The sequence below is a fragment of the Capsella rubella genome, unplaced genomic scaffold (genome assembly GCF_000375325.1).
Source record: "Capsella rubella cultivar Monte Gargano unplaced genomic scaffold, Caprub1_0 scaffold_8, whole genome shotgun sequence".
NCBI lineage: Eukaryota > Viridiplantae > Streptophyta > Magnoliopsida > Brassicales > Brassicaceae > Capsella > Capsella rubella.
Genome location: NW_006238916.1, coordinates 5,621,709 through 5,755,454, shown reverse-complemented (window position 1 = coordinate 5,755,454; position 133,746 = coordinate 5,621,709). Strand labels below are relative to the sequence as shown.

At 34.8% G+C, this 133,746-nt stretch overlaps 28 protein-coding genes, 2 long non-coding RNA genes, 4 other non-coding genes and 2 pseudogenes across 46 annotated transcripts in view; 14 read left to right on the top strand and 22 right to left on the bottom strand.

Moving 5' to 3' along the window:
* Positions 1-666, bottom strand: part of LOC17876746 (DNA replication complex GINS protein SLD5) — a 1,891-nt gene extending 1,225 nt beyond the window's left edge. Inside the window, exons 1-2 of the mRNA XM_006280952.2 lie at positions 445-666; positions 25-147 (exon numbers count right to left, since the gene is read on the bottom strand). Coding sequence (XP_006281014.2) covers positions 25-147; positions 445-615 — 294 coding nt within the window. The 5' untranslated portion in view covers positions 616-666. The remainder of the gene's footprint in view (positions 1-24; positions 148-444) is intronic.
* Positions 667-1,075: 409 nt separating this feature from the next.
* Positions 1,076-2,074, top strand: LOC17875871 (agamous-like MADS-box protein AGL97). The gene has a single exon (XM_006281839.2). The coding sequence runs from the start codon at positions 1,085-1,087 to the stop codon at positions 2,072-2,074; it is 990 nt and encodes a 329-aa protein (XP_006281901.1). The 5' UTR covers positions 1,076-1,084.
* A 340-nt stretch (positions 2,075-2,414) lies between these two features.
* LOC17875006 (protein GAMETE EXPRESSED 2) lies at positions 2,415-7,035 on the bottom strand. Of its 2 annotated transcripts, none has more exons than XM_006279923.2 (14): positions 6,615-7,035; positions 6,204-6,542; positions 5,774-6,100; positions 5,470-5,676; positions 5,329-5,384; positions 5,116-5,260; positions 4,729-5,037; positions 4,523-4,647; positions 4,205-4,422; positions 3,893-4,120; positions 3,556-3,785; positions 3,229-3,467; positions 2,998-3,154; positions 2,415-2,702 (listed from the first exon to the last, which is right to left on the bottom strand). In XM_006279923.2, exons 1-14 carry the CDS (start codon positions 7,033-7,035, stop codon positions 2,548-2,550), a joined length of 3,156 nt encoding a protein of 1,051 aa, XP_006279985.2. In that variant the 3' UTR covers positions 2,415-2,547. The 2 variants fall into 2 exon arrangements, with proteins under 2 accessions (XP_006279985.2, XP_023641217.1); XM_023785449.1 differs by having other exon boundaries at positions 3,229-3,446.
* A 988-nt stretch (positions 7,036-8,023) lies between these two features.
* On the bottom strand, positions 8,024-8,167 carry LOC111829118. Its single transcript, XR_002832675.1, has one exon. It is a non-coding gene; the product is annotated as a U4 spliceosomal RNA (small nuclear RNA).
* A 207-nt stretch (positions 8,168-8,374) lies between these two features.
* On the bottom strand, positions 8,375-8,538 carry LOC111829153. Its single transcript, XR_002832708.1, has one exon. It is a non-coding gene; the product is annotated as a U1 spliceosomal RNA (small nuclear RNA).
* Positions 8,539-11,014: 2,476 nt separating this feature from the next.
* LOC17876957 (protein DETOXIFICATION 55) lies at positions 11,015-12,807 on the bottom strand. Its single transcript, XM_006280284.2, has 2 exons — positions 12,719-12,807; positions 11,015-12,594 (listed from the first exon to the last, which is right to left on the bottom strand). Exons 1-2 carry the CDS (start codon positions 12,782-12,784, stop codon positions 11,158-11,160), a joined length of 1,503 nt encoding a protein of 500 aa, XP_006280346.1. The 5' UTR covers positions 12,785-12,807; the 3' UTR covers positions 11,015-11,157.
* Positions 12,808-20,790: 7,983 nt separating this feature from the next.
* On the top strand, positions 20,791-21,646 carry LOC17875460. Its single transcript, XM_006281214.2, has 2 exons — positions 20,791-21,116; positions 21,203-21,646. Exons 1-2 carry the CDS (start codon positions 20,887-20,889, stop codon positions 21,411-21,413), a joined length of 441 nt encoding a protein of 146 aa, XP_006281276.1. The 5' UTR covers positions 20,791-20,886; the 3' UTR covers positions 21,414-21,646.
* An 8,111-nt stretch (positions 21,647-29,757) lies between these two features.
* Positions 29,758-31,443, top strand: LOC17875259 (uncharacterized protein DDB_G0271670). The gene has a single exon (XM_006282243.2). The coding sequence runs from the start codon at positions 30,053-30,055 to the stop codon at positions 31,259-31,261; it is 1,209 nt and encodes a 402-aa protein (XP_006282305.1). The 5' UTR covers positions 29,758-30,052; the 3' UTR covers positions 31,262-31,443.
* A 2,387-nt stretch (positions 31,444-33,830) lies between these two features.
* Positions 33,831-35,985, top strand: LOC17877277 (probable 3-ketoacyl-CoA synthase 21). Its single transcript, XM_006281499.2, has one exon. It carries the CDS (start codon positions 34,094-34,096, stop codon positions 35,489-35,491), a length of 1,398 nt encoding a protein of 465 aa, XP_006281561.1. The 5' UTR covers positions 33,831-34,093; the 3' UTR covers positions 35,492-35,985.
* Positions 35,981-38,025, bottom strand: LOC17876117 (chaperone protein dnaJ 49). Its single transcript, XM_006280615.2, has 3 exons — positions 37,887-38,025; positions 36,540-37,679; positions 35,981-36,228 (listed from the first exon to the last, which is right to left on the bottom strand). The coding sequence occupies exons 2-3, from the start codon at positions 37,616-37,618 to the stop codon at positions 36,213-36,215; spliced, it is 1,095 nt and encodes a 364-aa protein (XP_006280677.1). The 5' UTR covers positions 37,619-37,679; positions 37,887-38,025; the 3' UTR covers positions 35,981-36,212.
* A 368-nt stretch (positions 38,026-38,393) lies between these two features.
* On the top strand, positions 38,394-38,557 carry LOC111829130. Its single transcript, XR_002832688.1, has one exon. It is a non-coding gene; the product is annotated as a U1 spliceosomal RNA (small nuclear RNA).
* A 268-nt stretch (positions 38,558-38,825) lies between these two features.
* On the top strand, positions 38,826-38,968 carry LOC111829119. The gene has a single exon (XR_002832676.1). It is a non-coding gene; the product is annotated as a U4 spliceosomal RNA (small nuclear RNA).
* A 488-nt stretch (positions 38,969-39,456) lies between these two features.
* On the bottom strand, positions 39,457-41,376 carry LOC17876658 (universal stress protein Slr1101). Its single transcript, XM_006281827.2, has 2 exons — positions 41,360-41,376; positions 39,457-40,037 (listed from the first exon to the last, which is right to left on the bottom strand). The coding sequence occupies exons 1-2, from the start codon at positions 41,374-41,376 to the stop codon at positions 39,506-39,508; spliced, it is 549 nt and encodes a 182-aa protein (XP_006281889.2). The 3' UTR covers positions 39,457-39,505.
* A 1,261-nt stretch (positions 41,377-42,637) lies between these two features.
* On the top strand, positions 42,638-43,485 carry LOC111831420 (dirigent protein 3). The gene has a single exon (XM_023785510.1). It carries the CDS (start codon positions 42,740-42,742, stop codon positions 43,319-43,321), a length of 582 nt encoding a protein of 193 aa, XP_023641278.1. The 5' UTR covers positions 42,638-42,739; the 3' UTR covers positions 43,322-43,485.
* Positions 43,486-44,188: 703 nt separating this feature from the next.
* Positions 44,189-51,793, top strand: LOC17877184 (isoleucine--tRNA ligase, chloroplastic/mitochondrial). Its single transcript, XM_006279860.2, has 22 exons — positions 44,189-44,447; positions 44,995-45,193; positions 45,279-45,433; positions 45,510-45,611; positions 45,685-45,754; positions 45,866-45,978; positions 46,135-46,203; positions 46,316-46,423; positions 46,718-46,862; positions 47,076-47,307; positions 47,402-47,688; positions 47,778-47,914; positions 48,120-48,267; positions 48,358-48,489; positions 48,583-48,711; positions 48,832-48,959; positions 49,055-49,219; positions 49,335-49,460; positions 49,876-49,949; positions 50,060-50,309; positions 50,645-50,824; positions 51,392-51,793. The coding sequence occupies exons 1-22, from the start codon at positions 44,367-44,369 to the stop codon at positions 51,632-51,634; spliced, it is 3,273 nt and encodes a 1,090-aa protein (XP_006279922.1). The 5' UTR covers positions 44,189-44,366; the 3' UTR covers positions 51,635-51,793.
* Positions 51,794-53,509: 1,716 nt separating this feature from the next.
* LOC17877001 (probable histone-arginine methyltransferase 1.4) lies at positions 53,510-58,740 on the bottom strand. 5 transcript variants are annotated; one of them, XM_023785459.1, is made up of 16 exons: positions 57,934-58,032; positions 56,969-57,060; positions 56,702-56,770; positions 56,505-56,607; positions 56,107-56,250; positions 55,841-55,944; positions 55,633-55,731; positions 55,478-55,547; positions 55,206-55,302; positions 55,076-55,130; positions 54,870-54,953; positions 54,708-54,785; positions 54,442-54,545; positions 54,155-54,327; positions 53,936-54,072; positions 53,510-53,737 (listed from the first exon to the last, which is right to left on the bottom strand). In XM_023785459.1, exons 5-16 carry the CDS (start codon positions 56,171-56,173, stop codon positions 53,666-53,668), a joined length of 1,140 nt encoding a protein of 379 aa, XP_023641227.1. In that variant the 5' UTR covers positions 56,174-56,250; positions 56,505-56,607; positions 56,702-56,770; positions 56,969-57,060; positions 57,934-58,032; the 3' UTR covers positions 53,510-53,665. The 5 variants fall into 5 exon arrangements, with proteins under 5 accessions (XP_023641227.1, XP_006280207.1, XP_023641231.1 ...); XM_006280145.2 differs by having other exon boundaries at positions 56,969-58,740; XM_023785463.1 differs by lacking the exon at positions 56,969-57,060 and having other exon boundaries at positions 57,934-58,043.
* A 694-nt stretch (positions 58,741-59,434) lies between these two features.
* On the bottom strand, positions 59,435-60,808 carry LOC17876095. 4 transcript variants are annotated; one of them, XM_023785536.1, is made up of 3 exons: positions 60,758-60,808; positions 59,926-60,257; positions 59,435-59,661 (listed from the first exon to the last, which is right to left on the bottom strand). In XM_023785536.1, the coding sequence occupies exons 2-3, from the start codon at positions 60,152-60,154 to the stop codon at positions 59,636-59,638; spliced, it is 255 nt and encodes an 84-aa protein (XP_023641304.1). In that variant the 5' UTR covers positions 60,155-60,257; positions 60,758-60,808; the 3' UTR covers positions 59,435-59,635. The 4 variants fall into 4 exon arrangements, with proteins under 4 accessions (XP_023641304.1, XP_023641301.1, XP_023641294.1 ...); XM_023785533.1 differs by lacking the exon at positions 60,758-60,808 and adding an exon at positions 60,516-60,725; XM_023785526.1 differs by lacking the exon at positions 60,758-60,808 and adding an exon at positions 60,554-60,725.
* A 244-nt stretch (positions 60,809-61,052) lies between these two features.
* LOC17876219 (DNA replication complex GINS protein SLD5) lies at positions 61,053-62,982 on the bottom strand. The gene is made up of 6 exons (XM_006279631.2): positions 62,686-62,982; positions 62,309-62,431; positions 61,995-62,077; positions 61,572-61,681; positions 61,386-61,458; positions 61,053-61,297 (listed from the first exon to the last, which is right to left on the bottom strand). The coding sequence occupies exons 1-6, from the start codon at positions 62,854-62,856 to the stop codon at positions 61,192-61,194; spliced, it is 666 nt and encodes a 221-aa protein (XP_006279693.1). The 5' UTR covers positions 62,857-62,982; the 3' UTR covers positions 61,053-61,191.
* A 688-nt stretch (positions 62,983-63,670) lies between these two features.
* Positions 63,671-64,800, bottom strand: LOC17875035 (annotated as a pseudogene).
* A 5,515-nt stretch (positions 64,801-70,315) lies between these two features.
* Positions 70,316-71,443, bottom strand: LOC17876069 (F-box/kelch-repeat protein At5g49000). Of its 2 annotated transcripts, XM_023777541.1 has the most exons (2): positions 71,136-71,443; positions 70,316-70,994 (listed from the first exon to the last, which is right to left on the bottom strand). In XM_023777541.1, the coding sequence occupies exons 1-2, from the start codon at positions 71,441-71,443 to the stop codon at positions 70,316-70,318; spliced, it is 987 nt and encodes a 328-aa protein (XP_023633309.1). The 2 variants fall into 2 exon arrangements, with proteins under 2 accessions (XP_023633309.1, XP_006281848.1); XM_006281786.1 differs by having other exon boundaries at positions 70,316-71,443.
* Positions 71,444-71,876: 433 nt separating this feature from the next.
* Positions 71,877-73,239, bottom strand: LOC17875556 (F-box/kelch-repeat protein At5g49000). Its single transcript, XM_006280591.2, has one exon. It carries the CDS (start codon positions 73,205-73,207, stop codon positions 72,089-72,091), a length of 1,119 nt encoding a protein of 372 aa, XP_006280653.1. The 5' UTR covers positions 73,208-73,239; the 3' UTR covers positions 71,877-72,088.
* Positions 73,240-73,859: 620 nt separating this feature from the next.
* LOC17875180 (F-box/kelch-repeat protein At5g49000) lies at positions 73,860-80,699 on the bottom strand. The gene is made up of 4 exons (XM_023777596.1): positions 80,381-80,699; positions 79,826-80,236; positions 77,104-77,109; positions 73,860-74,131 (listed from the first exon to the last, which is right to left on the bottom strand). Exons 1-4 carry the CDS (start codon positions 80,697-80,699, stop codon positions 73,860-73,862), a joined length of 1,008 nt encoding a protein of 335 aa, XP_023633364.1.
* Positions 75,636-77,767, top strand: LOC17875682 (F-box/kelch-repeat protein At5g48990). 3 transcript variants are annotated; one of them, XM_006281803.2, is made up of 2 exons: positions 75,636-76,870; positions 77,626-77,767. In XM_006281803.2, exon 1 carries the CDS (start codon positions 75,704-75,706, stop codon positions 76,865-76,867), a length of 1,164 nt encoding a protein of 387 aa, XP_006281865.1. In that variant the 5' UTR covers positions 75,636-75,703; the 3' UTR covers positions 76,868-76,870; positions 77,626-77,767. The 3 variants fall into 3 exon arrangements, with proteins under 3 accessions (XP_006281865.1, XP_023633468.1, XP_023633470.1); XM_023777700.1 differs by lacking the exon at positions 77,626-77,767 and adding an exon at positions 77,580-77,608; XM_023777702.1 differs by lacking the exon at positions 77,626-77,767 and adding an exon at positions 77,542-77,556.
* A 2,392-nt stretch (positions 80,700-83,091) lies between the features above and the next one.
* Positions 83,092-84,249, top strand: LOC17876774 (F-box/kelch-repeat protein At5g48990). The gene has a single exon (XM_006282229.1). The coding sequence runs from the start codon at positions 83,092-83,094 to the stop codon at positions 84,247-84,249; it is 1,158 nt and encodes a 385-aa protein (XP_006282291.1).
* Positions 84,250-86,654: 2,405 nt separating this feature from the next.
* Positions 86,655-87,247, bottom strand: LOC17875491. Its single transcript, XR_002832624.1, has 2 exons — positions 86,935-87,247; positions 86,655-86,790 (listed from the first exon to the last, which is right to left on the bottom strand). It is a non-coding gene; the product is annotated as an uncharacterized LOC17875491 (long non-coding RNA).
* Positions 87,248-88,351: 1,104 nt separating this feature from the next.
* On the bottom strand, positions 88,352-89,551 carry LOC17875407 (cytochrome b561 and DOMON domain-containing protein At5g48750). Its single transcript, XM_006281950.1, has one exon. The coding sequence runs from the start codon at positions 89,549-89,551 to the stop codon at positions 88,352-88,354; it is 1,200 nt and encodes a 399-aa protein (XP_006282012.1).
* Positions 89,552-92,336: 2,785 nt separating this feature from the next.
* Positions 92,337-95,272, top strand: LOC17876058 (mitochondrial thiamine diphosphate carrier 2). Its single transcript, XM_006280708.2, has 8 exons — positions 92,337-92,571; positions 92,697-92,861; positions 93,108-93,224; positions 93,357-93,468; positions 93,717-93,844; positions 93,967-94,119; positions 94,221-94,370; positions 94,912-95,272. The coding sequence occupies exons 2-8, from the start codon at positions 92,724-92,726 to the stop codon at positions 95,128-95,130; spliced, it is 1,017 nt and encodes a 338-aa protein (XP_006280770.1). The 5' UTR covers positions 92,337-92,571; positions 92,697-92,723; the 3' UTR covers positions 95,131-95,272.
* Positions 95,273-95,354: 82 nt separating this feature from the next.
* Positions 95,355-100,461, bottom strand: LOC17876256. Of its 2 annotated transcripts, XM_006279992.2 has the most exons (4): positions 100,214-100,461; positions 98,128-98,216; positions 97,600-97,955; positions 95,355-97,477 (listed from the first exon to the last, which is right to left on the bottom strand). In XM_006279992.2, exons 3-4 carry the CDS (start codon positions 97,944-97,946, stop codon positions 95,548-95,550), a joined length of 2,277 nt encoding a protein of 758 aa, XP_006280054.1. In that variant the 5' UTR covers positions 97,947-97,955; positions 98,128-98,216; positions 100,214-100,461; the 3' UTR covers positions 95,355-95,547. The 2 variants fall into 2 exon arrangements, with proteins under 2 accessions (XP_006280054.1, XP_023636620.1); XM_023780852.1 differs by lacking the exon at positions 98,128-98,216.
* A 1,226-nt stretch (positions 100,462-101,687) lies between these two features.
* LOC17875709 (5'-nucleotidase domain-containing protein 4) lies at positions 101,688-105,761 on the bottom strand. The gene is made up of 17 exons (XM_006280103.2): positions 105,262-105,761; positions 104,956-105,050; positions 104,675-104,794; positions 104,497-104,586; positions 104,279-104,394; positions 104,067-104,166; positions 103,803-103,874; positions 103,678-103,725; positions 103,520-103,597; positions 103,325-103,444; positions 103,115-103,220; positions 102,856-103,019; positions 102,632-102,766; positions 102,363-102,493; positions 102,206-102,268; positions 102,028-102,106; positions 101,688-101,927 (listed from the first exon to the last, which is right to left on the bottom strand). The coding sequence occupies exons 1-17, from the start codon at positions 105,632-105,634 to the stop codon at positions 101,880-101,882; spliced, it is 1,938 nt and encodes a 645-aa protein (XP_006280165.1). The 5' UTR covers positions 105,635-105,761; the 3' UTR covers positions 101,688-101,879.
* A 2,857-nt stretch (positions 105,762-108,618) lies between these two features.
* On the top strand, positions 108,619-109,158 carry LOC17876141 (defensin-like protein 76). Its single transcript, XM_006279462.2, has 2 exons — positions 108,619-108,712; positions 108,883-109,158. The coding sequence occupies exons 1-2, from the start codon at positions 108,646-108,648 to the stop codon at positions 109,074-109,076; spliced, it is 261 nt and encodes an 86-aa protein (XP_006279524.1). The 5' UTR covers positions 108,619-108,645; the 3' UTR covers positions 109,077-109,158.
* Positions 109,159-110,695: 1,537 nt separating this feature from the next.
* On the top strand, positions 110,696-111,336 carry LOC111828598. The gene is made up of 2 exons (XR_002832414.1): positions 110,696-110,816; positions 111,009-111,336. It is a non-coding gene; the product is annotated as an uncharacterized LOC111828598 (long non-coding RNA).
* A 1,289-nt stretch (positions 111,337-112,625) lies between these two features.
* On the bottom strand, positions 112,626-114,163 carry LOC17876136 (1,4-dihydroxy-2-naphthoyl-CoA thioesterase 2). Its single transcript, XM_006281829.2, has 2 exons — positions 113,746-114,163; positions 112,626-112,933 (listed from the first exon to the last, which is right to left on the bottom strand). The coding sequence occupies exons 1-2, from the start codon at positions 114,058-114,060 to the stop codon at positions 112,772-112,774; spliced, it is 477 nt and encodes a 158-aa protein (XP_006281891.1). The 5' UTR covers positions 114,061-114,163; the 3' UTR covers positions 112,626-112,771.
* Positions 114,164-114,551: 388 nt separating this feature from the next.
* Positions 114,552-115,798, bottom strand: LOC111832669 (putative defensin-like protein 83). The gene is made up of 2 exons (XM_023790307.1): positions 115,617-115,798; positions 114,552-114,804 (listed from the first exon to the last, which is right to left on the bottom strand). Exons 1-2 carry the CDS (start codon positions 115,693-115,695, stop codon positions 114,614-114,616), a joined length of 270 nt encoding a protein of 89 aa, XP_023646075.1. The 5' UTR covers positions 115,696-115,798; the 3' UTR covers positions 114,552-114,613.
* A 659-nt stretch (positions 115,799-116,457) lies between these two features.
* LOC17877215 lies at positions 116,458-118,913 on the bottom strand (annotated as a pseudogene).
* A 4,466-nt stretch (positions 118,914-123,379) lies between these two features.
* On the bottom strand, positions 123,380-127,623 carry LOC17874909 (LRR receptor-like serine/threonine-protein kinase RCH1). The gene is made up of 2 exons (XM_006281467.2): positions 124,703-127,623; positions 123,380-124,007 (listed from the first exon to the last, which is right to left on the bottom strand). Exons 1-2 carry the CDS (start codon positions 127,608-127,610, stop codon positions 123,487-123,489), a joined length of 3,429 nt encoding a protein of 1,142 aa, XP_006281529.2. The 5' UTR covers positions 127,611-127,623; the 3' UTR covers positions 123,380-123,486.
* Positions 127,624-131,811: 4,188 nt separating this feature from the next.
* Positions 131,812-133,746, top strand: part of LOC17874915 (pentatricopeptide repeat-containing protein At5g48910) — a 2,098-nt gene continuing 163 nt past the window's right edge. Inside the window, exon 1 of the mRNA XM_006281915.2 lies at positions 131,812-133,746. This exon is cut by the window's right edge and continues 163 nt beyond it. Within this exon, the coding sequence (XP_006281977.1) occupies positions 131,845-133,746 (1,902 nt within the window). The 5' untranslated portion in view covers positions 131,812-131,844.

Sequence of the window (133,746 nt, the reverse complement as noted above, 5' to 3'; positions counted from 1 at the left end):
ATAGGGTGGAAAAACAGGACAGACCTTGAGGAGCCTAACCCTGAGATATGATCTGAGTAGAAACTGGGTTCTGTCTAAATCCATCTGATAAAGAGAAACCACCAAAGGGTCTATACCATTTTCCACATAATCGTCAATTGTTTCTTCCTGCAATCACCAAACTTCCAAAACTGAGAATTCCCAGGATTTTTGATATATAGTAGAAAATGCAAGTGACAAGACAATCACTCCTGACATAAACAATCACTAACACTTAAGTCACTAACCAAGTTCGATTTTTTATACAAAAGCTAACATTTTTAAATCAGTAATATTCTAAACACTTATGTTCCGGTAATGTAGTGATGGAAGGCTTAATTAAGATCATGTAACAATAGAATTAGTGGTTAATTTACTGAGAAACTCAACACAAAAAATTAGGGTTAGAGACAAATTTAGTTTTACCACCAATTCGATTTGCTCTTTTGCTCTTTGGACAAGAGCTCCTTCGTACTGGAGAATCTCCGGCGCCGCCTTCTCGTTACGCCACGCCCTCTTCAATAGCTCAACGTCCGATGTCGACATCATTGTTTCGTAATCCGCCGAAGATTCCCCCGCTTCCGAATTCGACGCCATTAGATCCGCTTCCCTCTCTATCTCTCTCTCTCCCTCTCCACTTGAAAGATTCAGAACAGATCAATTTGGTCGAGCGGGAACACGACTGCGGATTTGGCGCCAAAATAGGTCAACAGAGAAGGGGTTTAGGGCTGAAACCAAGCCCATTCAATGTAATTTGGATCCACCGACACAGCAATGGTTTAATTCGGTTTAGTAATTACATATACTGAAGCAATTGAAGTTAAATTGGTTTGGTTTAATTAAAAACCGTTGTCGGTTTTAATGTCAAGATTTAGGTTTTATTTCCTTATTTGTAAGTGAATCCTACATATGAGCCTCAAAGTGGTCCGTGACTTCTTTCGCCACACGCAAATCACAAAACCTATCTCTACTCTTACTACTCTCTAATCTCTCTCTCTCTCTCTCTCTCTCTCTCTCTCTCTCTCTCTCTCTCTCTCTCTGTAGTGAAAATCTCGAAAAAGAAACAATGGTGAAAAGAGGAACAAAGACGAAGATAGCGATCAAGACGATCACGAAGAAGAGTTCCATCGGACCTGCTTTCTCCAAACGCCGTGAAGGTCTATACAGCAAAGCCGCTCAGCTTTGTCTTCTCTCCGGCGCACAAGTCGCTGTCTTAGCGACTCCTCTTTCTTCTGAATCCAACGTCTCCTTCTACTCCTTCGGCCACTCCTCCGTCGACGGTGTTGTCTCTGCTTTTCTCTCCGGACAACGTCCTGTTTCCGTTCCTAGTCTTGATGATGACAAAGAGATGAGGGAGGACGTTGGTATCTGCTTGACTCGTAAGAATCTAGGGTTAGGGTTTTGGTGGCAGAACGAGAGCGTTGTTAGATCGGAGAATCCTCAAGAGATTAGTAAAGCTATCGATTCCATGTGGACGTTGTTGAGTAACCTTAAGGAGTTGCGTGCGGAGGAAGCTTTCTTCAGTAATCACGAGGACCTGAAGAACAACAACGAGAAGAGTGGTGTTGTTTTAGACCGTGTAACCCAAGAGCCGGATCAAACCCTAACACATCTCCAGTCTCCAATTTGTTGCATCGTCCCTGATCAGTCCACTTCTCCAGATGATTCTCTCATAGCAGATACGGCCTTCACTGATGATTCACCTGCAGATATAAACGAGATCACTGAAGAACAAGATCAAATCCTCGCACTTTGTGAAAGTTTCTGCGTTACGGATAACAACAACAACAACAAAGGTTCAACTGAAGTAAGCTTGGATTACAATCAAGAGTTGGGGATTGATCAGCTGATTGATTTCGATACTGAGTTTGAAAGCTCGCTAGATGATTGGTTTTCTAACAACACTCATCAGGAGAAGGAGACTACTGCAAGTGTTTTGACGAATTCTGAATCTGGTTATGATGATAATGTCTTGATGAAGACAATGAATCCAAATCTGTTCTCTGAGTTTGAAGCCCTTCAAGATGGAAATTTGATGCTTGAGATGTTTGGATGAAGATCATCTCTGCTTCTGTGATATTTACAACGACTTTTAACACTTCCACCGTTGAAAATAGTCTCTGCTCTTCTCTGCATTTTTCATTTAACTCCTAATTACTTCTTTATATGTATGTATTGGTTCGGTAAGAGTATGTAATGAATGAAGGGTCTTGTTTGACTTCGATCAATTATCCATATGAGTTAAATTGATCGAACTCAAACTGGTTCAGCTTCAGTTTGGTTAGTATTTGTGTTCTGTTTCTATGTTTTTGTCTTTGTAGCTTAATTCCAAAATCATTTGTTTCCATATACCTACTCACTCGGATCAATAAAGGAAGTATCTATCACCAACTTGTCTTATCTGGTATTGAAATCGGTAGCTAAACTATAGAACCAGTGAGAAATTACAAGACTGTGTCTAGCAATATTTGGCTTCAGTTTCATCAACTTCTAGCCTTCTCTACCTCGAAACACAAGAGGGATGAGTTTCTAATTTACCGTTGATTGCTGCAAATTCTTGTCGGGATAATGTTCACCTCTTCTCTCGTGTACAAGAAGAAATGCGCATTTGCAGGTGAAGAACAGAAGCAGAGTAGCAAGAGTGAATACCACGAGTGACTCCATTACAATCATAGATCCTAGAACTGCCACCAAGTAACATAGGTATTAAAATTTGAACCGAAGGAATCAGAGAGCCTTAGTGGTGAGAGGTGGGCAACAAAAAAACCAAACTATGACAAAAACCATTTTACTACTCATCATACTCCTTACTACATTCAATGTTTAGTATAAATCATGATATGATCCTCATATTCACATTCAATAGAACTAAACCAATTTAGACTTAAACCAAACAAGACAGAGCCAGATTATAACAAAATCGGATCATTTGAGATCAAGTAACTAAAAACTAAACCGAAGTACAAATCATTCACGTACCGTGAGCTGAAAGGGAACTCAATGGTCTCTTTCTGATGAGGTTTACTCGAGCCTCTGCGTGTAAAGGCAGTGAAATTCTCTCGGTGCAGTCAAGATAGCACCCGTAGTTGCCCATGTCACTCAGTTTCAGGGTCAAGACCGCACCATTCTCTCCTCCCTAGACAAGATTTGAGTGTACATATGAGAAACCAAACACATCTAACTGAAACACTGAGGATTTAATGATTTTACATGATGAAGCAGCTGTTGCATAAGGTCGTTGCATTGCTTTATAGTTCCACGAAACCTGATCCCACTGGCTTGGACATTCACATGTTTTGATATGGCAGCATATGTCTGAATTGGCTGCCACTGGAACATGTTCTTGATCTTCAGCTCAGTTGAGTTTATAAGCTCCGACGGTAAGTTTGTCAGCAGAAACCCATCAGTGACTTCCACAGAAAACGTTACTAGAAAATGAGAATCACCACCTGAAATTTTATTTTCTTTCATCAGTCAAAATACAAAAAGGTAATATTACAAAAGTGATCAAGAGTGAATTTGTGTTGTTAACATTACCGGGAAAATTAACAAAATCTGGATCTCCAACTGAAAAGTTGAACTTGTCTCTTCCCGGGTGAAAGATGAGTGATTCACTCCCATTACTCTCCAGCATTATATATGGAGGAACGTTGATGAACGGTGGATCATTGACAGGTTCAACAAAAACCGGAACATCCAGCTGATTGATCCCATTCTTGTTCTTTGTAGACAGACGAAGGGAATCAACACCAGCAAAATTCTCATTTCTGATGCAGACATACAACACCAAAGAATGAAAACAATGAGAGAGTAATGACTCTTGAAACTCTTGTAATACAAATCAATGAGTATCTATGATTCCATATATAAATACCCGAGATATTGAATCGACTGAAGTGCGGGATTGATAACTCCTATTTGTCCTTCTAAGATTAAAAGCCTTCCATTTTCACCTCCATTACTAACTGAGAGTCTTCCACTTGAAGGTAGTCTAAACTGCATCAGCATTGGAAATAAAATGACTGATCCTGAAAGTGCTTGTACCGTTACTGAAATGTTCTCCAACAGATCAGAGTAGCTTATCTCCAGCCCAGAGTAGCCACTGTAATAACATTAAAGATCAGGATTACCATATCTGAAGTGGAATAGAATACATATGTAAGAAATATAAATGAAGAATGCTTGCCCATATCTAGGACTGATTAGATCTTCAGTTGCTTGTAATCCGCCGGAAAATGAAACAAACTGAGGAGGAGCAGTGAGAACAAAGATGTAGACTGTAGCTGCGGCTAAGTTTCCGTTTATATCAGCTATTGTATAGGGAAAGGAGTCGTTTCCTGAAAAATCCTTGATTGGTGTGTATCTAAGCACTTTTCCATCTCTCAGAAGAGAACCATGACCTGGCTAACATCCAAAAACCAATAATACAAAACAACAGTTTAAAGACAAAGATTTTGCTACTGTCAACTTATTTAACTACTGTAATGCAACATTCATATCTCACTTGTGAGAAACCGAGCATGCTCGCATTGTCGCCAGCAAAATAGTCGTTTTCCAATGGATTGAAAGATATTGACTCATCTTCCCATACATTGACTGGATCATCGTAGGCTCTTGGAAAGTATCCATCTAAATATCATTGCAGAATCTCAAAAACATGCAAAAATTAAGAATCATGGTGTGTGAAAGAAGAAAAAGTAATGGACTTACTGCTATACACATTCACTTCAAAGGGGCAAGGTTGGATATGTTTATTGTCAACGGTAACGCATATTTGGTAAGTACCCACCTCCATGGCCAGATAGCTACCAGTATAAGTCCCATCATTATTATCTACAAATCCCCATGTAGTGAAACTTGATGTATTAGCTGAGGTGATCTCCAACTTTAACCGAGATGGTTGTGATGGTACAGGATTGTAGAATCCGTCCAAGAGCAACACCACAATTTCATTCTTGATTTGCTTTGGCACTTTTGCATTGAATTGGGTAACACTACATGCCGCCACGTTCACTTCACCTGAGGTAAGCAAGAGTTTGGTGACCATAACCAATGGGAAGTATCTAGTTGTCTAGATTCAGGTAAGGAGCATGATACCTGCAGATACTTCCTTGATGAAAGGCTGGCCTCCATTGAGGACTATGTTTCCAGATGATATAAGAATTTTATAGATTCCACTTCTTTTCGGAGTGTAAGTTACGTCAAAAATACTCGCTTGAGTCGTTGCTAGGACACCTGAAGCCTGCAAGAAAGAAACTAACTTAAGTCTCCAGGCCTAATTTTCATATGATATGCAGAGAGCCTTCTTACTCTTCCGCCATGTTTCTCATACAAGGGTGTAGCAGATTGGTATCTTGATCCAGTCCCTGTTAAATCATTCTCCAATATAAGCGACAAGTGAAACATCATCCAATCAACAAAAGTAAGAAGATCAAGAATATATGTTTGTACCATTGAGGGTCTCTCTTGGCTGTATGGTTGGCAGAATAAATGAGGAATCAGCCTCTAGTACGATTCTGACCTGAAGTCTATCCACTTGGACTAACGAGGGATAACCATAAGCATCTTTCAAATAAACAGAGAAGCCAAGAGACTCTCCAGCAATAGAAGCATTGATCCCTGAGCCATTTACTATACTTCTTGATCCATCACAATAACCTGTCAAGAAAAAAGAATGAGAAGAAAGTGTTACTTTAGAACATTCACTAAGCAGCATCATCATACCATAGAGTAACTTTTGGCAAACAACACTGACCTATATATACTGTATATGCATATGGCATACCAGAGATGCTCTTATTGTGCTTCATATCAGAAAGAGTAAGCAAGAAATTTCCTGGTTCAGAAAGGCTAAAAGACATCAATTGAATCCCTGGCTCTACATATTCAAACTCGAAATCTGCTACCGGTATGGACAAACCCGTCTCTTTTTCCACCACATCCGCATCGAATTCGTAAAACCCGGAAACAAGGTTTCCGAATCGATCTTTCTGGTGTAAAAACATCTCCATTTTGGAAAACACCTGCCATGTGTTTAGCTCTGACTTCCATATACTCACACAATTGGAAACATCCAAAGGTCCTACTCAAAACATACACCAAAGTTCTCAGCTTTTAAAATCAGAAACGTTCAGAAACAGAGAAAAAAAAAAGAGTTAACAGAAAAAAAAAAAAAACTCAATCACCTGAATTCACCATAAGTGGTAATGGACTACCATTCAATGTTTGGCTTTCTTTCTCCACAAGCAACAAAAATCTCCCAGAGGTCACAAGCACAAACTCAATCGAAATATAACCAGATTCAACCCATCTAATGTGTGTAATATCAAGATCACTAGCAAATGAACCATTCTCATAAAGAAGAGACAATAAAAACCCCTGAAACTCAATCTCCTTCCCGGAATACGAAATGTTATTCCCAAACGCGTCTTTCGGAAGAATCAAAACCGAAGCATTCGTCCCGGCTTCAAACTTATTCGTAAGTCCCATCCAAGAAACAACACATACTGATGGATACATTAACCCTTCACACAACAAAATTCAAAACTTTAGTACATTTCTCATACCAAAAACAACTCAAGAAAAATAAACCAAACCTGTTTCGACTTCGTAATGAAGCGACGAATCGAGAACTTTGAAATTCTCTTCGTCTATAACAATGTTGAAGATCCCAACCATGATTGGAGTAAAATAAATCTTCCAATTCTCAATATCTTCACCGAGATCTGACGAAACACCAGAAACATACGAACTGTTGCCAGTTTTGCCGTTTACGGTAACCGTAGGCTTAAACGATCTCTGCCCTAACGAAACGTTGCCATGGTTTTCGAAATTTCCGAGAACTTTGATCGTAATTGAAGCGATTTCTCCGGATTTGAACTTGCTTTTATCATCCGACCAACTGAATGTAAATTTCGGAAGCCCAGATTCATCTGTGGATTGTGAAATTGAGATTGTTACATTGAAGAAGAAGAAGAAGAAGAAGAGAGTTAACAGTGATGCGAATTTGATCGCCATTGATAATTATGAGAAACTGTTGTGTCGATTTGAAGTGTTTTTTTCTGGGGAAGAAAGCGCCAACTGTTCTGTTTTGGGTTTTGGTTTTTTTCAAAAACAATAACAATTTCATCGATGCGTGGATAACGAACACGTGTCACTTCTGCAAATTTAACCGTTTGATTTTTTTTTTTTTCTAAAACATAGTTACGGTATAACCTCTATAAATTAATACTCTATGTAAATTAATAAATTTATATGGGCTCAATATTATAATGTCATTTTAGTCACATTTTGATAAAATAATAAGATAATATTTTTTTTTAAAAAAATTCTTTGTAAATATATAGTCTCATCAATATTATAAATAAATAATTAGGTAAAATTTTCAAAATATATGTATATATAGACACATTAGTTTTTGTTAGAGTTTATTTTAAAAAAAAAATTTCAAATTTTTTTCCAAATTAGGAAAATCTCTCTATAAATTAATAATATCGATAAATTAAAACCTCGATAAATTAATAGATTTTCATGGTCCCAACATTATTAATTCATAGAGGTTTTACTATAGTTTTCAATTTTGGTCTGAGGTCACTGGCTTATTACTATTTCTTGTCCTGTAAAAATGTTAAAGATTCAATCAAAGGTTTCGAGTAACAATGAAGGAGATATGTGTAGAAGAGAATGATCCTAGAGAGCTCATCATCTCTGAAAGTGTATAATAAGTTACGATGGAAGACTACAATAAGCTTATCAAGTTACAATGTCTAGCTCCTGATGAGTGATCAATTGTGTGAGTAGTGGACTGGAAAAAAGTGTTTCAAGTAATATAATGACTTTAGCCGCCTCGACTACTTGTGTGAGTCCGTTTGGGTTTGATGATGACTTGAAGGAGCTAGCTATGACCATTGATACAACCATAAGACTCTAACCCTATGGCTAGATCAGACAAAGACACGATGCTATGACTTTGAGAAGACAAAAGTTAAAACTGAAAAAATTGTAGGGCTTTACCCCGAAGGGAGCCCTTCCAGAAATTCTCAAAGGCCGTAAAAGACCAAAGAGGGGGTTTGGAAATAGTTTTCAACCAGCAATAGACGCGCCTCGGTTAGTACATCATTAGCTGCGTCATTGCCCCAAGCGCAAAGATAAGTTTCTTTCTCCTAATGCCTCTTTCTTTTATACCTTAACCACACCCACCCACTTCATATACACTTCCGATGTGGGATTATTGAGTACCTTTATACAATATGTAACATATTTCTTAAATACTTACATTCCTAAAAAGTAATATTCTAAGTACGAACCAAAATGATTGATAATGGTAAATAAGGAAAGAGAATTAAGACTCATAATGGTAGAGGCCGCGCGAACGCAGGCCTCCGCTGCAACAAATAATGACGCAGGCTCTCCCACTTGGGGAGACCTTAAGCTAAGCACCCCTCCTTTATGTGCAATGGAGGTCACTAGCTTAGGCCACTCGTCTTCTTGATCACAAGTCGACCCCGTCCAGGTAAGTACTTCACTCAGTCGCTCCCCATCTTCTCTTTATACTCTGCTTCCTCAATCTTTCTTTCAGGTCTAAGCGATGTGGGACTAGTACCTTCTCTTAAAAAAACAGCATGAGTTTTGTGTTGTATAACTCATGGATGGGGCCGTACGTTCTCTAAGCCCATTACAGTTCATTAAATTACTATGTATCAAACGTTCTTTACTAATTAGAAAATATCTTGGGACACACTTACACACGGGTTAATGAATAATCTGTATTTGAGATATGTGTTTGAGCATCTTCAAGTTTGCAACTATAGTCATCTTATGGTTTTCCCTTTTTCTTGTTAAACCTGATGATCTCTATTATGGTTTTCCTTCAAACTTACTAGCTAGTAGTTAAGCTGAAAAAAAGGTAAGTGAAATTGAGCTTGGTTGGTGTAGTGGGAGCATTTTATTACCGATTCTTGAATCTCTCATTCTTGTATCAGTTGATTTTTCTGTTGATAAGTTTGAGATGCGTCTTACTGCTTACCCTGCGCTTGAGATGCTGATGTTTAACATCCTCAAATTGTTAGTTTTCTCCTAAAAACTGTCCACATCTTGAAACTCTAGGTGTTGGGGTATTGAAAACAACTTGTTAATTATATTTTTCAAACATGTAGAAAGATAGAGTTCATACTATATATGAATCCCTAAATTATGTCTATTTTATGTTTTCAGGGTTTTTTGCACCGTGTGATAGATACATGCGGTGATATTTGTGACTGCATTTGTGTTTCACTATCTTTGTGTCGGGTTATAAAGAAGTTAGATTCCGTTGTAGTACACTAGCTAATTTCTTGTTAACATTATATTAAAAAAAAAAAGAGGTTAGAGATTCAAGAGTTTTGAGAAACAATGAAAGAGATAAATTTTCTTATGATAAAATATGTTTTGGACTATTTTCCGTGTTTGAAGGATCACTTCTGAAGGAGCTCAATGTCCCTGAAGTTACTGAACTTAAACTGTAGACAAAGGAACTACAAGTAGTCATTGAGTTGCAATGTCCAACTCAAAGGTGTGTGAGTCTTTGCATATATAGGACGTTGACTACACAAAAGAAGTATACAAGGTGCTCATAATTTTGCTAAAGTCTCGTTGAGGTTTGAACTTGACTTCGGTTCATTCTTGTTACTGGTTTGAACCCCAATTTAAACCGGGACCAAACCAAACTGAATTTTTCTTCTCCTTCCCTTTATGCCTTATGGACGTTCGATTCCTTGTGGTTTCATTTGTTCGTTTCTTGAATGGTTATAGTCATCTCAAGTCCATTTCATCTGCCTTGTCTTTCTCAGTTTTGTTAATTAGCGTGCATCTTAAGTTCCATAACACAAAATAGGATATTAGGATGTTCCAATCGTCATGAGTTCATGAGGAAAAAATACCAACGTGTATTATTTGTCGCCTTGTTGTTAAATTTTCATTTCAAACTCTATCCACTAAAATGCTCACACGTTAAGTTGTTTTACTATAGTGCTTCATGCACCATTGATTTTATTCTGTCCAACAATAACAAACTCATTATTATGGTGTCAAGTTTACGCTTAAGCATTTTTTACTTTCTGAATTGACATCGATCGATAAATGTACTGTAGACAAAATTGCTCAAGAGAAACAAAAGTGTTGATGTAGACAAAAAGATATATAAACAGTTAAAAAAGACGAAGAGGACAAGTGTTAAGCAAGGCACATCATGGAACGAAAAGGTACGAAAGCTTTTTCGTGAGGTAAGAAACGTCAAACCTCAAAGGTCTTAAGTGTTTGTTAACAAGAAAGGAAACAAAACATAATGTGTCTCTCTCCTTATCCCCTCCCCACCTATCTCCTTCGATCGGGCTTTGCTTTCACTACACCCAAATATGTATAGTTCTTGGCTAATATCTATATTTATCTACTGTTTAGACTTACGATTCCTCCATGTGAACTAATCTTAACCTTTCTTTCATGCAAGGATCTCTTACAAGTTACAATTACGTACTCGTATAGTTATTGTCAACTATAAGAATTGTGACTTATTAGATGTTAGTTTCATTTCAAACCTCATTAAACAAGTACTAGCTAATTAACTGCTTGTTCCACACGCCCAACATGTTAACATTAGTTTGGATCGAATAGAAATGAAAATGCAGAATAATATATTTCCATTTAAAGGGTTTCTGAAAGTATAGAGTTTATTATAAAAGCTTTAGTTGTTGTGAAAGATAATTAAGGTGAAGAAAAGAAGCGAGAAGAGCCACAAGGACACTAATATGATGCCTATTTTGGTATGGGTACACATGCACATGCTTGCACATGTGTTCCGGCCAATTAGCTCTTGTTTTTCCATGTGGTTCGGTATCTCTATATACACTCATGCACCCAATATATCTTAACACGTCATGGTCATAGCCCATCGCATCCGTTGAAGTCGTCATCATCATCCAACTTATGATGAATTCAATAATGCAAATCTTGGTTTCCATAAAGTTTTACATTCTCTCCTTGGCCAATGATGAAGACACTTGCATTATAATGTATAACATACATATAGATATGGAAAATTTTGTAATAAAAGATTACATAAATGAAGATCATTCATAGTATATGAAGAACCAAAAATATTTTCTGTTAGTATAGTATCCCTTCTTCACATTTGACAATAATTTGATCGACATCAGGTGAATTGACGTTTTTGCCCACCAAGTCATGAGCCTTCAAGGACTCTTTGTTCCAATCTGTGTTATAGACAACGGTCAAAATAGAGATTGCACAAGCTAGCTGTGCCCCAAGCAAACCATAGCATAGGCCCATGAAGCCTAAACCCCACACAAAAGCTAAAACAACGGCCACTGGTGCTCCAACTACATAAAAGGCGTAGAAATTAATCTTGGCTCCTACACGTGGCCTCGCACTGCCACGTAGGATTCCACAGCTAATGGTTTGAGGACAGTTGGCAAGCTCACAAGCTCCTATCACCGGAAGAACCGCTGCCGTCAGCTCGAGGACAACCCCGTCCGCCGTGAAAACTCTCCCCCATGCTTCTCTCCCCACGGTGGTTCCTACAAGTCCAAACACTGACACGGCCACGGCGGCTCCGACGGCTACTGTCGCCGCGGTACGTGCTTTCTCTGGCCGTCCTGCTCCTAACTCGTTGCTTACTCTCGTAGAGACAGCGGCAGAGAGGGCTGTCGGGATTGTATACATCAGTGACGTTGTTTGTATCACGATGGCTGCTGCTGCTAGTGCTACCTTCGGCTCCGGGAGATATCCGGCGAGGACCGTCATGAACTCGTACCACCACCACTCCAAACAAACTGCCATACAGCTGGGGACAGCGAACTTGATCAGCGTTTTCCACACTTGATCTTCACCGGAGTCTCTCGAACCAGACAGGATCAACGGCGTATCAAGACAAAGAGACTTAGAACTGGTTTTGTCGTTGTTCAAGTAGATGTAGCAAAGGAGGAGCGATAAGGAGATGAAGTTGGTCAGAAAAGAAGAGACAGCGACTCCGGCGACTCCGAGAGAGATGTAAAACGTGAAGAAAGCAGTAATGGGAAGATGAAGAAGGACGGATACTAACGTGCACCACATCAAAGGCCAAGTGGTGCCTTTACAACGTAAGTAAATACGTAAAGGATGAAGGAAGCTATTAGCAAGAAGATCAGGCAAAGAGAAAGAGCAATAAAGAGACGCGACACGTGTGATATCATGTTGTTGGCGGAGCATTAGCATTAGAGGCGTGAGGTTTAGCCAGAGGAGTGAGATGGGAAGAGAAGCTAAAAGAAGGAGTAAGATGGTTCGCTTGAGGGTTAAGGAAGCGAGTGAAGGGTTCTTGGAACCGATGGCTTGACCACAAAGTGGTTCCATACCCGTGGCTAAACCGGAGAGGACGGAGTAACCGGTGATGTTGGTGAAACCGACGGCTAAGGCTCCTCCAGCGAGCTCAAGGCTACCGAGCCGGCCCATACACACGACGGAGGTCATGTTCTTTAGGTAGTTTAATATGCTCATGGCGGCCACCGGAAAACTTATGTCCCAAATCCTCTTCATCTCCTCCACCACCTTTCAAACAAAACAAAAAAACATTACTTAGAAAATAAAATAACAAGAGAGGAGATATTTGAAAGACTCTAGTTGAGAGAGAAGTGTACCGAGAATAGAAATTTTAGATGATAAGTTTAAGTACCTCGGGCATTGTCGGGTTGTACTTGTGTTGGAGATTTATGAGACGTGAATCTTGTTCGACCACCATTGTTAAGTGTTTTGTTTTTTTGATTGTGATGAGAGTTTTATAAAAATTATATATGAAGAGAAGATGCCGTTTTATAAAGATTTTTTTAGTAACGTGGATTTTGAGTTTGGCATATGATGTCATTATTTGTTATCCATTTTATTCTTGTGGTCTCTAATATATACAAATACAAATAAAAACGACTACGTATAGTTTGAGAAAAAAATAAATATGATATGATTAAAATTAGTCAAGTCGATCTTTATTACTACAATTCGAGACAACTACTATATTCTAAATTTTATTAAACAAAAGAATTTATTGACCTAAAAAAAAAAGAACGAATCCAGAACTGATTTTGTCGTACAAAAGTGTCACATAAACAAAACGAAAGTATAGGCATGTGGAACAATTTTAAAACAACAAAAATAGAACAAAACTCAAATCAAATTTCTTCTCAACGTTCTGATCAAATTAGTACAACAGTCTAATTTATGACTATGTCTTTTATATAATTAATCATCAAGTCTTCTAGAAGTAATTTTGGTTTTTAAGAAAATGAGTGTATATTTTCTTTGATATATATAGGGATTCTTAACTAATGTTAGGAAAGTTGGAACATATATATCAATATCTAATTTCAGAATGAATTATAAGATTACTATCAAATACATATTTGTTTCAAAGGTATAACCAATTTCACAATATCATATATAAATAATTTTATTTAAAATATAAATGAAATGTGATAGAAGATATTTAGTAACGAAAAACATATTAGTAGAAAGTGATATGATTGGTCCATGAGTCTAGAAATGAAACTAGTTAGAATTAGGTATAGTGCAATGTCTTGTCTCCCTCTCACTGTAATTATCAAAACCCCAAAAATCAGACTTGAAAATTATGTATACCTTTCCTATCTTTCTTTTTCTTGTTCCTTTTTTTTGTTTATTCTTATTATTCCCACTCCACTCTTTATAAACTAGTGACATTTTACTTCTTGTCTCTGCATACGTGGATCAATGATCATCATGACTATCGAAAACAATGTGTGAAATTTAGATAGCCCATATATGTGTAGTTTTTTAAAAAATATATGTTTGATGACATAACTTTTTTGAAAATTATAAACTATAAAAAATTGGATATATATAGTGATGAGTTTTAGCATATTATTAATATTTTTTTTTTATATAAATTATAAATAAATTTATTTTTGATGTTTTTATTTTATTTCAGAGTAGCGAAAACATAAAAAGATAAAAGAAAGTTAAAAAGCCTATATAAATAAATGAATCATATTTGTTTTTCTTATCTTTTCTTGTGCTTATAAGCAAAAATAGGTTACAAATATGTATAACATGAACAATTCATCTACTACTTATATAGTAAATAACTAGTAAATTAAAATTTCAAATCGATCTCCCATCCATTAAAATAGTTTCAAGACTTTCCCAATTAATCGCCATTTGGTCACTTGCAAGATATATACTATTCTTTTTACTCCTACCGTCAATTTTTACACACACACATGTGAAACATGCATGAATTATAAAACTATATAATAAGGCTATATATATATATATATATAGTGCATGCGTAAGAAGTCTTTTATATAAAGATGTGTAAATATAATATATAATAACATTTTTAAAATATATACGAGCAGAAGAAAGTTGTGTAAATCGTGGGGGAAGAAACTAATTATAACTAATCGAAGACAAGTAGTGAAGTGAACAAGACGTAACGTACCAATAGAGAAAGAGTTTGTAAAATGTAAATGTTCCCCAAACATTACAAAGGAAACATATCATCTCTTCTTTCTTTGGTTATATCTTCTTATTCTCTTCTTTTTGCATTTTTTTTTCCCACACGTGCCTATTCTCTCGTACTACAAAATCTCCATCGTTGATATCTCGAATTCTCGATGCCCTTTTCATCTACACGTAACACATGCCTGCATGGACATATGCCTAACCCTATTATATCTCTATTCATCGTTTTGTTTGTGGTATGAATGAACAACGTTGTCTACGTACATATCGTAATCTCCAATAGCAACAACTAGCAAGCCATTGTTTACTTTTTGCTTCCTCACTTGTTTGTTTACATATCCCAATCTATTTATTGATTTATAATATTGCTTATGTGAAGATAATCTATCTATATCTACTGATTCATATATTGATTATATGATAATAAATATATCTCCATGTCTTACTTAAGAATAGCTTTATGATGTGGAATATAAAAAAGTATATATATATAATATATTGTCGGTGTAAAAAAATGCTATATTATTTACTTTGGAGTCCATTATTATCTCTATATTAGTAAAAGAGAAGTACAAAATAGAATACGGGTCGGGTCAAAATTAAAAAATTAACCCGATTTCATCAATTAGATACTTCAAAAATGGATATTAAATTGGGTTTGGATACATACATCGGGTACTTTCCATATCTAATTTTAGGATTGTATTATTTCCATAACTAATTATAGGATTTCCAAATATTTCTCTAACTAATTTAATATAATCTATTAAAATAATAATTATTCTTCTTTCACTTTTATTTGATCTTATTTTTAATTAATGATATTGTACAATATAATATAAATATTTAATAAAAATTAACTTTTTTTTGTATATACTGCAATTTGAATTTTTTTAAACGGACATATAATACTCAACTACACTCGATTAAATATTTTGGACAATGGTTTAAAATCATTATTAGTATGACCAATATTAAAACCATTGTTACATGAGCATATTTAAAATTTTAAAAAGTTTCAAAATATTATGATTAAAAGGTTCAAATATATTAAAAAATTTAGAATTTAAAATATTGAAAAAAAAAATTTAAGACATAAATGTAATTTTGGAGACATCATTTTTATTGATAAAATATATTATATATCAAACTATTTAAAATTTAGATAGTTCACGGGTAGTTTGTTAAAATCACAATTATAATGATAAAGCGAGTTATGAATAAGGTTTTTTACGAAATGAATTCTGTTATAGGTTGGTCATTCAAAATTTTTATTGTAAATATGTAATTTTTACGTATATTCCTACTTCTACTACAAAATGGTCAAAATGAATATTTTATCGACAAATATTATTTCGTGCTGTTGAATTTTCACCGTGATTTAGTTGTATCAAAACTCAATATATAATTATTTACTCACTTTTTCTTTTATTATTTTATTTAAACTTATTATACAAATATATGATTCATCGTAATTGATTGGATTGCAATAAAATTAAAATGTAACATATTCTAATCCGTTAAAGGTTATATATATATAATTATTTCCCCCGCGCTGTAGCGCGGGTCCGAACCTAGTTATTTTGAAGACAAAGGCAACCAAGATACAGTATTCCCTTGTTTTTATTGGCAACATATGTGTTTATATATTTATTTTCAAAGTTACTATATGATTTAGATGATTTGAATCAAACCCAAAAGAATTTGCAAAACCGAAATTTTTAATGTATATATTATTGTTATTTGAATGAAATAAACGTGTTATATCTTGATGCATCATTTAAACATAGGAATTTACTGCTAGTAACACAAACCATCTTTTAAAGGTTACAAAAGTAACAAGAATACAAAATATCGATCAACTAACAATAAAATACATATATATATATATATAGGAAATTAACCAACTAACAAGAACTAGAGATTTTCCAACATGGTTTCAAACTTGAATAGTAACGAATAATATATATATCTGAGCACATAATCAAAAGTAGATTATATTCGATTTAATCAGGCAATGCTTCTCCTTCTTAAGTAATGCAATAGTTCTTGCCTCACAACAACAGCTTAATTTCTTGATTATGGCCAACATGATTAGCCTTTTCCATTGTCTCGACTAAAGCCTAATTCTTATTCGGCACTTAGTTGATATCAAACATATATGAAAGATTGAAAGTAAATTAAAGAACCAGATTCTCGGTAAGAGACAACAATTTGAATTTCATATAGATATCCAACTCCCATATTAAGTGTGTGTCCACTAAAACCATGTTCTGGTCGAAGTTTACGATAAATTTTCATGTTCCTTTCAGATATATCTCTGCATACCTCTTGTAAACCATTACTCTTTATTATATTTATAGGAGTGTATTATTGGATTTTAATTAATATAAAAGGTCTAATTACCAAACTCTTAGAATAAGGTTTTAAGAAAACAAAGATATAATATTGATCCAATCTAGCTAGATTTCTCCAATAATTAAGTGTAAATTTCTGTATTTTAAATTTTAAAATGTGAAATTAACCGATAAAAGTGAAAGTGAAACATCTCTTTTTTTTCTGGGTAAGAGAGAGGAGGTGAGGTAAAACACCTCCTCATATTATTAAAAAACTACAAGTTACAAACAGACTTCTCGAGGGCGTGAATCTCCCCTAGCATCTTCAAGTGAAACATATTTTTTAATTAGATGGTTTATTTTATACTCCCTCCGTTCTTCTAAAGATGATTTTTTAGGTATTTTTTTTTTTAAATAGATGATTTTCTCACAATCTACGCAAAATTAAATATTGTCTTATGGTTTTCATTAATTTATATTTTGCAGATTGTTTTTCATTGGTTGAATTGTGTTAAATATAGATATTAAATGATGTTTTTTAAAAATAAACAAAACTCAAATGATTTTTAATATGTGTGCATTTGCTCAAAAAATCATCTATTCTAAAACGAAGGGAGTATTGTTTTGTTAATATGTTATGTGAATTAGTTTCTTTTCCCTATAATAATTAATTAGTTTGATAAAAAAAATCAACACCATTAATTTTCTTTTCTCCGACAATTTGAGTTTGATATGTTATTTATCTGTATCTGCTTTTGTTGCATGCATCCATAGTCCCACTTGATTTAATTGCAACCAAAGAAAAAGACTTTTTGTGCATATATAATTCACATTCATGTATATATGTCTAAGTGACTATAATAGTTAATTTGTGCTAAATTCGTTTTACACCATAGGAATAACTTTTAATTGGTTAAAGTAATATAACCAGTTATAACATAAATTCTAGTTGCTATTACTAGAGACCAAATTTAAATAAATAGCATTAGAGTAAATTGATATTAAAACTGTAAATAGTGACTCTAACTTTTAAGAGCATAAAGGTGGACATGATACAAAAATTGAAAATATTAGATTTTGTAATATGATGGATTATATTAATATCCATGCTGGAGTATAAATGGAACCGAGTTATATAGTTTTGAGTTTTGACATTTCTCACTAGATATAGCACTTAGTTCCTCTCTTATCAATGTACTTTTTAGACCCTAACATAATGCAATAATTATGCAACATTCATTGAGGAAAATCTCTATGGTGGAAACATAAATATATTATTCTCTATGTTATTGTCCACATTGTGGCTTACTACTTTCTATAAACTTGAGTCATTTGACCCATTTTGCTTTGAGTTCATTCGCCATAAGTAATCAAAAAAGTAATGAATGGATATTCTTGAAAATACCAATATAAAGTATTTAATCCATTATGTTTTTGAGGGTGGACAACAAACCATGGCGGATCAACTCTATTTGTACATAAAAGCGGTTTGTACTTGGTCTGGAATGGTCTTTTTTTTTTCTTTAAAACCGCACAATTACGAATACAATTAGGGTAAATAAAAAACGGTTAGATCCGTAGATAGTTTTGTCTCTTCGGACCGTTGTATCCATTCACGCTCTTAAAACGTTTGAAACTTGTATACCAACTTGATTTATATAGTTAAGACCTTAGAGAACTCAAATGTTTTTGAAACAATTAGAGAACTCAAATGTTCAAACAAGTAAACACAATCGTATAGGAAAATTAGGATAAAATGATTGAAATAGAAAAGCAGCCATTTGTGTAAAGTAAACGTCATCAGTTGGGTCCTGATCTCGCAAATAATTAGCAACCTATAATCTTTTTAGTTATTATGTCTTGTCTATTAATTAATCTTGACGAATGACGAATAATGACATGTTCAATCATAAGTAAGCTTTTAAATTTAAATTACTCTGGAAGTTTTCAAAATTAATCTTTTTGTGTTTGTTTCTAATAGGGTTTGTAACCTATTAGGCTATTTGTAACGAACGTTAAGATGAGTAATTAAGAAAGGAATAAGTTAACGTTAACATTAGTTAGTATCTAAATTCCAAATTAAAGATTAATATTTGACTAGAATAATCATGTTTGAAAAAATGTCCACGTGAAAATTGAAATATGTTTATGTGTGATTGTTTTGGAGTCATGATGTGTTTAGTAGTCTAATCATCATCAATAAGAGTGATGCTCTTCCATAATTAATCAAAACCATTGCTTGTCTTGTATCTAAAACAAACAAACCCCACACCACACATCTTCTTCTTAAGAAAAAATATAATACGAGAGGACATAATTATTTGAAAGAGAACATTCGTATGTTAAGTTGTTAACGGACATAATTAAAAAATAAAAATTATCCAAAAACGAAGTATATGAAAATATTTAGATAAAACCAGAATAGACAATCCTTAATTAGCTGGACTTAATGTAGTGAAATCAATACTTGTTTGCATAAAATAATAATTTAGAACTAGTTTTGTCATCAAATTTCAGAACTAGCTAGTTTAACACATTATATTGTAGTAATGGAAATGATTAATTAATTTTTAACTTCAAAAATTGTGGTGAAGAGTTTTAAAAAAAAATTGTATTATTATTGGTTTAGTGAAGTTTTAATAACAACTATGCAAAATTTTGTAGAAAATAATAGTAAGTCAATGAAAATGTTCACATATATTCTATATATGAATATATATTCATGTGTCATTTCATGTTCAACTGTAAATATTCTAAGCAAAATTACTTTAGTGTGAGTTCTGCCTCCAATATTCTATACATATCTGATATATACTAGCTAGTATCAATTTAGGTTTGGGCCTTCTTATATCACTTTTATGAAATGAAATCAAATTCTTGTAACTTGTAGCCTTTTAACTAACTATCTGGGCCATAGAAAATTCCGACGCACAACAAAAATTCCTAATACAGTAAGTAGTTAATAACACACGCATTATTGCGTACGATACATTCATGTACACACACTAGACAACACATGGATTTTGTAACCTTCATTACTAGAAGGAACACACACATCACATTACTACGGTGACTATGTCTTTATCTTCTTAGCCTCGTGAGATATGATAACCATGATGTTATTCGAGTAGCAAAGATCTAACCTTCCATGCACTTTCTAGCCCTAAGCACATCGAAAAACTCATACACCTCAATTAAGCACACACAAGAATAAGAGAACTAGATATATATATGAAGGATCATTGATCAAATTAATTATTATCGAAATTCGAAACTGTTGAATATATATGTATTTATGTAATGTGCTCTTGTATTGGTTTTTTTTTTGTATTGTACGTGTTACTCGTCTTTGAAAACACCTTGTAATCGGTATAGAGTTCTAAAATTTCTTGGCTTATATATTATCAATGATAAGTATTTATATATAAAAAAAAAATCTTCTAAGAAATCTACTCTTTCTTTCTTTTTTTTTGCTAGAAATCTACTTATCTCATTAGCATCAAACGAAATTAATAGAGTTAGAAAATGATACAACAAACATGAAAATAAACACTGAAACAGTAAAACTTCAAGATGATGACACGTCTTAAAAAAAAAAAAATAATAATAATAATTCACCTATAATAACTATATTAATTATAAACAAGGCAAAACGACAAAACGTAAAATTCCGATAAATATTGTAAAAAAAAAAAAACATTTATCTCCCCCCAAATAAATTGGTGTTAAAAATTAAAAAGAAGAAAAAAAAAAAAAAAAAAAAAACGACTAACACGAACAGTGAAGAGAACGTAACACGTGGCGTTTATCAATCAAACACATATCAAATCAATCGTCCTCTCTCTTCTCTGTTCTCTCTATTAAACCATTTCTTTTCTCTAATTAAAAAAAAAAAAAAACTTCTCCTTCATCTTCTTCTTCTTCTTCTTCTTTGCCATTAACAAACACCTGAAAACTCAAAACCATAGAGATGAGATAAGAGAGAAACCCAACAAACAAAAACAAAAAAAAAATGGTGGGACTAAGTATTGTTTTGGAGATGATGACTAACAACAACAACAACACAGTAAGTGACGGTGGCTGTTTAATTAGTCCTAAAGTCATCAACAAAGCCAACGTCATAGTCTCCTCCTCCACGACTTATCTCCGTCGTCATTGTCAACAACAAGATTCTGACTTTCTCCAACATTGTTTCCTCTGTAGACGAAAACTCCTCCCAGCCAAAGACATCTACATGTATAAGTAAGTTCTTACATTAAAAAAATCAAGATTCTTTTTTGAGTTTCTTGATTTGTGTTTATATTTGTGTGTTTTTTTATGGGTTTTAGAGGTGACAGAGCGTTCTGTAGCGTGGAGTGTAGATCGAAGCAGATGGTTACTGACGAAGAAGATAGCTTGAGAAGAGACTACTGTTATGTTAATAATACGAATACGACGACGAAGACGACGAAGAAGAATAAGAAATCTGATTCTCCGGTGACTGTGCCGTCGCGTTACAGTCGAGATCCGAGTAACCAAAGAGGCGGTTTCGTTTACTGATTGGAAAACAAAAAAATTTGTGCGGTTTTGACTTTTTTACCCTTAGGTGATTTTTTGTCGTTTTGTTATTTAAGTGTAATGGCTTAAGGGTGTTTTGGGTATTTTCGTTAAATCTATGGGAGCGCACCTAGTAAAATATTTAAGTTTTATCGCTTTACCTTTTTGGAGTGTACATTAACGTGTGACAATGTTAATTTAAAATGTTGATGGAAGTAAGTTAGAGTATAGTTTAATTATTCTGTTTACATAATTATAAAATTCTAGCCACCATGCAAATGCAACTTTTAGTTTAAGAAAATTAAAAAAAGGGATTTTGTAAATCTTAGATAAGTGGTTAGTGTGATAAACTATGTTGATCTAATCCACAAGGCGACAAAACGAAAGTGACACGTAATTAATACTAGTTATATGTTTCTTTTTATTAGTATAACATAAAATAAATAAAAAGATATTATTCTCTTGGTTTCATGCGAATTTTAGCTTCAAATGTGTGGGAGAATCTTTAAGCTTTTAACCGACATAAAGTTTCTATGTATATAAGTATTTTTGTATATTCATATAAACGTATTAAGAATTTATTTTTGTGATTTCAAGTTTCAACGATAACTATTCTGTTTATATTCGTTTATAGCAACTTAATTACTTTACTCGTTAATATATATTCATATGAGAATCTATTGACTTTATATATAATAATAATTTTTAAAAAATTTATGATCATTATTTGTTTTTATTCATAAAGGGAAAAAAGCATTATCCAAAATGATACATTACGTACTATACACAACATTAGCATGTTTATATATTCAGTCAACAAAACTATCTTTTTGTTATGTTTTGAAAAAAATTATAATGATGAAATAAAGATTATGTTATGTTTCTCGTGTCAGGGAAAGTACGTTTTCTAAATGACAATAATCAACGATTATTTTTTATGGAAATTATAGGTGAAAAATAAGACAAAAGCTTTTAGTTTTTTTTTTTTTTCTCATTCGGCAATCTACTATAACATTTGTTTCAGAACTTTTTTAGAAATTTTTTAGGATTTCAACTTATTTACAATCACATGACTTTAATATTAGTTATCTTTTAATAAAATTAGAAAACCAATATTTAAAAACTCCTAATATCTTTTTTTTTACAACAGTTTTTTTTTTATTTATAGAATCTTTACATTTAACGTTATATTCCTAAAGCATCTCTACAAAATCTTTCTATTTCTTTTTTACAAAATTGATTTCAAAAATCATTTTACAAAATTATTATCTCGCGATACTTCACGCCTTCACGGATTAAATTATATAATTAACAATCAAAATAAAATTATACAATCTTAAATACTAAACAATCAAAAATATAATTTAAAATTTAAAAAGTTTGGGTATAAAACAATGTCTTAGAAAAATTGACAAACAAAATAGAGTTATACATCTTAAAACATTAAAAAAAAAATCAAAGTTAAAAGTTTTAGTTAAAAAAATTAGTCAGCGGTGTACCGCGAATTAGAATCTAGTATATTATTATCAGATTAACAAAAATAAAGAAAGTTCATGCAGAAGAAAAGAACAAATTTTAGTATTGACCAACATACACGACGATGGTGATCGTTACAGTTTCTTTCTTCTTTATCAATTTGGTCAAGAAGGAAGACTCACAAGATTCTTCTACTTTTTTTTTTTTTTTTTTTGGAATAAAGTGGGGAAATTTTTTTAATGAAATTTGGCATTTTACTTTGTCTTCATGTAATAATAAATAATAATAATATGTCCCATGAAATTGTAAATTTTTGATTTAGTGCTCCACATTCATAGGATTCGACTGTAAAATAAAAGACAAATGAGGTCCCTTACCTTGTCTGTCTCTTTCTCAACTTTCAAAGTTTGGTTCATTCATTGTATTGGTGCCTTGGTGCTATGACTAGGGATGGTTTTATAAAAAAAAAAGAGTTTTGTGATCAATTCCTTAATTTAATGCACAAACAATTTTTTCAAAAAAGATTAGAGAATCTGGTTTTTTAAGTTCAACACTTAAAATTAATGCAATAGGTAGGCACTGCTCTCACATAATAACACCTGCTCATTCATTAACAATGGCTCTTATTGCTTTGCCTGACTAATTAATTTTATACAGCCTGTTTTTTTAAAAAGCTGATGAACTCATCAGATAATTACGTCAGATGTATAATTTTATTATTCCAAATATTTAGCTTAGGAAATTGTGAAATTTGATAACTAAATTATTACTACAACCTACTTGGTTTAGTTATAAGGGTTTAATCTCAACTATGCTTTATACAAAACATAAAACTTGGATAAGGCTTATGATATTTTTAGTGGAAGTGTGATTTGAATTACATTTATAAACGAATGGTCAGGTCACATGTTCCCTTTTAAACCATCATTCTTAAAGCAAGTCCACTTTTTTTTTTTTACCAGAAGCACTACACACACAACTTAAAATACTCAAAAGGTTAGAGGATGTTGCATAGACTAGAGTCCACAACAACAACAAATTATATTATTTGAGGAAGATGGTTACATTTTAGTTCATAATTTAAGTAAATAGGTTTGATGACAGATGATAATATCGTATACTCAAACCGGTTACTATACTATCATCGACTAAGTTAAACAAACCAAATGATGTTTCTGAATCATGGTTTGTTTCTTACGTTCCATTGGCTTGATGCTTAGAACTCAGAACATGACTTGCCATGAAGACTTGCTTCTTTAAGTCAACCTGTGAGAGAGAGCTAGTAGTATAATGCCTTTTTGTATGTTCCTTTTCTGAGTTTGCAAGTTTTATTTACGTGGAAATTTGTTTGGGCCAAATTGGACTTTTAATAAGAGCTTACTGTTTGGGTTGAGTCTTATTATTTTATATAAGTCAAGTCTTTGCTTCATTGCATGATTGAAATCTTTTGACCTTACTTAGACATTTACTCTTGATTAGTCTGTGTGTTTTGGGTTCTTGTTTAGTTTCTTTCTCCAAAACGCACAATGGGACAACTCCTTCCGAATTTACTCGGAGTGTTACTATTATTAACCCTTACTCCACCGTCTATGTCTCAGCTCCCTCCAACAATAATGGCCCCAGCCCCTGCGCCAACTCCACCATCAGATCTTTGCAACGGAATCTTTCTCTCTTACGCGTCGCAAGATCTCTCCTAACAAGCGACCTGCCTTATCGGTTCGAGTCAGTCCTCACGGTTCTAAACAATATAATGGCCGTGAAGAGCTACCACTACAAAAAATAGTATGTTGTATCGTTTAAATTGTATCACAGATTTAAGTGATTGTATTTAAAATTACTTTTTAATAAGTGAAGCAAATATATATAATTTAATATCATTTACATTAACTGATGTTATAATTATCTAATTTGCATCAATTATTTAAAACTGATTCAATTTATGTTAGATTGTTTCACTTAGATTATTTCCGCAGGGAACTACATATGTTTACGGTTCCCTCTTTAGACATATGTTTACGGTTCCCTCTTTAGACCATATATGTAGCAAAAACCTCACCAAAAAACCAGCACCTTTGAATAGGCATGTAAACTAAAAGACCAAGCTGTCAAACTCTTAAAACATATCAAGCAACTCAACGGTTGATAAAAACAAAAAAGTACTTTGAATGAAACTTTACAGAATCGGCCCATTAATGTTCCTGAACTTCAGTGGGGTCATTTCGTTCTGATGAGATTTACAGAGAAGTAGAAGGTATAGTTTATTCGTTAAATATTTATATATAGTTGTATATCTTATGAAAGTAATTTTATTTTAATTTGTACTTACAGAAAATGCAAGAACGGAATACAAAGAACCAAAAAAAAAAAAAAATACTATGCCTTATTTATGTGGAAGAAAGAGCTTTCCAAGAAGAAGAAACGAGATTGTGAGTAATTTCGTTGTTATATAACACTAATTTCTTATACTTATATTGTATATTATTTATGTTAAACGTAGAAAATCAAGACTGGAAAAATACCAAATCAAGCAGAATTATTTATTGAGACTCGTATGAAAGCTGATGGAAGCTTTGTATCCGAGGAAGCGAAAACACGCGCGGTTAGTTTTATTGGAATTTTGTATTAATGTACATGTAGTCATGTGGATTTACTAGTTAAATGTGTGATATTTATCATTTGTTTTGTTTTCTTAGGAAGCACTTACATCGCTGCTTATTCAAAGTCCGCAAGTCGCAACCAATGTTATAGCTAGTTTGGATGATGAATATGCTCAAGTATTTGGTCCCGAACGTCCTGGACGAGTACGTTGTCTTGGTTATAGACCCACATCTTCAAAATTAGTAAAAATTAGAGCTCAAATTAGTTTCATAGACACCAGATATCAGATGATAAACTAATATGTTATCTATTTTTTTTTACATAGGAGAATGATGATGGTGCTAATCGAAGCTAGTCATGATCAACATTACTTTATCAAAACTTCTTTGTTACTTTGGTTTATTTATATTTTATGCATTTGCAGAAATTTTTAGGATGATTTATGTAATTTGTTTTTCAGTATATTAAGTAGTAAATTTTTATATCATTTTTATTTTATTAATTGTTTCATTTGAATTTGTTATTCCATTAATTAATATTTTTAATCCAAATTTGCAAAAATGTTGATATATTAGAATCAATTAACAAATGATATGAAAACTAAGTTTCTCCTTACTATATATAACTGACATAATTATTAGTGTCACATATTGAAATTGGCGTAAATATAACATCAAGTACAAACAAGTGATATAACAATTAGAGTCACTTTTCAAAATTGATACTAATTTTCACATCAATTAGTTATATGTGATGTAAATAATTTACATTAATAAGTATAATCATCACAAATTAAAATATCACTTTTACAAATTGATGCAAAAGGTAGTATCATTTTTTGGTATCTGACAGATTATTAATATCGATTAAAAAACTGATGCAAGAAAATAAATATTGCATCAATTATAAAAAAACAGATATTAATTATTTGCATCGCCATATTCAGAACCATTTTTTAAGTGATACAAAATTCCTTTGCATCACTTATAAGTAAAACAAAAATGAAAAATAATTGATTCAACAAACTCATTTTTTTTTAGTGTGTACTAGTAATCCCACGATGTACTAATTTTGTACTTCCACCACTGTCTTCATAATCTTTGTTATCATTCTGGACTCCATCATCTTTCTGTACTCCATCTTCTTCGTCATCAAAAACATAGTCAGATTCATGGTGACCCGGAAGCTACTCATATGCGTTACAAGGATATCTATAACTGTTTATGTCCTCGTCATCATTGACATTGTTACTGTTAGATCCGTTACACAGATCGACATTGGGCACATAATCATAGTCTGTTGGTACAGGGAAGTCTATAAACCAGCTCAAGAGCATTAGAAAAACCAATAAAACCATAACTTCTTCTTTTCCTGATTTTTTTTTTAAAACAAAAATTATGAAATGTTAGGGTGTTTGTTGCTAGCGGAAGTTGTTTGTGTGTTTGCTGCAAGCGGAAGTAGTTTGTATTTATAAAAGACCCAATATTTAATATCAACAAACACAAAATATAGATTAAATCTTCCAATTTTCAAAAATTGTGGTGACTTTGTCAATATATGTTGTACAACAGCCCATTCCACCTCGTGATGGTGTGGAAGCTGAGGAAGATGTGTTTGTAAGATCGCTTGATTCATACGTTAATACTCATTAGTGATTCCATTAATACTTCGAAATGATAATTTGTTTTAAAAATGTACGTATAAGCTGGAATCCTACGTTGTGAAAATCATAAAGGTTGCAACAATCTTTCCTAATATTTTTAATGAAACAATCATAAAGGTTAGCTCTATTTAGTCTTACACTAAACTTAAACGTTGAGAGAGAGAGAGACATAAAACTTCTAAAACCATTCTAACTTTTACTCCAAAACACATGCATGCATACATAACCTTTACTCCAAAACATATGCATGCATGCATAACTTTTACTCCAAAACATATATATTTTTTTTAATATTAATATACCCGATTAAAATTCATAGAGATATTAATAGGAATATATTTTAAATATTGAAGAAAATTTGTAGAGAAAACTGTAAATGTTCAGATATTTTTACACTATAGGAATAAGTTGTAACTGGTTGTATATATTAATATAATTAACCAGTTATGTCCACAATATAGTAACATAAATTCTAGTTATTAAACCCTTTAACAAAAAGAACCTAAATTCTAATTATTACTAGTATAGGAAGAGGTTTTTAATAAAAGGATGTGTGAAATTTAGATCGCCCATGTGTGGTTTTTAATAAAATATGTCCGGTGACATAAATTTTAAAATATATAAACTATTGAAAATTTTATATATAATATGTATATATTTTTACATGGATTTTTAGCGATGAATTTAAGCATATTATTAATGACTCTTTTTAAATAAAATTAGAGATAAGTTTATTTTTGAGGTTATATTTTATTTTTAGTGTAGCGGAAACAAAAATCGGTAAACAAATAAAGTGGAAGAGACTATAAAAATAATTCATTGTTTATTTCTAGTCTTTTATTGTGATTAACTATAGAAAAACACAACATGCAAAAATAGTTTACAAATAAAACATGACATTTCATCTAATATATAACTAGGATCTGATCCGCGCTACTGCCGCTACAGCGCAGGAAAATTTTTCAAGTTTATTTTATTCGGAACGTGTTATTTTGTATGTATATATTACATTGTAAACAATAATAATCCATATATCTATATTTGGTGTATTTTTACTGCCAAAATTGTGAAATAAGAAATGAAATACAATTTTATTTAACATCATGACTAAAAGAAGATGATGAATAAAATTATGAAAGATTATAATTATTTAAATGTAATTCATAGATTTATTCAATATGTAATTTTGGTACCAACAAATTTGCAGTCGCCTAGTTTTAGAGTATACAGTTACAATTGTAGATTTTTTTTAATAATGTTTTAAGTTTTAATTTGTGAAATTTTTAATTTTGTTTTCTTTTTATTTGGCTATGATGATGGAGTGGGTTTTGTTTTGTTTGGGCTTAATATGAAATGACATGAATACAATGTTTATGGGCTTCGTTGGCCATTGTATTTTACTAATTCTTTTTTTTCTTTTGTTACTTTCAGAACTAAATGTTGAGGAAATTAAAACTCTATCCATTACACTTTACAGCTTCCTTCTCGAGACATCCCCATTTTCTGATGAATACTCGATTTGCCAATTGGAGTGAAAAAAAATACTCATGAAATATAAATTGTTATAACTTGGAAAACTGTGTAACCGAGTGTGTTTTGTAAATCAAATGCTTATTCTGTTTTGGATTAACCTTCAGTATACATCGTGGCTTCTTCCTAAGGTTTTTAACAAATGCTATCGTTGGTTTTGCAACTTCATAAAAAAAAAAGGTGAGTTTCTGAAGATACAATATAAAATCTAGTTGTTTACTGTTGAAATGCTTGCTGCATAGTTTGAACCAAAATTAAAACACTGGAGGAATTTTTGGAATTGAAATAAGTTTTTGTTTATTATAATGGTTTCAATAAGAAATATTTTTGAGAAACATGAAAGAACAATAGGGATAATATTTCAGATGTATTACTGAAGCCTAAAACTCTCTCATTCTTCCAGTAAACTTCTTCCAATAAATCTCTTCAAAACTTAAATTGACGTTTAGTTAAAACTTGCCGACGACTAACGTCTTTCACCTTTCAACGCTTTATGAATATTTTAGTTACAGTTTTTATATTTGTTTGTTGCGGTTGAAATCTTCTTACTTTAATTGTATTACCCAAAAAATAGGAGTAAAAGAATCATATTAAAAAAAAATCGAATACGACGCACTACATCATTAAATCCTGTTACTTGTTTTGATTTTTACGAAATTTCGAATTAATACAACAATGTAATTCATAACTGGATATATCCGTACCCATTTAGTATCCGATTAATACTAATTTTTTTGGTTAAAAACTAAAAAGGATAGAATAGTTAGTCGTAAAAAAGTAAAATGTTTAAAAAAGTTATCGCGGTCAATATTTGTTTAAAATGTAATTATAAGTTGAATCAATTACATATTTGTTATTTTTTGCGATAAATTTGTATATTTTCTATCTAAAAAGTAACATTTTTAGTAAGAATCTCTTTTAAGTTTGTAAAAAGTGTGGTAGAATACTTATCTACCAACCTTTTTTAAGTGAAAAAAAAAATATTTAGTACAACCCAAACCTAAATGATTATTAGAGAGAAACAAAAACAGATTAGTGTTAAAACCTTTTGGAAGATTTAAAGAGCTGAGAGAAGAAGAAGAATAGATTACAAAACACACACAAAACAAAATTAAAAGAAAAAAGCTTGAGAGAGTAAAAGGCCACAAACAAGTCAGTATCCCACGTGCATCTGGGAACTCGACCCCTCTCTCTGCCACAACCCACTCCTCTCTCTCTTCTCCTTCTCCTTCATTTCTCAACCTCTCTCTCTCTCTCAAACGAAGAGACACAAATAATACTGAAAGCTGAAAGCTTTACATAGAAGCAGAGAACCACATTAGCTCACAAGAAGAATCTGAAAACAGAGCAAGTAAGTTTTTTGGTCAGGTCATCAATGGTGGAAGTGAAAGACCAAGACATGGGTGATGGTATGCAATGCATAAACCATCCTTTTACTAAAAACCCTGGTGGGATCTGTGCTTTTTGTCTCCAAGAAAAGCTTGGAAAGCTCGTAACTTCTTCTTTCCCACTTCCTAAACACTTAGCTTCCTCTTCTACTTCTTCTTCTCCTTCCTTCAGATCTGACTCTGTCGGTAGCACAACCACTTCTTCCTCCGCCGCTAATCTTTCTGCTTCGCTCTCTCTTTCCGTTTCCGGAGCTAGAAATGTCTCTAACAACAGCAGCAACAAGCTTCCGTTTTTGCTGGCTAAGAAGAAGAAGAAGATGCTCACAGCTTCGTCTTCTTCCTCCACTACGGGGAACATTGTCTACAAGAGAAGTCAATCAACGAGGACGACTAAGACAACGTACGGAGATTCAGATTTGAGCCCGAGAAAGAGGAATGGGTTCTGGTCTTTTCTTCATCTCTACTCTTCAAAACACCACAGTAGCAGCAAAAAAGTTGGAAACTTTAACCAACCCACAAGCCAGAACGAAGCAAAAACAGAGTTTACAGAGACTACTACGACAATGGGATCTTCGTCTTCTTCGTCAGCGTCTTCTTCCATGTCAAAGAGAGCAGTGAATGGAGTTAGTGGGAACAGAAACGGCATTGATGTGATTGTAGAAGAAGATGGAAGCCCTAACATTGAAGTCACACCAAGTGAGAGGAAAGTGTCAAGATCTAGATCTGTTGGTTGTGGAAGCAGAAGCTTCTCTGGTGATTTCTTTGAGAGGATAACAAATGGGTTTGGAGATTGTACTCTGAGAAGAGTTGAGTCACAGAGAGAAGGTAATAATAACAAAGGCAAGGTCAGTAACAGTAACAGTAGTAGTAACCCTAGTAATGGTGTTAGAGAGATGGTGAGATGTGGTGGGATCTTTGGTGGGTTTATGATAATGACATCATCATCATCTTCTTCATCTTCATCATCATGGGTATCTTCATCATCAGCTGAACATCAACATCATCATCATCATCATAACATGGGTCATGGTGGAGGAAGGAACAGAAGCTGGGGTTGGGCATTTGCAAGTCCCATGAGAGCTTTCACTTCATCTTCTTCCTCTGGTAAAAGAGGCCGTACCATTTCAGATTCAACAAGCAAGAACACAACTCCAAACTTGGGTGCAATCCCTTCTTTGTTAGCAGTCAGAAACTGAATATTAAAAACTTTAATCTTTAATGTTTTCACAATAAGTGTTTTCTTAACCTCTTTATTAATCTTAAACAAGAATGAATACATTAATATTTAGTTTTATATCTTTTTCCATCAAGGTGTTTCTTGAAATATCTTGGTGATGATGAATGATCTTTTGGTAATCATATTAGTATTGTAATGTCACTCTAGTCTCTCTATATGTTCATCATCATCTTTTGTCAAACAAGGAACATAGGATACTTTGGCTACTCTCTATTTGTCCTTTTCTTCTCTTGATTATTTTCATCTTTTAACCATATGTCTTGCTTTTATGTTCTTTGATACAATGGTAAATAAATTGGTTTGAGTTTAGATTTCACTTGGGTTTTCAATATCATGCAAATTTTTCTAACTAATGTGATATCACTTTATTTGTTAATTTACACCTGAAAAAATTGAAACACATGTTTCGGACAAAGCTTGGCTTTTAGTCACTTTTGTATATATGTTTACAAAAACTCTATTGTTCTTTCTCTAATTAGGAACAGAAACATGTGTCTTGCTTTGCTTTATGTTGAGATTATGATGTGTGATTTATAAGTAATAATTAAAATTAGTAACCAAAAAAACCAACTTGGAAAAAGCCAGTCAAAGAGGCCAGGGGAGAATTTTGATGGGGTTTGACTAAAGCTTTTAAGTTTGTGTTTTGTTTGATAGATGAGTGAATCAAAAGGCACATGCCTTTGCACATGCATTATGATTCCATGGTCCCCTAATAATAATAAAAAAAAAACTTCAATTTTTTAACCCACAAAATTAGAGGCATTTAATAACAGTTGCACTGATCTCTACACTAGTGATCACACCTAATCTTCAAGAAACCAAACACAGTGCAAATTTGGTTTGTTTCTTCTTTCACATCGATATTTGTTGAGTGGGTTTAACGACAAAAGCATACAGAAGATTTGTTATTATTATGTTTAACGTGTAGAAGAGGACATGTAAAAGGGGTCCATGAGATGAAACTACATTATATGAATATCAATGGATTCTGCAAAGCCAAAGAGACAGTGCAAAAAGGTCTTCTTCTCATTTACTCTTTTTTTTTTGTATTTTTGTATTTTTCCCATGTGGAATCATCGATGTTTCGAAGACCAAAACTATGTATAATAGATTATTTAAAAGATGGTCATGTGTTGTTATTTGTTAAGATCATTTTTTAAGTTTAAGATATAGATTAAGATCTCAATAACAAAAAAAATAATAGGCATGTTCTTAACTTGCTCCAACTTCATAGAGCCTTTAGAAATTGTCACAAATGTAACTAGCATGGAAGTTTTATAGCTAGACTAGATTCATGAAAACATGGAAACGTAAACGGAGGAAGAATAAAACAAGAAGGGGGCCTAGATCTATGATAACAAATAGCAATATATTTACAGCTTTTAGGATGTAATGAATTTGTTGTTTGGTACTATGAATTAACAAGTGAGAATCTAACCCTTAAAAGTTAGATCATAACCTAAGAATTTTCGTTTGCATTAGTTGCATCCCTTTGATTTTTAGTGTACTCGAATTCGAATTTTTAATGCGGATTTATTTGTTTTGTTTGGACCATTTGAATTTTTGGATTTCAGTTTATGTGATAAATTTGCAAAAAAAACTTCTACCAAATCCAAATGGCATGTTAATATCTAAAATAATCGGCATTGGCTTTTATTTGAGATTTCAAAAAGTCAATGCTAATCTAACAAAAAAAACGACATACGATAAATTAAAGATAAATTTAAAAAAAAAACGTAAGTTTTTTTTTTTATTTTGTGCAAATTTCTGCGTTTTCAAATGCATTTAAGTTATATATATATATATATATATATATATATATATATATGTGTGTGTATATTTGATTATCTTCTATAAAATATATAATTTGTTTTTTTTTGTCATTTTTCCCTACAATTTTTTTGTATAATACAAAAATGCATGTCGTTTTAGTATGGCTTACACTTCTGCAAATGACAAAAGAATAAGAAGAAAAAAATGCAAATGAAACAATCCAAGTCGTAATCTGAATAAATCACGGCATCCATCACTATTCAACAGTCTCTAGAGTGATTAATTAGCACACAACACAACCACTCGTTATTCACATTAAAATCCGAAATTTGCGCTCATAATAAAAACTACTAACAAATATTTTCTAAGTCCATAGATTTTTTTCTTTTTCTCTTGATATAGCTACCACGACAAACTTAATGGTTATATTGCCGACGCATCTGATTCAATCATGGTGTGACAAGAACATGTTGGGTCTATAAAAAACACTATTCACATTGATGGGTCAAACTCAAAAAACCAATCCATTTAATACCTCTTTCTCTCTATGACTTCATGCATGCTCTCATGTGTGTTGTTGCTTTGTATAAGTTTCGTCGATCGTTTTCATAGTTATTGCCGAAGGCCGAACCAGAATCTAAAGTGTCTGCTGTAATTGCCTTAACCTACTACTTGTCTTTAATGACATGTTCTCCTCTTCTGCTACGTCGTCTATTAGATTGACATGCATTTTTATACTTTTTTATATTCTTTCTTCTAAAAAGTACTGTTGCTAGCATTAGACCACACGACCCATGTTGGCTATTTACTAATCAGACAAGTAAGAAGACGTGTTGGTGTTTGTGACTAATTGTTACAAAATCACACAATGAATGCTGAAAACAAATAGGATGACCTAACGCAGTGAAATCCTCTGCAACAACTTCCACATGTTTATTTCATTCTCTTTTATATCTTCGTCTAAGCAACCATAGTGGGCGAATCAATCACACATGAAAGACTTGAACTTTCAAGTGAAATGAACCAAACGAGGATAGACAGAGTTTCACCAATCTCCTTGACCATGTCAGAGCTGACGACGTTCCTAGGCTCAGGTGGTTCTGTCTTTGAGATCTTTGTCGGTTTGCTAGTATTGTATCTCATCTACCAAAGAATTAGAACAAGAGTCAAAGTCTACTTACTTGATTTCACTTGTTATCGCGCACCTGAATCAAACCGCGTCCCAATGTCAACCCTTATCGAAACCATTTACCTCGATGACAAGCTCGATCAAGACAGTATTGACTTCCAAACCCGGATTCTTGAGAGATCCTGGTTAAGCAACCAAACCAGCATTCCTCTTTCCCTGATGGAGATACCACTCAAGAAATCTCTTCCCTCAGTCCAAATCGAAACCATGACCACTATTTTCACCTCTGTTGAGGATCTCCTGAAGAAAAACAAACTAAGCCCTCGAAGCATAGACATACTGATAACCAACTGCAGTTTGCATTCGCCTACACCGTCTCTAAGTGCAATGGTGATCAACAAATTCCATATGAGAAGCAATATCAAGAGCTTTAACCTGTCCGGGATGGGCTGTGCAGCTGGGATTCTGTCAGTTGGTTTGGCTAATGACTTGCTAAAGGTTCATCGAGGCTCCTTGGCTCTTATTATTAGCACCGAAGCGCTGAATACACATTGGTATATTGGCAAAGACAGATCTATGCTTCTTACCAACTGTCTCTTTCGAATGGGAGCAGCTGCAGTATTGATGTCTAGCAATGATCATGACAGAGGAAATGCAAAGTATGAGCTCTTGCATGTTGTTAGGACAAATAAAGCAAAAGATGATCGAGCTTACCGATGTATCTATCAAGACATAGACTCTGAGGAAAAGCAAGGGGTATCGATAACCAAAGATGTAATCAGTGTTGCTGGAGATATGCTGAAGATGAATCTAACTTCACTGGGACCTTCGGTATTACCTTACCTAGAGCAATTCCAATATGTGATACAAAACATTCTTAGTAAGAAACTAAAGATCTATGAGTCGACTTCTTCTTATACACCAAACTTCAAGACAGCGTTTGAGCATTTCTGCATTCATACAGGAGGAAGAGCTGTTATTCAAGCAATGGAGATGAACCTGAACTTAACAAAAGAAGACATCGAGCCATCAAAGATGACTCTTCATAGGTTCGGGAATACTTCTTCGTCATCCATTTGGTACACTCTCTCTTACTTGGAAGCAAAGCGGAGAATGAGAAAAGGCGATAGGGTCTTGCAGATTGCATTTGGAAGTGGGTTCAAGTGTAACAGTGCGGTGTGGAGATGCATCCGAGACGTGGAGCCCAATATAGAAAACAAATGGCTCGACTTTATCGACTCATATCCCGTAGACGTACCTGACTCTACAAATATCAGACCAGGCTAGCACGAGCAAGTAATATAACCTTGAAGATAAAACTCGAACGGGCTCTGAGTTATTAGTTAAATTCGTTCTCGTTGAACAGAAAGACCACTTTTCACAGGTTTTGAAATTGTTGTTTGGTCTCATTTTCACCCTCTAAGACCTAATAGCTGAACAGTTGTCGAATTAATGTGGTCAGCATAACACAAGTACTCTTTACGCGTTGTGGAATCATGCAAGACATTGAAATTTGTTATGTTACTTTTCACATGATCCACATTTATAATCTAGCTGTAAGAATAACATTTTTGTTTCTGATATAATATATGGTCAAGAATCGAGAATCTTGAACCAAAAAGTTCTAACCGTGAAGCAAAAAAGAGCTACCATGACTACTTATTTCCAGTTTTCCACCAACGTCACCAATAGAGATAGATATGAGTGAAACAATTCAAAGCCTTATTGTCATATTAACAAGTAAGAGAATTTTCTATAGAGAATTGTTGGACTGCCTTTTTTTGTTTGAATCATAATGTGAGTATGCAACAGGTACCTCTGTTATGAGTATTTCTTCTTTGTTGTTCTCCAATGAATTATCATCTCCAACTCTATATGCAACAAAAAAAACGAAATATTATAGTTATCCTTCCTACTGAACATTACAGTTTATCCGTTCGGCCCAAGAACCTCTGGAACATCAAGATCTGGCTGTCTTCAGTGATTGTTGGACAGTTCTGGGCGGGTATCATATCGGTATTTGCCTGTTTTGTGTCAAATAAACAAAGGATTAAACATCAATGATTGTTGTGTGACCATAAGAAAACCTAACACTAGCATTTGGCATGGGCCGTATGTTTTGTATGAGGGAACTAGGTTTTAGGTTTTATGTGTAAGGCCATGTTAAAGATCTTCACTTGTTAAAAAGGCTTCTTTTGTTAAGATCTTAGAGATTTATTCAATTTTCTTTTTTTTAACAGTGGAGGAGCTTAGTAAAAATGATTCGTGGGGGTCATAAGTATGAAGTACATGACAAAATCCCAAAAAATATGTGGAGGAAATGCAAAGCTGTTACCTATCAACAAATCCACGATCTTGAAGCTCGTTGCAGTGAGGGGTTGGTATTTTCTTGTTCCACCGCCGTTTTTGGAGCTCCATGCGACAAGACTGGAAAAGAAAGTGTCTGTACTCTTTGATCACTTTGCCCTCAAGATTAGCTCGAGAAGAGCTACCCAGCGGAAACTTCTCATCAAATGCTGGTGATGATCTAACATAAAAGCTAATCTCCATATTCTGTGTTGTCTTCGGCATCTGATAAGACTGGCTCTTGTGCAGAGAATACTCTGGTTCAGAAAAGGGTAGATAAGCCAGCAACAGAAGTAGAAAGAATGGTATAATCTGAATAATCGTCAAACAGCTTGGTCCAGCCACACTAGGTTCCTCCTCTCGGGGTTGGCTACGCGCTTGTCTAGTCTTATAAGCATGGGAAGCAGTCCTATAAGCATGGGAAGCACGGAACATGTTTCGTTGTTGACCAAAAAACGCCCTGAATATCTCATCGGGATCAAACTCATCATCAAAGAAATCATTCCGCGTGTTATATCTCCTCCTTGGCCTACGATTCCGCCTCTGAACATGATCAAACTCATCAACTAATCCCACCTGATCATACTGACTTCTTGAGTTACCATCACTCAAACACGTAAACGCTTTCGAAAGTTTCTTAAACGCCTCCTCTGAACCAGGTGCCTTGTTCTTATCCGGGTGAACTTTCAAAGACAACTTCCTATAAGCTTTCCTAATCTCTTCAACCGAACAGTTCTTTTCTAAACCCAAAATCGCGTAGTAATCCTTGTTCCTGTTTATATTCCTAACCAATTCCACACTTTCCTCAGTATACTTCTTATTCTCATCACCCTTCCCAGTCTCAAGCTTACCATCACCATCCACAGTTTTAAGCTTTTCATCAACAGACCGATTCCTCGAAACTGAATCCAGATTCTCATAAGCAGCAACAAGATGATCAAGAGAGAGACTTGGATTAAGCCGTTTAGCCATCTTGATAAATTTCAACGCTCGTTCTTTATCACCAATAACAATGGCGTCTTCAGCGATTCTTAAACACTTCGACGCGTCATCCTTATTCCCATCCATAACTAATTCAAACCCCAAATTCCAAAAATCTCTCCTCACTCTAACTCTTCGATTCCACACCCTAACACGAATATAACAACAATAACAGATGCTAAATCAGAACCGTGATATCAACCCTAAACACATCGAACCAAGCTTTTTAGGTTTGCAATTTCGTACATATGATCAAAACAAAGGATAAAAAGCTCGCTAACAATTAGCAAACAAAGAGTCTGATTCCGCGTACTGAAATCAAAAGCGTAAGATGTAGCAAAACTGAAAAAAGTACCCAATTCAGATGAAGAGAGTCGTCGCCATGGAAGAGAAGAGGAGGAGAAGAAGCTGATCACTGATCAGAGACAGGGTCGTCGTCGTCAAGAGGTGAATCGCAGAGGGAGAGAGCTGAAGCCGAATGTGTGAGACTTCTATCACTAAATTGTCGTCGTTAGACTTCCTAATTTTTGAGTTTATTTAAGATAAAGTTAAACACTTCATAAACCTTACGTTAATCAAATATTAAACAGCTCCGTAATGGGCCGAGAGACCGTATGGCCCATATTAACAAATGGTTTAGAACTCTATGTTGCAAGATTCATAAATGGGCCTAGAGACAGTATAGCCCAAATGTGTATATAAGACAAAACTCATGTCGTTTTCTAAGAGCCAAACATCACGTTATGTACTCTTGTCAGTGTGGGTGAGATACTGAGATGTGTTAATGTCCCACATCGGTTAGACCTGAAACAAAGATTGAGGAAGCAGAGTATAAAGAGAAGATGGGGAGCGACGTAGAGAAGTACTTACCTGGACGGGGTCGACTTGTGATCAAGAAGACGAGTGGCCTAAGCTAGTGACCTCCATTGCACATAAAGGAGGGGTGCTTAGCTTAAGGTCTCCCCAAGTGGGAGAGCCTGCGTCATTATTTGTGGCAGCGGAGGCCTGCGTTCGCGCGGCCTCTACCATTATCATTATCAATCATTTTGGTTCGTACTTAGAATTATCAATCATTTTGGTTCGTACTTAGAATTATCAATCATTTTGGTTCCTTATTTACCATTATCAATCATTTTGGTTCGTACTTAGAATATTACTTTTTAGGAATGTAAGTATTTAAGAAATATGTTACATATTGTAATAAGGTACTCAATAATCCCACATCGGAAGTGTATATGAAGTGGGTGGGTGTGGTTAAGGTATAAAAGAAAGAGGCATTAGGTGAAAGAAAGTTATCTTTGCGCTTGGGGCAATGACGCAGCTAATGAGGTACTAACCGAGGCGCGTCTATTGCTGGTTGAAAACTATTTCCAAACCCCCTCTTTGGTCTTTTAGGCCTTTGAGAATTTCTTGAAGGGCTCCCTTCGGGGTAAAGCCCTACAATTTTTCAGTTTAACTTTTGTCTTCTCAAGTCACTTTGTCTGATCTAGCCATAGGGTTAGAGTCATATGGTTGTATCAATGGTCATATATAGCTAGCTCCTTAAAGTCATTATCAAACCTATAGTACTTGGCTGAGTTGGCTCCATAACAAACGTGGTTCGGATGAGCAAGTTTTGACCTTGAAACACTTAGTTTATAGATGATCAAGTTCTTTGCAATTGCTATAATGTGGAACATTTCAATTACATATGGTCATTACAAATATTTTTCAAGAACTTGGTTTTTGCAATAGTTTCGATATAGAAGAAAGCAAGGAGAATATATAAGACAAATAAGAACCAATTAATGTAGTGAATACAATGAATTGATACATGTTTTTTTTGGTTAACGTTCAATGAATTGATACATTACTAACGTTGAAACTGAAGATGTTGGGGAAGACGAGTATACAAAGCTTCAATGGATAGAGTCTTACTTAAGAAAATAGAATGGTTATATATATAAGTATATAACAAACGTTGTATTCCTCTCGTCAGTGATGACCAGTAGAAGTAGGTTTAGCCTTAGGTTTCTTGACGATCATCACGGAGCAATGTGCATGATGAGCTAAATAGTCACTCACGCTGCCCAAAAACACCCTCTTGACAGCTCCATAACCATGGCTACCAAGGACAAGAACACATGCATGATGTCTCTCCGCAGCTTCCAACATTATATCCCTAGGATCTCCTTCAATCACCTCCGAAGACGCGATCTCAACGGATTTAGCCGAACACGCTTCGGCGCACTTCTTCTTAACCAACTCAGCAGTCTTTTTCAAATCTTGTTCCACCATTTGTATTACATCTACCGTTACGGGACCAGCAACACCGAGGAAAGAGCTCGCTGTTGGTCGGGCGTGAACAACGACAAGTTTGAATTGAGGGCTGCTCTTGAAAGGTATGAAGAAGAGATCTAAAGCTGTCTCGAGTGCATGGTAGCTATGTGCTGAATCATCTACACCTACGACCACAACACGCTCACTTTCATTAGCCATTTTGGTTCTCTTTAGCTTTCTTGATTTGCTTTGTTAATTGTTATTGTAGAGTTGAGGAAAAGTATGTATTGGTCTCTATTTGAATGAGAAGTGAGCAGCTATGAGTGTGGTTGAGCGTTGTTGCTGGGACCGATGCTCACGCGAAGCCTCTTGTTTATACTTAACTTTTTGTTAAAGTAAAATTAAAAATAGTTGATTGCTTTGCTTTCCCGATTATATAGGTCTTTCAAGATTTTATAAAGAGTTTGACCAAGGTGTCTTTGTGTTTGTTTCGTTTGTTTTTATATGTATGAACAAACCAATTTGGAGAGAGCTTACTACAACCTATAAATTAAAATTTCCTTATTCCATATAAAATCTCATTGTCAATATAAAAAGAAAAGAACAACTCCTTAATCAAAAAAAAAAAAGAGAAGAAAGATAAAAACACATGTAATTTGAGAACTTGCATCATTACTTTTACCAAAATAGTTTTCTTAAAAAAAAATACTATTGATAATTAATGATAAATTATCAAACTACTAATGTGGCAATATACGAGTTATGATATGCTAGTCAGATAATCCCATTCACATGTTCTCAAATACATACACAAAATATTTATTTATGTTTTGCTTATGTTTTACATTTTTCTCATTTTATAAATTTCAGTTTTCACATTAGTGAAAATAGATGTTAAATAAATACAAAATTATATTGATGAAATTTGTTGAAAAAATGAATCAATATATAAATAAAAAGTATCTGTCATAAAGTGAAATAAGAATTACATTGTATTTTCATTTTTGATTGAAAATTGAGAACTTGGTAGATGAAGGAGATATTGGCATTTTTATTTTTTGGTAACCGAGAGATTGGCATATTTAGATTTAAAAAATAAATCGTACAAAAAATGAAAGAAAAATGGTGGTAATATTAAGAGAGTAGCATTATAAATTTTAATAACTAAGAAGTATTTGAAGTATATAAGTTTGGTAATTTTGAAAAATAGGATATCAAAGTTAAAACAAAAAGTGTAATCAACCACATAATAAAGTAATCAAACGTCATCAACGCTACTGAGTCATTTCATTTAACATCATACCAGAAATATGACTACTTACAACTTATTTAGAGAGTCATACTTAGTTATTTTTACTATTTTTTTTGTTAGACTCTCTCAGTTGCTTAATTGTATCTACTTACTGTAACCGTAACATTCACTCCATTTACAACCTTTTCAATGCTATACCTACAAAAAAAAAAAATCACAAGATACTAGAGACCATATATTTGTTCGTAGTTTATACAAATAGTTTATTTGTCACGTTAAATAAATTATTTTCTTAACTAAAAATATTTTTTAGTTACTTCAGTTGTAGTGCCATTTTGTTTCATTTGGGATCCACATATTAAATATAATTAATTGCATAAATAATACACAAACGAAAATTTAATTGACTAAAGAACAATTTATTAGTACCTATAAAGGAGTTTTTTCACAAATGATAACCTACATTTTCGATAAATTTTGTAAAATAACTTCGTTCTCAAAATTTAAGCTGATATCTCGAACTCGTTATTCTTTACAAGCATTTTTATCCATAGTTTTTAAATAAAATTTCTAATAATGAAAAATTAATAGTAATTATAATAATAATAATAAGATATTGAATGGGTATCTAGATTAGTTAAGAAAATCCATCTTAAGAGACTTTGAGATGAATTTCTCAACTATTCTAGATATCCATTTAATATTTTACTGCTATTTTTTTATTATTATTATAGATACCCACCAAAAAATCATTGATGAATATGCTTTAAGACATTTGACCGTACCTTAATTAAAAATAGCCATCAAATTGTTTTTTTTTATTTATATTTTTCTCTTACAAAATATATACCTTAAATATATATTTTTAAATGAAACAACAATATACGAGAAATACAATTTTGTAATAGATTAATTAGTAAAAAAAATATTTATAGCCACTTCACAGTCGCGAAAATTCGTGGCTTTAAGGTGATTTTAAAAAAGCCACGAATTATTTAAGTTACACGCTATTCAAGTGGCTATAGAGATTTTTTTAACTAGTTCTGTTACATTTTTAAAACCAAAATATTTTATCATGAAATAGATATTATAATTCACAAAATATGCTTATAAGAAATATTTGTTAATTTTTATTCTTACTATTGATTTAAGTGGTATTCACACATTTTTATAAACTATATGGTGATTTTTTAAAGAAAAATATTTGAACATCACACATTCACACTCTACATCTTTCAATACATTTTAAGAATTCCATATTTCTACTTATAATTTCATAGTTAACGTATAGTTTCAAAAAGAAAAGAAAAAATATATATATATATATAATTAAAGTAATGTTAATTATTAATGAAAAAAAATCTGTAAAATTAAAAGCCTAGAGGAATCAACAATTGCAACTTATACAAATGCTCTCATCTCATCTACAAATTTTCTACCAATCACACTTTTAGAAACTGATCTTGATTGAGATTTTTTTGTAACTTCCACCATAAAATACAATATATCACATTCCATTCACGAAATAAAATCCAAACTTACTTTAAATTCTAGAAGATTTCTCAAATAGCACGTCTCCTTCTATATATACACACACACTAGTTTATCTCTTTCTATATCCTTGTTATATATAGCATTACAAGTTGCATCAACAACACATAAAAACAAAGAAACCACAACCACCACATAAAGCTAACATGGCAAAGTTCATTAATCTCATCCTCGCCGCACAAATCCTCCTCCTCGCCATCACCGTTGCCTCCGCTGGAAAAAACGGTGAAGACTTTGCAAGAAAAGTTAACCGGAAACACCTCGGCCTCGGTGAGAAAGAGAAACTCACACATCTTCGTGTATATTGGCATGACATTGTAAGTGGTCGACACCCAAGTTCCATCATGATCCAACGGCCGGTTCCAGACTACTCATCTTCCTCGTTCTTTGGATCAGTCACCATGATAGACAACGCTTTAACATCAGATGTGCCCATTAACTCTACTTTGGTAGGACAAGCACAAGGTATGTACGCTGGAGCAGACCAAAAGGAACTAGGGTTCTTGATGGCTATGACCTTCGCTTTTAAGACAGGAGAGTACAATGGCAGTAGCATAACGATTCTTGGTCGGAACGTAGTGATGTCAGATGTTAGGGAAATGCCGGTGGTTGGAGGTAGTGGAATGTTCCGGTTCGCTAGAGGATATGTCGAGGCTCGGACCAAGGAGTTCGACCGCAAGACTGGTGATGCTACTGTTGAGTATAACTGTTACGTCTTGCATTACTAATGATGCCTAGATTTATAATGGAACTTTTATTTGTTCGTTTCTTCATCAATTGTGTTGTCCATGTTCTTTAATTAGTTTCTGTATCTTTCGTTTACATTTATATTTGTATTATTATATTGTGGCAAAATAATTAATTTTCTGTCTTGTAAATTCTCTTTAAATCAGCATTTTGGGTTTTGTAATACAATGTGCAATTTAGTGTTTCTACAAAGAAAAGTTAGACATGTACAACCTTCACATGAGAATATTGATTACCAACGAGGAAAATAACGGTTTAAAGAATCCGTTGGAGTTAGGCTTTAAGAAAACATAGTCAAATTCACTACTTAGATCATCTCCACTAGAGTATCACATGTAAGATGTTCAAAATTAAAATCCGGAGAGAAGAAAGAGATTTTAAAAAGAAAGAAATTGGAAAAGAAAAAAAGTTTTTTTTTTTTACTTATTAACCAACCATATAAAAACACATAGCGTTGCTTAATGGTTGCTTCCGTGAATAAACGCTTCTTTATATACTGGGCTCTTTACAACACTTTTTATTTAAATTTGGCCCACAAAAATGTAAAGCAACCTAATTAGTACCACCAATGGAGCTGGTTTTAGAAATGTCATCTTCGGTATATGGCACATATTTATGCTTATGTAATAATTTTCTTTCGAAGTTTCTTAGACCATCCTCGTGACATTGCAGCGAGGATGCCCTTAATGACATTGTAAATCATGGTATTAAAGAATTTAATTAGATGTTAAAAAAAATTATGAGATTGTAAAAAAGTTTTTCTTTTTGGTATTAAAAGAAAAAAGAAGAGATTTTAGGGATTTAAACGGATAAAGTCATAAAACCCAAAAAACTGAAGAGAAGAGTTCTGAGGTTTGGTTTTAGTTTCAGAGTTTCAGTTATCCACACACACATTGACACATACATATATACACACATAAGCTTCCTTCCTTCGTTTGGCGACGTTAGTCTTTCTTTGTTACTCTTGTTTCGTCAAAATGAGCTCTGAGAGATAGAAGAAGCAGCAAAGAGAAAAAGTAAAGAAAGATGACATCTTTCTTCAAATCCTTTGCGGGAAATCCCAGGGAAGCTGCTACCATGGCGATGGTTCAATCTTCATCTTACAGAGTACGTGAATGTGAAAAATGGATACTTTGAAATTCGTTTGCTCTATTTTGTTTTTTGAATACTGATAAAGTGATAACTGATAACCTTCCTTTCCTTTTCTTTTTCAAAAAGATAACCTTCCTTTCAAATTCGATTTTCTATAACACATTTGTCTCCGAATTGGTTCTTACTTATCAATGCAATGGCAATTTCCGTATGTGGGTATCGTTAAAGTTGTGCCCTTTTCCGTTGTTTGTTTGTGTTCATAAGGTTTTAGTATTGCACACCAGTTGTTCGATAAAATTTCAGAGGGTTCTGGGTTGACTTTTATCCATTGCCAGTAGTTTACTTGATTTCTCACTTTCTGTGCATCTCACTATATGCCCTCTGTAATGCTTAGAGCCCTATTAACCAAACTAAGTCTGTTTTAGGCTCTGTTCTTTCATAGAAAATTGTGTTGTCTAAGGAACTTGCTTGGAAAAACTACTTCATCTATATCATTTGTTCTTGTGTCTTGCTGAAAATTTGCGTGGAAATAGTTTTTGAGATGTGGTTTGTCCCCGTTCAGGTATTGTCAGGTAGAAGTTGTTCTAATTTAAGGAGAAACACGTCGTTGGATTCTTTTCTTGCCAAGCGAAGGTCTTCTGTCAAGGCTTTTTCTTTCATATATGTTTCACGGTATTCAACTGAACCAAACAATGAGTTTGGTCATTCATCAAAGCGAAGGTCTCGTGGGCCTGTTATGGCAGCAAAGAAAGCATCTGAAGGTTTGCATCTCACAACTTGTACTTTTCCTAATACTGTTTTTCTGTTATGCAATTGCGACACTCATTTACTGTTGTGTTTGGTTAGGGGAGAAGCAAGAAGATGGAAAGTACAAGCACACAGTTGATTTGCCAAAGACAGGTTTTGGTATGAGAGCTAATTCTTTGACAAGAGAACCTGAACTTCAGAAGTTGTGGGAAGAGCACCAGGTCTTCAAGAGAGTTTCTGATAATAACAATGGAGTGAGATTCTCAAGATTTTTCATATATCAACTTTTCTTTGAGAAAGTGGTGTCTGAGAGTGTAGTTGGAATTTCAGGGAAGTTTCATTCTTCATGATGGCCCTCCTTATGCCAATGGAGATCTGCATATGGGTCATGCTCTCAACAAGATACTGAAGGATATTATTAATCGCTATAAGGTATTCTCAAATCTTTACTTGGTCAACGATTTACTCTCCGTATGGCTTCTTATCAACTATCTGTTTCATGCAGCTGCTCCAAAATTATAAAGTTCAGTACGTTCCTGGGTGGGATTGCCATGGCCTTCCGATTGAGTTGAAAGGCAAGTGCTTGCCTAATAGGATATGGACCTTCGAATCAATAGAAACAGAAAGTAACTCTGCTTTTTTAATGTTCCAGTTAGTTACTTGCCTGAAACCATAAAATATTTCAGTTCTGCAGTCCCTGGATCAGGAAGTGAGAAAGGAACTTACACCATTAAAATTAAGGGCAAAGGCTGCAAAATTTGCAAAAGCAACAGTCAAAACACAAATGGAATCATTTAAGGTGGCTATCAAGCTTTGTTTTCATATATAAGTTCTTGTTTTGAATGCATCAGTCATTATGAATTTAGATCTCTTAGGACATTATAACACTATGAAAAATATTGTTCGGTATTCCTTTGACATTTAGCACATATGGTATAATACTTGGTGTTTACAGCGGTTTGGAGTATGGGCAGACTGGAACAATCCTTATCTAACTCTTGATCCGGAATATGAAGCAGCCCAGGTAATGGTCTAACCTCCCATGTACTGGATTAAATATCCATGTAGGAGATGATTATTAGTAAAGTTCTTCAAAGCCTGATAAAGTCAACATATCTTTTTTTCGTTTATTGTAGGTTGAAGTATTTGGCCAGATGGCGCTGCAAGGGTACATCTATAGAGGTAGGAAGCCAGTTCACTGGAGCCCTTCATCTCGGACTGCTCTTGCAGAAGCTGAACTAGAGGTATATTTAAATTCCCTTTCCTTCTCAAATAACCTAAGAGTAATAATAATATTATGGCCAGCTCAGAGCAATATTTAAGTCTGCTATACCATACTGCTGTTGACATTTAACCATAATGTGATCTGTTTCCATTAGACCTAGAGTAATTCTGTATATAACCTTAATGAACGCTGGTTTTGTAGTATTCTATTCCTGTCATAATGCATGCATCTTTCATGAAATAATGTTTTGATGATTCCACACTTTACCTTGTTATCTGATACCAGTCTGACCTGTATCTGCTGTTATGTGTAGTATCCGGAAGGTCATATTTCCAAAAGCATATATGCTATTTTCAAATTGGTTGGCGGAGCGAAAACAAGCTTTTTAGATGAGTTTATCCCTAATATATGCTTGGCAGTATGGACAACTACACCGTGGACTATGCCAGCCAATGCTGGTGAGGCATTATATTAGTATCTGTTTCTCGCAGCTGTCATATTGCATCCTAGTTTACATTGTATCCGTTCTTTCTCACATTTCTTCTCCAAATCTGTATATGTTTCCCTCAGCTTTCAAATTGATAAGTACCTTTTTCCTGCTTTTCTATATTTGACTGCTATATAAGCACATTTCGTGACTCTTCTTCCTTTCCTTCTTGTTTAACTTTCAGCTGTCGCGGTGAATGCAAAGCTTCAGTACTCTGTTGTGGAAGTGCAGTCATTGTTAGAAGATGAACCTGCTGGGACAGGCAATAGAAAGAAAATGCCTGGGAAAGTTCTAAAGAATCAACAAAAGCTGTTCGTGATTGTAGCGACTGACCTTGTCCCAGCATTAGAAGCGAAATGGGGTGTGAAGCTTATCATTAGTAAATCATTCCTTGGTTCAGATCTTGAAAACTGCAGGTTACATTTTAAGTTGGAGAATAAAAGAAATTCAGTTTTGCATATGATGCTATAAATTGAATCCCTAATTTATGGTGTGTCATCATGGTTGTAGGTACACACATCCAATTGACAGCAGGGACTGTCCAGTCGTTATAGGGGGTGATTACATAACTACGGAATCAGGAACAGGGTTGGTCCACACTGCCCCTGGACATGGTCAGGAGGATTACGCAACCGGTCTGAAGTATGGGCTGCCTCTTGTCTCTCCGGTAGATGATGAAGGAAAGTTCACTGATGAAGCTGGACAGTTTAGTGGGCTCTCTGTCCTTGGAGAAGGGAATATTGCTGTTGTCAGTTACCTGGATGAGAATATGTCTCTTATCATGGAAGAATCTTATGGTGAGTTTGAATCAGATGCTTTCTGAGGAACCATTTGAGGAAAAATTTGCTTCAGAGTCTCATGGTTTATTTCCTTCTTTGTCATGCAGCTCATAAATACCCATATGATTGGCGAACTAAGAAACCCACAATATTTAGAGCGACTGAGCAGTGGTTTGCATCGGTTGAGGGGTTTCGCACGGCGACCATGGATGCAATCAACAATGTAAAATGGATACCACATCAGGTTAGTGGAATACATACTGAGTTTACAAGTTGAAATTTGTTTCTTGAGTACACAGTTTAAATGTACCATGTGTGGATGTTAACTGTGAAAGGTGACTCACAGCACGTGAACCACATGATCTGATCCACCTTGCTGTGGAATATTTCTAATATCATACTGCTTGACTCAGCATCTTCCTTGTATTGTTTGGCAATTTTTCATTCAGGCAGTAAATAGAATATCTGCCATGACTTCCAGTCGATCTGATTGGTGCATCTCAAGACAAAGGACATGGGGTGTCCCTATTCCGGCCTTTTATCATGTTAAGACAAAAGAACCCCTCATGAATGAAGAGACTATTAACCATGTTATATGTAAGGCCTATAAGACAGTATGGTCTTTTTATTGGTTATTATTTACTGGCTATGTTTTCTGTAACCTTATTTGATAACCTTGTCTGGCAGCTATAATTTCCCAAAAGGGTAGTGACGCATGGTGGTATATGTCAGTGGAAGACCTACTTCCTGAGAATTATCGTGATAAAGCAGCTGATTATGAAAAGGGGACGGATACAATGGACGTCTGGTTTGACTCAGGTACTATAATAAAAGAAAGCTAACTAAAATCAGATCGTCGCTCAAAGCAATCAACAACTATTTACATCACTTTCTTTTTCATCCGTATGTCAGGATCTTCTTGGGCTGGTGTACTGGGGAAACGTGAGGCTCTTAGATACCCTGCAGATGTGTATCTAGAAGGTACAGATCAGCATCGTGGATGGTTCCAGAGTTCTTTGTTAACAAGCATTGCAACACAAGGTGATAATTGCACACCACGATGATTGGCTTATAAATTGAGATTATTCTACATATTTTAACTTTCTTGGCGTAAAGTGGCTTTTCATTTTTTTTTCCTTCACATTTTGCATATTTGTATAGGAAAAGCCCCTTATTCTGCTGTTATAACACATGGATTTGTATTGGATGAGAAGGGTATGAAAATGAGCAAGTCTCTAGGTAACGTAGTGGACCCACGTATGGTTATCGAAGGGGGGAAAAATTTAAAGGTTCGTCATTTATATAACAACCAATACTACTGTTTAAAACATCTTCGTTATCGAACCAATCTGTTTCCTGACAAGGGTTTGTCTTTTTATGCCAGGATGCACCTGCTTATGGAGCTGATGTTATGCGTCTTTGGGTTTCTAGTGTAGATTACACAGGGGATGTACTGATTGGTCCTCAGATTCTTCGTCAAATGTCTGATATATATAGGAAATTGAGGGGAACATTACGTTATCTCTTGGGCAATCTTCATGATTGGAGAGTAGGTTTCTAAGCTTTACATAGACTCCTCTTTCCCCACTTATCAAGATATCTTGCCTCTGTTTTATATCCTAAGGTTGGTGAAAATCTTTTAATTAAGTTGTGGCGGTTTGTAGGTTGATAATGCTGTTCCATACCAGGATTTACCTATCATTGATCAGCATGCTCTCTTTCAGCTTGAGAATGTTGTAAAGAACATACAAGAATGTTATGAGAACTACCAGTTCTTTAAAATCTTCCAGGTATCAAACCTCTCCATCTAATTTTGTGATAGTTGAAAAATAGTCAGTACAAGCAAAGTAGTCTCTTTAGATGTGTCACGTTTTCTGACTGTGTCAATTTATTTTATTTTCTTAAATTTGATATTGGAGAGAGGCCACATTAGCTGAAAAACAGGGTAAACCACTATATGGTCTACATAAGTCGTGTATGTATTCCTGTGCCTGTCACAGAAAAAATCCTGACATAGATTACCCTTACAAGAGTTATTTTATCGATTAGAAGTTTAAACATATCTAATAAAATTTCAATTCAGCAATTCATATCCATTGAGGTGAGGGTGATGTTGATGTATTTGCAATGGACGGCTGAACCTCAGGAGGCTGAATTTCATGTTCTAGATCATCTATGTTACTAAATGAGCTCTCTTTATTTCAGATCATACAACGATTCACAATTGTTGATCTGTCAAATTTCTACTTCGATATAGCTAAAGATAGACTGTATACTGGGTAAGTTTATCATCTTCTTTTTAGGTTGATATTTGCTGCAACCTATGTAGACCTTTCCTTAATAAGTCTGTGGTATTCAAGGTAATCTGAACCAAATATCTTTTTCTCAGGGGGACTTCAAGTTTTACCAGAAGAAGCTGTCAAACAGTTCTTTCAACACATCTTTTATCCATATTGAGAGTGATTGCTCCCATAGTACCTCACCTAGCAGAAGATGTCTGGCAGAATCTTCCATTTGAGTACAGAAATAAAGATGGCTCTGCAGCAAAATTTGTCTTCGAACTTAAATGGCCTACATTGAATGAACAATGGCTTTCATTTCCTGCTGAAGATGTCCTCTTCTGGCAAAGGCTTCTCGAGGTATCAAAACTCTCCTGCAAGTATAGCAGATATGCTCAGCAATTTTCCCCATCTTTACTCTCTACTCAACTTACAATTAAAGTAATAGAGTTCCTTAGCTACTTAGTGGAGATGAAGTCAATGAAATGTTACACAATATCAGAATATTCAACTTGATGTTATGTCAAGTTGATAGTGTAATCAAATCTTATGATATTGCATTATCGAAAGTTCTCTGGAAGAACATTTTCGTTTAATCTTTCTTTACTGGCCTATTCTTTCTCAAGACGACATTGACTTGATGCACGTTATATGTAGTGAGGATCTGAAAAATGTTTATGGTGTTTGTTTAACAGTTGAGGACCGAGGTGAACAAAGTGCTGGAGCTCGCACGTAATGAGAAAATGATTGGTTCCAGTTTAGAAGCAAAGGTGTATCTGCATACTGCAGATGCAGGCATGGCTACAAAATTACTAGAGATGAGTGAAGCAAAGAACGAGGCTGACACTCTGCAACGCATATTCATAACATCACAAGTAAGCACTAGATCTACTAATGTGCAAAATTCATATTCCAGTCATAGATCAATATAAATTAAAACCATTTCGGCCATCAACATACTGGGGCTTTCTGTGTAAGGTTCAGGTCGTCGAACTACAAGTAGGCTCAGTTGAAAATTATAGTCACTCATTAAGATTCATTACAGAACAGCTAAGTAAGACATTTTAGTGTAAATAGGATCTGGTTCTTTCTCCTCAGATTTTGTTATGTATTCTAGATTTAGTATCAGGATAAAAAGAGAAACGCTGAATGTTTATAAGATAAAAGGAAGACTACTTTTATAGCAGTAAACACAGTAGGGATTAGATCTATGGAAGAAATTCTCGAAACCCTCTAAATGCCTAAGAGATACGTATGAATGAATACACATATTGATCAAAAGGTTCCACCATGTTGTGCATTTTGTTATACTTTTATAATTATGATTCATCTGAAGTCATTATTATATACACTATTTTTTTTTTTATTACAATTGCGATTCGATCATAGTGAGTGCATTCCATGAGACTATAGCCATGAAACTGTTGTGGATGTGTATACAGGTTGAGGTATTGTCATCAATGAATGAGATAGTAAGCAGTGTGCAGCACACAGGAGAGTATGTGGATGGAGAGAACAAAGTGTGGATTGGTGTGTCACGAGCTGAGGGGTCCAAGTGCGAGAGGTGCTGGAATTACTCTGGCCAGGTCGGGTCATTCTCTGACCATCCAACTCTCTGTGGACGATGCTTCAATGTCATTGTTGCTAATCCTCCCAAGCCTGCAGTTGCAGCCGCAATCAGCTGAGCTTGAAATTGCTCTTATACTTTATAAGTTTCTTTGTCCATTGCACTGTATTCACATTCTCCGATTAATTTTTGTTTCAGTAAAATCAATAAATTACAGTTGTCATGAATTACCTAGGCCCAACTGCGGATTGAATAACAACTCCAAATTACTCATCTATTTTTTAAGGAATCTTTAGGCATGACATGAGCATAGTTTTTTTTTTTTTTTTTGAATGAATGTAAAATTTAATTCAACCCAAAAAAACTTTGTTCTTACAATATATGCAACTTTAGACTTAGAAAATGATTTATAAATCTAGCTTTTAGAAAATAGGCTGAGAGATTAGTATCTCGATGTCAACCATGAGCTGAAGACGTCCCCTTGGAGTGAGCTGCAACGGTTTCGGATGTGTCGATCAATGAGTTTAATGAGCTGGTCCGTAGGCTGAGGACTTTCTCCGTGGCGTCTGCTGTTTCTTTCCCGCCAAAGCGAGTGAATTGTAGTCTGAAAAGCATACCTTGTGACATATCGAACAGTTGGGGCAAGTTGAGTCCCTGAGATGAGAGAGACGACATCCCAGAAATGAGGAGTGTACTGAGCTTGCAATAGGCGAGATGTGAGATCATGCCATACTTGTGAAGAGTAGGGACAGGAGAAGAATAAGTGGTCACGGGTTTTCCACGGATCATTGCAGAGAGCACAACCGGATGAGATCCCTGAATTCCAAGCGCCCATCCGATCCCCTTTAGTTAGGCGGTTTAGAGTCGACAGCCAAGAGATAAAAGAGTACTTCGGGGTTGAGTTTGAAAACCAAATCCCTTTAGCCCATTAAATTGTTAAACCATTGTTGCGAATCTGAAGCCAAGTATCTTTTGTCGAGAAATGTGGCCTGAACTTGTCACCTATACTAGGCCATAGAGCCACGTCGGGAGCCGCACGTAACCCATTATGGAACTTGTCCAACTCATCTTCAATCTGATTTAAAAGCCCAACACGGTGATGTCGACGACGGTGTCGAAGAGCATCAACGATAGTTGCAGAACAGGTGATCCCAAAGTCTATAAAGCCCCTATCGCCTAGCGAGTCATGTAAAATGCCAAGGGAGCACCAGTTGTCAAACCAGAAAGAGGTAGTAAGTCTGCTGCGCACGTCCATACGACAAAACTCCTTGGCTTGAGATCGATATTTAAGCAGTTTCCTCCACATCCAAGAACCCAAAGTTGTAGTATTTGGAACCGACCAAAAATATTCATTCTGAAGTAACTCACGTTGGACCCAATCAACCCAAAGAGAATTTGCTGAAATAAGAGGCCAAATGAGTTTGAAACAACTTACTTTGTTGGCCTCGACAACAGACTTCAGGCCTAAACAACCCTCTTCTTTGGGTCGACACACATCTCGCCAAGCCACCTTTGCCTTTTTAGAGCTTAACTCAGGCCCAGACCAAAGGAAAGCTGAGCATATAGCTCCTATTTCTTTGATACAAGCACTCGGTAGACGGAATGCAGAGATCCAGAAGTTAGTCAAACTGAAAATCACTGAGCTTAGGAGTTGCAGCCTACCAGCATAAGAGAGGAAGCAGTTTTTCCAAGAACTGATGCGTGATCTGATCTTTTCAAGCAGAGGAAGACAGTCAGATAAAGACAGACGCTTGGTAAGCAACGGTAGACCCAAATATCGAACCGGTAAAGTTCCCAATTCAAAAGGGAAGCGGCGAAAAATATTAGCCCGGACTGTACTCGCAACACCTGCCAGAAACAAAGTGGATTTCTCCAAACTGATACGCAGCCCGGAGAGCTCAGCAAGAAACTCAATTAACCTGGCTATGCACCCCAAAACAGAGTGATTCATTTGGGTGTCCTCTTAAGAGAGGATCAAACTACATAGTTTAAATAGAGTCGAACCAGACATCAATATGCAAGATTTAATGTCTGAAAATTACGGGTCTAACATAAAAAACCAAACACAGTATAAAAACACGGATGGGAGCAACAGAAAGGTTCCAGTGTTGCTACAAGAATCTTTGTTCTAGTTCTTCTAGTTCTAGTTCTAGAGCTGAGCGTTTACGTTATGTTGTAGTAACTCTACTTCGTCCAAGTCATCACCCTGTGTATGTATGTCCTACACCAAGAAAATGTAAACACATGTTATAATTTGTAAAGCTGAGACTATACTTTTGCATAGATGCAATACTCAAAAGATTCGTGCTATAATTATGTCTGATGGTATATCACTACTGCGTATGATGAAGCACCATATGATTATAAAAAACAGTGATCATAACTTAATTGTTTAATCAAGACGATAACAAATGCTTACCTCCGGCTGAGCTTGTGGTTCCTGTGTAGGGTATACTTGCGGCTGAGACATTCGATAATAGGGCTCCTTCAGATCGAGTTTGCACGATGATGTCTGTAGTATTCCACCTTGATTGGCACCGGGTCCCCACATTTTAGCTGTTTACAAAGCCAATCAGAAACTGAAGTCGAAAGGAGATGATATGATTCATAAGAATAGATGTAAGAAAGCAAAATTGACCTGAGAGTGTTAAATTGATTGTGTAACTTTGAGCACTGTGGGCAACCAAATGAAGTCTACCAGTGAGCTCTTGCCCTGCCATGACATGAAGAGGCTGCGAGAGAACACATCTTATTTGGTACCAATGGGTTGTTGGTGCACCAGGAGCCGTTGTGAACCATCTTTGAACAGTGCTGTTGGACAGAGAGCAAATAAAGTTTGTATTGAATAACTTTGATGTTAATAAAAGAAGAATATTAATCTGAAGTATATGATGAAAACATATATATATTGTTATGGATTCATACCTCCCATCAAAGAGAACGTCAAACCAGCACGCAAGTCCATGCACTCTGGTACACAATGAAGCTGTGAACTTTAACGGGATATCAATCTCGTAAAATTGTTCTTCCTGTGAAAATGAATTGAAGGCTAGATAAGTTTGGATCATGTCATTCACCAAACACGGAAGAATGCACATAGATATTCTATTGATGTGAATAGTATGACAGAAAAATGTCCTCAATGTTAAGAAACACTGTGGAACTGAATCTCACATAGAAAATAGTTATACCGTCATTTTAGTGAAATCTATCACATGAGACATCGAGGGAGCCACCAATAATCTTGGATCAAATGCATCAACAACGGGCTACAAAAATCAGTGAAATGGTAAAATTGTAAAGGTGAGACAAGCAAAACTTAACTGTCGATTCACTGGTCTAAATCTATATACCTGGGAAAAATAACCCTGGTGGGCTGACACGTAGAGAGGTGTCAAATCAACTCCATAATAGTTCTGTTGCTGCCAAAACAAAGCCTGCATAGAGGTAGAAAACCTAATTACTGAAAGCTTTAACCATCACATATTAAATTCAACCATTCCTTTAGATGTCATAAGCAATCTTAGATATATTTCCTGATCAGATGTGCATTACATACCTTATTTGCCATTTCAACAAATAAGAATTCATCGGCGAAAGGTGCCATATGGATCCTACAGTGACAAAATTACATGAAAAAGAAGACGTGTATGAGATAGAAAAGTCAAACTATCGAAGATCAATTTTACCTTCCAACTGTTGGGAACATTTTTCCGCCTGGCGACAGAAATCGGTCCCTAGCAATAACATATGTCTCCAACATCCTCTCATTGACCAATAGGGTGCCTACAGGCACACATATTTTATATATAAGACATGTGCTTTCAAACGGATCACTACAACTTTAAATCAGTGTATTGATGTTTCTCCACTTATTTTCTCACAGACCAAAATTTGCCTTCTAAAAGATTCTTATTTTCATAAAGAGCACGTGGAAAGAATCCTTCTATGAAACACATACCCATTGGTTCAGAGATCAAAACATCAGCCTTCTCAGGCAACTCAATATCCTCAATCTTTCCCTTGATGACCTACACTTGTGCCAACACAAAGAACATCAGAAAAATGGATATATGTGGAAAAATTTACTAACAAAACTGGACTACAGGTCTTAACTGTGATCCTTTCAGCAAGCAATGGGTTTCCAGCAATCAGCTTACGGGCATATTCAGCCATTTCTGATGCTTCCACAGCATACACATGCTTGGCCCCAGCCTAAATTAAGGGGAAAATAATGGACGTCTGTAAGGAAAACAATTTTTTTTCCAGATCTATAGTAAATCTAATACCTTTTTAGCCCAAAGTTTATTAAATTTTTCCATACCAGTGCCGCAAACAATGACAAAATGCCACTTCCAGCACCCACATCTACAACAACACGACCAGCAAAATCTGAACGATTCTCCATGACTGCAGCATGATATGTACCTGAAGACAGTAACATGACATATAAAGAGCTATCATGGGTCAAATAGCAATGCAGAGAAATTAAATATATATTATCTTCTGATGGATGTCCTCCCAAACCAATAAAAAATAGTCGAAAACAAATCTCTGAAGTAACAGATGCAAAAAAGGCAAAGATCTTACCTGTCCTCACGTAATCCTGTAGCATGTTTTGCTGATGTAAAAGCTGTCCATAATAATGGAAATACATTTTGGCTGAAGCAGCCTCTATCTTATCATCAAACTTGCTTTTATTAACTGAGACTGTTCCATTCGGCAAGGTTGATCCTAGAAACAAAAAAGAACAGGAAGACATCAAAGAATGAGTACGAACAACAGTCATGAATGCATTGTCATCAATGACAAGGGGCTTTGGTGAACGATACCACTAACAGATAACCAATTCCTTTAAGATACGATAAGAGGAAACCTTTGTAAACTAAATTAATGAAGAGCAAACACATACACATTACTTGTAAGGTCAAATACATCTGAAAACCTATTTTTCAAGAACCAACAAGAAAACAATTTGAGATAGTCACCTTGCTTAACAGCATCCTTTGTCCATTCCTCAAACGAATCACAAAACTCCTTGCTTTCCTTGTCATCTCTAAATTTTATCACAACTCCTCGAGAGAATGACTTCTGGTTAAAACACATCAAAAGGAGAAAAATCAGATACACACCAATTACTAATACCAATCAGAAGCAACTGAACAAAAGATATTTTCTCACATACCTCCTCCTTAGCCGAAGAAATCGAACTATCAGATACAAAAACGAACTGAAGCGGCCCCAACTTGAACAACTAAGCAACATAATATGAAAATACAATACAAATGAGTACACTTTCTCAGAATCTGTCTCCAATTACGCAAACCTAGCACACTTATAATTCGATTATCCAAACTAAAACATAAAAACGTTTCCTTTGCTACTTAATCAACCACAGAAACGAGATTGAAATAGATTCTTGAAGAGGAAGAAAAGCAAATCGAGAACAAACCTGAGTCGAACTAAGATCAAAACTGAAACCATGGGCCGATTCAGATTCCTGAAATCGGAGTTCCTTGACTTCACCATCGCACGAAAACGAAGCTACGACGGACGAAGACGAAAGAGATGAGTCAGGGGAAGTGAGATCAGTGACGGAAGCCAAAGTGAACTCCATTGTTTCGAGAATACACAACGAATGTATATATGTATAGATACAGTATGTGCTTATGTATTGAAGAATCAAAAAGAGAGCTTTTAGGGTTTTTGATTTCTGAGGAGAGCTTTCGCGAGCTCCGACGAGAAGAGAGAAGAGAGAAGAGCAAGAAAAAGAGCGGCCAAAGCCAAAGGAAGTGTTTTTGTGAGGGGAAAGGGATACGAAGAGTGGTGATTCTGTAATTTTAAAGCACTTTTTTAATCTCTTCTTCATTGGATTTTTTGGATTTTTATATGACGTGGCATGTGTTCATTGGTCGGATGAAGCTAATGTAAAATTACTCTCCACTAATTTTTGACTTTTGCGATTCTGATGATAATTCTGGTTGGTGTTAAGTGTTAATTCAGTTCCATTTATGAATGTTGGGTACCCTAATTTTTTTTTGGTCACATGAATAATTCATAAAAGGATTCAGATTACGTTGTTAGATTACAAACATTTAATTCATCGAGAGAATGTAAACAGACAATAATCTAAAGTCAAAGAGTTAAACTAAGAGCTCAAAAAAAAAGAACTTGCCCAAATTATCACCCATACCAATGTGAGCAAAGCTAGCCACAAAGGACAACTTGCGTCTATCTTGCAGTTAACGAGACCTCCTATTATGCAGCCAGGGTACCTCACAAAGAAATTAAACCTAGACTTCATATCCGACAAGAAAGGCAAGGAACACAAAGAACAATTCCCATAAATCTTTTGGAATGGCGATGTTGTAAACACGACATGTTATTGCCTCGATAAAAGCCATGAACAGAGCATACCTCGATCAGGTCTTGAGAGTAGAAACGAGGAGTGAAACAAAACCTCAAACCGGGAAACACTAAACTCCGAGAAGAGAAGCACACAATCGAACCGAAGAGATCAAATAAAGCTCAACAATGAACATCATCAAGAGCAGCAAGAGAACGAAAACCAAAGAGCTAGCAAACTATGACCTCAGCCTAACAACAAGGGACATGGAAGTAAGACAGTCATACCACAGTTTCAGATTACCCGTAGAACCATAGCCTAAACTGACCTACACTAAAACAGAGAGATTTATACGACCCTGAAAGACAACCTAAAAAGCCAACCAAAGACACTATGAAAGACGCCGATGTCGGAGAAAGAGCCGGCCAAAAACGCTAGAGAAGCCGTCGATGTTGGAGGAAAAGCTGACCAACAACGCTATGAAAGCCACCGATGCCAGACACAAAGCTGGCCAACGACGCAAAGAAAGGCGCCGATGCCAGAGACACAGCTGACCAACGACGCAAAGGAAGCCGCTATGCGAGGAGATACCGACCAAATCAGATCTGAGAAATCCAAATCTAAGGAAAACCTCTAAACACAAACACCACACCAATAAACACCAATGGACTCACTAAACTTGTAGAACCAAAAGAGAAACTTTTATCAACTCTCCCCTCACAGATCTGGCGCTGACGCGCCTTCACCGGAGAGGAGAAGAACCAGCGGCTACCCTTTGCTTTTTTTTTTCTCTCTCGGAGCTCTTTCAATCGTGTTTCAAACTCGTTTTTATTTGCTAAATTCCTTGGTGCCCTAAATTATCTAAGTTGAACACTTGAGTTATTTTGTCAGATATATAAATGGAATATTGTTGGGGTTTGTTTAAATATGATTTTTACTCAGTTCTCGGATTCGGGTATTCGATTCGGATTTTCTAACATTCGGATATCAAAACTATTATCCAAATGATATTTTTGGAAGAAAAAAACGGTTTGGTTTTGGTTCATTTTCGGACCTTGAACAAGAAATCGATCTAAAATATAATTATTTTTGGTATTTTTTTTCCGGTTCTAACCAAATTTTTTGGATTTTTTGTGATATTTCAAGTATTTTATCGGATATGTTCGGCATTTTTGAATATTTTTAGATATTTTTGGTTTGGCTTCGATATGGATATTTGGATATATTGAATTTTTTGGGTTTTCGGTGTGATTATTCGGATATTTTTATATTTTCAAAAAAAATTAGTTTTGTTTTTAAAAAAAATCTAAAATAACTGATATTTTTTAGGTGTATATAATTGTATTTTGGATATTTCGAATATCCATTTGATTTTGCCTCGAACTCTGTTTGGTACAGTTTAGTTTAAGATCTTTAATATAAGATCCATTCGGTTTTTAGTCAAAATATGATTCGGTTTCAGTTTTTCTAATATGGTTTTCGGTTTGGTTTTTTCGCCTAAGACTAATTTATACAGAAGAAAACATTATAATTAAGAAACTTGTATAGAAATTTGACACTTTGCCTGTCTGCTTAAGAGAGCAATATAGTGTATTCTAATCAAACACTATATAAATTTGATTGTACAGAGAAAGGTAGAAATAGAATACAGACGTTAATAGCTTAATATAAAACTATATTACTAATTTTTTTTTGATAAAACTATATTACTAATTAAGGCATTGGTGTTTTCTAAGGCTATTTCACTTACTACTACTCCACCAGGATCTTGCATCAAATCTCTTCACCATCAATGCAAGCTGAAAGAGGAATCCGGATCAGAGAAATCGAAGAAGAAGAATCAACAATCCAAATTCATCTCATGGCAGAAATGCTAAACTGATTTTCAATTTGAGTGAGATGATAGAGCCATGGGGCTTTGCACATATGCTCAAAGGCCATACAAAAACTAGAATTGTTAAAACTCTATTCCTGAGAGCTGATCAGATTTAACACAACCAAGTTTCATCAATAGATCACACAAATACTAGTTAAAGGGAAAGGTATAGAGAATGTTTTATTACCTCCACAGCAGAAACAGCAGTAGCAGCAAGAAAGAACCATGGCAACATCTTTGCAAACAAGAGCAAACACACCACCAGATGAAATCTCAGGGCTGCCTGGTTCTTTGTCGCCTTCAAGCAGTTTCTGCTGATTGCTTTGGCTTTGTTTCCCACTGTTCATCCTTTGGAATCTCTTCTGGCTAGTACTCTTGAATGAGTTTCGAAGTTTTAATGATGGCCACAGATGCATCTCTTCTAAAAGTCGATAACACTAAAGCACTTCTTGGCCAGGAAAGCACACAGACAGAACAGTCTTCTATGATGTCAGAAACACCTCGATCTCTGGTTAAAAACTGGCAAAGATACCAACTTAAGAGAAAGAACAAAGAAACAATTTTGACACTAAAAGACCAAAGAGATATACAAAAGCAGGCAAATCTCAAATCCTCACAAGAACTATATGTGCAAGAAAGGTTAATTCAACAAAGAAAACACATGTAAAACTCTACAGATATAGTCACCAATTTGCTAACTTCAACACCAAACTCAAGGGACAAGGACATGGAATTCACTGTTTATGCTAGAAATTGCTAAATCCCAACTGAACTCACAGACATAAGAAATGACGATGGAACCTGAAAATTATTACCAAACTTGACAAAAGTTTCAATTCTTGTATTATTTTTTTTCTGCGGAGAAGCAAAGATCCACAAAAAGATAATTTGGACCACACAAACTGGTCTGAGAAGATATTTAGCGAAACCCCAAAAGCAAAAATCCAAACTTGATCAACTCAAATTCAACGAAAGCGAAATCAAAAGCTGATGAAAAGGCGAAGATTTGGGGATCTAACCTCTATGCTCTCTATCCAAGACTCAGCAGAAGATATTAAATTCTTATGGCGGCACACGTAACGTACTAGTAGATATTCTTATTTTTAATAGTCTTTTGTTTTTTTGTATACTAAAAAAGATTCCATCTTTTACTCTCAATACGGTTTTTGGGGTTACTCGATCTATCATTGAATGGAACAAATAACAAAAATATCTACGAAAACAAAATACTCATGTGAGGATTTAACCATTACCTTTGATGCTATGCTAGGGACAACTGCACAAGCTACAAGGATACTAATGGATATCAAGAAATTATAAAACTTAAACAATATAGAAAAATTCACTATACAACTCGAGCAAATCGGGTTCATACAAAATTAACAATGGTTGCAGTATCTTTCACCTAATGGATATAGAAAGAGATTTGAGTGAAAAAAACCCATTGTTGAGTTCAGATCAAGTCAATTTGGCCAGATTCGATTGCTCCTTTTACGATCTTGTAACGTATAAAGTAGAGATCACCGCGCTCCATCTCCACAGTCTCAGGGCTCTCTCCTCTGCCAAATAGTAGTTAACCCACATTTAGTTAATGGTTGTGTATGTGTATGAAGGAATAAGGTTAAGGAGTGAAGAGAATTCTCTTACTCTTCATATAGATTGAGGGAGACAAAGTTCTTGCTTTTACACACAACAAAGGTATCCAAATGGGGCTGCGGCACTGTAAGAACACAATTAGTATCATTGCTACTTACTGTAAATGGAGTGTTTAACTATAGTGACAATCTAATCAACTGGTATTATGGTTCGATGTGATTAAGTTTAGGGAGTTACCCATATCATCCACTTCACTTATAAGGGATTGCTTGAGAACCGACTGATAATTCTCGGGCAACTTAAGCAGTACACTCTCTTCGAAATGCTTTGCCAAATCATCAGCACACCTGTGAATGTGATCATTCAAATATATGTCAACCAACATCAGCCATTAACAGAATTTTGTAAAAATAAAGTTCAAAGTCTGAATCTCAAACAGATAATCTTAGAAGAAATGCCTAGGCTAACTGAGGTTTTCAATTTCCATGAACAAGAGTTATATTCATTTGAGGGTTCAATCTATCCGATTGGGCACAACTCTAAGTTGTAGAGTGCTAGACACATCTCTTACACTGTCTATTCCACACATATTCTACACCAAACCTATGATATTTACTACCACAGAAAAAAATACAAAGCTTTACAAGAAAGAAGACAAACCTTGTAGCAAACACTTTCTCTTGCTCAGAAAGCTGCCTTTCAGCTTCTTCTGATTTGAGATTGTGAAACATAAATTTCTCTATCTGCAACAATCAAAAGAATACCATCTAATCTATATAGACAACATGAAAGCAAAGTGTACTATGTAACATTACACTCCCTAAATCACAAATCTCAATGTAACATTACACTCGCTAAATCACAAATTTCTTTACAGCAAACACATTTGACACTTGAAAACAACGCTGCTATGCTCAGAATTAAACTCGTGGCAATGGAAGAAAATGGAGATAAGGTGGAAAAACAGGACACACCTTGAGCAGCCTAACCCTGAGATATGATCTGAGTAGAAACTGGGTTCTGTCCAAATCCATCTGGTAAAGAGAAACCACCAAAGGGTCTATACCATTTTCCACATAATCGTCAATTGTTTCTTCCTGTAATTACAAAACTTCCAAAAACTGAGACTTTCCAGAATTTTAGATGTATCTTTTTCCACTAGTAGAAAATGCAAGTGACATATACAATCACTAACACTAACCAAGTTCGATTTTTATATAAAAGCTAACATTTTTAAATATGGTGATGGAAGGCTTAATTAGGGTCATGTAACAAACGATTACTGATTTAGTGGTTAATTTACTGGGAAACTCAACACAAAAATTAGGGTTAGAGGCAATTTGTATATTACCACTAATTCGATCTGCTCTTTGGCTCTTTGGACAAGAGCTCCTTCGTACTGAAGAATCTCCGGCGCCGCCTTCTCGTTACGCCACGCCCTCTTCAATAGCTCAACGTCCGATGTCGACATCATTGTTTCGTAATCCGCCGACGATTCCCCCTCTTCCGAATTCGACGCCATTAGATCAATTTACTCAATAATCTCTCTCTGCTTGAAGATTCCGATCATATTAAATCCGGTCGAGCGGGAAATAGAAGAAACATGGGACTGCAGATTTGGCGCCAAAATTAAGGTCGACAAACAAGGATTTAGGGTTCATCGGAGTGAGCCTTCTACTGATGATTTATTCGGTTTAGCTATTATGTAAACCGTAAAGAAATTGAAATAATTTTTGGTTTTGTCTCGAATATCGGTCCGACCGGTACAAATTTGGTTTTCTTCTCTTAAACTCTCTCCCTCTCAGGATCAAGAACGTCCCAAGGAGAACGCAGATCAAGAAGATACAGACACAAGTTAACTCATGAAACATTTTGTTTTGTAACTGTTTACTCCAATGGCTTAGATATTACAGCAAAGCTCGAAGCATCTCTCAGATCTTACATCAACCGAAATCACCATTGAGGTGTAATAAGTCTCAGAACCTCTCTGTTTCCTATTCATGTGTGTGTGCCATTGAAAGCTTTGATAAGCTCTAATCTCAAAACCATTCATCATCAGGCCTTTGAACAAGTTTAAAAGCTTTCTAGACACTTATCACTTTTGTCTTCTCTGTAATCTTGACAAAGAAAGCCAAGTAGTGAACCTTTCTATTAGATAAGATACAGCGTCTAAGCAAAGCACAAAATAAGCTATAACCATCAAAGGTGTTACAACCCAAATGATGTCTATATAGCATTCAGCTTATTAGCTATAACATTTCAACACATAATTATCCGAAAAAATGAGATTTCATACCAAGAAAACATAAAGATATGTCGTGGTCACATACACAAAATCAAATAGTAGCAGTAAGAGCATCCACAAATAGATAATTTCTAGGAACTGTAAGCACAACATCGAGCCACTCGACTTTTCCCCAAACCTCTTGAACTATTATTGCGTCTTTCAAGGGAAACCACCGCGCACCAAATCGTCTTACGCTTGTCCCAAAAGACCGCTAGCTTTCCACCATATTCCATCATGTGTCCAACAAACTTAGGCAATCCTTTCAAACCCCTCAAATTTGTCCAGAATCTTTTCTCTAAATCGAACCATTTGATTCCGCCTCCCCTACGATAACAATAGAGTATGTTATCTATCACGCAATGAGAAATCCCTCCAAGAAACATTTTTTCTACACTTTTCCATCTAGCCTCTTCAGGTTTGTATGATACACCCTTCTCCCCAAACATGTAGATTTCTCCTTCAATCACTGCACTCCTGAGCATATACAGATTCAGGTGAGCAGGAGGGGTCAAAACAGACTCCCAAGTTTGAGTCTTTGGATCGAAAACCTCCATCCAATTGGAGGAATCCAAGTCTTCCAACTCCAAGCCTCCTGCTACATAGATCTTTCCATTAACAACATTAACAGCTGGGAGATGCCGCTTCATCCGCATGCTTGGAGCCTCGTGCCACGTATGAAACTGGCAATTTAGGAATGAGACGCTAGACGAAGGTGTATACTCAATGAATCCGCCAATGGCATAGATAGTAGAGCCAACCGCCACGAGACTCTGACTTCCATTAAGTGAATGGTGAACTGGGATTGGGACCAATACATACCCACTTGATGACTCCTTTTTCTCGGTGATCTTGGCTAGGGTTCGATTAGGTTTTGGAACGAGAGTGAACCAACGTGAGCTAGGCTCGCATAGGAAGTCTAAGTACACATAGAGACAACTCTCCGTTCGGTTTAACAAAGACCGAGTCTTGTAAAGATCCGGTGAAGCAACGAGGGATCGAAAGCTCTTGGAGACTAAGGAGAAATTTGGGTAGTATAATCTCGATACGCGTGTGAAGCAAGTCAATAGCAAATCATAAGGAATCAAGCGATGGAACTGGAGTCGATTCCGTCTTCGTTGTCGGCAACAGTTTGTTCGCCTCCTTTGCCGTCGTCTTGCTCTTCTTCTTAGGGCGCAACATTGTCGAGAAAAATTCGCTGGCGGCCAAACCTACAGATTTCTTATAATTCTCCACTGACTTGCACAGCAAGCAAACAAATTCAAAGTCTCGAGCGCTTAAGAAACATCGACAGTGGTTGTATATGCTTAAAAGGGAGATATATAGCTTTAATCATCAGACTACAAGTGAGTGCATATGTTAAGAAGTGAAAATGACAAATTAGGTAAAAGAATAATATTCAACTTGTATTTCTTGGACCTTAAGGTCTTATATTTATACAAACTTACAAAGCTAAAACCCTAATATGATAAGGTTAAATTTACATAAACATTATCTACAATATTAGGAAAATATCCTCAATACCCCCCCTCAAGTTGGAGCATGTAGATTGTGAATGCCCAACTTGAAAAGAAAGACATCAAATTCCTTGCGTCCTAAGGCCTTTGTAAGAATATCCGCAAGTTGAATCGTCGTAGGCACATAATTTGGTTTGACAACGCCTTTAACAATTTCATCACGGATAAAATGACAATCTCGCTCAATATGCTTAGTCCGCTCATGGAAAACCGGATTAGAACTGATGTGAAGAGCAGATTTGTTGTCACACTTGATAGACATAGGTTGAGAATGATCAAACCCAAGATCTTGAAGAAGCTCCTTCAACCATTTCAGCTCCTTAGTAACTTCACTCATGGCCCGATACTCAGCTTCAGTAGAGGACATCGCCACTGTGTCTTGTTTCTTGGTTTTCCAAGAAATTGGAGATGAACCAAGTTGCACAAACCAACCCGTAAGCGATCGCCGTGTTAGCGGGCAAGACGAAAAATCAGCATCACACCACCCCGTGATATGAAATGGAGAATTAGACCGTAGAAGAATGCCTTGGCCTAGCGTGCCTTTAAGAAAACGAACAACCTGGAGTGCCGCAAGCCAATGTGCCTCACGAGGAGCGTGCATAAACTAAGAGAGAATGTGAACTGGATAGGTAAGGTCAGGACGCGTAGCCAAAAGATAAATCAAACGTCCAACTAGGCGTCGATAGGGCTGAGGATCTGGGAGCTCGAGACTCTTAGTGAGAGCAAGTCGATGATTTTGTTCAATAGGACAGCCAGCAGGACGACAACCAAGAAGACCGGTTTCCGTAACAATATCAGTCGCATACTTGCGTTGACAAAGATAAATCCCCTCTTGACTACGTGCAACTTCAATACCCAAAAAATATTGTAAAAAACCCAAATCCTTCATGTAAAAACACACCGATAAGTGTGCCGCAATCTCACTCGGGGAATTTCCCGAGATTATCAAATCATCAACATAAACCAAGATGCGTAGAGAAACACCATTCCTTGAGTAGATGAATAAGGAATAATCAGATCGTGTTTGAGAAAAACCATACTTAAGGAGAGCATCCACAAGTTTAGAGAACCAACACCGAGGGGCTTGTTTTAAACCATATAATGATTTACGTAGACGACAAACCCGTGTGTCACCAGGAGAAGAAAAACCTTGTGGAATTTTCATGTAAACCTCCTCGTCAAGATCACCATGGAGAAAGGCATTATGAACATCCATTTGATGGACCTCATGATTCTTTTTAGAAGCAAAATCAAGAAACATGCGAACAGTAGTCATCTTTGCAACCGGAGAAAACGTATCATTGTAATCAATTCCTTCCGTCTGATGATTGCCAAGAACCACAAGACGAGCTTTATGACGTTCAATAGTACCATCAGAACGAAGCTTGATAGTAAACACCCATTTACTACCGAGAGCTTTCTTGTGAGGAGGTAATTCTTGGAGATCCCATGTATGATTACGTTGTAAAGCATCCATTTCCGAGCCCATGGCTGACTTCCAAACTTCATATTTCATAGCCTCGTGAAATGACCGTGGTTCAATATGAGTCGAAAGAGCCACCAAAAAACTGCGATGATTAGTGGAAAAATAATCGCACGTATCATAGTCAGAGATAGGATACAACACACCTGAGGAGAGCTGAGGCGCTGGTGATGAAGGAGAGGGAGAGAGAGTACTATCGACCGTTACTGTGCCAACATGATAATCGTGAAGGCGAACATTAGGTAACTTAACTCGCTTGCCTTGTCCAAGTTCTGCATTCTCAGGAGCAAGCAAAGAAGTTGCAGTCGGGGTTGCAAGGTCTGGTTGTGGCAAAGACACAGTCACCGGCGGAACAAGAGGAGGAGATGACGAATCAACCGGTGGAGAACTATCCCCTACAACAGATGTGGCCGGTGTGGGTGAAGGAGGGCTAGAATCATCGGGTTGGTCATCAACCAAGGCCGCAACATCGTCAGTAATACCTTGGGTCGGAGGTGTAAGTAGAGGAACCACCGAGGAAGAAGAGACATGTTGAGCAAAAGGGAAGACGTCTTCTCGGAAAATAACATCCCGAGAAACAAAAATGATCTCTCGGTCAAGGTCGAACAGCTTCCACCCTTTCTTGCCATAGGGGTAGCCGAGGAAAACACATCGACGAGTACGAGAAGCAAATTTGTCGCCGCGACTGTCAATGTTATGGGCATATGCAAGACAGCCGAGAACTCGCAAATGTGTAAAAGAAGGAGCGTGTCCATAAAGCTTCTCAAACGGAGTCAAGCCATGAAGGAGAGGTGATGGTGTTCGATTAATAAGATAGCCCGCAGTAAGAATACATTCACCCCAATAATCAATTGGTAAAGAAGCTTGAAACCGTAGAGCCCGGGCAACATTTAAGATGTGGCGGTGCTTGCGTTCCACACGGCCATTTTGCTGTGGAGTGTAGACACAAGATGTTTCATGTAAGATGCCTTGTTCTTGAAAAAACCGTGTTAGACACATAAACTCCGTCCCATTATCACTTCGTACGGATTTCACCTTCTTAGAAAACTGTCGTTCAATCATAGTAAAGAAATCGCGGAGATAGCGAGACACCATAGATTTATCCGAAAGGAGATATAGCCAAACTGCTCGGGAATGATCATCGACGATTGTCAAAAAATAACGTGAGCCACAAAATGCGGTGGTGCGGTAAGGACCCCACAAATCAACATGAATCAAATCAAAAACTGCTTTTGCATTATTTGAACTGTCGGGAAAACATTGTCGAGTTTGTTTTGCTTGTAAGAAAACATCACAATTTCTAAGTAAAAGCTCATTATTATTAGATAAAGGACGAACACCATGAATCATGCCGGTAACACGTGAAGAAGGATGCCCTAGACGCCGATGCCACATAACCGATTCATCACTGACCCGAGTTTGAAGAGCTGACATTGTCTCGATCCCACGAAACCGGTACAACCCCTCTCCCTCTCTTTCACCGGCACCAATCAGCATCCTCGAGGTGCGGTCCTGTAAAATCATAAGTTTGTCGGTTACTTGTCCCACCAAAAAATTTGTCGTAACAAGTTGACCAAAAGATATCAAATTGGTATGAAAGCCTTTAATAAAATAGACATGGTGAATGGAAAGGGTCGAAGTTAGACGGATAGTGCCCTGTTGGGAAGAGATGACATTCTCCCCAGCAGGTAATAAGACTGAAACCGGGGCAACATCGTGTAAATCCTCCAAAAGATCAAGTTGACCCGTCATATGGTGCGTTGCTCCGGTATCAAGAATCCATATAGGTCCGTTAATCTTACCACTTAGTTTCTCAGTTGTCTTTTCTGAATTCACCACCCGACGGATGAGCTGCCATTGATCATCGGTAATACCAAGAAGTCCTTGTCGATCATTTTCTGAGATCTCCGGTGAAGCACCAACAGCAGCAGTGTTGGCATTGAGAACTTGAGTAACATTGGCCTGTGGAGGTTGACCACGACCACGACCAGTAGACGTCGCTGGGGAGTTTCGGTTGCGAGGGCGTTCTCCCCACCATTCAGGAAAGCCAAGAATTTTAAAACAAGACGCTGCTTCATGCCCCATTCGTCCGCACGCAGTACACTTACGAGATGGGTCACGATTTCCTGGTCCAACACGAGAAGAACCGGAGTAGCTTGTGTAAGGGCGAGAGCCGTCGTGTGTGGAAACGGTAGTAGGTCGATGTGATGAATGTGGAGAAGACAGCTGCGAGGCAAAGCTCATGACTGGCACCTCAGGAGCAACGTTCGATCGGATCGTCTCATTCTGAGTAATGGTTTGATACACTGTGTCGAGATCCGGAAGAGGAGTGATAGCACAAATCTGAGAACAGATAGCACCATGAGTAGATTCATCGAGTCCAGAGAGAAAATCATGAATGCGAAGAGTTTCAAGTTCCTTCTCACGAGCTGTATTAAGATCGCATTCACACTTGCCACAGCTACACTGTTTCGAGTTCATACAGTCCGAGATTCCATCCCAAATAGTTGTCAAGCGACCAAAATACTCATTAACGGTGGACCCGTTCTGTTTGCAAGTGGCCAGAGAATTGCGGAGTTGTTGAAGACGAGCACCACTCTTGAGAGAAAACCGTTTCTTAATTAGCTCCCAAAGATCCCGAGCAATTTCTCTTGTCGAAATAGTGGAACGAAGTTTTGGCTCAATAGTCTGCTTGATCCAGCCGACCAACAAGTGATTGTTTGCCGTCCAATCTTCAAATTGAGGTGAGTCATCTGCTGGTTTAGGAATACTCCCATCAAGAAAGCCAAACTTCTTCCGTGAGTTAAGAGCAATTCGAAGGTTAAGAGCCCACTCGTCATAGTTTAAACCATTGAGAAGAGGTTGAGAGATCACCGCTCCTGGATTATCACTAGCCGTGAGATCATAGGGAGAAATTGTTTTGTGTTGCGAAGTCGGTACGGCCAACGACATATGAGAAGAAAGAAGTGAGAACAAAGAAAGTAATGAAAGAGAAACAAAGTGCTCTGTTTTGAGAATCAAAAACAGAGGAAACCAACAAGCAAAGACAGATCAAAGAGAAAAGCCGAGAGGCAAGAGGAAAAAAATTGAGAGAGTTGAAAGCGAGGGCTTGATCGATTAAAGAGGTTCGTGCTCTGATACCATGACAAATTAGGTAAAAGAATAATATTCAACTTGTATTTCTTGGACCTTAAGGTCTTATATTTATACAAACTTACAAAGCTAAAACCCTAATATGATAAGGTTAAATTTACATAAACATTATCTACAATATTAGGAAAATATCCTCAATAGAAAACAATGTCCGCTTAAGGCACAAGACAATACAAACACATCACAGTAGTCACATATATTTAGAGACGTTTTTGCAACGGATACAATTCAGAAGCAAAACTACATTACTCGCTAGTCTCATGAGTCATTCATCAAACAGTAGCATAAAGAATTTGGGATCAAAGCGGCATTAAACAAATAATAAGCTTATTCATCTTCAAAACTGACTCCAAACAATGTCAAAATCTTACAATTTTCCATCTTGTTCTTTGTATGTTCTTCAAAGAAACTCACAAAAATAAGAAAATAAGAAGCCAGTGAGTAAGCAAGAACATATCAATTGCATTACGCTTAAACCACAAAACATTCCTTCATTCGTGACATACTGAAAAACAAAGAAAGCTACATAACGTTTTAACCTCAGTCAAACAGTAGCGGAAATAGCACACAAGAATTGAGACTTAGGGACTGTTAGAACCACATCGAACCACTCAACCTTCCCCAAAACCTTTTCACTGTTACGTTTCTCAAGCGAAATCACTGCACACCAAATCACCTTCACCTTATACCTACTTGCAGGCACATACTTATCCCACAAAACAACAAGCTTACCACCATGATCCACTAATCTAACAGAACTATAACCAGCAAACGTTGGCAATCCTTCAAGACCCTTCAGTTTAATCCAGTATCTTACCTCAGAGTCATACCACATGATTCCATCTTGACGATTCCAACAATATATTACGTTATCAATCACGCGATATGAAAGCCAACTTCGTCCTAATATATAATACAAATTCTCTTCTGTAATCGCTATCCATTTATCTTCTTTTGGCTTGTAAGCCATATCCTTTCCCCCAAACAAGTAGATTTTTCCTTCAATCACGAAGCTCTTGTGTATACTACAACATCTCATATCAAGAGGGCTACAAACAAGTTCCCAAGATTGAGTCTTTGGATCGAAAACCTCCATCCAATTTGAGGATTTAGAGTCTTCCATTTCCAAGCCTCCTGCTACATATATCTTTCCATCCACAACATTAACAGCTGGGTGAGACCGCTTCATCCGCATCCTCGGAGCCTCGTGCCGCGTATGAGACCTGCAGTCTACAATTGAGACGCTAGACGAGGGTGCATTCTCATTGCATCTGCTAAAGATATAGATATTAGAACCAACTGTCACGAGACGGTTAGAGTTCACAGGAGGTGAACTGGGAACTGGGACTGGAACCAAAGCATACACACTTGACTTATTGGTTAGGGTTTGATTAGGTTTCCGGCAGAGAGTGAACCAACGTTGGTTAGGGTCAGATGAGAACTCTAAGCACACATAAAGACAACTCTCTTTGTGGTTTAAGAGAGACCGAGTCTTGTAAAGCTCTGGTGAAGCAATGAGGGATCGACAGCTCTTGGAGACTAAAGAGAGAGTGGTCGGGTAGTATAATCTCGATACACGTGCGAAGCAAGTTAATACCAAATCATAGGGAAGTGATGGATTTGAAGTCAGTTCTGGAGATTGTTTCTTCGTCTTCTTCTTTGCGGATGCCATAGAGACGAAACAGGCGTTGATCAAACCTTTTAATATCTTCTACTTCTTCTTCTCCGACTTGTAGCCAGCATATTTAGGAGAGAATCTAGGGATTTGACTCGATCTATTTTATTTTTTTTTGACTGTTAGAGTTATCTAGTTTTTTTACATTTTTTTATAAGAATTCATTCGTATAATATTATATCATTTATCTTATTCAGACCAAACCAGGTAGAGATGTCCTATAAAGTTGTTGGTTCAAAGGTGCAGTTATGTAATGCAAACTTCACCTTTCCATCTTCTCTATATAGCTTTCCAAGTATCTCTGCCATTTTGTTTTGTGACTAGTTTGCTCAGTTCTTCAGATATTACAACAAAGCTTTTACAATAGAGCGTCTCAACATCTCTCTACCTATTCATGTATGATTAGTTTTGCTAAGCTCTAACTGCAGAATCGTTCATCATCAGGTCTTTTGAATATATTCAGCCAAAACAATGTTTCATTGGCCTTAAAGCGGCACAAAATAATCTAACCATCAAAAGATTTAAAAGCAGAGCGCTAAAGAAACGCAAGACACAATCATCGAACAAAATGATATACTGTATATAATACCCACAAATCACTAAAGATTCACCATTTTACCTCAATGTCTCGTATAACATTTATCAAAGAGTAGCAGCAAGAACACCCACAAAGCTGTAAGAGCTAGGAACTGTAAGCATATCATCAAACCACTCGACCTTCCCCCTAATATCCTGATCCCTGCATCTTCCAAGGGAAATCATCGCACACGAAATCGTGTGACACTCATATCCTCTAGAAGGGAAATACTTATCCCACAAAACCACCATCTTCCCACCACAATCCGCCAACTTAACACAACAACTAGCAAGCTTAGACAATCCTTTCAAACCCTTCAAACTCCTCCAGAACCTTTTCTCTGAATCGTACCATTTGATTCCGCCTGGACGATAACAATAGAGTATGTTATCTATAACGCAATAAGAACGATAAAACACTCCTAAATCCATATTCTGATGCTCTCCTATAGCTCCCCATCTATCTTCTTTTGGCTTATAAGCCACAACCTTATTATCCCCAAAAAAGTAGATTTCTCCATCAATCACTGCGCTAGTGTATATATTACTACATCTCTTATCTACAGGGCTCAACACAGGCTCCCAAGTTTGAGTCTTTATATCGAAAACCTCCATCCAATTGGATGAACTGGAGTCTTCCAAGCTTCCTGTTACATAAATCTTCCCATCAACAACATTAGCAACTGGATAATACCGCTCTGTCCTCATGCTTGGAGCCTCGTGCCAAGTATGAAATTTGCAATCCAGGATTGAGACACTAGACGAAGGTGCATTCTCAATAGATCCACCAATGGCATAGATATTAGAACCAACCGTGACGAGAGCCCTGTAATCCACAGGAGGTGAATTGTGAATCGGGATTGGTACCAAAACGTATCCACTTGAGTTCTCTGTTTTCTGGGTTTGATTAGGTCTTCTGTAGAGAGTGAACCAACGAGGGTTAGAGTCAGGAGGGAACTCTAAACACACATAGAGACAACTTTCCGTGTGGTTCAAGAAAGATCGAGTCTTGTAAAGATCCGGTGAAGTAACGAGGGTTCGACAGGTTTTGGAGACTAAGGAGAGAGTCGGGTAGTATAATCTTGATACGCGTGCGAAGCAACTCAATAGCAAATCATAAGGAAGTGATGGATTTGGAGTTGGTTCCGACGGCGGCGACTTCCTCTTCCCCTTCGACGAGGACATTTTCGCCGGAAAATTCTACTTCTTCGCCGACATGGAACAGGTTTAGGTTTTTTTTAATACGTAATAAAAGTTCTCGAGCGCGTGCACTTTACTTGCTTGGATTGCTCAACGGAACATGACGGATTAGTTTATTAATGGGCTTAGTATAAAAATGTTGATGGGCCTGAAACTAATTAATTTTTATCCTAATTGTTTTGTCGCCTAATGTTGGACAAACTATTTATTTGAATAAACAAACTTCATAAGTGATTCTGCTGTGTCTAACTGCTAAGTTCATGTCAAGGTGGATCTTTGATTAATGTAGTTTCTCTTGGTTAGAAAATTTAATATTTCGTAAGTATGAATAAAAGTTATAAGCATTTTGCTTTTGACTGTAGTTTCGCTAATCACAGAGGCCTAATCATCTCACTGAATCAATTATAAGTCCAATTTTTTTTAGTTAATAGAAGAGCCAAACAAGAAAAAGACTAAGTTCATATACATGAGAAACCCCTTGAGAAATAATGCATTGCTCTTTTTGAGTTTGGAAAATTAGTGCAAAAGCATGTCAATCGCAGTACGTTGACAACACAAAACATTCATTCCAAAGTGACATACTAAAAAGAAAGAAAACGTTCGATATAAACCTGATTCATTATTACATTCAAACCTGTCAAACAGTAGCAGATTCGGCACATATGAATGTATAAGACTTAGGGACGGTAAGAACCGCATCGAACCACTCAACCTCCCCCCAAATCTCTTTATCGTTGCGTTTCTGAAGCGAAATCTCTGCACACCAAATCATCTTCTCCTTATACCCACTTGAATCCAAATACTTGTCCCACAAAACAACCAACTTACCACCATAATCCGCTAACTTAACAGTACTAGAATTGTCAATCTTAGGAAGCCCTTCTAAACCCTCTAATGCTCTCCAAATTCCTCCCTTACGGTTGAGTTTTCTCCATACAAACCCCCAGCAACCATAAGAAAAGACTATGTTACCTATCGTACAAAAGGAAACATCATTATGCAATGTTGTAAACAATTCCCATGTGGAAACCTTTGGCTTAAAAGCCACAGTCCTAAAAAAACAAAAAACAAATCAGACACTTAAAAAACAAATCAGCCACCATGATCAGTAGAGAACCCCTTAATAAAAAGTTAATAAAAATCTGAGGTAGAAAGTAAAAAAAGAGAGAGCAAACAATGGGATGTTTGGTCTTTTATTGTATTGTATCATTGAACCTAGACTGTTTGTGAAAGAATTCATCTTTCACATAGTTTTGTGTGTGTGTTTGGATTAAGATTCTCGAGTCAAGAAATATAAAGGTCACGACTCACAAGTATGTTGCAAAAGGTTAATGAAGCAAAAATGCACTTCAAAGTTTGATGAGGTTTTAACACTAACGTTAGCGAGCACGATGGGTGCACAACTCAATTTTTATTGAGGCATGTGTTTCAAGCCGTAGATCGTCTCTCATCGCTTCAAGAAGTGACACCAACCAACTTCAAAGACAGGTTGTTTCTGACAATTTTATGCAAAAAATTGTATGTATAAAAGTTTTTTTTTGTAAATTGAATAAAATTTTACATTTTTAAAAAAAGGTTACTGAAGTTGGTGATTCGTTTACAATAAGAGGGTCTTTAAAAAACAAGATAATGTATGTATGAGCTTTTATAAACAAAAGGAAATATACAGTAAAACCTCTATAAATTAATACTCGATAAATTAATAATCTCTATAAATTAATAAATTTTTCCGGTCCCAAGTTGGGACCAGTGTAATTTTAGACACATTTCGATAAAATAATAAGATAATATTTTTTTTGAAAATTCTTTGTAAATATATGGTCCCATCAATATTATAAATTAATAATTAGGTAAAATTTTCAAAATATATGTATATATAGACACCTTATTTTTTGTTAGGGTTTATTTCTAATATTTTACTATATAAAAAATTGTTAGAATTCTCTTTCAAGACATAATAATTATTATTTTCTTTGTTAATAATTATATAAAATACTAATTATCATGATTAAATCTTATTTTTAAATATTGTTTTGAAAACACTTTCCAAATTAGGAAAATCTCTCTATAAATTAATAATTATTAATTTATCGATAAATTAAAACCTTTATAAATTAATAGATTTTCATGGTCCCAACATTATTAATTTATAGAGGTTTTACTGTATAGTCTTTTGAATTTTTCAAGTGACCCTATTGAGAAAGAAATCAATGTAATAATATTTTGCAAGAAAAAAAAAACTATTCAACAAAAATTTATCTAAAAAACAAAATTCTATCTTTTGTAGGGTCAAAATATAAAATAAAATCTTTTTGTTTCCAAAAAAATAATATTAATTTGGAGGCCCATCAAGACTCAAATACAAAATGACTAGGCCAAGAGAGATTAGTGGATGCTTCTCATGCGCAACCACAAAGCATGTAAATCTCACGCGCTCTAGATTTTGTTGTTCTCTGTAGATATCATCACCAGTCACCAGCGATGTCGTCCCTAACGAAGAAGAGGAAGTCTCCGACAACGAAGACGAAGACACAGTCTCTTACGGTTAGTGAGCATCTCGAGAAACCGTCTCTTCCATATGATCTGGTCGTGAGCATCTTAGCCCGTGTCTCGAGATCGTATTACACAAATCTCTCCTTAGTCTCCAAAAGCTTCAGATCGATCCTTGCTTCACCAGAGCTTTACCAAACCCGAAACCTCTTAGGTCGAACAGAGACTTTTCTCTATGTTTGCTTACGCTTCCCTGATGAAGCTAACCCTCGCTGGTTCACTCTCTACCGGAAGAAACCTAATCAAACCCTAACCAAGAAGAAGAAGAAGACGAAGAGAGAGGATTCAAGTGTTTATCTTTTGGCTCCAACGCAGATTCTTGACTCTCCTCATGAGGAATGGTCAAGTCTTATCGCTGTTGGTTCTTATCTTTACGCCATTACTGCAGCCATTCACGATTCTCCATGCTCTAACGTTTGGTTCCTTGACTGTCGAACTAACACTTGGCTTGAAGCTCCAAGAACGAGACTGGCTCACACCAATAGTGGCTTTGATGGGAAAATGTATTTGGCAGGTAGCTCTGAGAGTCCAGGTTCTTTGAACTGTGTTGAGGTGTACAACACAGAGACTCAAGCTTGGAATCCAGTACCGTCCAGAAAACGAATATTCGAATACGAAAACATGGAAGGAAAGATTTACTTGAACCTTACTCTAGATGCTACTAATACTAAGGAGGATGTGGCTTTAAAGCCAAAGGTTTGGACATGGGAAACGGTAGGATTGGATACTCAGTTGGGTTCTGTTTGTATGATAGATAACATAGCCTTTCATTACGACCCTCGTGTAAAGTTTATATGGAAGAAAAATAAATCTGAGGGAGGAGGGATTTGGAGAAGATTAAAAGGTTTAGAAGGGCTACCTAAGTTTGCTAATTACAGTACTGTTAAGTTAGCGGATTATGGTGGTAAGCTGGTTGTTTTGTGGGACAAGTATTTGGCTTCAAGTGGGTATAAGGAGAAGATGATTTGGTGTGCAGAGATTTCACTTGACAAACGCAACACTGAAGAGATTTGGGGGAAGGTTGAGTGGTTCGATGCGGTTCTTACAGTCCCTAAGTCTTATAAGTTCGTGTGTGCCAAATCTGCTACTGTTTGACAGGTTTGAATGTAATAGTGAATCTGGTTGTCTCGCTTTCTTTCTTTTCTTGAATGTCACTTTGGGATGAATGTTTTTTGTTTTAAGCGTAAAGAATGATTGACATTGTTTTTTCTTAGAATTAATATATGCATTCACTTGCTTGTGGTAGTGTAGATGATTAAGTGTATGTTGGGACTTATCTGCTACTGTTTGAACTTTGATGAATGTGAGTCACATTATGTGACTCATTAGACGTTTTTGTTTTGATCATTATAAAGTCTTGATTGAGTTACATAATGCATTGTTAGAGCACACTTTCTATAGTTTGTTCTCCCACACAATGGTTGCATCTCATCCCGGTGAGAAGTGTTTAGACGTAATGTATGCAAGAGTTCCTTTTCTTATTTGTTGGAGAGATTATCAAAACGATATCGCTATTCATGACATGTACTTATTCTCCAATTCTTAACAAAAATTTAGGGTTTTGATTTGCTTTGACTTCACTAAACAACTCATTTGATTTCCATTGAGTTTTTAACGGGGGAAAATGTCATTTAAATCACGAACTTTCATTTGTTTGGCCATTTAAATCACGAACTTTCTATGTGGCCATTCAAAATTTAGGTTTTGGAGAAGATTAGAGGGTTTAGAAGGGTTACCTAAGTTTGCTAATTACAGTACTGTTAAGTTAGTGGATTATGTTGGTAAGCTGGTTGTTTTGTGGGACAAGTATTTGGCTTCAAGTGGGTATAAGGAGAAGATGATTTGGTGTGCAGAAATTTCACTTGACAAACGCAATGTTGAAGTGATTCGGGGGAAGGTTGTGTGGTTCGATGCGGTTCTTACAGTCCCTAAGTCTTATAAGTTCAGGTGTGCCAAATCTGCTACTGTTTGACTGGTTTGAATGTAATAGTGAATCTGGTTGTCTCGCTTTCTTTCTGTTTTGTATGTCACTTTGGGATGTATGCTTTTTTGTTTTAAGAGTAAAGAATGATTGACATGTTTTTGCTTATATGTATCATCTAAACTCACTTGCTTTGTCAGATGATTTCAGCTTATTAATTAGTGTTATTTTTGGAACTTCTCTGCCTCTTTTGATATTTTGTTGACAAAGTCTTTATGCTACTGTCTGATGAATGTGACTCATGAGACGTAGTCTAATAGAAATTGTCTATATAGCATTAAGAACATTTGAATATGTGCTGAATGATATACTATAATACCCACAAATCACTACATATTCAACACACACACTACAAGAAAACAAGGTTGTAACCGACGGGCTTACCGACGAAAATACTTCCGTCGGTAATTACTAACGGATTACCGACGGAAAAAGCGGCCGTCGGTAATTCGTCGGTTATTAAGCGAGGATCACATTCCGTCAATAATCCGTCGGTAATCTATCCATATTACCGACGGATTACCGATGCCAATGAGTACGTCAGTAATCCACCAGTTTTACCGACGGATAACTGACGGAATGTTACCGTTTTTATAATTTGTCGGAAATTCGTCGGTAAATAGATACGTTAATATAGCCGTTTTATAGCCGTTTAAATTATCAGAATAACCGACGGATTATTGACGGATTATTGACGGAAACGTGGTTTATTTTCCCTTTACATAGCCAAGCCACTCATTCTTACCATCTCACTTCTTATTCTTATCTCTCCCAAATAAGTTCTTCTTCTCGTTCATCGGGTTACTCATATGGTCCCATTCAAAAGTTCCAACAAGCTATGAAAGACAAAGATGAGCGGATTGCGAATTTGGAGAAGCAAATGCAAGAACAATTAGCAGAGAACAAGAAGAGAGACGAGGACCTAGCAGCATTCATGAACGAGATGCGATCGAAGATGTCGTCTTCTTAGATTTTTATAAATTTCAGTATTTTCAATAATAAATTTTTAGGTTTTCAAACAATTTAGTGTTTTCAGTTTTAAAAATATTTACTAAAAATTCTGAATTTAGAAATTTAAATATTTATGCATTTTTAATAATTAATTTGGATTTTAAAAATAAATGATTTAGCTAAATTATTTACCAAAATAATTTTTTAAAATAAAATCTTAATTATCCGTCGGAAATCCGTCGGTTAAGACGGAGAATATTTTTCGAGATTCCGTCGGTAAACCGTCGGTTAAGACGGAGAATGTCGGACCTTCGTTTTCGAGATTCCGTCGGTTATGACGGAAAATATTTTTCGAGTGTCCGTCGGTAATCCGTCGGTTACGACGGAGATTATTGGATTTTGGTTTTTGAGATGCCGTCGGTAAAATTCAAAATGTATTGACGGATTACCGACGGAAAACTGATGCCAAGGTCCGTTGGTAATCCGTTGGTTTATTGGCCGTCGGAAATCCGTCGGTAATTACTGATGAATTACCGACGGATTATTTTTACCGACACTCTAGAACCGACGGACGTTTCCGTTAATAATCCGTCGGAAAAGACTGTTTCCGACGGATTACAGACGGATATGACCGTCGGTTTGAAGTTGTTTTCTTGTAGTGACACAAATCTGATTTATATGGCATTCATCAATGAGTAGCAACAATAGCTACTTGAAAAATAGTGCATTGCTCTTTTGAAATTTGGTTCGACCTTAACAAACCACAATTATCATCCAATAATAAAAACTGGTATAGTATACCACATTCAAGTCTCTCTTAATTATGGCATCAAAGAGTAACAGAAACAGCAAACCACTCGACCTTTCCCCAAATCCATAAGAAAAAGGAACTGCAAGCACAGCATCAAACCACTCGACCTTTCCCCAAATCTCCGGAGTGTTGTGCCTTTCAATGGAAATCACTGCACACCAAATCGACGCATTCTTGTACTCATTACAAGGCTTACACTTGTCCCATAAAACTACCATCTTTCCACCATAATTCACCAACTTAATATAACTAGAAATAGCAAACTTAGGCAATTCTTCCAACCCTTTCAAATTAATCTATTTTTGTGTATTAAAGTCGAACCAATTGATTCGACCTCCATGATAACTATAGAGTACGTTGTCTATAACGCAATAAGAAAGAAAATCCCATCCTGACTCCAACTCCCACTTGCTTACATCTCCCCATTTATCTTCTTTTGGCTTGTAAGACACACCTATAGCATTCGGCTTAACCATGTATATTTCTCCTTCAATCGCTGCGCTCCGGTATGGTAGATTAATTCTCTTTGATAAAGGGCACCAAACAGGCTCCCAAGATTGAGTATTTGGATCAAAAACCTCCATCCAACTTGAGGAATCAGATGAATAGAAATCTTTCATTTCCAAGCCTCCTGCTACATATATCTTTCCATCAACAACGTTAACAGTTGGATAATTCCGCTTCATCCTCATGCATGGAGCCTCACGCCACATGTGAGATCGACAGTCTAGAATCGATACGCTAGACGAAGATGCATGGAAAATGTAGATATCAGAACCAACCGCCACGAGACTATTGTACTTGACTTCTCTTTCTTGGTTCCATGGAGGCGGATGGTGAATTTGGAATCGGACCAAAGCGTATCCACTTGAATTTGTAGTCTTCTTCTTAGCTAGGGTTTGATTTGGTTTACGGCAGGGAGTGAACCAATAACGATTAGGGTCAGGAGGGAACTTTAAGCACACGTAGAGACAATTCTCCTTGCGGTTCAAGAAAGATCGAGTCTTGTAAAGCTCCGGTGAAACAACTAGGGTTTGAAAGCTTTTAGAGACTAAGGAAAGAGTCGGGTAATACAATCTTGATACACGTGCAAAGCAAGTCAATAGCAAATCATTGGGAAGTGATGGATTTGGGGCCGAAGATTTAATCTGCTTATTTGTGGCCGACGTTGGGGAGATCCTCATCCATGATCTACTTCTTCTCCTTCTTGCAGCGAACAAATTTAGGGTTTTTATTTGGCTTAACTAAAAAATATAATTTTGATATTTTTCTTTATTTTTGTTGTAGCCTAATTTTTGGGAAAAAAAAAGAAGAAGGGTTGTTATTTGGATTATTCGATCTCCGCTCAGATTTTAAGGGTGTGTTGGCAAACTAGTACATTTTTAAAACATAATTATAAAGATAGTACATTTACTATTCACAATTAGCAAAATAGTACAATTTTACTATTTCAGATATCTGTACATACACACAACTGTACAGTAACATATTATTGTACATCAAATATTTGTACAAAGAGAAACAACTACATATAAACGTATTTACATATAAACAAATATACATATATAGACCAGAAAATATCTGTACATATACAATTATACGTATATATAGACCGCTGTACGAATGATTTTCCGTATATCGACACACAACTGTAAATAAGAATGCTGGACGTATCAAAATTTGTTTGAAAAATATTTGAAATTATTTTTTTAAAAATGCATATCAAATTATATAAAAAAAATATAGATTTTTATGTAGTTGAAATTTTATAGAAAACAAATATATTTTGATGAATATTTTTAGTTATTAGATTTAAGGGGGTTTTTAATAGTGTCTAAATAGTGTCCAAATAGTAAAAATGTATTAGTTTGCTAATAATGAATAGTAAATGTACTACTTCTACAATTATATTTCAAAAATGTAATAAAAACCCAATTAATCCAGATTTTAATGGGCCTCGAAAATATAATTTTGATTTTATTACTTGTGGCCTAGTTTTTGAACAAATAAAATGGACAAACAATCTTCTTTTTTACAACTAGGAGATCACTAGAACAAGTTTCCCGGTAAGACTGCAACTTAATTAAACATTAATCCCTCTGATCTCATTACATTTTTCATAATTCCAGACTTGTTTGTTTAAAAGAGAACAAACATACTATATAAGTAAACACATATATTCAACTAAAACTGCGTTTCAAAGCACTAAATAAACGAACCCTAACACAATTCTTTTTTTTTTTACCCTAACACAATTCAAAATATGCACAAAACAGTTTTTGAATTGTGTTAGGGTTGAACTGTGTTAAAAACCCTAACACAATTCAAAAAGTGTTCCGTGCATATTTCTAGGATCATTAATTCAAAACCTACAAAATGCCCTAACCATTTTCTTCCTTATATAAACCAATCAGAACCCTTAAAATAAACCATGTAACGAAAGAAACAAGTGAAGTCTTGCATTCATATACTTCACGGGTATTCACGGGGAAAGTTTCATCTTTTAATGTATTTTATGATTGACACTTACTTCTCATAGTTTTGTGTATATGTGTGTTTGGATTAGGGTTCTCGAGTCAAAAAAAATATAGGCCATAACTCACGAGTGTTGCATAAGAGGGTTTAAAAAAAAACAAGATTAGTATGAGCTTTCTAGAAAGAAAATATTTATATATATTTATTTCTGAAATTTTCAAATGACCCTATTGAGAAAGAAATCCATATTGTATTATGTTTTTTTTTTGGGTGGAGATTCAATAAAAAATTATCTACAAAAAGTATTTTTTTGTGTATGTGTGTTTGGATTAGGGTTCTCGAGTCAAGAATATTACATAAGGTTATTTGAAGTTGGTGACTCTGTTATACAACAAACAAGCAAATCTTAGCTTAACATTTGTTAAGAAAGAGTATAAGAGACACTCTTAACAAATCTTAAGCTAAAGATTTGCTTAAAAGACTATTGATAATGGTGCCCTTGAGATTTCTAGAAAAAAAATATTTATATATATATATATATATATATATATATATATATATATTTATTTATTTATGAAATTTTCAAGTGACCCTATTGAGAAAGAAATCCATGTTGAACAGTATTATGTTTTTTTTTTCTGGGTGCAGATTCAATAAAAGTTTATATAAGAAAATGATTTTTTTTGTCAAATTTAAACTAAATTATATTTGTTTCAATAATATTTGGTCAAATTTAAAAGAAATAATATTTGTTTCCAAAAAAAATAATTTTGGTCAAAGCTAAAGTAAATTTTATTTTTTTCCATAAAAAATAGTTTATGGTCAAATTTAAAATAAATTATATTTGTTTCCAAAAAATAATATTTGGAGGCCATTGAAGATTCAAATACAAATGATTAGACCAAGATTAATTTGTCCAGTTTCATACCACCGGCGATTTCGTTTCCAAAAAAAAACACATTTGGTCAAATTTAAAATAAATTATATTTGTTTCCATAAAATAATTTTTTGAGGCCCATTAAGATTCAATCTTCATGTTCTGTAGATGCTTCTCATGCACAACCACATGTAACTTTCATCACCACCGATTTCGTCTCAGCTATGTCATCGTCCCTAACGAAGAAGAGGAAGTGGCCGACGACAACGAAGACGAAGAAACGTAGTGAGCATCTCGAGAGACCGTCGCTTCCATATGATCTGGTCGTGAGCATCTTAGCCCGCGTCTCGAGATCGTATTACACAAAGCTCTCCTTAGTCTCCAAAAGCTTCAGATCTATCCTCACTTCACCGGAGCTTTACCAAACCCGAACCCTCTTAGGTAGAACGGAGACTTTTCTCTATGTGTGCTTACGCTTCCCTAATGAAGCTAACCCTCGCTGGTTCACCCTCTACCGCAAGAAACCTAATCAAACCCTAACCAAGAAGAAGAAGAAGAAGACGAAGAGAGAGGATTCAAGTGCGCATGTTTTGGCTCCAACGCCAGTTCTCAACTCTCCTGATGAGGAATGGTCAAGTATTGTCGCTGTTGGTTCTTATCTTTACGCCATTACCGCAGCCATCAAAGATTCTCCATGCTCTAACGTTTGGTTCCTCGACTGTCGAACTCACACTTGGCTTGAAGCTCCAAGAATGCGACTGGCTCACACCAATACTGACTTTGATGGGAAAATGTATTTGGCAGGAAGCTCTGAAAGTCCAGATTCTTTGAACTGTGTTGAAGTGTACAACACCGAGACTCAAGCTTGGAACACCGTGCCGTCCAGAAAACGAATAATGGAATTCCAAAATATGGAAGGAAAGATTTACATGATCCCTGGTGTAGATTCTACTGCTACTAATAGGGAAATGGCTTTAAAGCCAAAGGGTTTGTTATGGGAACTGGTAGGTTTGGTTACTCAATTGGGTTCTGTTTGTGTGATAGATAACGTAGCCTTTTATTATGACCCTCGTGTAAAGTGTATATTGGGTGCACATGAAGATGACGGAGCAGTTTGGAGAAGAGTAGAGGGTTTAGAAGGGCTACCTAAGATTGCTAATTACAGTACTATTAAGTTAGTGGATTATGGTGGTAAGCTGGTTGTTTTGTGGGACAAGTATGTGCCTTCAAGTGGGTATAAGGAGAAGATGATTTGGTGTGCAGAGATTTCGCTTGAGAAACGCAACGATGAAGAGATTTGGGGGAAGCTTGAGTGGTTCGATGCGGTTCTTACAGTCCCTAAGTCTTATAAGTTGGTGTGTGCCAAATCTGCTACTCTTTGACAGGTTTGAATGTAATAGTGAATCTTGTTGTGTGTCGCTTTCTTTTCTCTTTTGTTTGTAACTTTGGGATTAATGTTTTGTGGTTTTAGCGTAATGTGCTTGACATCTACACTCACTTGCTTTGTCAGATGATTTCAGCTTATCTATTGTTATTTGATAATCCTATTGTTCAAGAAAGCGCTAGGCGGTATTTATAATCCTCTTTGATAATCATAATCCCTTTGATGACAAATGCTTGATGAATGTGACTCATGAAACGTTTTCACCAACGAAATGATATGTCTAATAGTCATTCTCTATATAGCATTTAAAAATGTGCTGAATGATATAATATAGTTAACACCCACAAATCACTAAAGATTCAACACATATAAATGTCTCGTATAGCATTCATCAAAGGGTAGTAGCAACAGCACTCACAAAATTATAAGAGCTAGGGACAGTGAGCAAATCATCATCACACCACTCGACCTTTCCCCGAATATGATCATTTTCGCATCTTTCAAAGGAAACAGCCGCACACGAAATCTTATGACTCTCATAGCCACTATAAGGCAAATCCTTGTCCCACAGAATCGCCATCTTACCACCATAATCAACCAATTTAACACGAGAACTAAGAAACCTACGCGAACGCAATCTTATATAAGATACTTTCCTTTGTTAGTTTTGTCTCTAAGATACCATTGATGAGGTTGGTCTAACCTTGCAATTTCCTCCAGAATCTTAACCTTAAGTGGTACCATTTTGCGTTTAAAGGGGTTTGGTTTACTCACGCAACTCCGAAGTATACATTTTGCGTTTGGCTTGCTGTTCATGACCGGTTATCGACCGGTGATCGTATGACGCAGTGGAATAGGGGAGCTTCGGGTTCCTGTGTGCTATGTAATAACACTATGGAAACACGAGACCACCTCTTTTTCACTTGTCCTTTCTCTAAGGCGGTATGGGAACCACTTGCGAAGGGCATATTCAAGACCAAATACACAACGGTTTGGTCTCAGCTCCTTAACACTATCTCGACGCAACAGCTCACCCGGATAGAAAGCTTTCTGACCCCATATATCCTTCAAGCCACAGTCCACACGCTATGGCGGGAACGGAACGACCGCAGACACGGCAACCAGCAGCACACTACAGCAAATTTAATTACGTGGATAGACCACCAAGTTAGAGACCAATGCTCCATGATTCGGTGATTGGGAGACCATCGATATGACGGCAGCTTCCAAGCTTGGCTTCACTCCCGACGAAACCCTTAACGATTTCTTTGACCTCTCTTTTTCATTTCAACCAATCTTTCTACCCTCAGTTTTTAAAAGTTGTCTAGATCCCTCGTAGCACTAGTTGTAAAACCGAACCATTTTTCTTTTGAGTATAATTTAACATTAAAGTCAAAAAAAAAAAAAATAAGTGGTACCATTTCATTCCACTTGGAGTATAACCTAACTTCATATGCTGATACTCTTCTTTAGCTCCCCATTTTTTTGGATAGTAAGCCACAAACTTATCCCCATCCAAGTGTATTTCTCCTTCAGTCACTACTTAATTTCATGAAAGAATCAAACTGAGGAGGAGGTGAGTTGGGAATTGGGACCAAAACATATCCAGTTGAGTGCTTTTGTTAGGGTTTGATTAGGTTTTCGGCAGAGACTAAACCAACGTTGTTGTTTAGGGTCAGGAGGGAACTCGAAGCACACATGGAGACAACTATCTGTCCGTTTTAACAATGAACGAGTCTTGTAAAGCTCCGGTGAAGCAACTAGGGTTCGACAGCTCTTGGAGACTAAAGAGAGAGTCGGTAGTACAATCTTGATACGCGTGCGAAGCAAGTCAGTAGCAAATCGTAGGGAAGTGATGGATTTGAGGTTGATTCTGACGTCGGCGACTTACTCTTCTTCTTTGAGGATGACATAGTGGGGACTCGGGACGAAATACAAATTTAGGGTTTTGATTTTGACTTCAATAGTATAATTCTCGAGATTTGTCGTGAGATGCTTCCAACATGGAGGACTATAGCTTAATAGTGGGCTTAGTAAAGAAATATGTGGGCTGATGAAAATCATTTCCATTGAATCTTAATGAGCCTCAAAATAATAGTTTATTTTTGCTAATTTCATGCGCATAAGCATAACACAAAGCTAAATGAAGTGATGATATATTTTTTCTAAGATTAGATCAATAGAGAAAGGTGAATCTTTGATTAATGTAGTTTATGTCGATTGCAAAGTTTAATATTTCAGAACTATGAATAAAAGCTATGAGTGCTACGATTTAGCCAAATCTTAGCCTAAGATACCACCGATAATGGTGACAAAGCTCAATGGACTGTACAATAGATAATTAGGTACAAACTGTGTATCTTGTGAATGCAAAGAGAACTGTATTCTTCTATGCAACACAAACAAAAGTAATCTTTCAGAGACAAAGTAAAGCTTAATGAGTCTACAAGTGAGTGCATATATCTAGACGTGAACCAATGTCTGCTAAAAGCACAAGACAAGACAAGGATTCATCATAGTAGTCGCATATACAAACGTTCTGCAACACAATTAAAACAAAAGAGTCACATTCAAACAGTTGCAGAGTCGTCCCAAAATAAACTTAATTCATTTACACTACAACAAGCAAGTGAATGCAAATATCAATTCTAAAGCAAAAACAATGTCATTTTCTTCGGCTTACCTGTCAAACAGTAGCGGATATAGCACACACGAATGTATAAGACTCAGGGAATGTAAGAACCGCATCGTGGCACTCAACTTTCCCCCAAATCTCTTCAGTGTTGCGTTTTTCAAGTGAAATCTCTGCACAACAAATCGTCTTCTTCTTATACCAAAATCTCTGCACATAACTGTGCCACAAAACAACCAGCTAAAGAATCCTCTTTCTTCGTCTTCTTCTTCTTCTTCTTCTTGGTTAGGGTTTGATTAGGTTTCTTGCGGTAGAGGGTGAACCAGCGAGGGTTAGCTTCATCAGGGAAGCGTAAGCAAACATAGAGAAAAGTCTCTGTTCGACCTAAGAGGGTTCGAGTTTGGTATAGCTCCGGTGAAGCGAGGATAGATCTGAAGCTTTTGGAGACTAAGGAGAGCTTTGTGTGATACGATCTCGAGACACGGGCTAAGATGCTCACTATCAAATCATCCGGAAGCGACGGCGTAAGCGACCGTTCCTTCGTCTTCGTTTTCGGCTTCCATCGCCAAAACATTGTCGGTAAGAATCAGATCTTAGTTGTGGTTGGAGTTGTTTCTGGTCTATCGGAGTTTTCGTTCGGCGGATGGTGAATTAAATGTCGGAGCTTGAGGACGGCGCCAGATCTTTTCCTCTTTCCCCTTCGATTTGTTTCTCCGGCGTAAAGCTTGGGATCTGATTTGATTTTGTCTTCGCCTGCGGCTCTTTGTGGTGGCGAGTGGCGGGTCTCTGGTTCAGAGCTTTTCACGGCGGCCGCAAAGTTGTTTTTTTTTTTTACTTTTTGGTTTTAGTGTGAACGAACTGTGAAGTAAAGTTTAATTCACTTTTAGCCGTTTTTTTTTTACCAAGGCCTGGGATTAATAACCGAATCAAACCGATATTTTTGGAGTTCAGTTCAATTTTGGTTATTGCTGCTGAACCAATCGGTCCAAGAAAATTCCGATTTTGTTGGTTCGGTTATCGAGTAAGCGATTTTTTTTTTTAAACTACATAACCAAAATTTATCTCCTAAAAGAACTGAATTACTCAAAATAAACAAATCTGAAATTAACGAAATATTTGGATTAAACCCAAAACTCAGAAATTATCTCTAAATAACCAAAAACCCGGATTTTTTTTTATAAACTAGTCTTCTACAAGTAAACGCAAACAATGCCAAACTAAATTTAGCAATGTAAAACTCCATTAACTAATACCGAAATTCATGTTTTATTATTCAATTAAAGAACTTTCTTCTACAAAGAATGATAAACTAGTAAGAGTATATAATATAACACAAAGGAACATTATAAAAGGAGACACGATCAGTCTTACTTCTCATTACCAATTGAAATTTTATTATAACCTTTTTGAAAAGAAAGACATAAGAACGTTGAGAAAAGAGCATAAAGACATAGGAACACTCTAAAATCTACACAACAGTGGAAACAGTTTGATCAGCTTTTAGGTCTTCAGATTTCTTGCGCCACAAGCCTCCCCATCTAGTTTTAAATTGCAAAATCTCCATCACAGCCGCAAACAATCCAATGACCCCGATGATGGAACTGTAAGCAATCTTCCATGAGCTTCCAGGTTGCAAGATGGCTAAGCCTTTGTAGATGTTGTATACACTTAGTATAATCACTATATATCCCATAGTGTGATGGTACCAGTTCCAATATTTTCTATACTTGTGATCTTTGTCCGGTCTTGCTTTGAGCGCAAGTATCTGCAAAAACCCTAGAGCAAAAAGGAACATCCCTATGACGGTATGCGGTGTAGCTCTCATTCCCGTGTGTTTTGCCATGTAAATAGCAGTTCCTAGTCCTCCCAATAAACCAACGAAGTAGCCAGTACTTTGAAATACGATGTGTACATAAAACCACATAGGATCCAATCCTTTATACGTCTTCATGTACCTTGCAGCCATGGCTCCAATGGGCATGAAGATCCCCCAACACACCGCGTTCACAATTCCATGGATACGCTTGACTAGTAAAATATCTCCCTTAGCTGCTTCTGTGGCCGTGACTTGTCCAGACAGCAAATCTAAAGTAGCCATGGATTTGAGATGATCTCCACTCATTGCGTGCATCCCAAGTCTATCACCTTCCTTCAATGGACCGTCTTGCCATAGATGATTCACAACGGTTGTGTTAGAAGGCAACACTATAGTAGCAAATATAGTCATCTCTCCATTGAGATATTCAGCGGATAGCTGTGTTACACGAAAGCTGAGAGGACCTTCTTGAAGCTTAGGTGAGTAGTCTTTGATTGAAGAAGTATAAGCACGCATAACACCAGAAGTTGAATTACGATAAGCCATGAGAGTTTGAGCACCTAACATGCCTTTTCTCGTAGGGTTTATACCCCAAGCGATCCAACTAGAAGACTCAATGTTAGTGTGACGATACGCAACTTCAAGAACTCCGGTTTCTCGAACATAACTGAAGTGTAGGAACGAGTCTAGCACCGGAAGGTCAATGCAAGAACGAAAGTGTTTGCCGTTGTTAAAGTTATGAGAGTCACATCTAGCTTGAACTTGATCATCGGGTATTGCTCTAGTACAGCATGGAGCGAGCAAGAACAGAAACCACAAAGCCATAACAACGGTTCTGGCAGACAAAGACATGATGATGATTGCGTTTTTTTTACTCGGAGACACAAGTATGTGTTACGTACAAAGTCAGAGTCTTGCTTTGCTTTGGAAAGAATGAGAATTTAATTTCGAATGTGATTTGTCTATTTATACGAGTAATATAACTAAATACAATTCCAAGTTTTAGTTGAGAATGGTTTTGTTTCTTTTGCAATTAAATTTCCATATTTTTGTAACTTTTCCTCTCTTTTTTTGCCAAAAAATTATGCTCATTATATTTTTTACTTTCAAGTTAGATAAACATTAGATTTTTGTAATCTATTTATTCATCAACGAAGGGGCGGTGAGTGTTTTGTAGAAGAATCCATAATATTCACAAGTTATAATATGAAAATATTACATATTTATTTATGGTTATATAGATATGTACTGGATTTAATTATTTTTAATAACTTAGACATACAGTATTAACCTATAAAACTTATGATTATTATGAGATAATCAGTATAATATTTCTTAAACACTATTATGTTGTTCTTCTCCCATCAATATTTAACATAATTTAACTTAAACTCCTTTGTTGCTTTGGTTTTGTTTCTTTCTGTAGCTATCTTTGATACATATATATTCCGAAATATATATGTTTATATCTAAGTTTACGTTCAGTTTGTTAGATTTTTTTTCACGAACTTGAAAATGTTAAATAACTAATGAAAATTTAAAATTGATCGCAAGTAAAAATGTTTACTTTACATAACATCTACTGATAACATCGTCAAGAATAACTAGAAAATGTTAAATTTTTTTAAATTTTTTAAATTTTTTTTAAACAACTAAACAACTAGTATAGCTGCATGCATGTGATATATGTTCCTAAACCACATAATAAGGAAAACGTGAAAGTTCATTAGATTAGGACTTAGCTTGCATTATCATAAACAAGGTATCACTAATTAAGCAAATTACTAATTACTAATTAAACTTTTTGTTCTTCCAACAGTTTTTAATATGTTTCAGTGGGAATAAAAGAATAATACCCTTTCACAACTATTATATACTATAGTATTATAGAAAGAAAGTCGAATATGTATTTAGCCAGCTAGCTACTACTCGATGGATTTGAACATGTATTTTTTTAATTCAATGCTTGCCTTAGACTTAAATTTCCGAACATGTTGAACCAATCTAAAAAACCTGATTTAAAATTCAAATTTGAAATTCTAAAATATTCGAACGGGTTATAAATCTCAAGATATGAGAACTCAAACCCGAATACATCCCCAATATATATATATATATATATATATATATAGTAATAATATATTAGTAATATTTATATTTATAATAATTTAAAGGTCCAAAATATTTTGATTTTTGTATATTTATGAATTTTGAAAACTAAAATATTTTTTTATTTGGATAAAAAAAAACACGAGGTTTTGAGATAGTTTAGATATTTTGGAGTAGTTTGGACATATTTACATACTATAGTTTTGAGTTTGGACATATTTGGATACTAAAAATACTTAAAGTCTCGAGACTGGTTTTTAAATAAAATTTTCCTTTTGGTTTGAAACATTGTATAAGTGGTATAAAAAATTATAAAAATGGGAATATTATATAGCCTATTTAATAGCTTAATTTTGAAACTATGGTCATGTTCACAATAAAAAAAAGATTCATACACAAACCAATATCTATATATATTTAATTATGTAAAACTTGATTTCAAAGTTAGTAACTAGAAATATATCAAGATATGTGAGTAGCTAAATTTCCAAACCTGTTGAACCGATCTAAAAAACCTGACTTCAAATTCAAATTTGAAATTCTAAAATATTCGAATGGGTTATAAATCTTAAGATCTGAGAATTCAAACCCGAATACATCCACAATATAAATATATTAGTAATACTTATAATAATTTAAAGGTCCAAAATATTTTGATTTTTGTATATTTTTGAATTTGAAAAAACTATTTTTTTATTTGGATTAAAAAAACTCTTGAGGTTTTGAGATAGTTTAGAAATTTTGGAGTAGTTTGGCATATTTGCACACTAAACCAATATCTATATATATCTAATTATGTAAAACTTGATTTCAAAGTTATTTACCAAAAAAAAAACTTGATTTCAAAGTTAGTAACTAGAAATATGTCAAGCCTCCATTAAAATTTTTAAAATATATCATTACAAAATTTTTAGTCAATTACACCTTCAACACATGTATTTGATCAAATAGAGTTGAGATTTATGTTCAGTTTTTTTCCTTCTTTTTATTTAATTTAATAATTTTAATAATGACAATAAAATAGAAAATATCTTACATCAATATACAAAAAAGAGAACCCAATTAATCTCTTTTAACTAAATTTTTTTTTCTGACACAGATATGATAAAGTTTTGTTCCATTTTTTTTGAAAAATTTGATTAATAGATTAATATTTCATTGTAATGAGTATATTCTGTAAAATAATCAATTTCATAAAAAAAAATTACTGAATAAACCATTGAGAAAGTTCAAAATCAAAAGACTTGTTTTTTTTTTTTTTTTATCTATTAAGAGAGTAATTAATATATAATTTTAATAGGAAAACTACAAAAAAAAATTAAGAGATGATGATATATATATATAACTATAGTTTGATTCTACTATACTTCTATAGCCTTTTCACTAAACATGCTACATTTTTTTAGTGGCATCTAACATTGATTTGTTGTTGTAGACTACAACTTGTAGTAAAGGTTTAAACAAGTTGAAACACCTCAAAAGAATCGTGCACTGATATTTCATTGAACCGAACCGACAAGAGAAGAGTCCTAAAAAGGGCAAATTTTGTTTGTTTAAAGGAGCCGGCTTTAAATTTTCTTATCGGAGAACACGAACGTTGACGGGAGAAAGAACCTTTTTTATAATCTTTTTCAAGTCAAATCATTTTCAATCACCACCAAGCTCTCAAATCCGCGGCAAACGTTTAAGGGTCATCTCAAAAAAGCTTCCTTTTTTCCCGGAAAATCATCAATGTCGAGCCTTTTGGTTTCTCGCTTTATCTGGTAAGAAAATTTCAGTTTTTGATATGTTGCCCTGAATTCAATTAATGTCTTACCTTATTTTGTCGTTTGAGGTTTTGTATATTGATGAGAGGGTTTTGGAAACTTTTTTGATTGGATTTTTTTAGCTTATAGAGGCGGAAACCCTAGAAAAGATGAGTCCTACGACGGCGACGGTGGATGATCCTGGACAGATTAAACGTGCCCTTATTGATGCTTCTGCCGGAGCTGTCTCTGGTGGTGTTTCTCGTACCGTTACTTCTCCGCTTGATGTTATTAAGATTAGATTCCAGGTTTGGCTTTTTTTGATTCTCTTGTGTGATAAAGTTTAGCCTTTTATTTTGGTTTCTGCTTTAGCTGAGGAGTATTTGAGTTGCATTGTTGTTGATGTTTTGGATGATCTTTGTATTGAGGTTGACAGGTTGTAGATGAGAATTGTCTATGTTTAGATTTGTAGGTTTTGAAGTTATTAGCTTAATCTGTGGAGGTATGCTTTATGTTGTTTTAAAATGGTTTAAGGAACTTCTCTGTGATGGCAGGTTCAACTAGAACCGACGACTTCATGGGGTTTGGTCCGGGGAAACTTGTCAGGAGCATCTAAGTATACTGGAATGGTACAGGCAACTAAGGATATTTTTAGAGAAGAAGGGTTTCGGGTCAGTCTCTTCAACATTTCCATTGCCTGAAACCATTTCTTCAACAATAGTTTGTTAGTAGTTTCAGGTCTGTGGCATTAGGTTTTATGAGGTCTTGTTCTCTGTTCTGATGTTTGATACTTGTTTTCTTAGGGGTTTTGGCGGGGTAATGTGCCAGCTTTGCTCATGGTTATGCCATATACTTCAATTCAGTTTACAGTACTGCATAAGTTGAAATCTTTTGCATCTGGTTCTACGAAAACAGGTAATGAGTCCACTGAGTAACATTGATGTCTCTTTTGGATATGGTACTTGGTTGATTGTCGTTGTACTCTGGTGGCTATTTTCGTGGTATCATTTCTTGTCACTTGTGAAAGAGAACTCACTTAGGGTTGTTTCTTCAGATTGTGTATGTGTTGAATGAGTGTTTCGTTATAAGCTCTTGTAATGGACTAATAGTTTAGATATCTGTGTTTCCTTACTTATTAGCTGGTTGAAATGTTTGCTATGCAGAGGATCATATACATCTGAGCCCTTATCTATCCTTCGTCAGTGGAGCGTTAGCAGGATGTGCTGCTACATTAGGATCTTATCCTTTTGATCTTCTAAGGACAATATTGGCATCACAAGGGGAGCCTAAGGTTTGTTGCTTGACTTATGACCCCTGTAATATAATTTTCATCTCTTTCTCCTGGGGGATTCCTGTTTTTCTTCTTTATTCATGAGTGAGTGACGTAGATGACTGATTAATGGCTGTCTACAGGTGTATCCAACAATGAGGTCTGCATTTGTCGATATTATTCAGTCTCGAGGCATAAGAGGAATGTATAATGGATTAACACCAACTCTTGTTGAGATTGTGCCTTACGCTGGCCTGCAATTTGGCACGTATGATATGTTTAAGCGTTGGATGATGGTAAGAGCATAGGAATATATCTCTTATGTGTGATGATTCTAATAAAAAAATTCTGTCTTTTTGTTTCTGGCGGCAATCAAGTCATTTTATTTTTTTAACAGGACTGGAATCGATACAATTTATCCTCCAAAACCCCGATCAACGTGGACACCAACCTTTCTAGCTTCCAGCTTTTTGTTTGTGGGCTTGGGGCAGGCACTAGCGCCAAGCTTGTCTGCCATCCACTTGATGTGGTCAAAAAACGATTCCAGGTTAGTTCATCTTACCCAATGGATTCTCTGGAAAGATAATCTGATCGGATCCAAAACTAGTAAATTCCTTCACATCAGTAAGAATAACACATCATAGAGAGTTTATAACGAGAGAATCTGTACTCGACCTATAAATTTCCAATCCCAAACCCTAGACAGAACCTGAAAACCTCAACTTATTCTCCCAAGTCGAGCCAGGATGATTATTGAGCACAATGCTCCTACACTGAACCAGCCGAAAGACTTATCATATTCACGTGGTTCCATGTTTTTGGTCTATCCTTATGGACCTTATTTCAGACTACGTTATCATATTTGCTGTATGCCCTTGAAGAGTCTACTTACTGTTTCCTGGTTGTTTCCCGCTTGATCTGTCACTGCACCTATAGAAAGAAAACTCATATTTGTGTGAAACATTTCGTAGATGATAAAAGTTTCTGGCACTTCCCCATGGATCTCTATCGCAATGAAAGTGGAGATTCTGTCAATCATGAGATTATAGAAATGTCAAGAAAGATTTTGAAAGACTCTTTTGTTGCAGATTGAAGGATTACAGAGACATCCAAGATATGGAGCCCGAGTGGAGCGACGTGCATACCGAAACATGCTAGATGGTCTTAGACAGATAATGATATCAGAGGGGTGGCACGGTCTGTACAAAGGCATTGTGCCATCGACTGTGAAAGCTGCTCCTGCTGGTGCTGTTACCTTTGTGGCCTATGAGTTTACGTCTGACTGGTTGGAATCAATTTCTTGGTAGAGATTCTACTTTGACACTTCTATCTTACTGTCTCTAGCATTCATTAGAGGCGCAAAAGCCCCATTCACGGTGTATTAAGTATATCATATGAACATTGATCATTTTTGGAATTATACAAATCAATATTAAGTGTTGTTGGCAACTGTGGACTTTTAAGATTCGGAATACATATTGTCTCAAATATGCATACAAAAAAAATGCTATAAGGTGGGGAAGCCATCAAATCAATACAAGAAAATGTATTACGCAATTGCTGTAAAATGCTCATCAAGTTTGAAGCCATCCCTTTAAGATCACACTAAAAAGCCCCAACACACAAGAATTAAACCAAAACGTTGGGCAAAATCAGCTATATAACTAAAACTACAATTTGTCACAACCGTCACCTCTCTCTCTACAAAACTCTTCTCTCTACATTTAAGATACAGCTTTGCAGGTCTTCTTGTTGTGTCCTAAACCCTTGCAGTTGCTACACTGGAGCTGACGCTTGATCATGTCCAGCGGTTCCACCTGTTTACTCTTTGGCCTCCCCGGCGGTGTTCGTCTTGTGGGCGGTGGAGTAACTGAAACAACCATCTCAACAGGCTGTGGGTCCTCCACCATCATCATCGTCATTGTGTGGTTAGGGACAGGGTTAATGGACTCGGCATACGTTAAACGGTAACTCTCTAAAGTAAAGTATCTGGAACAGTATTCATAAGGGCTTTTCTCGATACATTCAATCACTGCAATAGCGTGGCTACACGGCAAACCTGTAAGTCTCCATACCTTACAGTCGCAATCACACTGGTTGATATCAACCAAGTTGAGGGATTCACCATGAACCTCGAATAGGCTATTGTGAGGTGCTGAAACCTGAAGTGACCTAGCAAGTTCTATTTCTTTTTGTAGCTTCTCCTCATTGGTTGGTGTTAGCGTTGTAACAATCAATTCCCGGAATTGTACCTGACGGGTATATATTGATTGCATCAACTTTGCTCTAAGTTGGTCTATCATTTGCGTTATGGGCAACTCGTGTGCTTCAGAAACCCAGCTGTAGAAATCTAGCCCAAAAGTGGAGTTCATGTGGTTATATCTCTCTCCTTCAAACAATGCATTTGCCCAATGGAATGGTTCACTTTCTATAACCCAAGTGTAAGCATCAGGGGAAATATTTTTTATATTCTCCAAGGAACGGTAATATGCCTCTGGCTGTGTCGCATAAGCGGCAGCATAGAAATCGTTGAGCATAAACCGTCTTGCTTCATGAGAAAACTGACCCTGCAAATCCGTATTTAATTTCTCGGCGAGGTGACGCAGACAATATGCATGATGCTGTCCTTTTCCAAATACCAGTGGCAACGCGTTCTTCTGACCGTTTTGGAAATCTGCAACAAATGTGATTGTCCGGGGATCGTCCAATGCCAATTTGAGATTCTCCAAAAACCAAACCCAGTTTTCTTCTGTCTCAGAATCCACAACTGCAAAAGCGACTGGAAATATTCCATCTTCAGCGTCAGGAGCTGTAGCAACAAGCATAACCCCTTGGTACTTAGAGTTTAAGACGGCGCTGTCAAGAAATAGGAGAGGGCGACAACCTTGTCTAAACCCAGATATTGATGCGTAGAACGATATGAAAAGACGATGGAAGCTCGAATCTTCTTTTGTCATGAAAGTGGCAATACTTCCAGGATTTGTCTCCCTGATCTTCTCGCAGAAAAAAGGAAGTTGACTATATGCCTCTTTATAAGAACCTTGAAGCTGCTCTCTAGCAATCTCTTTAGCTCTCCATGCCTGTGAGTAATTCAGTTGAATCCCATACTCTCTTTTTATATCCTCTGCGATATCCTTCGGTTTGTAATCCGGAAAGGCTTTCAACTTCTCCTTGATAATACTTCCAATCCAACCTCTTGTTGCACGGTACCCAGCTTTCACAACCGCTCTCTCACACGTGTGTCTTGAATTCATTTTCTTAATGCAAATCAGCTGCGTAGTCGAAAGCCTCGACGCAGTGATACGCCATGGGCAACCTTGAGCTTTGCATTTGACTGAAACACGATGACTATCGTTTTTCTTGTACTTGTAAGTAAACCCATGAGCAATCGAGTACTTGTGCAACACATCTCGGAATTCTGTAAAGCTGTTGAACCTTTGATCAACACCCGTGATAGCATTTTCCCACTGCTGCGCAGCTTTTATATGCTGTTTCTCATCAGTCAAAACAAAATTGCACGGCAAAGGGCTGTCTTCTTCAGGCATCATACCTATTTCGATCTGAAAATCATTTGCCATCATATCATCCCCCACAACAATATCTCCCCCGGAAACTACAGGTACCACTGCTTCCGATGCAGTCGTCCTACTTGATCTATCAAAAACAGATATTAACACATCAGTTCATTACAAATTTAAACAATGTATAGATTTCAGAACTAGAACATAGCTTAAACAACAATATATAAAACAAGATCGAAAACACGAAACACACACCTACTAGCTGGCATGTTGGAGACATTCCTGGCATCAGCTTCTTCGGGTAAAACGAAAATCTCAACATTCGCCGCGTCTGCGGAAAAGCTAACCATGCGTTTGAAATCTTTATCCTTGGAGATAGTAATTAAGGTTTTCTTGTTTCCAGGGAGGAAGTACTTAAGTGTCATAGTATCCCAACTAAACCCAAAATTCTCAGCCAATTCGGATTTAAAATCACTCATAGAAGTGTCCTGATCAATGTCTATAGCATAAGCATCACCACCAGAATAAGCCAATGATCCATCTTTATTAGTCACAAATTCTCCCCCTGACTGACATATAGCTATCACTTTCTTCGTCGCCATAACCAAAACCTTCAAATTTTGCATACAAACAAATGAGTGAAGATGAAATTTTCAAATTGGGACTCTAAATCATCAGCTAATGTATCGAGAATCTCTAAATTACGGAACCCTAAGATCCAAAATTGGATATTTATTAATACTAAGAACCCTAAAAACGAAGCTGGGTGATAAAAAAGGTTACCTTTTAATAAGGCTGAGGTGAAAGAGATAGACCACCACAGCACTGAGTTCTTGTTTCAGGCAAATTTCAAAGTCGGAGTTTTTTTTTTTCTTCGAGAAGCAAATCCAGAAGCGAAGAAAAGAACAGAGAATAGCGCAGAAAAAAAAAAAAAGATTGGTACAGAGATCAAAACGGTGCGTTTCTATATCAAATATGTCTAGAGGCGTCTAGATGAGTTTTGGTATAGAGTAATTTCACAATGTTTTTATAAAATGAAATAGATTTGATTTAATTTAAATGAAATAGATTTAAGTTTATATAATTGATTTGCATTTTTTATGCAGCATTTTCTATTGTATTTTTTTTTTTGTTGCAAATAAGAAAATATAAACATGATAAATTATATTTATTTTTAAAAATGATATGTAATACCACTTTATAACATTTAACTTAAACCTATTAAATTTTGTATTTAGAAAAAGATAATACTTATATTTAAAATATTATGTTCATAAATAGGTTTGATGTTTGCTCATGTCAAGTTTAACCGCAAACGGATTAGAAATGTACATGAGATTTTTTTTTTATATTTTTTTTTAATTTATTGTTGGATAAAATAAATGGTAATTCTAATAAATACTATAAAAATATAAAACTAAATTTAAACTGATTTTTTAACATTCAAAACTAAACCATAAATCCTAAACACTAATATTACCCCTAAAAACTATACCTTAAAAATTACATCCTTGAATCCTAAACTGATTTTTTAATGTTATTTTAAGATAAATACACTAATAGTGGTATATTTGAAAAACAATCTCTGAAATAAAATCATAAATTAATTACCTATATATGATGATATTGCTTGTTTATGTACAAACTTGATAATTGAATTGTGAGTTATTATAAGACAAATTATCGAACAATCTCTTATAAACGAGCTTCAACTTGGCGAGAATAAAATGATTACAAACATACTTTATAATGGCCAAAGCCGAGTTGAATAAAAATCGAGACAAGCTATTTGACGAGCTACTCATCTGATTCTCGACGATGTTTGTAATTTATGGGCAAATGTGTCATTTTATAAGTAAAAATGATTAGTATATTTCTCGCTAATTCTCAAGGTTGCAACTTGGCTCACGAGTTTCCTGGACAATTTAAGGGGAGAAAAAATCTACCCCTAACATTCCCACGTCAACCATAATTTTTTTTTTTTTTTTTGACATCAAATAGACTTGGATTAACTCAATCGAGCCAATTCAAGGGGCAACCATAATCTTTTTGAAATAAGAATTTAATCACATCATTATTAATCTTAATAAATTAAAATTTCAAGTAAATATATGCTATATACATAATATATGTCAGATAAAAATAAAGGATCTAAAAAACTAAAATTTTAAAATGTATTGGTGAAGAATCCACCACCTAAGCATCTCGACGATGCTATCAATAAGTATTAAATCTGATGAATCTACACTTAAGAGCAACATTAACCATGACCTCTTAAAATTTAATCTTAAGAATATTTTATTAGTATAATTGAAAAAGATAAAGATAAGAGTTGTAAATTGGTTTTTGGTTTTGTGGAGTGATTATTGGTATGCTCTTAATTAGGGGATCTTATTTTTTTAAATAAAATTATATTTTGTAATTTTACAAAACAAAATAATTATTGCAAATTGAAAATCTTAAAACATACATAAAATATAAAAAAGCATAAATTACGATAGTTCTAAACTTGATGAAATAATATGATGAAATTGTTGTTAACAAGTATATAGACTCTAGACAAAGAAAGAGTAGAAGAGAAAATAAGTGGAGTTTGTAAGAATATCATTCGGGTCATATTTATAGCAAGCATCCAAAATTCATTAGCCTAATTCATGATTTGTTTCAGTACGGTTGCTAAGAGAGCGATCAATCAATTCTTACAAACATTCACACACACATACAACCTTCAAAGTAGCCTAATTATACACTTAACAACGAAAACCCCTTTTCCCCCAAATCTACTAACCCTAATTTCAGAGAGCCACGAACCCTAATTTGCAAACAACTGAACTCGCATCAATTCACACAATGAAATACAAATATATACCTTGCAAAAACGATTGGAGCTCCCATTACTCCGATTTAGATTGCTTGACTCCGATTTCGGTCAACTTCTCCCGTTTTCACAAACCAACCTCCACGATTTGGCTTCACCGAAGACGCCCTAGATAGCAGGAATCAGTGAAGAAGACGTAATACCGCTGGAACGACCCAATCACCACACGCTCTGGACAACCGGAATCGATTTTGTTACTATCGCCGTTTCTTGTTTTGTCATCGCGAGAGAGAGAGAACAAAGGAAAGGAAAAAACAAAAAAATTAGTTTTTTCCAATTATATATTTATTTCTTTACCCAATCACCACACGCCACGTGGACGTCTCTTAACCCATTTTTTTTTCTTCTTAAGCAAGAGACGTTTCTTGTGGTTTAATGCAAATTTTGATTTAAATTTTAATCTTAAAACAACTAAGATTGTCCTAAGAAATACTAAGGAACCATCGTTAATGATGGTCTTATGTTCTCGAAGATTCTTTTTTGATATTTGCTAAAACATTCTAATATATTCTTGTCACAAACGGTCTAATTAAATAATCATTCATAATAATGAATCTCTTCAAACTTTGATTTGTAGAACTGTTGATATATACATACCTGTTTAAAGTTTGCCCAAAACCCAATTACCCATCTCATATTGACATCTTCACCTAAGAGATGAATTTATGCATGTTCATATTTGGGTAATTTTTGTTCAAGACATAATAGTGTGATGTTTCTTTTTAAAAATTATCAAAGTTTCCAACGGTCATCAAAATTCACAATCTTAACATTTTGAAACTGTCCACGTTCAGTCATTTATTTCTTTAATTGAAATTGAAATTATGTGTAGAATGTATTTAGATGCAATTAGGAAAAGTTAATTTTGAAATTAAAATCATCTCTCTCTCTCTTCTGATTTTTTTCTCAACAAAATTATTTCTTTGATAAATTTTGAGATATTTCGATTTTGTTAAAGATTCTCCTCTCATAACTGTTTGGTCATATTTTTAAAAACATTTGAATTTATACATAAATCATACAGTAAATTAAAAATCTATATTTTTCCACATATGTTGTGATTCAAAATTTTATAGATGGGCCTACTTTATTCAGTCAATGAACAAAAGATGTAAAATGAACGTCTCATATGGGTTCAAACATTATAAACATTATTTAAGAAAAAATAAAAATAATTTCATATTCTAATGAGTAGGAATACTAATTAACATGCACCCAAATTTTAATAAATTTTATTCGGTTTAATGTGGAAGATTTTTTACGGCTTTTAATTTGGGTTTTGGACTATGAACCATATAATTTATAAAATATATTAAGTTTACATAAGTATAAATTATAAAATACAATATTAGAGTTTAAAAGTTAAAGATACAATATTATAAAACTATATAATTGGCCTACAAGGAACATTCATATAGTCATTAATGTCAGACTGAAAAGCGAGTTATAAAGATAAGACGCTATATAGAAAAAAAAAACAGCAACATACCAACTAAAGCCAGCTTCAACTTTAATCCAGAGAAGAAGAATACACATTTTATACATAAGTTAGTCTTTGAGCTTAAAAAAATTGCCTATGGTTACATTTCTATCCACAGTTTTGCTTCCGAAAATATTACAACACACAACTTAGTTGCCTCAAGTTTGGGCACAATCGCTAGTTTTCGATACCCGCATCTTGAAGCGGTGAATCGTGAGCCAGCGACTGCAGAGGAGAGAAACAAAACGAGTTAGTTTAGTAAGAATCTGCCTCAAACTTCGTTTGTACATATTATGATAACCTATCATCAGCTCTAAGCTCTTACCTGCTCTTGTGAGCGGAAATACATGAAAGGTGTGTAGTTGAGGAAGTTGGAGACTCTTGATGTGTATATATCAGCATACCTGAAACCATTTTGTGAGGGAAGTGTAAGTGAAGGTTAAATGCGAGCTTGGTGTAAGCTTACAAGTTGCTCAGAAATGCAGAGAAGAAGAATAATATACTTTTCGATTTGTCTCATCAAGTGACTTTTATCCCACAAACCCGCGCGTGAGAGGAAGCCCCACCTGGAAAACAGCCCAAGAAATATAGGTCAGACAGATCCTTTTCTACGTTTTCCGAGTCACCAAACTATGATTTGTTTCGTCTTTGTTTTTCTACCTTTTGTTGAAGAGCTCGCCGTCTGATTCCAGCATTAGGCCAATCTTGTCATCTAGTCTTTGCATTACAATAAGAAGCTTCTGCATGGTCTCTGTCAGTTCTTGATCATCCAAGTTGGTAGCAGCGAGGGTCTAGAAGAAAAAGATAAAGGGATACCTTCATCAGAACCTTCTATCACGAAACTGTAATCTTTTGGCCAAACATACTACCCATTGTATTTAACACGGGAAACAACATGAACTCTGGATCTTTTAAAGAGATAAACAAACCTGAGCAGGACGGCCTTTGCTTCGTCTTTGAAGAGCAAGCCGGAGCTGATTGAAGAGATCCCCAACAACCTCTTTTTGATTTATGAGCTCTATTAGCTCTTCTCGGTGACCTCGACTACCAATTAGAGCCTTATACTGCAAAGAAACAAGACCAAATTGTTATTTTCTTTTCTGTTATTTAAAATAACGAAAGGCAAAAGCCCTCCAAGCTCTGTCATCCAAACCTCTTCTTCCAGTTCACGGCAAATCAGTGCAGTTCGCCACCTGAGATGGACTTTGGATACGCTGACATCAGTGTAGATGTGGTCACCAACATACAAAATCTCATCTCCATGAACGTTGAGTGAACTCTCTATCATTTGAGCACTTCCTCCCGAGTACAAACCTCCTAAGGGAGACAAACAGTGAGAGAAAGAATTTTTTTTAGAATTTCCCTACAGCAAAAATATATACTTCCATTCAGTAGAACCAATGAGAAATAACCTGTTTCAGCCTTGAAGCATGGACGCATCAAGCCCTCTCCAGTCACAACCTCGTACAAAGGGTGTGACATCTGGAAGAACTCTGGCTTCCTAGCAGAAACTATAACCTACATAACATGAATTTGAACCAATAAATTCTAATGCAATCTAGTCTCTGGAAATACAGCTGCTTTAGAAATTAAATGCAGAAATAAATTTTACGTTTGCTCACCATGTCAAAAAGATCTCGCCAGTCCATGTCATTGGGAAGGAATTTGTTAAATGAGTGCTTCATCATTTTGTCAGTGTAGTGATAATCTGAGTTTGTGATAAGCAAGAGCTTTTTACCAGCCTATGAGCGAACAGGACAATATTAACAACTGAAATCATCATAATTAGATATTTCGTGTGAAGACTGAAACATTACCTCCTTTTGATCTAAAAGAGCTAAGGGTAATTCTGGGTCTGGCTCCACAAACAGTTCCGGCTTGGACATGATTTCACTCTGCAAAGAAACTGTCATTCATAATGGGCCTGAGACAACTATTTCTAAGAAAATGATCACAGGATGCACAAACTATCAACCTTTAGTTGTCCTTCAACATGTGCTCTGAAGAGAGCTTTTGCAACAGCCTGAAAACATTAATTAGAGATCAAGACTACGCAAACCTTTCAGAATAATGAAATTTAGGTGCTATGAAACACAAAACCTTGTAAAGTCCTTTATAATCAAGTGTGCCAAGATCTGCCGAAATACATCCATCATCCAATCTATCCACCATCTGAAATAATTGAACTATAATTACTCAGCAGAAACCTGTGACGAAAGTTTTGCAGAAAGACATTCATAGCGGTGAAGAAGCATTGAGAAACCGAATATGCATATTATATGCAAAATAAATCAAGAAAGCAAATTATGTCCACCATTAACTGCAAGTTATTCAGCAACCATTTCTTATAAGAAAAGAACATACCTGTGCATAAGCCAGAGCCTCTGAAACAGAAAAAAATGTATTGAGAAACTCCCATCGACTCTGGTTCCGCAGGTCTACTAACTCCCTTCCATATATCTCACTTTCATACAAACAAAGACAATCAGTGAATGAGACTTGTTCAAATGAAGATCAAGGACTCTAAAACTGTCTTTTCCATCATGTAACCAATGGTGTTAAAAAGTCAAATATACCTGACAGCTTTATTTGATAACATCTTTGTACCGTGCATGGCTCTCTTCACATACCCAAATCTATCGGCCTTGACTAAATTACCTTTCTCTTTGTCAATCATGAGACCCCTGATAACCTATAATAAGAGAAGACATGTTTTGGTTTTAGTACTAAATAAACTAGAGAGAGAATATTACAATGTAGAACCTTTCAACTATCACAAGAATAAACACATCACCAGTTCCGGATCAAAAGCAAGTCCATCAACAGGGAAACCCATGCTCTTTAGATTTTCCATGCAATAGTCATAAGCCTTTCCTTCCCAAGCCTAAACAAGACCATACACTGGCGTCAATTATGAGTTTCTTTTCTGCATACATCTTTCCTACTTATGTATAATTAAATATAGAACTCACCATGACATTGTAGTGCATTAAAGTGTAATCCATATCATATCCGATTGCACTAATGGACCGTAGATTCAAGGTACGACTACAAAATATACCACGAGGAGAGTGTTGCGCAGAGAAAGGACCCTACAATACCAAGCATTAAAATCTAAGACGCCAGAAAGCGAAACAATCCTTAGCAGACACAAATGACTTCGTACATTTATATCTGAGAAATAACAGTGATCCTTAAACTCCAAATACATAAAAGGAATACAACACAACAATGTAAGGATCAGATAACGAACTTGGATACCCAACTCTCTAATCAAATTTTCAGCGGCTTGAGCCTCTGTTCTGGCTACCTCCTCAATTGGACCTTCCAATGTAGCTTGGCCATCTCCTACATGAATACACCACAGTTACATTTCTAATCATGAGACTGCAGAACAGAAAAATGTAAGCTTTTACTCGTACAACGTGACATCCACAGCAAAGGTTCGACCTTTATAGCTCTTATTCATCTCAATATACAAAAAATCCACCGAAAGACCAAAACTTTATTCCACATTTCACTAAAAACCCAAATTGAAATTGGAAGATTGTATGTATACCAAAGGACTGAAGTGGGTCAAGCTTGAGATTCAAATCTCCCTTAGTACTTTGACCGAGATAGTCAACTTCATACTTAGACGAAGTAGTAACCGAGAACACGTCGTCACCAACAGCCACGCGTCCACCGTCAGCTCCGGCGGCTCTGCAACTAATCATCCTTCTAGATCTCCTCTTGTTGTTACTTCTCCTCAAACCAGGCAATTCCGCAGCAGGACATAAAGGAAACTTCATCTTCGTTGCCATATCTCTCCACAGAAGCATTTTGTCGAACACTTGATCGGCACATAGATTCATATTCGTGCCTCCTCGTTTCAATTTTGGTGTACTGTAAAGAGATGAGAGCTGGGGAACGTTAACTGAGAAATTAGGCATCTCTTCATACGCTAGCGAAGAAAACGACAGATCATCGACGTTTGAATTCGGAGAACGGCGTGGTGTTTTTTAAACTTGTAGAAGATGAGAGCGAGAGATGATGATTCTCTCTGAATAAAAGACACGGACGACACAAAGGAGAAACATGTGCTCATAAAATTAAAAGACGCAATCCAAATTTGGTATCAGAATCTTTTCGAATGAATCTACTTATTTTTTTTTTGTTTTCTTATTCATTAAAAGTTAATTAATATAAATTTAGATAAGATTTTTTTTCTTTTTAAAATTATATATTTAGATTAACTTTTTATTTTGTTAAGAGAGATTATGATACGTTTGGATGTATTGATTGTAATTGATATTTTCTTCTTTTTTTTACCCACACATCTATTAGATTATAATTGTATATTGACTTTTATCATATTAATATAATACAATATTATCTATTTGAGGAAAAAATCTTACCAAAAAATCAAAAATAATGAAACTACTAATTAAATATTGGCCTAAGTATCCAACAAATATGATTATATACGACTCCAAATCCGGATAATCCCATAAAAACCCGGATATCCGAATCCTTTTCAAAGCTACTAGCATACTATTATATTCGTTAAAGTCAAGAATTAAAATTAATTTTTGAATATTTTGACAAATAATAAACTAAAAAACTTTAACATACTTTTTTGGAATTAAAATACCAGTTAAGCTTGGCCAAACTACAAATCACAGAGGTGTGTAACTTTGCATTAAACGAGACAGGTTCAAAAGTTATGGTGTGTGAGCGTTTTGGTTCTTATCTACTGCCAAAACTAGACTCAAATTTTGAAGTTGTACATAATGTTCAAATTGTCTTTAGTTGTACACAATGTTGATGTCTAGTGGAAGAGAGATTTTGATCTCTAGAAATATAAGATTTTGTGTCAAAAGGGAAATTATGTGATTGGATTCAGTTCTAATGGAAGATGATAAGAACTATTATGAGATACCCACGTACGAAAAGTAAAGATCCTAAAAAGCTCGAGAATTAATGACAAACAAGAATTTGCATGTGAATGTAGAGAGATGATGATTCTAGAGAAGTTAATGTTGACTCTGCATTCAACGAGACCAACCAAAGAGTTGCTGGAGAACATGTGTTGCATAACTATATAAAAAGAGAAAATATTGAACATGTGTTTAATTTGAAGGCATGGAAGTTAATTTAGAAGCATTAGTGGCTGCTTTGAGCTTACGAGAGTAGAAGAGTATAGGCAGAGAGGCATCACTGCTAGGCCATACCGATTTGCTAGAATACGAGAGATCATATGAGTGATCGTACGAAGGATTTCCTGGAACGAGTGATCCCACAGGTAATGTAGAAAGAAATCTACCGACGGTTTAAATAGGTGACCCCCCACAAAAGGAGACCACCTTCTCTACAAGGACAATGAGATAAGTCTAAATTTACACCGAGGCATATTAAGTTTGGTCATTCAATTTTTCAACAAGTTTCTTAATAGTTACACCACCAAACTTCCTGCCAATAAGTTTGTACTAGTAGGGGGATCGGTCTTCATCATTTATATTTGAAGCAATAAGGTCTCCCTGCGAATGGAAAGGTGCACAAGAAAACCAAGTAATTAATTTGCACTGCATGGATTGGTGGTTGTGACTTTTACACACTATGGACTCCAACTTCAAACCAATTGACAATTAGTGGAGAGACTATATATCTTATATACTAGTCATGATTCTAAAACCACTTCCAATGGAGGTTTTTAAAGAAGATTCTTACATTTAAGTGATTAAAAAAAATCAAAAATGGTAATATAGTTATGCATTGGTTCCTAGTTAAGAATTTTAAGGGTCACTAAAGAACCTTTGATGTGTCAACTTTTTATTGGTTGTCATCATTTTATGTTTTATAGAAAAGTAATATATAAATTTTATAATATAAATTGTAGTTAAAATAAAATTCTTAAGAACTCTAATGGACTTTTACCATTGAAGAAAGAAAAAAAAATAAATCTCAATAAGATTTGTAGTTTTAAATAGCACAAAATTTATGATTACAATAATTTTAAAAACTCACTAAAATTTTTACCATTGGAGGCGCTCTAATCGTGCTTCCCAAAATGAGGCGTATGAAAGGGCATCGATACTATATATTGGAACCGTTCATGGTATAGATTGGAAACAAAGAAGCTAAAAACAAGTCAAAACCATTAGTTTAGGCTTATAATATGTTTTGTGGTTTAACTTAGTCCACTGTAAAAGACTAAAAACATAAAAGTTAAAACCTAGTTGATAAATAAACTTAAACAAAGGAGATGAGAAGTCAAAAAATTAAATGACGAGTGGGAATTGGACATATCATTAGTTAACATTTTTAAAATTATAATAATTTATATATTGAGCATTGTAAAAAAGGAAAAATTTCGTGATATATATATATATATATATATATATATATATATATATTTTAAATTTGGAAGCATTTCTGAGTACAAAGATTTGTTATAAAAATACATGATATAAAAATAATCAAAATATAAATGTTTTTTTTCGTAAGTTTCTTAAATTTGTAAAAAAATAGATCTCATCCCAAATTTCTTTTTATTAGTAGCTTTTGCTTGTTTTTTATTTGTAGTTTGCTAAGAAAAAGTATTAGTTATTCTACTGGCATTTACCTAATTCAGTCTTTTTTCAACCCATGGAAATCTTCTTTCATTAATGTTTGCTATTTTTTTTTTATAGATTAGAGTTATAAAATTGATGCTTTCCTATTAATTTATACTATGCTGGTTTAAAGTTAAATTTTTTTCATTATCAAATCTTATCTTTGGTAAATTTAGATTTCATATAAAGCTATTTATTATTAATAGCAAAAAGAAAGATTGTGAAAAATTTAGATCTTATAGATTAATTTTAATATTCAATCCTTATATAAGAGTTGGACTCAATGCACACATCCAAAAAAATTAGAAACATAATAGAAACAATACAGTAGTTGGGTGATACCTTAGAAAATGCAGAGCAAGAAAAAATTACATATATTCACTGCCATAACAGTTATGTTTTTGTTTGCAATGGCGGGTAAGTCAACAATTCACAAATGTATAACTGTTTTGATCTTCATTAGTTTATTTTCTTGATTTAAACCGTAAGACCTTAGGGGTTTATTTATTTATATTTTATTTTATAATATGATTGAAAATTAATATCACCAAAACCTACTTATCTATTTTTTAATGATATATTTACAGTGCAGACGAAGGCTATTGTTATTCGTGACGCTGACTGTTTTCACCAGTCGAAGTGTACAAAAAAATGTGAAAAGTTTTGTTTAAGAAAAGGGTATACCAATGGATGGTATTGTAGTTCATTTAGGACTTTCATTGGTTGTTGCTGCAAGAAGAATAAAGGACTCAAAACAAAAGTTTCTTCATCAAAAATTTAATATCCATCTTGGTTTTCCTCTTTAATTTGTATGATATTTTCAAATTTATAATTATGATATAAGAGTTTGATATTATGTGAAAGTGATATTAAATCTAAATAATTATCGTTAGATACTTATTATTGGTTATATAAATATATATATATATATATATATATAGATAACTTAAAAACAAAGAAAACAACATTTCTTATTTTTAATTAGTTTTGTTTCTTTTGACTCAATTAATGTCACAATTACCCCCTGTTACATATATGCACTAACAAAAAAAATTAACAGATAAAAGATTAAAAATTAACAGCAAAAATAAACACTGTTCATTCGTTGTCGACTACACTATTCATCACCAAATACAACAAAAAAATTATGGTTATTTATTTGATTAACAACGTAACTAATTATATGGGGATAAATATTTTGTTATTTATTTGTGGTTATTTTGTTAAGAGATTGTAATTTTTAAGTAAATGTTTTATAATGAATATATGTATCAATAAAAATAGTATGATACAAAAATTGATTATATTAACACAATGTAAACCTAAATTATAATGGGATTTAATGGGAATAGAACAAAAAGTAAGATATTTTGAGAATATAAATGAGATAGGTTGGGACGAAACATGAATTTTCATTTTTAAAAAAAATATAAAAAATGTAACAATAAAAATAATATTTCTTTAAAAGTTTCCAATATGAATTTAACTAATTTTTTTTTCCAATACAGCACATATGTTTAACTTAAACTAATAACCAAAATAAAAATATAATAATATTTCATAAAATTTGAAAAATGAAAATAAAAAACATAATTAAATGATATGAACTAAATATAAAGTAAACTGTACAAATATATTAAATTTTAAATTTGTTCCACATGAAAAGACGAAAATATATAAAACAGAAAATCAGGAAAGAATATATAATAGTATAAAACTGAGTATAACGAGATATAAATTTTACATCAAATCCACAAAAGAAAAATGTCAAAAATAAATAAAAAATTATGACAATATATAAAGAGATAATGTAACCAATAAAAAATACAACAATCCGTCCGTAACCCACAAATCATTTTCAACTTTAGGGCCAACATATTTAAAGGGCAACAATATTATCATATAGATCTATATTTGGTGGGAACCCTAATAACATATGTTTCTCTATGATTCTCTACCGCATTTCCGTTTACACCCGTCGACCTATACTATATACACTTAATTTTTCAACTATTAATGAAGCTAGAACTCAACATGTTTTCTATACAAATACAATTTAAGATTTTTAAAAAAATAAAGTATGGATTTTAAAATCATTAGTTCATAACACTGGATTTTATGAAACTTTTTAAAATCCATGTTTGAATAACATATGATTTATAAATTTTACACAAATATCTTATATAATCAAAACAATAAAATTTATATAGTCAATATAGCATGCACAGTATTAATTTTAGTACTTTATGTGGTAAGTTATGATTTGTAAAATATCATTTAAACAAATTTGACCCAAGAACAAAAGAAGAAGCAAATTTTTCAATTCAACAAAATAATAACTTTCATTTAAAGCATCAAAGAATTTTTGTACTATAAAATAGTGATCAAACGATTCATCAATTAACCACGAAACTCAAAACAAACTTTTGCTGTAAAGGTTTCACAAACACCAAACAAGAGAAAAAAAAAATCATTATGAAGGCCTCAACATTCTTCATTGCTTTTTTGGTTATTGTATCATGTAAGTAAATATTATTAGTTATTTATATGAAGTTTAAATTAAAACATGCATACATGTGAAGGTATATATGTTATTTATAAAATGCATACATGTGAATAGTTTTATATACTTGTAAAACTATAATAATGGTTTGGTTTGAATGTATTTTTTTCATTTTATTTAATTTTTCTATATATGGATAACTTTTTGAAGGTGTTGCAATGATAGAAAGCAAAGATTGTGAAACAAACGACGATTGCAAAGACTGGCAACCATGTCCAGTGCCTCTCGCTTGTGTATTTGGCAACTGCGTTTGTCCATGGAAAAATCAATCTAAAATTTTCGTTGCTCCTTGTCCAATCTTTTGTAAACGTATGGGGGAAAGAGCTTTAAACTATTGGCCTCCTTGCGTTTGCACCAAAGATTAAATCAAGAACTATATGTAACGTTGCAATAATGAGATTTGTAAAACCTATAATATATTAATTATGAAAATCTATTCTCGTTTCTTTTATAAAAAATCTCATATCAATTTTTTTTTCTTGTTATATCATGAAATTTTATATCATATCTCGTTTCTTTTATAAAAAATTTTCTTGTGATAAATGTCAACAACTAAAAATCTTTTATTTTTCAAGCAATTTTTTATATTATTGTTGGAGTAGAAAGTGAATTACACAACGACAAAATCGTTAAGAAAAAACGTTATTAAAATTCCTTAACTTTAACAATTCTTTTTTTTTTTAATTTATACTGCTGCATTATTGTCGCAGTGTCGTTAAATTTAGACATGAACGTTGTAAGATGACACCAAAAATGAATTACACAAAGACAAAATTTGTATTGTTTCTTCATGTATAGTATATATGAGCATATCAAATTAAAAAGAATGAAAATGAAATATTTATCAATTTGATAGTTTGAAACAATAGAGCTCCTGAGTTCCATTAGCATGCATGAAGAAGATGTATATTGAAAAAGAGTCAAACCATCACATCTCTCGTAACCAAAATATAATTACGATATGAAATGTATATATAATATATAAATATAATATATTGTACAATTGAGCTAATTTTACAATTTTGTGAAGACTATATTAATTGTACATTTAATATTTTAATATTGTAAAATTATATTAATTGTACAATATTTCGTAATTTACAAGTAAGGTAATCTTATACACGTTTTTATATTTCATCTAACTGTTCTTCAAACACTTTAAATTTAGCATATTACTTATATATATAAACCGGTTTTTAAAATTACTAACACATATGAGCGTGACATGTGTCAAATTTATTTGATAAAATTTTGATATGCGTAAAAAGCTTAGCATAATGTGTACTTAGTTTAGGTGAGTCGGTCAATATCATGTGTAACGTAACTTACTTCAAAAGAATCGTGTATCACCAAGTATTTGTTTAATTTTAATGATTTCTAAGATCAACTCTACTGAAGCAGAGTCGAGAACTTTGATGACCACTATCTTTAAGTCAGAGATCATTGTAGTGTGACGGTTCCGTGAAAAGGGTTTATACAAGACACAACTGCATGTTGTTCTATTGGTTTGTAAAACATAAAATCATAGTTTTCTTTCCCGTTTTTGTCAACATTGGGCCACGACCGACCGGCCCAATCCTTACAAATATGTAAGTAACGGACTCAATTTCTGATGTAATGGTGTCTGTTCATCAGTAAACTTATTATTTGTCACTAGACTAAAGTCACTTCATAAAATCAAAGCTTAACGAAACGATACATGCCATGTTATAATCAGACTCTAGCATCATAATTTTTCACATTTTTGTTCGTTTTTATGAGCCCATCTATACAAATCAAACCCACAAACAATAACTTATAGTAGTCATATTCTGATACATCATAATCAGTTCCTTTATTTTAACCGTTTGGTAAATACACCAAAACCAAACTTAAACTCTCCTTTGATAGTCCCAACAAGGTGGGATTTCAAATTACAACTTGGACACCACTTTCCTCAACTGGTCAGGAGCATCTTTAACATGGTCTGGTATAGGTACACCGCAGAAGAGAGTAACCCTCGACGTTGATACCATCACTTTCTCCTCCGATGATTTCTTCGTCTTCTTTGTTTTCCATAACCTTACCTCCCATACCTAAAAGTTCGTTACACACCAAACTCGTGTCACTACTTACGAACGTATCGTTTATATTGTATTAGGTTGTATATAGTTATATGATAATGTTTTTTATTCGTAAAATAGATAAAAGACAATTTGCATTGGTTTAGTTAAATGCATGTTAAATGTAACCGACAAGGCGACAACTTTGTACTATACCTGTTTTGCCGGTTGATTCTACATTTTTACATGCAAAACTCGTTTCCGTTATTAACATGAAATGAATCTATTTTAATAAATAAAATAGGTGAAATATTAATCATAAATATTAGTATTTAATAAATAAAAATGATGTCCAATAAACAAAAAATATTAACTAATTAATACGTTACTTCTCATTTTTAGGTGAAAATAACTAAGATTCCCCCAAATAACGTTCATAGTATTATATATATATGTACAAATATCTTTGATTTTCTTACCTTTATATACTTATTCATCAAAAACATATTTCAAAATTTTAAAACTAAAATTTTAATGGAAATTAAGAGATTTGATGAATGAACATTATTAAATATTGATGGATGTTGTTTTAAATAAATTTTTCTTTTTTGATGGATGAACATTATAAACTTATCTCCTTTACCAATGTAAAAAATAAAATAAAAAATTTAATTGTGTTCTTTTTTTTTGTTTTAAAGTAAAACTATCGACTTGTCAAATTGCAAAATAACATTTTCATAAGTTCAATTATTATTTATTTATAAAACAAGTCGACATTTAAACTAAAAAAAGAAAAAATAAAACAAATGTATACACGTGTGTTCTGTGTAAGAAGAAATGGTTACCTGAATATTTTTGCCGACGGAGACTGGAAAAGATTCGGCGAAGATAGAGTCACCGAGAGAAGCAGGTCGGAGGTGGTGAATGGAGAGATGGATACCGGCAACTCGTTTATAACCAGAGGCGACTCCGGCGCCGAGACTAGCGAGTCCCTCGGCAATGAGAGCGGATACGCCGCCGTGCAAGACTTTGAACGGCTGGCAGCATTTTTCAGTTACGGTGAGGTGGCCGGAGACTCTGGTGGCTGAAAGCTCTTGGAATACGAATCCTAAGGTTTTAAGCGGCTGATCAATTATATATTCCGGCGACTTTGGATCCATTTTCTTAGGTTTTAACGATCGAACCAAAGCTTTGTTTGTGGTCTGGTTTGCTCTTTTAAGAAGTTTGTTATTGGGTTTGTTGGGCTTATTGAAAAAGGCTTAATGGGCCTTTTGTACGAATGTCACTGTCATAATCTCTCATCTACTAACTCACCTTACACTGTGGGGCTGAAACATTTTATTTAAAGTATAAAGTATAAACCACATCTTTCATTGTTGGCCTGTCTTACAATTTTTTTGTTGAACAAAAGATAAAAAACCACATATCATTGAGAAATTTGAGGCACATACACCATGCCGAAACTTATAAAATATATTAATCAGAAATGCAGGCGGCCTAACTATCCCCTGGTACTAGTCGGAAAGTATTCCAAACTCGGGACATACAGTGTGGTGGCGCTTCGGGGAGTAGTTCACTCTGAAACACTTCAGTGCGTTTCTACCGGGGCTTACCGGATTAGCCGATAGGGTTTATCAAAACAAAAAAAAAATATTAATTTGTATAATTTTTATTTATTTATATACTAAAAAATACATCATTTAAAATTTGTGACTAATTAGTAATGAGGACATTGGTGTGAGAAGAATCTTGAGATTCAAATCTAACTTTGCAGCAACAAGCACCAGTCTTTGAGTGAACGTCCATGCGTACGCAAGCCCCTCCTTTGTATCCTTTAGATTTGCAAGTTGCATTGCATTTCATTGAGTCTGTACATTTTCCCGGTAGACATGGTATCCTTTGTCCTGGTTAGTTCATACAAAAACATATTAATAAAATTCTAAATAGAAATTAGTCATATTTGGGACTATTAAATGTTTTTGTTTATGAAGTTTTTTTGAATCATTTTATTACTTTTATGCAAATGTTAAAAGCTTAAAAGATATATTAAAAAAAAACTCTGATCAATCGTAAAATATTATTCTAAATGTTGAGAGATATTTTTTCAAAAATTTTAAGTTGTCAAAACCAATGAAAAAAAGTTCAAGTCACCTTTCACCACTGACTGCACTAACTTAATAAAAATAGTAATTATAAAACAGCTGTAAACAAAAAAAAAAAATCTACAACAAAAAGCATTACAAGTTTATGACAAACAATTTATTTATTTAATTATTTTTTCAACAAACAATTTACGAAAAAGACATAAATTTACAATTTTCCCCCTTTTTAGGGATTTTCATATACCATAATAGTTTTAGGCCCAAAAAATAAATAAAACCCACTAAAACAAAATTAAATTTGTTTATTTTTCAACTAAACACATTACCTTTTAGTGGGTAGTTATGAAAAAAAATCAAAACATATCATTTTTAGCATGGATATAGTATATAGAAATATGCATCTTATTTAGAAAAACCTAATACATTTTAATGAACATATTTATGCATATAAAAACATTAATTAACAACCAATATATTAAATTGACTTATACCTATTAATTTGACATAACTGTAAACTGACTAATACATTAATTGACATCCAATATGTTTTTTGTAAATTGATATATTGAAAAAAAAAATTAAAATGATCTAACCTAAATAAATAAATAAGTAACCTGAAATTATTGGCAGAAGAATAAGAACAAGCACCATTAACGAAAATAATAAACAAGATGAAAATTTATTTGTCATCATTATTTCAAATATACGTCTATCTCACTCGAAGAAAAATTAAAGAGTTGGAAAGTTGAAAACCAAAGTAAGAAAAGTTCTTATATTATTGAAATATGGATACTTAATTCTAACATATATATAGACAGAAGCTTCACAAAAAAAAAAAAAAAAAAAAAAAGCTCCACATAATTTCATTAATGTAAGATCTGTACTTTTGTTACTGATTTGGGACTATTTGATATATGAAAATATATTGAAAAACTATAATACCGATACAAAAATTTAGTTTCATTAATAATTTAGATATCTTATTATATGGTAAAAAAACATATTTGAGAGTTTACTGAAGGAAATAATTTATGACTGTTTGATATATAAATTATAGTATTTATATTTAAATATTTCAGCATTAAAATCTATCAAATTTTACATATAAAATATTCTTTAATTGATGAAAATAGTTACTTTCTTAAAATATGACTCACAAAAAGATACGTCTAAAGTTCGTCTTTTGTTTAAAGAATTAAATATCATAGATTTTTATATATCAATAAATGATATGTTACATTATATCTATATATATAATTAACGTTAACTTTTCTATTTTCTCATTCTGCCACCTAAGCAACTTTTTTATTTTTATATCAAAATAAACTTAAAATATTCATTTAGTGTATATTTATGTTACTTATAATTAAGAGAAAGTTTTTCTAAATAAAAAATAAAGTATGTAAAATAAACGAAATGTTAAAATAAGAAAAACAATACTATAACATGCCAACATTATATGAAAATAGACTTAATATGCCAACAAACTTAATGGCAATAGAGTTTGATAATTGAATCAGCGCCTGCAGTGAATAGCCATGGTTGTCTCGAATGAAACTTGCAGTCCAAGACTCCTGCATCCCAAAAAAAAATATACATATCAAAATCCATAAATAAAAACCATATAATAAAACTATATTGCAATGCAAGAAGAATAAAAAAACTGACCCCCTTTTGAAGAATGACCTCTTAGAATCTCCAACGGCACAATCAGAGGATTCTGATTTAGATCGTTATACACCATCCCATGGAAGACATAAGCTGTAGAATCCTCTGCGCAAGAAGCAAACAACGGATACGATTGATGCACTGCCACATTAGTTATGTCCTTAGGATGATTCTTTAGCGTCTTGTAAGGTTTTGAAGACAGATCCAAATCAAACCAACACATCTTCCCTTCTTTGCTTCCTACTATCAAATTATCACCACCAGGATGAATCGCCATCGACGAGATCTCTCTTAATCCCGTCTTAAGCTTTTTCGCGGCGAGTCCAGTCTTCAAAAGATTGTAAACGCGGACCTCCTTTTTCGTTGCTACAAAGATGTAAGAAAGGCTGGGATGAAACACTGTACAGACTGATAGCCCGTGGATCTTATATGGGAGCCTTTGTGTTTTCTTTTTCGAGAGTTGGTGCAGTACCACTCCTCGTGTTTCGCCTGATGCCATCACTGTTGAGAGCTAGTCTCCTTTTCGATGCCAGTCTATTGACGATATGTTCTGGAAGATGTTTATAAACAAACAATAGTGAACAAACCAGTTCTACAAAAAAGTTAGCATGTTTAGCAAAAGTTTACCTTAAAATGTCTTATTTTGATCCCTCCATGTAACTCATCGGGTAGCCAGGTTACAATTGATGCAACTGTGCAAAATATACCAACCAAAAAGATTTAGTCATTTCTGAATTTCATCATACAACCTATATAAATTAGTACTCGATAAAAATTAATAATCTCTATATATATCAATAGATTTATCCAGTCCCAAATTGGGACTAGTGTAATTTTAGTCACATTTCGATAAAATAATAAGATAATATTTTTTTGAAAATCCTTTGTAAATATATGGTCTCATCAATATTATAAATTAATAATTAGGTTAAATTTTTCGATTAAAAATGTATACATAGACACATTAGTTTTTGCTAGAGTTTATTTATAATATTTTGCTATATCGAAAGTTGTTAGCATTCTATTTCAAGACATAATAATTATTATTTTCTTTGTAATTAATTGTATAAAATACTAATTATCATGGTTAAATCTTATTTTTAAATATTTTTTGAGAAAAAACTTTCCAAATTAGGAATATCTCTCTATAAATGAATATAAGTTAAATGCTTGGTCATTTGATCTAACGACGAATCGTCGTCACCCCATAAAAGGTATACATTGCGCTCTTCTTCAGGCTTATATAACTTGATCAACCCCTCCTGGAGTGCTCTAACATACATGACAACCTTTTCAGCCTCACATTTCGAAGGGATGAACCTACGCTTGGGTTCTGGTGCACTTGAGAGTGGATGTATTGCATCATCGTATTTGAAAAAATCAACATAAGGCTGCTCCCAGGAGAAACAATCAAAAACGTCACACTTATTAAACTGATTATAATAATATTGGTGCAAGTGCAACACATAAACAACATACATACCTCACATTGATCAAATTCAGCATGTGGAGCTACGCCTTTCAACACTCTACGAATGAGCTTTCTCTGATCTTTAATCACCTCTACTTCCTCGTCATTATATTCATCATAAATTTTGCAACTAAATCCAAAAAAATGCATCAGCATAATGCTCTGATAAGTGATAACTAACTTTAAAAAAAAAAAAAAAACAGAAAAAGTCTTCAAACTAACCAATTCTTAGAGTTATCAATAGATGTAAGAAAAGAGTTAATATTGTCTTGTAATTCCCTTTTAGTAATCTTCTTGCCAGAGATGTCATAACCAATATGTTTCTCATCTTTCATACAACTTTAAGGGAACATCCCCAACTGTGTTTCTAGGAGCAACCTCGTCTTCTGACGAATCACTCTCTTCAACAACAGCTTCATCTAGCTCAGAACCTTCATCGCGCAGCTCGTCGTCTTGGGATGATTCTCCATCTCCATCTTCTGAATCGAAGATATCGGAGTCGAAATCATCGGAATTCAAAGACCCCCGCGAACTCTAAAAATTACAAAAACAAAAATATATCCGAGAATAAGAAAAAAAAGCAGCTCCAAGAGATAAAAGGACAAGAGTAAGACAAAGAAGTATATATATATATATATATATATATATATATATATACATCTCCGTCGTAATCAGAATCAGTTCCAGATTCGTTTATTAGGTCTTCAACGTTTTTGCTCTTGGATTCTATCATCTTATCATCGTCAGCTCCTTTGCTCTTCCTCTTCGTCATCGGAGCTTCCAGAGGCTGAGGTTTCGGCTGAGAAGAAATTAGCTTTTCATACTATGGCGTGTGGAACAAGATTTAGGGTTTAGCTTCAAGTCGCAAAATGGTCTAATGGGCCTATATATTAATGGGCTTTTTGTGAGGACGATAAGTCCATTAATATATAGGCCCATTAAACCATTTTTCTCTAGTATTCCCCTATCGAATATATCGTGGAGATTCCCCAATAGATTATAATATCTTATATTTTTATTTTATTCGATCAATTACAATAAATCATATATTTTTGTAATAAGTTTGAATAAATAGTAGAAAGAAAAAATCAAATAAATGATAATATAATGAGTTTTTATACAATAAAATAATAAAAACAATAAAAAAAATTAACAACGCGAATTAATATTTATAGATATATAATTCAGTTTGGCAATTTTTGTAGTAGAAGTAGGAATATACGTAAAGATGTAAAGCATTTTTGTACATAAAAATTATATACTCATAACATTTGTTTTGAAAAAAACAACCCGAAACGGATTGCATTCGTAAAATATGATTCATAGCTCGCATTACTATATAATTGTGAGTTTAACAAACTAACCCATGAAATACCCGTAATTTACATAGTTTGATACATAATATAGTTTATTGGTAAAATTTATTCATATTAAATTTGATTTAATCAGTATTGAATAGTATATTTTGTTAATAAGATTTTTGTATAAACTATCCAAAATTTTTGATTTAGTCATATACTTTAGGACCCATAATTCACTAAAAGTGAATAATTTTTCCATATAATTTGAAATCATATTTATCTAAGATCTGATATTACAAAATATTTGGTTGTAAAACTTAAATGATGTGTATCATGTTCTGACCCGTTGTAAAAATTATCAATGATTTTAATGTATGTTCTTATCCGCTGCATAATTATCAATTATTTTATATATTTATAATATTTGAACCTTTTAAAAGTTTCCATATTTAGATTTGTGAACTGTGAGTCGATTTGGAGGTTTAGTTTCTTCAAGTTGTTAAGCGAGGTCATTTTGTGGTTTAAAAAATGTGGTCGTCATGGCCAAACGAAAGCATGTCAGGGATAGTTAACCCATCTTTGCAATTCTAAGAGAAATTAAACGTCATGTTTAAATCAATAAAATCAACAAAAACTTAATTATTTTTATGGAAAAATCAACATAAACTTTATGATTAAAATGACTTCTTAAAAATTCATGATTAAATCATCATGGATTTGAAAATTCAGGATTTTAATGATATTTTTCTCCTAGTTTGCATTATCATATAAACTCATAACGACAATGATTCGCTAAGTCCCTCAAGACAAAGTCGTTTCATGGTTTATCTAACACCTAAAAACGCATTGGCAAACAATAGTGTGAAGTCCTTTCTCCTTGTCCTCTTCCCTTATATCCCCGCCGGATTGATGCTTCTTGTAGCATAAGCTTTGACATTCTTGTAATTTCCATGTCCCTTTTTTGTTATTATAATAAGTACCTTGACAAAGTTTGAATGCTGCAGTCTCTGATCCTCCTGTAATAAATACATAAAATTTTAGTAGTTGTGATTTCATTTTTATTTTGTATATAGAACATAAAATTCAAATAAACTCTTTTTCTTCGCGAGAAATATAACAGAATTATAAATATATATAACAAAATTGAAAACATTTTTCAGACCATCAAATTTATGAAACAAAAAGATATATGAATTTTGAAACATTTATCTAAGCAAACCTAGCACAATAAGGATGAGGATAGTTAAAACGGTTAGCGAGATTTGCAAGAATTTCCTCATCTTGAACGATATAAATAATTTTTTGGAGTAAAGACAAAATAAAATATTTTAAAAGAAAAACAATAAGTTTACTTATATATACAACATTCAAGCACTTCTAATTTAAGCAATCTACTTAATATAGTTCCGAATTAAAAGGTTTCTGTTTTACGTTATTCCAGTTTTTTTGCTCATTCTATATATATATCAGAAAAAAATCTTGAGTTCACCTCTAGGATGAACCTCTCTTATTCATCCCTTTTTAATTAATCAATCAAAATACAATAACATTCAAGCACTTCTAATTTAAGCAATCTACTTAATATAGTTTCGAATTAAAAATTTTTTTTACGTTATTCTAGTTTTTTTGCTCATTCTATATATAACAGAAAAATATCTTGAGTTCACCTCTAGGATGAACCTCTCTTATCCATCCCCTTTTAATTAATCAATTAAACTACAATAATATGCAATGTCGTATTATATTTTAATAATTAATCCAAATTAAAATCAGGAAAACAAAATAGATTAAGGAAACAAAATATGTAAATTTTTTATCAAGGAAATTAGATGTTGGTTTGAGTTTATAAAATAGGGGATATGGTTAGCGGATATGAGTTTATCAAGGAAATTATATGTTGGTTTGAGTTTGTAAAAGAATGGTTAGGGTTAGATATTAGATTTTACAATTAAACAAAATTATATATCAGTTTGGTTTATAAAGAAGGATTAGATTTTAGATTTTATAACTAAAAAAAAATTATATTTCGGTTTGGGTTTATAAAAGAATGGTTAAGATTTAGATATTAAAATTTAATGAAATTATATGTCGGTTTGGGTTTATAAAAGAGTGGTTAAGATTTAGATTTTAAAATTTAATAAAATTATATATCGATTTGGATTTATTAAAAAAAAAATTAGATTTCTATTTTATAACAAAAAAACTATAAATAATGTTAGGAGTGTACAATAATAATAAAATGGTCTTACGTGATAATGTTAGATTTTATTAAGATTCTGTTTTCCTTTTTTACGTGAGACAAATAATTATTGATCTCCAAAATCAATTTAATTTTGGTGTTTTAATCATTTAATTTGATTTATTTTTATTCAAATAATATGATTTATTTTAATTAGTTTATTTAGATGATATGAATAATTTTGATTTGTTAATTAAGAGAGGGTGAATAAGACATGTGAGTCCAAGAATCGTTAATTAAAGTTGAATTCAAAATAGTGCTTTCCTCGCTTTAGGAGTAGAAAATTATATAATGTTTAAAATCTATGCTACTACATAACTGTGTTTAAAATAATAATTTTAAAAATCCTAATTTTTTTAAACCTACACTATTAGAGTATATCTTCCCATAGATTCCTTTTGTATAAGGTTTTTATCATAATTAATGCTCCGACCAATCATCTTTCCAGTAGGCCTCATGTTCACCACCAGCTTATGTACCAACCTCTCTTGATGGGTCTCACGTACTCTCACTAGGCCCATGAGCCCATCAGTATCCGACGGCCGGTTTGTTACGTCCGGAAGACTTAAATACTTGTTTACCAACCCTACAAATCACCACATGATTTTCTTGTGTTTTGGCCTCACTCACAAAGTTCCGACAACCTCTTTCCGGAAGGTTACCCATCCTTTGACTACTCCAACATAAACACGCTAAAATGTGGAGTTCACTTAGAACCTTTGATAGAAAAGATAAGTGCATTTTGGTGACATAAGTGGCCAAATCAATTCATTAAAACCTCTCCGCAAACCAGACTCTCACAAAAATAACATTTCATTCATTTCATTATATAGAATCTTTTGTAGTTTTTATTTGTTTCATTATATAGGTTTTTTTTTTCAAATGTCTATCCGTACTTAAAAGTATATTGGATATTTTTATTTTGGTGAAATAAAAACTACAACTGAACACACGTCGGGGAGTTACAACTCCCCTAGCATCCTCGTTCAAAATCAAAACATTGCAACTCGGACTAGAGTCCAAAAAATGAAAACCTAAAGGCTGAGAAAAAACATAGTTTGCTAACCCATTTGCAAGACGATTAGCCTCCTTATACAAATGAGAAATTCGGACTATCCAGTCCTTTATAAAAAAAGCCATAGCACAACTGTACTAGGAATAACAAGGGATTAGTTTCACTTATCCATGTCGTGAGAATACTAACCACCGTCTCGGAATCCACTTCCAACTCCAACCTTGGAACTCGCCGCTCCCACGCAATGTAAAGCCCGTAGTAAACTCCCCATAACTTTGCTAGTGGAGCCGAACAAAAGCCTATGAAACGCAAAACCATATATCTATTGTCTCGGACCATCTCTCAAAACACCACCTGCGGTAGCCAGACCCAGATTATCTCTAGAGGCTCCATCCATATTAAGTTTAGTGCAACCCTCACGCGGTGGACTCCAAGAAACCAGTCGCTCTACTCGTGTTGGTGGCGACCTACCATCACTCAAAAGGGACTGACACTTACCTTTGTATACCACACCCGCTTGATCCTTCAAAAACTGAACTCTATCCTAACACTTCCCTATCTCCCCGAAAACATTACCATATTTATATATTTTCAGTCTTTTATAATTAGCTACAATAGTTTAATTCAAGTATTATATGATACTAGTTATAAAAAAAAAGACGAGATTAATTAGTCTCCGTTAATCCTTCTTGATTTAAAACACAGAGTTCATCTCAATATATAGATTAAAAAAAAAAACTTAAGACATACATTAGAAGGTTGTTCACTTAGAAACATATTAATTACCCATCTATTTAAGATTTGGTCTAGCATTAGACGTAGCAGAAGAAGAAGAAGAGTAAAGCAAAGAAGACGCAGAGAAACTCGTGCTACTACTACTTCTCAAATACTTAGCCGTCCTCGTTTGTTGCATTACCAATGAAGTCGAATCATCTCCGCGACGTTCTCCTCTGTCGTTACAACTTCCCGAGCAACCATCAACTACTTTCACTGATTCCTCTCTTTCTTGACGTATCTCACTTAGCATTGCAGCTACATCTTTCATTGTTGGCCTGTCTTCGGGTATTGGATTAACGCATAGAAGCGCGACTCCTAGTGTTTGCATCATCTCTTCTACTTCTGATTCTGGTCTAGCTTGTAGTCCTTGGTCGATTACTTGTATATCTCTGATCTTCTTGACCCAGTCCACTATGTGTAGTCCGTCTTGTATCGTTGGATCGATCGGTTGCTTACCCGTTAGTACCTCTAGGACCACGACTCCGTAGCTATACACGTCGCTTTTCTCTGTTATCTTCATTGAGTATCCGTATTCTGCATATGGGAATATGTAAAGATTATGCCCGATTGATATTTGTTGCTAGTAACTAGGAGATGTGACATACTATAATATGGTTCAACCAAAATTACATCGAAAATTCGGAAACATTTGATTAGAATGAATCAAATCATAAGAAAAATAAAACAGAAACCGATTTAACAAAAGCAAATAAAAAAAAATAAAAAAAATAATCAAGGGGAATTTTCTTAAATAAATACTATTAAAATGGGTTTTTTGTTCCAAAAATATCATTATAAGTTTTATTTTCTAAAAGAAAACCCACTAAAATACATTATTTTCCAAAAATACCACAAAACTAAAACTAACATTTTTAACAGTCAAAACTAATTTCTAAATCTTAAACACTAAATCATAAATATAAATAGTTAACCCAACAATTTTAAAAACGTTATACCTTCAAGAATCAACCTTTTAAGTTTATAGGTTTATAGTACTTTTGAAAAAAATAAAACTTTCTTAGTTTTTTTGGAGAAATAAAAAAAATTGTGATTTTTTTTTGGAAAAAAAAAATATGATGGTATCCAAGGAAATTAATCATTAATCAACCAACTTTTAAAAAACTATTTTGTATATAATAGATGTAGATTGATTTGTAAAAGCCTTTAATTAAGACTACAAGTAACTATGTTGTATTAAGTCTAGGAAAATAGAAAATGAGTAAAAGTACCTGGAGCTATGTAACCATAGGAACCAGCAATGGTATTGGAAGAACGAGCAAAGTCCCCATCGTCAACAAGCTTAGCAAGTCCAAAATCTCCAATATAAGGTTCAAAGTCTGGACCAATCAGAATATTATTAGCCTTGATGTCTCTATGAACAATGGGAGGAACACAATCATGGTGCAAGTAAGCCAAACCCTGAGCTGCACCGAGTATAATCCGATACCTAACCTCCCATCCAAGGCTGCATACTCCATTTCTCTCGTGAAGCAAACTTCCCAAACTCCCATTTGACATATAATCATACATAAGAAGTCTAGTGTTCTTGTTCCAACAACATCCCAAGAACCTTACAATGTTCTTGTGTCTTATTGATCCAAGTGTTTTGACTTCAGCTGAGAATGAATCTCGAACTCCAGATGTCTTAGTCTTCTCATTCAGATTAGGCAATGTCACTGTCACTGGCCAGAGCTTTTTCACTGCGATGACTTCTTGGTTAGGCATTTCAGCTTTGTACACTATTCCGGAACAACCTTTTCCTATAACATTACCTTCTACCAAACACTTGAGTACATGTTCGACTGTGAAGTTGAGTTTCTGAAAAGGTGTGAATTGCCATGTCCACAGATTTCCTCCGGTCTCTGAATCGTTATCGTCCCGAATCATTTGTCTTGCCCGTAAAACCGCTAACACGCCTAATACCGCAAGAACCGCTGTCACACTGATTAATAATCCAATGGCTATCTTGAGTCTCTTTGAGTGCAGACCACTCCGTGTACTTAACTGTGTACTGTTAACTACAAAACAAGACTTGAAACCTTTGGAACAGAGTCCATTATTTCCTTCCATCTCTGCTCCTATCAGCTGTCGAAACACTTTATTGTCTGGAAGATAACCTGAGAATCTGTTGTGAGATATATTTAGAGAGACTAAGTTTTCTAGACTGGATAGCGCAAAGAGGTCGCCCGAAAGCATGTTATGCGAAATATCCAGCACGGATAAGCGGTTAAGCGCAGAAATCCTTGCCGGGATAAAGCCATCTAATGAATTCCAGCTCAAGTTTAAGGCAATATCTAGATCTTGAATGTCAAAGAGTTCTTCCGGTATGGTTCCAGAGATGTTATTACTGCTGAGATCAAGAAGCTGAAGATTCGTGCAGTGACCGAGAGACGAAGGGATTTCACCATTGAATGAGTTCTTACTAAGAATGAGGCGGTTGAGCGAAACGAGATGACCAAGACTATCAGGAATCTTACCAGTCAAGTCATTTGAAGAGACATCAAGTACCTGAAGCTTTGTTAAAGAAGACAAAGAGAGAGGAAGATAACCTTGAAGAGTGTTGTTGCTCAAGTTCAGCATCTGGAGTTGTCTGCAGTTGCTTATCTCTAAAGGAACTGGACCGGAGAGATTGTTCTCAGACAAGTCAAGGAAGCTAAGGTTCTGAAGAAACCCTATTCCTTTAGGGATTTCTCCGGTGATTCTGTTATTGACAAGCCTTAACCTGACAAGTGAAGTGCAGTTTCCGATCTCCGGTGGGATAACACCGGAGATGGCATTGGATATAAGCAAGAGCTTAGTCAGATTACGAAGCTGAAACAGTCCTGCAGGTATAGCTCCAGTGAGAAAATTCTGAGACAAGTCAAGAGCTTCAAGATTCTGACAACCAGCTAGCTCAGCCGGAATATTCCCTTCTAGCTTATTCTGCCATCCTAAGAAGATGCTAAGCTCCTTAAGCAATCCAATCTCCGGCGGAATCAAACCGGAAATCTGATTAGCGTCAAGCTGCAACTGAACAAGCTGTGTGCAGTTACTTAGAACCGAAGGTATTGACCCAGTGATGTTGTTGCTACTAAGCATAAGCTCTTGGAGATTCGACAACTTACCAAACGATTCAGGGATGGTTCCTGAGAAATAGTTCATAGAGAGATCAATGGCATTTAAGCTTTTAATGAATCCAATCTCCTCAGGGATAGGTCCGTAAAGATTATTCTGCCATAGAAGCATCTTTTCTAGGTTTTGTAGCTTTCCCAGCTCTTTTGGAAGCGTGCCAGACAAGTCATTGTCGTATAGAAACAGATTGATAAGTTCAGAGCAGTTTCCAAGCTCTTTAGGGATCTCACCTGAGAGCATTGTTGAATACACCGATAAAGACTGGAGCTTACTTAGTTTACCCAACGAAACAGGTAAAGAACCCGATATTTTCGTGGCGGCGAGACCTAAAACCGTCAGATTCAGACAGTTCCCAATCTCCTCCGGGATCTTTCCTGAAAGCTCTGAGTTACCTCCGGCTCTTATGCTCTCCAGAGTCGAGATCTTTCCAAGCTCCATCGGAAGATTCCCCGATAAGTGATTGTCGAAAATCTCAAGATTCTTGAGGGCAATGCAGTCACCAAGTTCCGGTGGGATCTTACTAGTGAGGCCATTGGAGTTTAAACTGAGTTCTTGAAGATTCTTGAGCTTCCCAAGACTCGAAGGTATTTCACCAACAAGACTGTTTGAGCTCAAATCAATAACTCTAAGCTCAGAACAATCTCCAATCTCAGAAGATATACTTCCAGTGAGATTAGTGTTGGAGATAACGAGTCTCTGAAGTGAAGTAAACGAAGATATGTTAGGAGGGAAAGGTAAAGCTAACTGAACAGAGACGACATTGATCTCTGTAACGAGTTTGTTGTCGGAAGATGAACAAGTAATGTAAGGCCATTGACATGGGTCTGAATCAGAAGGATTCCAACCGGAGAATACTGACGGTGGCGGCGAGGTTGAGCTGTGAAGCCAAGAAATCAAAGCTGCAACTTCATTGGTCGATGCAGAGGTCGAGGAGAAGAAGAAAGCTAAAAACAGAGAGAAGGTAATGGGAAAATGAGAAACAAGAGTTAAGGCTTTTCTTGGAATCGGCATTTTTTTTTTTTGCATTTGGCTCTCAAATCCAAAACCAGCCTTCTTGGTTCTGCATCGATTTGAGTCTCTCTCTCTCTCTTTGGCTTAGGGTTTAGGGAAGTGTTTGCTTTAGAGATAAGCAAGAAGAAGAAAGAAAGATTATATAATAATTGTATTGTATTAATGAAAGTACTAAACTTCATATGCTCTGTCTTTTTCTTTTACCTCGGGGTTCTGTTCTTTTTGTTTCAGATTAATTTAATTACAGTCATTAACTTTTTCTTCGAAATCTGTTTTGAACAGACACTAATTAATAATACATGACAAAAGTCAATAATTATATAAACTATTACTATCTCAAAAGAAAAAAAAGATTGATTTTATGGATACAAATCATTTCACTACTTGTTTTTTTTATAAGTGGTGAATCTAGGACTTTAAACCCTACTAATATTCTAAGTATGCAGTAATCATTTAAACATTTATATTGGCCATCAATAGTTTATATTGAAATTATCAGTCAGTGAACCATTGATGAGTTGGGTTGGTTCTAGGCTGAAGAAATTTGAGTATTTATTCGGTTCCATATATATCAATTCGGTTTTAGGTATTTCGGATAGATGGATTTAGGATTTATGCGGATAATTTACAACTTTGTTGTTTAACCGTGGTATCTGAAATAATATAATTATATAATATTTATATTTTTTAAAAATGTTTAAATTTTGATAAATAAGTCCAAACACTTTTAAAATATTATGATCTAAAAATATATGATATTTACGGATTTATAATTGTAGTTTTTTGGTTGTTATTAGATTAAATCAAATGTAAATGTAACTATTATTTTAGATATATAACTATATTTTGAATATTACGAATACCTATTCAGTTCTCGGTTTTGTATTAGTTTGATTCGGTTCTTTCGATTCTGAAACTTAGAATTCATTCGGTTATTATATTAAATTTGATTCGGTTCAGACAGTCAGTTTCTTCTTTTTACGGTTATGTAATTGAAGTTAAGGTATTTTGCCGAGGACTTGGTTCATACACAACGTTATTGAATAAAACTTACCGTTGATTATCTTTTGGAAAGTACCGTAATTTTAGTTTTTTTCATACATGCACAATGTGAAAGCGTTTTGACCAAAATAAATTGTTAGAGTGAGATAAAAATAACAATGAATAACTAAAGTACTTATCATTGTGATTTGTTGTATGCATGAGATAAAAAAATAACAATGATATAAATATACAAAAATCGAAACTTGAAACTATATAATTACAAGATTAAGATGGGAAATGAGAGCATGTGGTTTTGCATTGTTTTCCACAATTAAGTCAGAATTGTGAGTTGGTTTGTTTTCGAGACCTGAGCCGAGAGTTTAAGATTCTTCCTCGTTACAAGTAAAACTCCCGTGTATTACTGTATTGTGTGTAATACACTTATTGTCCAAACCTTACCTTACCATAGCCCAAACACACTGATGCATTTGTTAAAACATTAAGGCACTGCTTTACTTTAGATTAATTTCATGAAACTTAAAGTATATCTTATAATAATCAGTTGTAATTTTATTGAACTCCATTAATACTTTTGAAATACATATATGATTTTGACAACTTATTTCCTATTTAAACAATTTTTTTAAAATGATGTTTTTTTGCTGATATATGATTACAATTAGAAGGATAAAGATACATATGGGATGAAATCATGTATATCTATTTATAAAGATACATATGGGATTAACCGGGGCCTCTAGCTCTGGTGGTAAAGGAGCCTCAGCTGGGGTACCCGCCATCACGAGTTCGAGTCCCGGCCACTGCAGACTTTACATGTGGGCTGCAGCACCCCAGACCACCAGTTTCAAGGGGCCCTTTAGTGGATGCTTAATAATCCTTGATCGTGGGCTTAGGCCCAGTGGACTAGTCAGATCACCGTGTGGTCTGGACACTGGGTTATCAAAAAAAAGATACATATGGGATTAGAGAAATAATCGTGCACCCCTTTACTCACTATATAACACTACATCCAAAACCTTAAAACACAACACATAATTTTTAGCGTATACATTTTTCCAACATTTTTTGTTGAGACACTAGAAAAACATATGTCTTAAAGCTAAAAACATTTTTTCAATGCTTTTCATATCGTATAGACTTACCCTGACGTCGACAATGAGGAGTTTAAAAGAGCTGAATTCATTCAATATACGGTTTTTTGGGTTTCTAACTTTGAGGATAGAGTTCAAAACTTTTGATCTTTATTTCTCTAAACCGGTTGATTTCGAAGCAGAGATGGAATAACTAATCGAATTCGCAACCATAAGTCGTCTCTAATTTAGTTATTTAATTTGAATCTATATTTACTTGTAAACACACACAAAAGTCAGTCAAAATATGATTTTGACAAGTCATTTCTTATTGAAATGATATTTTAAAATTTAGATGATGAAGTTTTTGTATATTAACTGAATATATATAATGATGAATTTTTTGAAGTTTTTGATATATATACTGAATTATACGATATTTATGAAATAAATCATATATTTATCTATAAATATATTTTGATGTCATTAATATGTTGACTCCGAATCTTTTGACTGGCGACTAAAATATTATTTAAATGTCAATGATTAATAGAGAAATGATATCTTGTACCCTTTTTATCACTATATAACACTACACATCTGCAAACTTAAAACATAACACACAAAGAAGATAAATAAAAGAAAAAGAGAAATAAAGTATACTTAATGTTCAAATCCTTAATAGCGAGATAATGGAGAAAGTTGCTTACATTTAGAATAATTTATCAGAAAATGAATTCTAATGAAAAGAAAGAGATGTTTAACTAAAAATTGTTCTTACCTCTATGTGGTATCACTGCATATAGTCTAGTGGTATACCCTTTTAATAGTTGTGAATTTGATAAGTGATGTGATTCCATCTCTGCTTCGAAACCATACGAGTTTAGAGAAAGAGAGCTTGATAAATTAACCAGCAAAAGTTAACAAAAACATTAGTGTATTCTATTTGGTCATGCAAAAGTAACTCATTTATTGTTTATTTATTTTTGATTGCTTGTTGAGTTGTTTAAGGGGAAAACGGTCAAAATCAACCCGAATAATCTGTTGCATGGCTTTCATATTTACATTTTAATGAATTTTTATTTCTTACCGGATTGATAATACGTATATTCAAATTTACAACCGAAAATTATAACCATTAGGCCAAAACCAACATTGACCTCAATGGTTTCAGTCCTCTGTTTTTTTTTTACGATTAACGATGTATTCTAATAATTTTTCTTACTCGAATTTAGTGAGTTGCTGCTTCATCTTCTTCTTCATTGTTGACATTGATTGATGGCTGACTGAAATCGTCAAAGTCATGGATTTGGTCTGATATTTATTATGTTAGGTTGTAAATTTGAATATTTGATCAGTTTGTGTGTAAAGACCATCCATTGAAGTTCATGTATAAAAAAAGCTGTCGATAAATCGTTTGGATTGATTTGGGCTGTTTTCTTGTTATTAGGAAATAACAGTTGCTATAACATAGATGGCCTCTATATATTACAATTCATGTTATTTCCTTACATGATAACTTACTAGGGAAAATAGCGAAAATCAACCCAAACTATTTGTTGGCGGTATTTTTATACTTAAAATACGATACCTGGCAAATAACAACCTAAACTCACAAAAAAAATTAAATTCCCAACCTAAACTATATGATATCAGCCGAAATCAGCATATATCGAAACAGTGTTAGTTAACTATTTAATGGCGATGAGTCAGCCGACACCGTGGCAATGACGGAACATCAGTGTTGAGTAATATGACGAGTTTGGGGTTCTCGAATCAAAGAACTACTTAAGCAAAAACTCATCGAATCTTCAATTCGAGAAGCCTAAACTCACGAAACGACTTCGTTTTTCTCAACTCCGATGTCCCGTCACTGACACGGTGTCGGCTGACGCATCACCGTTAAGTGGTTAATGATCACATTCCATCCAAAGACAAGTGCTACAGAAATAGAGATTATTTTTTTCCTAAAATAGAGCTTCTTTTTTGTCTTTCAGAAATAGAGAAATTTACATGTCAATTTTGTTCAAAAATCAAAAATTAATTTATGTATATTTTGTGTCATGAAAAAATATATTTTTACAATTTTGTTTTAATATCTTTTTGTTTGTTTTAAGAACTGTCGCCACTATCTTTAACAGAGCCACACGATTTCTTCTTGTTTTTGATTCGCAATGAACCCAACACAGACCCTTTACTCTCCCGGCGGGAACTCGCCGGCATCTTCTCCGGCGACGCACCCATCTTCACTCTTTCCTCAAATCAACAAATGTCGAACTATAAGAGACCTCTCTCAAATCCATGCCGTATTCATCAAATCAGGTCAAATGCGAGACACTCTCGCCGCCGCAGAGATTCTCCGATTCTGTGCTACCTCCAATCTCCATCACCGTGACCTTGACTACGCTCATAAGATATTTAATCAGATGCCTCAACGAAATTGCTTCTCTTGGAATACAATAATCAGAGGTTTCAGTGAGAGCGATGAAGACAAAGCTGTAATTGCAATCACATTGTTCTGTGATTTGATGAGTGATGAGTTCGTTGAACCGAATCGGTTTACGTTTCCTTCTGTGCTTAAGGCTTGTGCGAGGACAGGGAAGATTCAAGAAGGTAAACAGATTCATGGGTTGGCTTTGAAGCTTGGGTTGAGTTATGATGAATTTGTGATGAGTAATCTTGTTAGGATGTATGTGGTGTGTGGTTTGATGAAAGATGCTTGTGTGTTGTTTTATAAGAACATTATAGAAAAAGATATGGTGGTGAATGTTGATAGAAGAAAGAGAGATGGTGATGTTGTTTTATGGAATGTTATGATTGATGGCTATATGAGACTTGGTGATTGTAAAGCTGCAAGGATGTTGTTCGATAAAATGCGTCAGAGAAGCGTTGTTTCTTGGAATACGATGATATCGGGTTATTCGCAGAACGGGTTTTTTAAGGATGCTGTTGAGGTTTTCTGTGAGATGAAGAAAGGAGATATCCGTCCGAATTATGTTACTTTGGTTAGTGTTCTTCCTGCGATTTCGCGGTTAGGGTCGTTAGAATTAGGAGAGTGGTTGCATTTGTATGCAGAGAGTAATGGAATTAGGATTGATGATGTGCTTGGCTCTGCTTTGATTGATATGTACTCGAAATGTGGGATCATCGAGAAAGCGATTCAGGTGTTTGAGAGATTACCTCGAGAGAATGTGATTACTTGGAGTGCGATGATAAACGGGTTTGCGATACACGGCCAGGCAGGTGATGCTATTGACTGTTTTTCTAAAATGAGGCAGGCTGGAGTTCAGCCTAGTGATGTTGCTTACATTAACCTCTTGACTGCTTGTAGCCATGCTGGGTTAATAGAAGAAGGAAGGAAGTATTTTAGTCAAATGGTGAGTGTGGATGGGTTAGACCCAAGGATTGAACATTTTGGGTGTATGGTTGATCTATTGGGTCGTTCGGGTCTTCTTGATGAGGCTGAGGAGTTTATACTTAATATGCCTATAAAACCAGATGATGTGATATGGAAAGCACTTTTGGGTGCTTGCAGAATGCACGGAAATATCGAGATGGGAAAGCGTGTGGCCAACATTCTCATGGATATGGTTCCTCATGACAGTGGAGCTTATGTCGCCCTCTCAAACATGTATGCTTCTCAAGGGAACTGGTCAGAGGTTTCAGAGATGAGGCTGAGAATGAAGGAAATGGATATAAGAAAAGATCCCGGGTGTAGTTGGATCAACATTGATGGCGTGCTTCATGAGTTTCTAGTAGAAGATGATTCTCACCCGAGAGCCAAAGAAATCAACTCAATGCTCGTAGAAATCTCAGACAAACTGAGACTAGCTGGGTATAGACCAATCACCACACAGGTTTTGTTAAACTTGGAGGAAGAAGATAAAGAAAACGCACTCCATTACCATAGCGAGAAGATCGCTACAGCGTTTGGGTTGATAAGCACGAGCCCTGGCAAACCAATACGCATTGTTAAGAACCTACGCATCTGTGAGGATTGTCACTCATCCATCAAACTCATCTCCAAAGTTTACAAGAGAAAGATAACTGTACGAGACCGGAAACGTTTCCACCAT

What these genes read in the sequence shown, in the direction of transcription:
- LOC17875871 (XM_006281839.2), top strand. Translation starts at nt 1,085, where the DNA reads ATGGTGAAAAGAGGAACAAAGACGAAGATAGCGATCAAGACGATCACG.
- LOC17875006 (XM_006279923.2), bottom strand. Translation starts at nt 7,035, where the DNA reads ATGGCGATCAAATTCGCATCACTGTTAACTCTCTTCTTCTTCTTCTTC. An exon ending in CATCAAGGAAGTATCTGCAG is followed by an intron (nt 5,038 to 5,115) that starts GTATCATGCTCC and finishes TGCTTACCTCAG; the next exon opens with GTGAAGTGAACGTGGCGGCA. An exon ending in TGAAGTGAATGTGTATAGCA is followed by an intron (nt 4,648 to 4,728) that starts GTAAGTCCATTA and finishes AATGATATTTAG; the next exon opens with ATGGATACTTTCCAAGAGCC.
- LOC17876957 (XM_006280284.2), bottom strand. Translation starts at nt 12,784, where the DNA reads ATGGTGGTCGAACAAGATTCACGTCTCATAAATCTCCAACACAAGTAC. An exon ending in ACAACCCGACAATGCCCGAG is followed by an intron (nt 12,595 to 12,718) that starts GTACTTAAACTT and finishes TTTGTTTGAAAG; the next exon opens with GTGGTGGAGGAGATGAAGAG.
- LOC17875460 (XM_006281214.2), top strand. Translation starts at nt 20,887, where the DNA reads ATGGTGGGACTAAGTATTGTTTTGGAGATGATGACTAACAACAACAAC. An exon ending in AAAGACATCTACATGTATAA is followed by an intron (nt 21,117 to 21,202) that starts GTAAGTTCTTAC and finishes TATGGGTTTTAG; the next exon opens with AGGTGACAGAGCGTTCTGTA.
- LOC17875259 (XM_006282243.2), top strand. Translation starts at nt 30,053, where the DNA reads ATGGTGGAAGTGAAAGACCAAGACATGGGTGATGGTATGCAATGCATA.
- LOC17877277 (XM_006281499.2), top strand. Translation starts at nt 34,094, where the DNA reads ATGAACCAAACGAGGATAGACAGAGTTTCACCAATCTCCTTGACCATG.
- LOC17876117 (XM_006280615.2), bottom strand. Translation starts at nt 37,618, where the DNA reads ATGGATGGGAATAAGGATGACGCGTCGAAGTGTTTAAGAATCGCTGAA.
- LOC111831420 (XM_023785510.1), top strand. Translation starts at nt 42,740, where the DNA reads ATGGCAAAGTTCATTAATCTCATCCTCGCCGCACAAATCCTCCTCCTC.
- LOC17877184 (XM_006279860.2), top strand. Translation starts at nt 44,367, where the DNA reads ATGACATCTTTCTTCAAATCCTTTGCGGGAAATCCCAGGGAAGCTGCT. An exon ending in TAAAATGGATACCACATCAG is followed by an intron (nt 47,915 to 48,119) that starts GTTAGTGGAATA and finishes TTTTTCATTCAG; the next exon opens with GCAGTAAATAGAATATCTGC. An exon ending in TCTGGCAAAGGCTTCTCGAG is followed by an intron (nt 50,310 to 50,644) that starts GTATCAAAACTC and finishes TTTGTTTAACAG; the next exon opens with TTGAGGACCGAGGTGAACAA.
- LOC17877001 (XM_006280145.2), bottom strand. Translation starts at nt 57,385, where the DNA reads ATGAAGAAGAGATTAAAAAAGTGCTTTAAAATTACAGAATCACCACTC. An exon ending in AAAGGATGCTGTTAAGCAAG is followed by an intron (nt 56,251 to 56,504) that starts GTGACTATCTCA and finishes TTTTGTTTCTAG; the next exon opens with GATCAACCTTGCCGAATGGA. An exon ending in AATCAATTTAACACTCTCAG is followed by an intron (nt 54,073 to 54,154) that starts GTCAATTTTGCT and finishes CTTTGTAAACAG; the next exon opens with CTAAAATGTGGGGACCCGGT.
- LOC17876095 (XM_023785536.1), bottom strand. Translation starts at nt 60,154, where the DNA reads ATGCATCTGTGGCCATCATTAAAACTTCGAAACTCATTCAAGAGTACT. An exon ending in CTGCTGTTTCTGCTGTGGAG is followed by an intron (nt 59,662 to 59,925) that starts GTAATAAAACAT and finishes TTCCTCTTTCAG; the next exon opens with CTTGCATTGATGGTGAAGAG.
- LOC17876219 (XM_006279631.2), bottom strand. Translation starts at nt 62,856, where the DNA reads ATGGCGTCGAATTCGGAAGAGGGGGAATCGTCGGCGGATTACGAAACA. An exon ending in TCAGGGTTAGGCTGCTCAAG is followed by an intron (nt 62,078 to 62,308) that starts GTGTGTCCTGTT and finishes TGATTGTTGCAG; the next exon opens with ATAGAGAAATTTATGTTTCA. An exon ending in AAGTGAAGTGGATGATATGG is followed by an intron (nt 61,459 to 61,571) that starts GTAACTCCCTAA and finishes GTGTTCTTACAG; the next exon opens with TGCCGCAGCCCCATTTGGAT.
- LOC17876069 (XM_006281786.1), bottom strand. Translation starts at nt 71,443, where the DNA reads ATGGCATCCGCAAAGAAGAAGACGAAGAAACAATCTCCAGAACTGACT.
- LOC17875556 (XM_006280591.2), bottom strand. Translation starts at nt 73,207, where the DNA reads ATGTCCTCGTCGAAGGGGAAGAGGAAGTCGCCGCCGTCGGAACCAACT.
- LOC17875682 (XM_006281803.2), top strand. Translation starts at nt 75,704, where the DNA reads ATGTCGTCCCTAACGAAGAAGAGGAAGTCTCCGACAACGAAGACGAAG.
- LOC17875180 (XM_023777596.1), bottom strand. Translation starts at nt 80,699, where the DNA reads ATGAGGATCTCCCCAACGTCGGCCACAAATAAGCAGATTAAATCTTCG. An exon ending in GAAGACTACAAATTCAAGTG is followed by an intron (nt 80,237 to 80,380) that starts GATACGCTTTGG and finishes TTCTAGACTGTC; the next exon opens with GATCTCACATGTGGCGTGAG.
- LOC17876774 (XM_006282229.1), top strand. Translation starts at nt 83,092, where the DNA reads ATGTCATCGTCCCTAACGAAGAAGAGGAAGTGGCCGACGACAACGAAG.
- LOC17875407 (XM_006281950.1), bottom strand. Translation starts at nt 89,551, where the DNA reads ATGTCTTTGTCTGCCAGAACCGTTGTTATGGCTTTGTGGTTTCTGTTC.
- LOC17876058 (XM_006280708.2), top strand. Translation starts at nt 92,724, where the DNA reads ATGAGTCCTACGACGGCGACGGTGGATGATCCTGGACAGATTAAACGT. An exon ending in CATCACAAGGGGAGCCTAAG is followed by an intron (nt 93,845 to 93,966) that starts GTTTGTTGCTTG and finishes GGCTGTCTACAG; the next exon opens with GTGTATCCAACAATGAGGTC. An exon ending in TGGTCAAAAAACGATTCCAG is followed by an intron (nt 94,371 to 94,911) that starts GTTAGTTCATCT and finishes CTTTTGTTGCAG; the next exon opens with ATTGAAGGATTACAGAGACA.
- LOC17876256 (XM_006279992.2), bottom strand. Translation starts at nt 97,946, where the DNA reads ATGGCGACGAAGAAAGTGATAGCTATATGTCAGTCAGGGGGAGAATTT. An exon ending in TCCAACATGCCAGCTAGTAG is followed by an intron (nt 97,478 to 97,599) that starts GTGTGTGTTTCG and finishes TGTTTTTGATAG; the next exon opens with ATCAAGTAGGACGACTGCAT.
- LOC17875709 (XM_006280103.2), bottom strand. Translation starts at nt 105,634, where the DNA reads ATGCCTAATTTCTCAGTTAACGTTCCCCAGCTCTCATCTCTTTACAGT. An exon ending in TAATGCACTACAATGTCATG is followed by an intron (nt 104,587 to 104,674) that starts GTGAGTTCTATA and finishes GGTCTTGTTTAG; the next exon opens with GCTTGGGAAGGAAAGGCTTA. An exon ending in TTGATGAGACAAATCGAAAA is followed by an intron (nt 102,107 to 102,205) that starts GTATATTATTCT and finishes AAATGGTTTCAG; the next exon opens with GTATGCTGATATATACACAT.
- LOC17876141 (XM_006279462.2), top strand. Translation starts at nt 108,646, where the DNA reads ATGCAGAGCAAGAAAAAATTACATATATTCACTGCCATAACAGTTATG. An exon ending in GTTTTTGTTTGCAATGGCGG is followed by an intron (nt 108,713 to 108,882) that starts GTAAGTCAACAA and finishes ATATATTTACAG; the next exon opens with TGCAGACGAAGGCTATTGTT.
- LOC17876136 (XM_006281829.2), bottom strand. Translation starts at nt 114,060, where the DNA reads ATGGATCCAAAGTCGCCGGAATATATAATTGATCAGCCGCTTAAAACC. An exon ending in CCGTCGGCAAAAATATTCAG is followed by an intron (nt 112,934 to 113,745) that starts GTAACCATTTCT and finishes ACGAACTTTTAG; the next exon opens with GTATGGGAGGTAAGGTTATG.
- LOC111832669 (XM_023790307.1), bottom strand. Translation starts at nt 115,695, where the DNA reads ATGATGACAAATAAATTTTCATCTTGTTTATTATTTTCGTTAATGGTG. An exon ending in TCTTCTGCCAATAATTTCAG is followed by an intron (nt 114,805 to 115,616) that starts GTTACTTATTTA and finishes TGAACTAACCAG; the next exon opens with GACAAAGGATACCATGTCTA.
- LOC17874909 (XM_006281467.2), bottom strand. Translation starts at nt 127,610, where the DNA reads ATGCAAAAAAAAAAAATGCCGATTCCAAGAAAAGCCTTAACTCTTGTT. An exon ending in CTATGGTTACATAGCTCCAG is followed by an intron (nt 124,008 to 124,702) that starts GTACTTTTACTC and finishes TCCCATATGCAG; the next exon opens with AATACGGATACTCAATGAAG.